The sequence below is a fragment of the Molossus molossus genome, unplaced genomic scaffold (genome assembly GCF_014108415.1).
Source record: "Molossus molossus isolate mMolMol1 unplaced genomic scaffold, mMolMol1.p scaffold_m16_p_1, whole genome shotgun sequence".
Classification (NCBI taxonomy): Eukaryota; Metazoa; Chordata; class Mammalia; order Chiroptera; family Molossidae; genus Molossus; species Molossus molossus.
In genome coordinates, this window is record NW_023425344.1 from 134,199,521 (window position 1) to 134,343,699 (window position 144,179).

The 144,179-nt window shown below is 40.2% G+C and overlaps 1 protein-coding gene and 2 pseudogenes across 1 annotated transcript; all 3 read right to left on the reverse strand.

Annotated features, from left to right (window-relative positions):
- Positions 1-24,564: 24,564 nt before the first annotated feature.
- MKX (mohawk homeobox) lies at positions 24,565-83,406 on the reverse strand. The gene is made up of 6 exons (XM_036244724.1): positions 83,219-83,406; positions 81,266-81,425; positions 72,995-73,148; positions 72,259-72,594; positions 24,855-24,882; positions 24,565-24,751 (listed from the first exon to the last, which is right to left on the reverse strand). Exons 1-6 carry the CDS (start codon positions 83,404-83,406, stop codon positions 24,565-24,567), a joined length of 1,053 nt encoding a protein of 350 aa, XP_036100617.1.
- Positions 83,407-106,135: 22,729 nt separating this feature from the next.
- LOC118639984 lies at positions 106,136-114,004 on the reverse strand (annotated as a pseudogene).
- Positions 114,005-117,951: 3,947 nt separating this feature from the next.
- Positions 117,952-120,062, reverse strand: LOC118640050 (annotated as a pseudogene).
- Between the last annotated feature and the right edge of the window lie 24,117 nt (positions 120,063-144,179).

Below are 144,179 nucleotides of genomic sequence, written 5' to 3' on the forward strand. Positions count from 1 at the left end.
CAACTGTTATTGTACAACTATTTCTCCCTTCACTATATTTTGCTTCATATATTTTGAGGATCTATGATTAGGTGCATAACCTTTATAATTATTATGTCTTCTTGTTTTATTAAAAATATTATTAATATATAATTTCCTTCTCTATCTCTTATAACCTTTCTTAATATAAATTCTATTTTATCTGATATTGGTATGGCCACCCCAGCTCTCTTTTAGTTACTGTTTGCATGGACTAGCTTTTTCCATCTCTCACATTGGGAATGTCAGGTGATATTTTTGTTTATTCCGCTTAAGAAGAAAATAAAGCAACATAGACGTGTACCAGAACTTCACTTGTTTAGTAATAATGTGAGAGATTTCTTTGTTGAATTGGATATTAGTTTTTGAATTCTGGAGAATAGTTTCTCAATTGTTTTTGCTATTTATAATGTAACACTAAAAGACATAACATTCTTAATTTTAATATTTAAGAATATGCATTTTTTAAACAAATATGTTTTAATTGATTTTAGAGAGAGAAGAAGGGAAAGGGAAAGAGAGAAACAAGGGTGTGAGAGATTGATCAGCTGCCTTTTGCACAATGCCCAATGGAGATCGAGGCCGCAGCCCAGCCGTGCGCCCTGATCAGGAATTGAACCAGTGACTTTTTGGTGTATGGGCTGTCGCTCAAACAACTGAGCTACACCAGCCAGGGCAAGAATATGCATTCTTAATATTTCCTTCTCATCTTCTTAAATCTAGACCGGATCATAAAACTACTTCTTTACTGGCAATACTGTCTCTCTTGCAATGACTCAGCTTTGTTCTTATAGCACAAAGTAGCAATAGACAATACACGCACATGGCTATTTTCTAATAAAACTTTATTTATGGATGCTAACATTCAATTTTTATGTAATTTTTCACATCATGAAATATTATTCTCCTTAGGAAAGGTTAGAACGAAACATTCTTGACTACTTTTCTAATTACACACCCTGCACAACTCCTCACATTCTGCCATGCCCCTCCCCCAATGTGTAGTACTTCTTACCACTCAACACAGATAAAATTTTTTTGTTTGTTTAGGTTTTGTTTTTTTTATCCTCACCTGAGGACATTTTTGCATCTATCTTCAGATATAGCGGGAGAGAGAGAGGGAGGAAGAGAGAGAGTGAGAAACATCGATGAGAGAGAGACACATCGAGTGGCTGCCACCCATGAGACCCCAACCAGGGCCGGGGACAAACTGCAACTGAGGTACGTGCCCTTAGCGGGAACCGAACCTGGGACTGTCTGGTTCACGGACTGATGTGCTAACCGCTGAGCCAAACCGGCCAGGGCTCATTTATGTTTTCTACTCTCTTTCTTTTCACATTAGAATGTAAGCCAGAGAGCTCTTACAATTTTACTTCTTATCTTCAACACCTATAACAGTACCTAGAATCTGCTAAGTGCACCTAATTATTTTACTTTAAGTAATAATGGAATTTCAATAGTAAATCCACATTCACCTTACAATTATTTTCATTCTAGTACGTGTTTTTATGAAACAGAGCCAAAGACTATTTCACATTACAAATGATGTGGAGAATTCTCAGTCCGCCTTGCTCACAGGAACGCTGCAGAGAGCCATGCCAGGGCATGCTCTGCTGCAGGAGGTCCTCGGGCTCCTCGCAGAACGAGAGCAGTGTTCCAGCCGGGGTGGCTGGATAAGGCACCCTTCTGTTGGAAGTTGGTTAAAAAATATTTGTGAGAAATGTTTTCCTTAGTGTTCACAGCTTAATGGAAAGTTGTTATTTTAAAGGTGCTATACAAGGCCAGTCATGTTCCTCAAATGGGTTCTCTATGAAACAGCTCTAAATGAGTTGCAGGCTCTCTGGGGACTTTTTGATAGAGACCAAATTTCACAGTTCCTGACTTGGCGGTGTTTGCTCGGGGAGACAGTCCTGTCCGTCTGCTCGGTGACAGCGAGGCAGAGCTTCCTGAGGAGCCGGCCATTCCACGAGGACACCTGCGTGTGGAGGCCGACGCTTCCGCTGCCCCCTCAATGTGTTTTAAATCCTTCTGACTCTAGCTGGATCTGCTGACCTGTAAAACTTTGCACAGATGTCTCTACAAGACATACTAATAAAAAATGTCATCTTTGAAACTAACCTGTATCCTTGTCACAATCTTGGGAACATCTGGAATCATTTCCAGATAGAGCATTTTCAGTATTCTTTGCCACTTGTATAGTACAGTATAGAGTAATGTAATATGGCTAGTTGGAACATCTCTATCGTCTAGATCCACAAGCATTCTTACAATTTGTGGGTAGCAATTGCACTCCTAACCTATATAGTTTAAGCAGATTTCCCACAAGAGTTTCAAACTCATCAAATTAAAAAAGAGAAATCAAATCCCACCAACCTGGTTTTCACTCAGTGTTCACTGCCTCAGCCCTTCTTTCCTTCTTCAAGTCACCCAGGCCAGAAGGGCCTCAGTGTCGCCCTAGTGACTTCTCTCCCTACACCCCACACCCAGTCGGGCACCAGCTGCCATAGTTTCTCCTGAACCATCCATGTCTCTCCACCCCCTCTGCCACCCCCAGTTCAGGATGCCTTTGTCTCTAACCTTGACCTCCTAACTGGTTTCTCAGTTTCCGGACTGGGTTTCCTCTACAGGTCTACGTACTGTAGGGAGAAGGCTTTCTTGCTAAAACACACATGTGTTATCGGTACACATATTCATGGGGGCCCATTTCCCTCAGCATAAAGTCTGAACATGTCGGCATGTAAGGCCCTCTGCTATCTGGTGCCACACTTCTGAGATCTCTCAAAACGGGCCCTATGCCTAGTCTTCAGTTCTTCCTCCTACCCTCCCTTGCAGGCCCATGGTCACACTGGCCTTCTGCCTTCAGACCTCTGGCCGAGCTCTTCTCTCCACCTTCAAAGCTCTCCTTCCCCTGTGCCTCCCTTGCCCAGCAGCGCCTTGTGCTGTCTCCCTCTGGTCTCCCCTCAGAGGTGCCCACCCAGGGAGCCTTCCGCACCCCCACCCCCACCCCCAAGCTGGCAGGAGGCCTCTCTTACCTGTATCCTCTACAAGCTCTGGCCCTCCCTGTCTGACCGTCCTCCTCCTCATTATGTGCCTGTCTTCCTAGTGGAGCACGGACTGTGTCCTGCCCAGTGTGGGTCTTTAGAGCCTCACAGGCTCTGGCTGTCGTGGCCTTACAGGAAGCATATAGAGGGGACCTCAAACTCCGTGAGTATCCTCTGAGTCCAAAGGCAAGGAGAGATGGCCAGACTTGGAGTCCTGTGGCCAGTATGCGGGAGGCTCGGCCCACAGGCAGCCGTAGCCGGGCGTGGGGGCCGGACAGCAGCGAGCGGGAGGTCTCTGCAGGAGGGCTGTCTTTAGGAGCTGGGTCAAGGGAGAGCAGTGACTCCGAAAACCGTGCCAGTGGCGGGCATTACAAAGTTTCTCCGGCACCAGCATCAAGCCGAAAGCCAAGCAAGAAGAGTCTGGCTGGGCCGAGTGGCCCGCGGTGGCCTCGCTGCGCGGGCGCCGGTGCCGCTGGGCCCTGTGAAGTGGCTGCGGACGCGGGAGGAGGCTGACACCGCAGCTGGAGCCTGGCTGGGCGTCGCCAAGGCAGACGGCAGTTCCACCGCCAGGAGAGCCCCCCGATCCTTTTCTGGATTGTTCCAGAATGTAAGATGTAAGAGGCCTTCCACGAGGAATCCTTTTGGCATAAATACGATTCCTGTATAAAATCCTCATTGTTCAAAGAAATATAAAAAAGAAACAAAAGCAGCCAACAGCGTGAGGTCTTTTCCCCCCTGCTTGCTCAGGTCCTCACATTATAATACTGCTCTCATCAAAGGCGTTTTTGCTCTCTGGAGGCTCAGAGAGACTGGCGGGGGGCAGGAAGGGGGAAGTCAGGATGTGTTCTCTGCTTCAGAAGGCCCCGGGCATGGCATGGCCCATGGCGAAGTCCCCCTGAGTCTCCAGCTCACACCAGACAGGAGAGTCTTACCCTCTTGAGGTCCCAGCCCCTGCTCTCCCACCCCCAGGCAGGCCACTGAGGTTCAGCTTCCTCTAGGTGCCTGGCTCTCGGGTTCCACCACACCACTGCTGTCATCACTCCAGTCTTGGGTGCTGCCTTAGCATCCCTGTTTGACCTCCCGTCTCCTCCATCACCTCTGTAGCCAATTCTCTGTGTATGATTTCCCCCTTTAAAATATCCAAAGTGGCCCGGCCAGTGTGGCTCAGTGGCTGAGCAACCCATGCACCAAGAGGTCGCCAGCTCGGTTCCAGGTGAGGGCACATGCCCAGGTTGTGGGCTGGATCCCCATGGGGGTATGCAGGTGGTGGCCAATCCATGTTCTCTCTCATCAATATTTCCATCTCTCTCCCTCTCTTCCTCTCTCTCTAAAAGAAATGAAGAAGAAAAAAAACTGTATAAAAAAATAATAATAAATTAAAATATCCAAAGTGTTTTCCTGATTGAACTGTGGCACATACAGGCTAGGAATAAATTCTTTAATATAAGAAGAAAAACATAGTATTCAAAAGGCAGAAGGAACATAATTTTATAAAAGATTTATTGGTGAAAAGGAAGTACATTTTAGTAACATCTGCTATGCACTTAATAAAATTTAAGAAAACATGGGCTCTATGAAATAGATTGAAATTAGTCATCAAGCTAACATTTTCTTAAAAAGCTAAGTGGGTAAAATAAGGAATGCTGTGAAATATAAGATGAAATAAAAGATTTGAATTGCCACTTTGATTAAACCCAGATTAGTAATATGAAAGACAAGCTTAAGACATTTCCCAAAATGAGCAGAAAAAGAAGAAAATATTCTGAGAAAAGAAGATAGGTTTGGAGTCCAACTTTGTAAACTTAGTAGTTCTATATTTTGGTAAATACAAGATGAAAAAACATATTTTATTCCTTTTTTTTTTCTTTTTATCCTCACTCGAGAACATTTTTCCATTTTTTGTTCAGATAGAGTGAGGGAGAGAGAGAGAAACGACGACGTGAAAGGGACACATCGAGCGGTTGCCACCTGCACGACACAACCAGGGCTGGGGACAAACTGCAACCGAGGTGCGTGCCCTTAGCGGGGACGGAACCCAGGTCTCTCTGGACCGCAGGCCAACACTCTAACCACTGAGCCAAACCGGCCAGGGCTCCTCTGCCCATTTTTTAATTGGGTTCTTTGTCTTCCTTTTGTTCAGTTGTATGAGTACTCTATATATTTTGGAAATTAACCCCTTATCTGATGTATCATTGGCAATGATGTTCTCCCATACAGTGAATTGCCTTTCCATTTTGATGGTTGTTTCTTTTGCTGTGCGGAAGCTTATTAGTTTGTAGTACCATGTGTTCATTATTTCCTTTGTTTCTGTTGCCTTAGGTGAAGTATCAGTAAAAATTCTGCTGCGTATGATGTCCGAAATTTTCTTGCCTACATTTTCTACTAGGGTTTTTATGGATTCACAAGTCACATTTAAGTCTTGTACCCATTTTGAGTTTATTCTTGTGTAGGGTGTAAGTTGATGGTCTAGTTTCATTTTTTGGCATGTAGCTGTCCAATTTTCCCAACACCACTTATTAAAGAGGCTGTCTTTACTCCATTGTATGCTCTTGCCTCCTTAGTCATATATTAATTGAGCATAAGGTCTTGGGTCAATTTCTGGGTTCTCTGTTCTGTTCCACTGGTCTATATGCCTGTTCTTGTGCCAGTACCAGGCTGTTTTAATTAGAGTCGCTTTGTAGTATAACCTGATATCTGATATTGTGATCCCACCTACTTTGTCCTTCTTTTTCAAGATTGCTGTGGCTATTTGGGTTGTTTTTTAGGTTCCATATGAACTTTTGAAGTATTTGTTCTAGTTCTGTGACATATGTCGTTGGTATTTTGATGGGGATTGCATTGAATCTATAGATTGCTTCGGGTAGTATGGACATTTTAATGATGTTAATTCTTTCTTTCTTTCTTTATTTTTATTAATTAATTAATTTATTTTTGTTACAGATGTTTCTCCATTTTCCCCCACTGATTCCCCCCTTCCCCTCCCTCCCTGCCCTGTCCCCATCTTTGTTGTCCCTGTCCATTATTCATGCATATAAGTTCTGTAGTTTATCTCCCCCCACCCCCTCTTCTGGGAATAGTCAGTTTGTACCCCACTTTCACATCTCTGGGAATACCCCACACCTCAGACTTTTATGTTCATTATATTCCACAAATAAGTGAGATCATATGATACTTGTCTTTCTCTGTTTGGCTTGTTTTGCTTAGGATAATACTTTCCAGATCCCTCCATGTAGTCTCAAAGGATAAAAGATCTTTCTTTCTTACAGCTATGTAGTACTCCATTGTGTATATGTACCACTGCTTTTTTATCCAATCATCTACTGGTGGACACTCGGGCTGTTTCCAGATCTTAGCTATTGAAAATAGTGCTGCAATGAACATGGTGGTACATATATTCTTTCTGATTGGTGTTTCAGGCTTCTTAGGGTATATACCTAGAAGTGGGATCACTGGGTCAAATGGAAGTTCAATTTTTAATTTTTTGAGGTAACACCATATTGTTTTCCATAGTGGCTGCAACAGTCTGCATTCCCACCAGCAGTGCACTAGAGTCCCCTTTTCTCCACACCCTCACCAACACTTGTTGTTTGATGATTTGTTGATGGCGGCCATTCTGACAGGTGTGAGGTGATACCTCATTGTTGTTTTAATTTGCATCTCTCTGATGATTATTGATGTTGAGCATTTCTTCAGATGTCTCTTAGCCATTTGTATGTCCTGTTTGGAGAGGTGTCTTTTTAGTTCCTCTGCCCATTTTTTAATTGGGTTCTTTGTCTTCCTTTTGTGGAGTTGTATGAGCACTCTATATGTATTGGAAATTAACCCCTTATCTGATATATCATTGGCAATTATGCTCTCCCATACAGTGGGTAGCCTTTCCGTTAAAAAAAGAACTTTTAACATTTCTTGTAATACTGGTTTGGTGGTGATGAACTCCTTTAGCTTTTTCTTGTCAGGGAAGATTTTTATATGTCTTTCTATTCTAAATGATAGCTTTACTAGGCAGAGTAATCTTGATTGTAGGTCATTGCTTTTCATCACTTTGTATATATCTTGGCAGTTCTTTTGCTCCTGCAAAGTTTCTATTGAGAAATCGGCTGACAGTTTTATGGGAGCTCCCCTGTAGGTAACGAACTGCTTTTTTCTTGCTGCTTTTAAGATTCTCTCTTTGTCTTGAAGTTTTGCCATTTTAATTATGATGTATTTTGGTATGTGCCTGTTTGGGTTCATCTTGTTTGGGACTCTCCGTGTTTCCTGAATTTGTATGTCTATTTCCTTCACCAGGTTAGGGAAGTTTTCCATCACTATTTTTTCACGTAGGTTTTCAATTCCTTGCTCTCTTTCTTCTTCTTCTGGCACCCCCATGATGCGCATGTCAGTACATTCAAAGTTATTCCAGAGGCTCCTTATACTATCCTCATATTTTGGATTCTTTTTTCTTTTTCCTGTTCTGCATGAGTGTTTTCTGCTTCTTTATCTTACAAACATCTGATTTGATCCTCCGCTTCATCTACTACACTGTTGATTCCCTGTAGTGTATTATTCATTTCAGTTAGTGTATTCTTTATTTCTGACTGTTTTTTTTTTAAGTTTTTGTCTTTGTTTTTATCTTTTTGTTGAACTTCTCCCTAAATTAATCTACTTAGGCAAGCCCTAAGTTCATTGAGCATCCTTATGACCAGTGTTTTGAACTCTGCATTTAGTAGATTGCTTATTTCTATTTTGTTTAGTTCGTCTTCTGGAATTTTGTTCTGTTCTTACATTTTGAACATGTTTCTTTGTCTCCTCATTTTGGCAACCTCCCTGTGTCTGTTTCTATGTATTAGGTAGAGGTATGTATTATTATTCCTGAGCTTGGTAGAGTGGCCTGATGTGGTAGGTGTCTTGTAGGTTCCAGTGGCACAACCTCCCCAATCACCTGAGCTGGGCACTCCAGGTGTGCCCCATCCCTCCAATGTGCAATGTGGACTGTGTACAACCTTTTTTTTTTTTTTTTTTTTTAGTTGAGCCTTGATTACTGTTGTCAGGGAAGAATAGGAAGAATTTACTTCTAAGCCAATTTGTTCAAGGACAGGCTGTGACTAACCACCATGGAGGATCAGTTGTGCAGAGGTCAACCCCTTAGAGCAGGACTTATTTCAGTGGGCTCTGGTGCCTGCTGAGTCTGCCCATTGAGTGTGCCCCTTGTGGAGGAGGTTGGGTGGTACTTCAACATGGTCTGAAGCTGTCCACCAGGTTTGCTGGCTCTGGGGCCTCCAGGGAGGTGTAGTTCTCAAGGTCAGCCACCATTTGTGCTTTGCTCAGGCCCACCAGCCTGAGCTACAAAGTGATCTTCAGATGGCTGCTACTTGTGCTGGGCTTGGAGATACCCAGGAGAGGCCAGGCTGTGAACCAAGGCCAGTGCCAGGCCTGGGACCACTTAGTGAAAAGTATGCAGCACACTGAGGCCAGCTGCTTGTTGTTTGAGAGATTTTAGGAAAGTCTGAAGCATGTGCCAAGACAGGCCATTTGTATGGAAATGGTCTGGTTTGGGCCTGCAAATTGGGTGCGCCAGGGGTCTCAGGCAATCACCAAGGCAGGGTGAACAGTGTTAGCTAGGTTGATAGAGATTCAGATATAGCACCTGCTTGGCTGCTCTGTGGAAAGAGGGCCCAGAAAAGAAACAATGCCCTCTGCCAGTACTTCTGTCTGAGAGAAAGGTGTCCCTCCGGCTCCTACCCCCATGCATGCCAGACTACTCAGTTCATCCTGAACTGTGCTGCTTTGAACAAAAATCTATTGGAAGAGAGTGAGAGTTCAGGGTTGTGGTGACCTCTCAATGGCTGAGATATGGCAGTTTTGCATTGGCAAGCTTGTTGCTGAGCAAAAAAAAATCTTCCTTCCTCTTGCAGGGATATGTAAATAAGCTTCTTTTTGCCAGGGTCTACAACAGATATGTGGAAGAGAGCTCCCCCTTCAGGGTGTCCAACTCTATTTAAATGAGGTTTTTCCTTTTTTATTTTCCAGTATTGCACCACCTATTGGCAGCATACCCTAATTGCAGATTCTGGGCAGGAGGGACAGGAGGAGAGTGGTTGTTGGCTAGAATAGAACATGATTTCTTTGAACTGAGTTAATTCTATTCAGAAAAAATTAGTAACTAACTGCAAATGTTTTGGGAAGGAAGAAGGAGATCATTAAGTGAATTGACTGGGAAAAGGCAAAAGAAATACCAACATCCATATGAATTAAGGCCAAAATACTGTCAAAGTAGTGTAGAAGGGGACTCTTTCCTTTTTTTAGAGAAACCTCAAATTTTTCTCTGCATTAGATTTTCCTCTGTAGGATCATGATGGCCTCAGGAACTCATTGCATCCTTAAAACAGACCTAAAAATTGGCAAAAAGTGCTTTCCTTGACTCTGAGTAAAATTCTTGATTCATAAATGGGACTAACCAAAAGGAAATAAGTGTAGTAAACACTGAAAATAGAGGCAGTCTGCCTTGCAAGGTAGAGCTCGCAGCCCAAAGGTCACAGCCATGTGGGATGCCTGTGGATCAGTCCAGCCTTGTTCCGAGACTTCCTTTTCTAGGTGTCAGTTTGAAAATGCCATATTTCACAGCCACGTTCAGGAGCAGACCCCTAGACGTTGGACCTTGTGCTGTCCAGACCAAGAAAAGCTGAACCCTCTTTCATGCCCAGCCTGGTCCATGCTCTTGGTTCCAATTTCCTTTTTGAGGCGCAAACTTCTTTCTCAAAGAAGTTGGCCCATGAATCACTCCATGTTTCCAGTGAGACTCCACCTACCAGTGGAGGCTTAATCCAATCCTTATAGATTCCATAGTAAAACCATATTGAAACATAATGCCATTCTTTCTTTTTTATTCTGTAAGATATGCAAATATGGGAAAGAGTTTCCAGAAAGAAGTTTTCACACCTGAACAGCTGGATTTGTGTGCGCGTGTGTTTTGTGTTTGTTTTTACCACCAGAGTGCTGACTTCAACTCAGAGACAAATTGCCAAGTAGCTAAAGAAAGAGGAAAAAGGAGAGAGAAAAGGGGGAAAAGGAGGAGTTGGGCAAAGAACTGAAGAGAAGAAAGTAAAACAAAAATGTTGGGCCCCGTTAGAGAAATCACATGCTTATGTAAGATATTTCTGGGGACAACAGTGGCAAAAAGAGAGTGAATGTAATTCCAGATACTTTAGTGCTGCTACACTTCGAACTGAGAGTACAGTGCAGGAAGCAGTCAGCACCATTCTGGTTTAACATGATCGGGAGCCTTCCCTCTGGGATGACATGCTAAGTCCACTGGCTCCTTTCTGAAAGGCCTTAATGAGCCAGCCCAAAGCTGAGGCTGTTTCTCCATTGGTCAATGGCAAAAGTATGGAAAATTCCAGACAGTGGATAAACAAAAACTTTCCACTGTATTTGGCTTTGGGGTGAATGATATACGATGGTAGAATTTTCAGTAGCAGATTTCCTTCCTAATGATGTTTTTCTTAGGCTAATAAGGCAGTCCCCTTCATGCGGCTGCACATTTGTGGCTCCACCGGCTCGCCTGCCCGAGAAGCTGACACACCGCTTCTTGCCACCTTCACCTGCTTATGCGAAAGTTCCTCTGACGGTTCATAACACATTTAAGCAGATAAGTACAATTCATCTCTACTTCCTGTATTCCCTGGAATTATTTGTCATGAGTAGGTAAAATAACTAACACTTCATACACATAAGGGCATGTTAGCTACCTCTCACTCTGTCTATGTGACAAATACTATTTTCTGAGAAATCTGAACCAAAGTTGTAACTGTGAGTCACAGGGCTTCACACTTTAATTATCTGAAAGCAAATTCAGTATCATCAATTCTGTAAATGACCAATTTCCTAGAATAATGAGGATTTCTCCCAAATTTTGGTTTTACCTCAGCTTCTGCACAGGTCTCCAACCCTGCCTGCTTCTGTCCTGTCTCTGCTGTGTTCTGTACAGTATTCCCTGCGCGTCCCTGGGGACTGGTTCCAGGACCCCCTCAGATACCCCAATCCCAGGATGCTCAAGTCCCTTAGTCGGCCCTTCATATCCCTGGATTCTGCACCGGGGATTCATCCAACCCAGAATCAAACCAGTGCTGTCTGAATCTTGGACACAAACCTGCAGGTACAGAGGACTGGCTGCACCAGCGGGAGGCTTTCTTGCACCTACACAAGACAGCTTCCTGTCTTTTCTACTCTGTCAGAGTTAGCCCCTGGCCTGGTATTTGCTTTTTCAGCAGTATCTGCCCTTACCTCTTGGTTTTTTAGAAAGAGAAGCAACCCTTCTTTAAACCCTGTTTAGGGCCTTCTCCATTTTGGCTGATTTGTGCCATGCAGCTGCTCTGGTGGCCCCTCCTCTTGCCACGTGCCTGTACCTGCCCCCAATTTCCAGCAGTGAAATCCCAGCCAACTGACCACGTGGTTGGAGGATTTGGGGCAGGGGCAGAGGTCAAACTGCTCACTAGCTCCTACGTGGTGATTTGAAACATTGGTTGCAAGGATCTGACCTGCTTCCCGAGCCGACAGCAGGAATGAGGCTGTGGATCTTCATGGTCATGGTCACTTAGTAAGCAAACTACTCTCTCTGAGGCCCTTTCATTTCTCATGAGGGGCTGCAGAGGGAGAAGAGCCGTGGTTTTCTCTGCCCAGAAGGTCTTGCACCAGCACGGAACTGGGTGAATATGTTTTGCTAAATCTCACAGCCGGTAATACTGCTGAAGGGAATGTTACTCAGTCTCAAAAATGAGGCAGAGGGACTTAGGGTCAGTCTGTTCAGAGAGGGGGAGGGTGGAAGAGAGGAGTCAAGTGTGGCCCCTCCAGGAGAGAGGACCAGGGGTGGAGAAACTGTAGAAGGTGATGAAGAGAGACCCACTGAGATATAGGCAAAAGGCCCCAGCATCCTAAGTGAGGAGAAAGAACCCAGGGCAGGACCCTAAGGATTGCATTTACTCATGGCACCCTCAGAGGAGGGAAGTGGGGGGGACTAAAAGTCCTGAAATTACTTTCAGACATAATTTTTTTAAAAATGTGAAGTAATATATATCTTTTTTTGAAACCATGTAAACCATTTTAAGTGTACAATTAAGTGGCATTAATTATATTCACAGTGTTGTTCAAGTATCACCACTGTTTATTTCCAAAAGAAACTCTCTACCCATTAAGTAATAATTCCCCATTGCTACTCTCCTAACCTCTGGTGAGCTTTAATTTCTGTCTCTATGAATTCACCTATTCTAGGTCCTTCACCTAAGTGGAATCATATAATATTTGTCCTTTCGTGTTTGGCTTATGTTACTTGGCTCAGTGTCTTCAAGGTTTATCCATAGTGTAGCATGTGTCAGAATTTCATTCCTTCTTATGGGTGAAAAATATTCAATATCTCTTTTTTAACCACTGGACTTCTCCCACTTTGGATACCTTTACAAAAACACAGAATACTTGATGAGATGCATGAAGTCATTTTCCACGGAGGTCTCACCCCCATTAAGATCTGACCAATTTAATCTTACAAGTTGGGTGAACTTGGAAGAATGAACTGACAAGGAAGAATGAACTGGAGGCCCTGGCCGGTGTGGTTCAGTTGACTGGGCTTCATCCTGTGCACCAGAGGGTGGCTGGTTCACTTCCCAGTCAGGGCACATACCTGGGTTGTGGGCTCAATTCCTGGTAGGGGGCATGCATGAGGCAGCTGTTGGATGTTCCATGCTCACATCGATGTTTCTCTCTCCCTCTCCCTAAAAATAAATTTTAAAAAATCTTTAAAAAATATATGGAGAAAGACAATTCAGTACCCATTTTAATATTTGCCTATACCTTAAAGGGAACAAAATTTTCCTAATTTGTGGTTATTTACAGCAAGCATTGTAAATCAAGCAAATACCATGAAGTACCAATAAAAATTTTTAAAAATCAGCCTTAAATAGCTAAACTTTCAATAGCAGCTCATAAAGTGAGGCTTGGCAGTTGTTAGGTAGTTATGGTTAAATTGACAGTCCTTTGGGGAATTAAGATATCCAAAAAGCAGAGGTAGTTAAGTCTATAGTGATAAATGGTTGGGCTTGTTGGTTGGAACGATTTTATAGCACACATTTAAGCTTAACCGCCTATGAGAAAACGAACAGGAAATAGAGGTTATCACTTCTTCATAGCCACTCCATTCATTATTGACTTCAGGGGGTCTTGTGACACACTAGGAAAGGCAAGACTGAGGCTATTTAAAGGAGGAAATAATTTCTAGGTAACATGATATTGTTAGGTAAAAGTGGGGTTAGAAAGTTGTGCAAATCCAGCAAAGGTACAAAAAAGAAAGTTAAAAAAGTGAAATATCAGAACAGAAAATTTTAAGACCACAATAAAGAAAAATGATGTAAATTATTTTAAAAAGTAATTATAAAAATAATGTAATTTCCCAAGACTCCTGGTAGAAGATGGTAGCGCAAAGTTATACTCACTCCACCCTCTTTGTTCGTGCCCCCACCAGTACCGACAAGAAGAAAAACAGAGAGAAAGGGCCATCTTTAATGAAACCTGGCTTGGACCAACCACAGAATATGAAGAATATCTGTTGTATGCCGTGACATTTTGACCAGATTGAGGGATAATGTAAAAGTTGATGCATACATCTCAAGGAGGATACAGATTGCTATCAAAGTGAGTGAAACAATATTCTAAACAGCCAACTAATGGACACTTACTTAAAAAAACAAGCACTTGGGTCATGAGCAGACCACAGAAAATGAGGCAGGATTCAATCTCAATGGGAGTTCATTTTTATAATAGATAACTAGAAGGGAACTGGGCCTTCGAGACTGATTTTCTGTTATCAATAAATAGACTAGAAGTGAGCCAAACCTGGAAAAGAAGAGAAAGCAATGATCTAGTTTATAAGTGCTGGCCTGAGTCAGTTGAACAAAGAAGCAATCTCTGAGAATCACCATATTTTATGACAAGCCTCTTCAGTTCCAGCCCGAGAGAAATGCCCGCGCTGGGGATGGGCGTTCTGCTGTCACACAGACACACAGCCCATTTGGGAAGAAATACGAACACGATGTTGTTCTAAAGCACACACCTGGACTAGAGCTACCAGGGATACTGTGCCCTTTCTGCCCCCATGCCCATTCTTGAGCAAAGAGTAATAGTAAGTATAAAAGACAAAAAAAATGGGACTTGAATGTAATTCTCGAAAGGGAGAAAAGCAAACTTAAGCAAAAAGCAAATAAGAACCTGCATAAAAAGAAATTCTCCAGGAAAAGAATAACATTTCTGACAAATATTACTCCATACTCAAAGAAGTTAAAGAGGAAATACAGCTTGAAAGGCAAGCTCAAAGAGCCCTGGCCGGTTTGGCTCAGTGCTTGGAGCGTCGGCCTGAGGACCAGAGAGTCCCGGGTTCGGTTACTGCTAGCGGCATGTACTGAAAAAAAGAAGAAAAAGAAAGGCAAGCTCAAAAAGAATATAAGTTATATCACTATCACAGAGGAGAAAATGATAAGGAAGTGAAAAGTGAGCTTCTTGAGGGCAGGAAAGAAATAGAAGATGAATTAAAAAAAAAAAACCCATAGATGTAAAACAACAAATGAAAAACTTTATACTACTAGAAGTATCTATGAAAGACTGACACAGGAGATACAACTAGAATTCTCCTGTACTCTGTTAGCATGTATCACACCTAGCAAAATGCCTAGCATAGTTTAAGTACATAAAAAGTAATAATTGAATAAATGAATATGGCAAATTGTCAATATTGAGGAAGAGAACAGAAAAAGGGAACTTAAATAATTTAGATAGAAGAAATATTTTCCTGAAATGAATTAGATTTCAATCTGTAGATGCAGAAGACACAGAATGCTCCAGAATAATCCTTAGACACATCTGGTTAAGTTACTGAACTTTAGGTAAAGAATTGTATGGAATTCAGGCAAAAAAAATAAAAATAAATAATGTACTGGTGGGAATACAAGGCTGGCATCAGAGTTTCTCACAACTAATGTCCAACTAGTGAATTAGTAGGACAGCAATAACAAGAATTTTGAGGGTGAAAGTAAGACCCCAGACCTATCTGGATTATCATGAATGTATAAAGGAACAGAAAACTTCAACATGAGGGATTACTGCCTGTATGAGCTCATCTTTTAAAAAAAAAAAAAAAAAAAAAAGACAAAAGCCATCGAACCAGAAGATAAATCAAAGTATAGAACCCAGGAAGGGAAAGTAGTATATGCAAAGGTTCCAAGTAAGCATTAAACCTATTTCAGTAACGGGGGGGGGGGGGGGGTTATGTTTTTAGAATTTTAAATACTGTATCATAAATATTGACAATGTAAAATTAACAAGAAAATTGAGAGGAAAGAAGAGGGCAAGGAGGAGGGTGGCGTGAAAAGAGGAGGAGGAGGAGAAGGGAGAAGGTCAGAGTGAAGGAGACAATGTATTTGTTTCCCTCTGTGGAGACTAGAACCTGTGGAGTGGTAAAGGAGAAACCCAAGGTGCATATCAAGCTTTAAATTCTTAGAGAAAGTCCAGTTTGTGAAAATACAGAGACCTCCGAGAAGAAGGCAGCAGAGATAGGGGGAGATCCTGACTCTCAAAGCACTGTGGGATTGCTAAGAAGTTGGCCTTGTGGAGGGGATGCCTCCAGGCACCTTAAGGGGGGGGGGATGTTACAGCATCCAGCTGGTGCGTTTCCTCGTCACAAGGGCTGAAAGTGTCTGCCACACTCCCTACTCACAGGCTTTCTACTGCTGAAGATGAACTGGGCTTCAAATGAAGAAAACTTGAGCACACAATGGAAATGGTGTTGAGCATCCAGAGAGAGGAATGACAAACACAGTATCCTGAACAGCAGTTTCTACTGAAACAACTGTCTGAGGAGAACTATTATAACTAGATAATAAACAGGCAGACAAATGCATTACAGGAGAGTCAAGAAATTTACAAGATAGTTTTCAGGAAGATATTTGCTACATACCCACATATGTGTGCACATGTATGTACACCTGATAAAGGACTCATACCCACAATGTATTAAGGAACACAAAATCAATAAGAAAAGAACAGACAACTCAATTTAAAAAATGGGCAAAAAAAACTTAAACAGGCACTCCACAATATTTAAATAGTCAATGCATATTAAAACCAAAAATCGAATATTAATTCTATATTAATATTAAATATCAATATATGTAATATTATTTTATTTTAATATTAAAAATATAAATTTAAAACACAATGAGATACTTCTACAAATCTACCATAATGGCAAAATGTTAAAAACTGGCAAGTTTGGGAAGCAGCTAGCTCTCTTATACCCTCCTTGTGGTGATGTAAACTGGTGTTCCCACTACAGACAACTATTCTATAATATCCACTTAAACTGAACATAACTCAACAAGTTCACTCCTATGTAGCAGATATATGTACATACATTTACAAAAAAAATGTACAAGAATGCTTATGGTAGCATTATTTGTCATAGCACCCCAAATGAAAAACAATCCAAATGTCCATCAACAGTAGAATGTATTAATAATCTGTGATATATTTATATAATGATGCAATAATAATATATAGCAATAAAAAGAATGACTTGCTGTTATATTCAACAAGATGGTTGAATCTCACAAACACAATACTAAACAACAACAACAAAAAATTAAGTGTGTAACTATGATTCTATTTATTTAAATTTCAAAAATAGGCAGAAATCAGAGGACTGTCCTTTAAGGGGGCTCCTTTAATATGTATAATGTTTTATCTTAATCTGAGTGTTGGTTACATAATTATATTCCCTTTGTAAAAGTTTGTTGAATTATACTCCTATGATTTATGGAATTTTCAGTTACAATTTAATGATAATGTTTAGAAAATGTCAATATCCATTTATAATAAAATCTTTTAGTACAAGAATAATAGAATATTGTATTAAAATATCAAAAAGAATATCTCAAACAACATCCATTGTTACATATAATATTTAAACAACAGAAGAGAGCCCATTAACATATAGAAAATATAAGAGGGCTCACTATCACCTGTCTCATTAAAAACTGTTCTGGAAATGTCAGTCTGTGTCATACCATAAGAAAAATAAATAGAATACAAATATCAGAAAGTGATCAGTGAATATTCATTATTTGGAAATAATGGATTGTAAATGTGAAAATCCAAGTGATACATCTGGAAAATTAATTTAAAAAATAGAATCTTAACTGAGCAGAGAGAAATTGATCTGTAATGCCCTCAAAACAAAGGCTTCTGCTGACCCCTTGAAGCTATTTTGCATCCCCACCAGCAATGATGAGAGTTTCTGTTGTTCCACATCCTTGTCAGCATTTAGTGTTGTCAGTATTCTGAATTTTGCCCATTCTAATTAGTGTGCAGTGGTATCTCATTGTTGTTTTAATTTGAATTCCCCTGATGACAAATAATGTGGAGTATCTTTTCATGTGCTTATTTACCACTAGTATATCTTCTTTGGTGAGCTGTCTCTTAAGGTCTTTGGCCCACTTTTTAAATCAGGTTGTTTTCTTATTGTTGATTTTTGAAAGTTCTTTATATACTTCGGATAACAGTTCTTTATCAGATATGTATTTTGTAAATAGTTTCTCTTAGTCTGTGTTTTCTTATTCTCATAGCATCATCTTTCAGAAGGTTTTTTATTTTATTTTAATGAAGTACAGTTTATCAATTGTTTCATGCCTTTGGTGATGCATCTAAAAAGTTACTGCCATACCCATTTAAGTTTTCTCCTATGTAATCTTCTAAGAGTTTTATGTTTCACATTTAGGTATGTGATTCATTTTGAATTAATTTTTGTGAAGGATGTAAGGTCTGTGTCTAGCTCCATTTTTTTTTTTGCAAGTCAATGTCCAGTTATTCCAGTACCATATTTTGAAAAAAAAAAAAAATCTTTTCTTCATTGTATTGTCTTTGATACTTTGTCAAATATTAGTTAAATATATTTGTGTGGATCTATTTCTGGTCTCTCAGTTCTGTTCTATTGTTGAATTTTCATATTCTTTTGCCAACACTACTCCACCTTGATTACTGTAGCTTTAAAGTAAGTCTTGAAGTTGAGAGTGTCAGAACTCCAACTTTGTTCTTCAACACTATATTGGCTATTCAGGATCTCTTTTCTCTCCAAATAACTTAAGAATCAGTTTGTTGATATCCATAAGATAACTGGCTTGGATTTTGATTGGGCCTGTGTTGAATCTGTAGATAAAGTTGAGCGTAACTGAGGTCTTAATAATATTGAGTCTTTTCATCCATGAGCATGGAATATCTCTCCATGTAGTTAGTTCTTTGGTTTCTTTCATCAGAGTTTTGTAGTTCTCATATGTGGATCTTATACATATTTCGTTAGATTTACACATAAATATTTCCTCTGGAGGGGGTGACTAGCTAATTTTTTTATGCCAAAATAAAGTGCCAATGGATACAAAAGCTAAGCATACAAAAATGGTATACCATAATACTGATAGCAGAAGAGATGGATGAATCTCTTTACAATTTTGCACTATCTATGTACCAGGTATTATGATTGCAAGTGCTTTATATATAATAACTAATTTAATCTTCCCAACACTAAAAAATTGGTTATTATTATGATCAGTATTTGACAAATGATGAAACTGAAGTTATGTAGGTTAAGTGTCTTGCTTAAGATTTTAGAACTAGTAAGCAGAAGAGATAAGACTGAAACCTCAGCAGTTTGGCTCCAGAGAGTGTGCTCTGAACCACACTCCTCTGCTGACCACACACATACATGCTGTGTATATGTGCAGTGGTATGCAAGCTTTGAGTTTAAAAATATTGTAAAAGAAGTAAAAAGTATATAAAATACAAACCAGGATGATATTTGTAACATATTATAGACAAGTTACTGAATTTTTAAATATACAAATAGATCATAAAAATTACTAAGAAATGAATGAAAGGAAGAAAAGAAAGCAGAAAAGAGGGGAGGCAGGCAGGAGGGAAGGAAGGAACGACAGACATGAACAAATAGTTCACGAAAGAGAAATACCAATGGCCAATAAGCTTATGCACAGTGTCACTCATTATAAAAAGTACAACTTAAACCAATGATGAGACCTTATTTTTTACCTAGCACATTGTCAAGTATTGAAAAATTTAGTAATAGTCAATGTTTTGACCAAATTATGGGAAAAAAAAAAAAAAAAAAAAAACAGACATTCATGCCCTACTACTGTTGGTAGTGTAAATTGGTAGAACTTTTAAACAGTAATTTGGCAGCATCCGTCAAACACTTGAATGTACCTATTATTTGAGCCATTCATTCCACTGCTAGGTATTTATTCCACAGGGGTGTAAGAGGCCTAATACACATATGCCTAAGACTGTTCACCGCATCAGTATTTATAGCAGTGCTATTCAAATATGTCCTGCACAGCGATGACAATTCACCAATTGCTTGTTATTAGGCTGTGAGGAGTTAAAGGGCCAGGATGTAAATCAACTATACTTCTAAGAGCACTGTGAGTTCAAATAACATTTTTTTTTTCGTAGAAAGACTTTCTTGATTAAGAAAGCAGTATGTCGATATATATTCTGGTGCAAGCTCCTTATTTCAATGTGAAATAGCACTTTGAATAGCATAGTTTATAATAACTAATAATTGGAAATAACCCAAATTCTATCAAGGGGGTATTTACTAAATAAATTTTAATAGATCAAGAATAAAATCCTATGCATTCATTTAGTAATGAAATCTACATATCTACATATAGGTACCATGTCTACATATATGTGACAGAATGGAAAAAATATTGCAGAGAATTATAAATACAGTTCAAAGTGCAAGATGAAAAAGTACACGTTTAGATATGCATAGAGTTCCTGGAAGCATACACAAGACCTTGCTAGCCATGGATATCTGTGGACTGTGGGGCCGGGATCATGCAGGGATGGGGCATAGGCTTTTTATCTGGTGCTCTGCTATACTGCTTGCACTTTTCTACAACTAGCATAAGCTATATTTATACTTTTTAAAAACACAAACTAAAATTTAAAAAAAAAATTTTTTTAAAGTAATGAATACAAGTCAAATTGGACTCACTGCAGATCAAATTTCCAGAAACTGGCTTTGGGGTGAAATTCATTTCAGAAGACTTATTGAGACAATCTTTACATGAATTTCCATGGAGTCATTTGTGTAAAGATGTAAAAACATATGAGCTTGTTTTTCCAAACTTACAAATCTGGTTTTCTCATCTTAAAAAAAATTATTATGGGCAACGCACACACCTCCCAAAACAAATGTTTAGTCCATCTCTAAGATATGTCTCAAAGCTACAAGGTAGTGAAGTTAGGATTGTCTTCCTGTAGTGTGACAATCAATCACCTAATTCTGAATATAACTGTTTCAAAAAGTACAGGACCAAAGATGCTTTGTGCTCAAAAAGCCCTAAATGGTAGATCATAGCATGTTTTTGACAAAATCTAGGGGTCCTATATGCTTCATGGAAACCACAATTTATATTGCCAAAAATTATGGGATATTAGACCTTTCAGAGCATCTGGAATACATTAATAATTGTTAACATTTGTACAGTACCATGCAGTGTGCAAAGCACTTTTATATCTACTGTCTTACTTTTAATCCGCACAACAGATCTTTGGAGTATGTAGATTTCATAGATCAAATTTTATAGATGTAAATTCTGGGTATAGGAGACTTCTGTTTATTCCCCAAAGTCACTAAGAAGTGAAGAGGCAGTGCCAGGCTGTGCCAGCCAAGTTCTGACCACCACTCCACACTGCCTTCCAAGCCTGGCCCACCTAAGCCACCCCAGATGAAAGAGTCTGGGTGATTTGCTTTTATTCTCGTGTTTCTTTGCATGATGTTATGGCACTGAGCTGGATGAATTTCACAGCAGACCATGTCTGTTGCCCCTGTTTATTAAACATTGCTACTTGGAGTGAGTGGGCAGAGAATACAGACGGTGGCTTGAGTTCTCAGTATCTTGAACAGGAGGATCAAGCAAGATGAATAGAGGGAAAAGCAATTCTTGTTGATCTGAACGAAGGAAGCCCTTGTACATGCTGAGTTTTCTAGGGACATGTCTGTTTTTCTCTTTGTCCTACTCTATGCTTTTTCCAGAAAGTTCAGACTAATGATAAAATGATCTTTGAAGATCTCTCTAATTCTGATACCAACTTTCACCATTTCATCGCAGTCTCTCACGTCGAATACCTTTCCTCTCCGACGGCTCTTTTTAAACTACCCATATCTCATATGCCATTTATATTTCTACTTTCTTGCATCTAAACCCTATATAGAGGAATTATAACTATGTGATAATACCTTCCATTTATTGAGAACCTATTAAAAAATTCCAGGCACTGTGGTAGGTATTTTATATATTATATATTATCTCTAAAGTTTGTAGCAAATTCTACCAGGTTTACCTCATTCCTTGCACTTGGCAGATAAAGAAACTGAAGCAAAGAGGAAGTGTCTGGATCTCACAGGAGTGAGTGGCAGTGCTGGGATTCAAAGGCACATCTGTCCAGCCTCAAGGCCCAGGTTCTCTCCAGGACACGGCACACAGAAATAATGCTTATTGTATTAGCTACTGAAAGAAGGTATTTAGTGAAAACGTTCATTTTAAAGTTATGCATTTTAACAGTTAGACGCATATTCTCTTTTCCTCAGCTCTGAAAGGTGGGTTGGTGGTCTAAGGTGATGAAATCAAACCTAACACCAGTGTGCTGCTCCCATATCATATCCCTTACCAACCTAGGGAGAACTACGGCATATAATGGGCCCTTCTGTTCTGCTTCTTTCTCCACCTGGTCAACTCTCAAAGGAAAACAAAATTCAGATGATCTTTGAGGTCTAGAAATTAACTTTTATTTTAAATCTGTCAAGAACTCCTGGCAGTTATTAATTTTATTAAAATGATTACATATGGTAAAATAAAGCGTAGAAGTAATTCTATTTCTCTACAACATAAATTATGAGTTAGATTTTCAGCTGCTGGCTCAGCATTGTTCAAGATTCTTTTATAGAATTTGGGGGACTTTAGTTTCCAGAAAATGTTAAAGCAGCAAGAAAAAAAAAATTAAAAGTAGTTGCAGTTGGAGATATTTTCAAGGATGTGCTAATTATAAAATCTTCTTGATGTGTTTATAGGCCAGACTCCAAGCTTTGGTATGTAAAAAAAAAAAAAAAAAAATTATTTGACTAGCCATCCTATATTGGCTTGTAGTTTATAACATAGAACAAATTTGTTGATTCCTTTTTTTTTAATGGCAACAATGAATTATGACTAATTCAAAAAAAAAAAAAACAACACAAACAAACAACCAGCATCCATTCATCTAACTGGAATATGTCAAAACAAAACAATTTTATTAAAATATTTAATACCAGAATAACTTATAATAGTATGAAAAAGAGTGAAGTACTTGTCTTTAGTTTTCATTGATATGATCCCATTTTGGCAAAATTGATTTACAAAGATTAAAAAGATTTTATAATGGTTTTGTAACTACTTAAGGGTGTAAACCAAAAGAACTCATACTTCATCTGATCATACAGTCATAACTTACATATCTTGCTTTGCACTTACTGTTACTGCAAACAGCAATTTAGAAAACAAAGTAAAAATATATATACAAAATACTTTTATATCAAATTATCTTCATTACACTAAATAAACTTAATCCCCAAATGTTATGTTACATGAAAAAAGGTCCTACAATTTATGTCAAGATTGATATTGTCCACATATGGACTAGAGCAGCCTTTGGTTTTAAAAGCACTTTGCAAAATTAAAAAAAAAAAAATGTCACCACATGGCTGCACTGCTGGCTCTCATTCACACTCACAAAAATGCTTTCCAGTTTTAAAAATATTACAAAATATATTATATACGCAAAAAAAAAAAAAAAAAAAGTCCCCCATAAGAGAGTGAAATCCTATTTACTTCTCTGTGGCACATGTACGCTGTCATATTTGGTGTCTCTGCTGTTTATTAAAGTTTCAAGTCTCCCCAGCTGATTAGAATATTATTGTTTGATTGAAAAAGACATTCTTTATTCTTGATATTGATTATTCTCACTCAGTGATGCCTAATTTAGAAACAAAATGTTCTTTTTTTTAATGCTCAATTTCACTTAATTTTTACTTTAATGTCCTACTTGGCAAAATTCAGAGACTGTACAATGTTTTGTTGTCCATATGTTTTAAATTTAAAAATCAATTTTATATGTGTGTATGTATATTCACAGAAATACATTTCTTTCATTATCTTGATCTCGTTGCAAAAAAACTGCCCATCAGCAAGGTTAATTTGAAATGAACCAAATAAAAGGCTTTTAGCCATTCCTTAAGAAAAACAGTTTCCATCACAAAAACACTGAGCAAGGTTATGTTTTAAAACTAAACTGTAAATTTAGCTCTACACAGGAAAATTTCAAGTTATCTATGTAATAAAAATTTTTTAAAACTTCATCAAAACTTGCCCTGGTTGTCTGGCTTAGCGATTAGAACAGGGTCTCAGGTTCAATTCCTGGTCAAGGGCATGTACGTGAGTTGCACGTACAGGTTCGATCCCTGGCCCCAGTCGGGGTTGTACCGGAGGCAACAAATCAATGTGTCTCTCTCACATCGGAGTTTCTCTCTCTCTCTCTCTCTCTCTCTCTCTCTCTCTCTCTCTCTCCCTTCCCTCCCTTCCACGTTATCTAAAATTCAAGGGAAAAATATCCTCAGGTGAGGATGAACAACAACAAAAGAAAAGAAAATAAACGTCAGCAAAACTTGAGAAAGAGAAAATCCAAATTAATTCTAAAGAGCATGTATTTTCCAGCAGTGCTTGGAAAAAGTTTTTCAGATCATAACGTATTCATTGAGATGCTTCTTAAATGTACACTTTATGTGATCACCACACCTTTCATTTTGAAAGTTTGTAATGTGTCAGATATGCAGGCAAGATATATGCATAAACGTCTCACTGTCATTCTGAAAAGCACAACAATTTTAAATACTGAAGAAGTTTTTCTTAAAGGAACATTTCCTTTGGGCTGAATGAATTTCCAAGTTTTAACATGGGAATTGTTGAATGCATTTCAAGGGCTTTGGCGATTATGGTCTCAGTCCCGGAATGGTCAGGTCCATCTGGAATGACACTCACAGACTAATACGCGTTATGGCGTCATTTTGAGGCACAGCTGCTCTGCTGTGCCCACGTTGTAGCTTATTTTCAGGAAGCAAGGCACTTACTGTGATGGCAATGCAGACATTGAATGCATAGTTTGAGTAACATAAAATAAGTTAATATTTTTGATTAAAGTAAGGTTTTTTTTATAACTTATATGTCTTTTATAGGAGCAATTAAATGAAATGTTTAGGATATTAAAAATAAGAAGAGGTTTCAAAGGGGGTCATTACCACCCCTGCTTCAGCTCTTGAGATGAGGATTTAGAGGAAACACTGGCGTGATGGACGGCCATTAGCCTGCAAAGCGGCAGACTGTCAGAACTGCTGGACAAGGGGCACTTTGACCGTCTTTACTTCTGCTATATGTGACGACTTCTGGATGATGCAGCTGGTGGTTCCCTGCAGCCTGTCTTTCCCTTGTGCGAGATTTGTTAGGGCCATAGCGGCGTTGATCTCCTTCCAGTACGTGTCATCCTTGCTGGGCCCCTTTCTGTTAGCTGCACTGGATTGAAGCAAAACAGAAGAAAACAATCAAACTCACTGCAGCTACATAGAAAATGGCAACACTAAAAAGCACAAACGGCACATCTAAACCTGTTGCTCACCTGTTATTGGATCCATTTTCCAGGGTGTCTGAAAGAGAAGCAGAAATTCAATTACTTTTCTTTCTTTCTTAATCTCCGGAGTTTCATCATGAATAACCAGGAATGAAAATTCATCAGAAAATATAGCTGATCTCTCTCACATCTCTCTCTTTCTTTCTCTCTCTCCCTCTCCCCTTCCCCTCTTCCTCCCTCCCTCCCTTGCACTCTCTCTAAAAATCAATGGAAAAAATATCCTCAGCCTAGCCAGTGTGGCTCAGTGGTTGAGCGTTGACCCATGTACCAAGAGGTCACCGGTTCGATTTCCAGTCAGGGCACATGCCCAGGTTGTGGGCCCCATCCCCAGTCAGGGGGCATGCAGGAGGTGGCCAACTGATGTTCTCTCCCATCGATGTTTCTCTCTCTCTCGCCCTCTCCCTTCCTCTTTGTCTAAAAAAATAAAGAAAAAAATAATTAAAAAAATATCCTCAGGTAAGGATTAACAAAAAAGGGGGGGGGGATGTGGCTGAAAATTAGTTTTGTTTTGTTTTCACACAGATAAAGTAGTTTAAATTAAGATGCAAAAGAAATCTCTTTACAAAGAAGCAGGCATATGATGAGGTAATAAAGAATAAAAAGTAGCTTCATAGAGATAGAAAAATTGGGGTTAATGTATTCTGAGAAAGTGGGCCTTTTCACAAAGAGGAGAACGAGACAACCAGATGGCTCTGGTTCCACCCCACCGCTAAGCTGCTGTGCACCTGTAGCCAGATTATGGTGCCCCACAACATCTGGGGTGCAATTTCCTCAACTATAAAATGGGTGTGTTCCTAGATCTCTGGGGAACCTCTGGCTCAATTCTATGATTTCATAGGAACTAAACCTCCATCTTTGAGAAAGGACTGGCAACTAGTCTCTTTGGCTAGTTAGCAAATGAGTAACAGACCCATGCTGCCAACAACAGAGGAGTCCCTGGTATATTCAAATCAGCAGAGATCACTCTTCAAGCTTCAAGCTCCAAAACTCCTCTTCCTGCTGCTCCCTCACTCAGAACAACAGTGTCGGCCAGTATCACATCAACAGAGAGAGACAAAGCAGGTTCTTGACCTTGATCTTCACCTCTGAGTAGATCCTCTGCCTAAACTAATCGGGAACACAAAAGTGGACAGATAGAGGGAAAGAGGGGCTACCAGCATGGCAGGGAAGTAGGGACAAATGAGTGGGGTGGGAACTCCCCATTAGCCTACAAGACTCCAACACTAGATAGTGGTTAAGTCACTGCCATCATCATCGACAGCCACATGCCCGAGCAGCTGCAGACTGAGGCACCTTGCCCGGCACAGGAAACACGAAAATCACAAGGCTTGCTCAGGCCCTCGTCTAGCTCGATGGCCTTGGGACAGCTGTCTCTTCTACCTCTCAGGGCCTTCCCTTTCTTTTACCACCCCCAACCCAATATTTCTGAAGGCAATTTCCCCCCCTGCAATGCTTAAGGCTGGTTAGGCCATGTGGAATAATTTCTAGTTCTGGGCTCTAAGAGAGTCCAAAACTAGAAGAAAAACATCAACATGATCATAAGATAGTCCAACCGAGGCAAAAATTCCCAGGGAAGATGTGGTCGAGCGAATATAATGGCACAGCCATGTAGACACATCTGTGCAGGAAAGGAATGGGGAAAGCCCACTAACACATCCCAAGTCAAGCCTTCGGTTGTAGATGGGGAGACAATACTGGTCACTGTGAGCATTTGTAGTCTTTCACGCAGGGACCCAGGGAGCTTCAAACAAACAAATCAAACAAAGCAAAAGCATTTAGTGAATAAATTAAAAGATTGTTAGGAAGCGTAAATGAGATAATGAATGTCTGGCCCAAAATGGAATAACAAGTGTCATTAGTTCCTTTGGTCTCCTTCTGTTTTAGGGATCCTTTCGGGAAATAATTGGATCGGTAAGCCGTTGGATGGTTAGCCTCTGGATATTTTGCCTGGATGGTTAACTATACTTTTGCTGCTTTTGTTAATTTCAGATTTACAAAATTACTCATGTAAATGGAAGAAAAGAGTGACAAGTTTTAACTCACAGAACTCTCATAATCTTAGTTCACAGATCACGTCCTATGTGCCAGGCACTGTTCTAAGCACTTTGTATCTTAACTGATTTAGTATTAGTGACTCTGTGTGTGGACAGCATGTCTCTGTTTTGTCCAGTAAATCATTCTTTGCTTAGTACTGTTATCTGTAAATCTTCACTGAGTGGTGACAGAGACAAGGCACTACCAGAACGCAGAACAAGTCAAGGCCTTTGTTTAGGAGGCAGAAAGCCAGCACATTGGACATTTTACAGAGGGGGAAAAAGAGTTAGGCCTTTGCTCAATTTTGCCCACAAATTGCAACAATTCTGTTGCCAGAGTGAAGCAATAGGTTATGGAGATATTTATTCAATGGAAAGCCTTGGCAAAAGCAGAATAAGTTCCATGAAGCTTAAATAACATTAGGGAAATAACAAAACATAATTTAGAAAAGACCATGTAATTGATGCTTTGGCTCACAAACCAAGCAGCCTCACATACACGAGGGGCCAGAATCAGACTCCCCACCTGAATGGTCAACCCGAGAGTGCCTACTGCACAGACAGCAAGAAGGGAGCCTGTGGCTATCAAATATGTCCCGGGTTCCGGAGCCCAGAAATGAATGAAGCCCGCCTGTGGAAGGAGGACGTCGAGGTCCACGGAGAGCCTGTATTAGAGACGAAGAGTGAACCTGTAGGTCCCACAGTCCCCTGAATGTCTGTACTCCCTGTGGCTGCCTCCTTGAACTTGTGCCACAGAGAAACAAGTTTACTACAGCCAACTGTGAGATTATAAAATTCTGCTTACTCTTTGGGTATATGTGTTTTACAGTTTGGTGCCTATGAAAATACCTTTGAAGTGTAAAAACGCAGACTCCAATCCCCACGTGGGTATTCCTAATTAGTTTCACAAATTTCAACAATGTACTCGGCAGGATTCCAAAGAACGAATCCTGCATTTCAATTCTGAGGCAGACGGGCACACGCAGTGTCATTAGGTTTGGAATCAGGTTCCTTTCCCAGAAACAGAAGAAAAGTCTTCATAAAAAGTAACGTATAGAAGACACATTTTGATTCTCCGTCAACAGTCGACGCTAAACAGCGTGGGACAAAGCTCCACGTCAAACCTTTCATACCAACAGGCATAAGCTGACTACTACAGCTTTGGGGGGTCTGTGTCCAGGGTGGTTTTGGTCCAAACCCTGACTCGGTGTGAGAAGGGCACGCTTTCCTGTTGCTGTCGTTGGGGCACTGCCCGCTGGATGTTACGCGTCTGAGAGCCACCTCCTGCCGTGTCATGCTCCTAGTTTCCAGAACTTCCAGAAGAAAGATAGCAAACAGGGGCCCTTTCACTCAGAAACATTTGTGCTTTTGTAGGTAGGCAAAGAAATATAAAGATCTGGGAGTTTGGGGAGTTTTTTTCTCTTTGTCATGCTGAGATAAAATCTGGGAAATGCCCTAGGTATTTTAGACAACCGGTATCCTTTTGGGGGAACTCAGAAAATATACAATTCACTCGTTACATTAAATAATTGTATTAAATATAAAGATGTTTGGTTTTTTATCTTATGCTCTTTTCCTTTGAAGTTTAAACTTGCTGGCTCTTATCTGGTCAAGTATTTTGTGCCTTTTCAGTCAATTGTCAGGATCTAGGGAGTGGTGGGTGTCGACCCATCACCAGAGCTCAGGGGCTCGGGCCATTTCTGACCACTGCAGACAGGTGGTCTCACCGCCCCTCGCAGAAGTGGCACCCAGTAGCTCAATCTGACAGGAGAAGGAAGGATTCTGAACGCTGCTGAAAAGAGGGAAACCATAAGTCTGAGCTAGAACAGACATTTCGCTGCTGTTAATTAACACGCACAGACTTCGGGCCTGACCGCCCCCTGCACGAGGCTCGGCTGCAGCTCTCACTCTGCAAGTAGCTTGGCTCGGCCTCTCCGAAGTCTGGGCTAAAATGCCTTTTCAGATTCTAAGGTTCCAAAAATCAGCTACGCTGTCAATTACCATAAAAGCAACTGGTTGGCAGTAACAACGTATTAAACCAGCCAAAAGAGCGTGTTTTAAGACCAAAAAAGAAAAGGAAAGAAAAAAAGAGGTGCGTAGTTAGGAAAATCTTGAACACTGTAAAACCCAAACCATGTTGAAACTTAAAAGTGGGGCTATCCTCGGTTTGGACATGTATTTCCTTATAAAGTTAAGTAGAGAAAGAATTGTACAGAATTCAGGTCTATTGCAACTCAAGATGGGTTAACACAGAGCTCTGTGGGCAAAGTGTCCATTCAACTTTGATAAATGCCAATTTAGAAACACATTAATTCTGATATATTTTTCTAAAATGAGTTATAGTCATAAAAAGAGACAAGAATATGGCCAAATCTTTTGCTCTGATTTTTTTTTTTTTTCAAATTTAATCAATAAGTTCTAAAGTTAGGAATGTTTTCCAATGTTCCACAAAATATTACACCACACATTATTAAAATATAAATAAAATTAAGTATGATTAAGAATATGAATATTTTAAAATTAAATAGTCTAAAAAACTATGTTTTCCTAAGTTAAAATAGAGAGAGTCAGAGCTCCAGATGTTTGACAACTGGGTTTCCTCACACTCGGGACAGTTTGGGGGCCGTGACTGGTGACAGCAGGTGTAGACAGCCAGGGTTTAGTATGTTTCTGATCTCAGCGGTCCCAAGAGCCGCCAAGACACCAGATCAGTTTCTGGAGTAATTACATACACGGAACAAGTGAGATAAAAAAACAGACTGGTGAGTAGAGCAGATAGAAAACCTCGCTGAAGATCCTGAAATACTGATTGCTCCAAATTTGCAGGCCCTTCCACCGAACAATCGGAGGGCTCCCCGGGCTCCCTGCTGCCACCACGCGGCCTCTCTCCTTCCGCGCACAGCAGACCAGCCCAGGCTCACACACACCTACGGACTGGATCCACTGTGACTGTACATTCCGTTTCTTTAAAAAATATTATATGCTGTTTTTCTCAAATAAGAAAAGACAGGTTCACTGTGGAAAATCTGGGGAAAAGTATAAAAGAGAAAATAAAGGACACTTAGAGATAACTGATACTGATATTTAGATATTTGGCCTTTCAAGCAAGTTTGTATACATTTTTTTTAAAAATATGTTTTTATTGATTTTCAGAGAAAGATAGAAACATCGATGAGAGAGACACATCAGTCAGCTGCCTCCTGCGTGCCCCCCACTGGGGACAAAGCCTGAAACCCGGGCATGTGCCCTGACCAGGAATCGAACCAGAGACCTGTTAGTTCATGGGTTGGTGCTCAACCATTGGTCCACACCGGCTGGGCTATATACATTTTTTTTTTAATGGAGTCATTCTGTGTATGTTTATAACTTGCTTTTTTCACTGAACTTCTACTTTAGCCTTACCCTTTGTTAATAAATAATTAATAATTTACCATTTGGCCTTCCCTCGCGTGACAGTGGTTTTTGCCTGTGAAATAGAAACAGCTTGAAAGAATTCCAAACCCAGCTTCATCGAATGTAAACGTGAGTGCTGTGGGACTCCAATGTCACAAGAAGGGGTTGCTTTTAAAACTACAATTACCAGTATCGATTGAATGCTTATTCTTATGTAGGGCATTCTACAGATGTTATCTCTGGTAAAAAGCTTGCAGTAACCCTGAAAGTCAGAGCTTGTTTACAAACAACACTGTCGTTTAGAGGAGTCCAGACACTTGCACAGGACTCTGTTGTAGGGAATAGGGGTTGTGAGACTTAGCTCCTGGTCGCTGGACTCCGAAGGTCATGTTTTATCGGCTGCATCCAAGTAATTTCGGTTGCTAAAGTCACTTCCAAGGACCCTGGCAAGGCTGAATGCCTTCTTTACACAGAAAGTCTGTGGAATGATAACCTAGTAAAAACCTATGAAACATCTTTTCTGTTCCTTTTGCTAGTATTTTAGACCCTGGAGATACATGAAGACATGTTTTTCTCCTTATAATTTAATTTGTAATATCAAAATATCTGTCCAAATCACAGAATAGGACATCTAAATAAGCTCTCTTGAGCTCACACTTTAATTAGAGTGACATAATCACTCTCTCTTAGCAGTGAATTACAACTAAATAACTTCTAGACAGCTGTTGCTGCAACACTTTTAGAGGAAATTTTTGTGGTTATCATCTTTCTTTAGAGTAAGGTTTTTGAATGAGTAAAGATAAATCATTCTAAGTGATTTTCCCAAAAGGGAAGGGAAAAACCACACCCAATAACCCGTTAACACATACCTATTGATGACTAAACTGCTTCTTCCAGTTCCACTGACAAAAAAAAAAAAAAAAAGGAGTTCTGCTTTAAAACTCTGCCTGACAAGAAAAGATTTCAACTAAAGCTTGGTGAATATCAAGGTCACTGCTCTCGGAAGAGTTACCGGAGCCTGAGTTTTGTGAGCCTTAAGATGGGGAGCTTTGCAAGTTTCTGAATAGTGAGAATTATACAGTGAAATCCACCTCATCTTCATGGATGGAGCTAGTATTTTTTTCCTTTTGTAACAGACTAGCTAAACTATTTATCCCTGGGCCTTAAAGCATGAGTGGCTTCCAAGATCATTTCAGAGTTTGAAGAAAGATCTTTTCCAAAAATTAAGCCAGTGTTTCCTCCAGCCATGACTTTCACACTCTGGCCAAAGATTCTTTTCCTTCCTACTACTCTCCTGTGGGCTGGCCCCTCCATGTCTAATGACGCCCAGATGTCCTGGACCCACAGGATCCCCACCTTTAGCTGCCGTTCTGTCAGTGCATCATCCCCTCTATCTCCTGCCAGAAAAGAAAAATTAGAAACCACATCTTTCTATTTTGGACCAATAGTGAAGACTTCCCTGGTCAGGATGGGGATAAACTGACATCTCAAAGCTTTCAGGATAGGTTATATTTCTATTAACACACCACCAGCAGAAAACATCTTTATTGTTCCAGGAGTACCCATGTCTGAGGGCAAACCTGTGAGAGGGCTGGGCTCCTCATCAGTTAGGAAGCTATGGCTTTGATGGCTTTCCTTCCTATGCAGAGCACGAGAGCTTGAGGCTGGTGGCTTCTTATGAAGTCCCAGCTGTACCTTTGTTCTGGTAAAATGCACAGCTATTCTGACCTCATCAGCCTGGGCTGAAGGACTAAAGGTGTGGGCAGTAGAATTTACAGCTTAAAGAAAACTTTTCAAATAAACAGAGTACCATACCACCCAATTATAATGTCTCAACTTCACTTTCAATCTTTTTTGCTAAATACATTAAATACTCTTGATGCTGTTACTTCTGCATAGTCTCATCTATAAAGATTGCTCCTCTGTGATCTCAAAGGCTCCACCTTCCCAAAGTCTAACACTTTCAGTCTGAAACTTCACTTTGAAGATTAGAATGAGGTCTAGGGGGAGGAAATTGTTGGTTAGTGACCAGAAGGAGGTCTGGAAATGTTAAATATTCTCATTTCCATTATTAGCTCATCGTTATGAACTATGAGTGCGGGCTGGTGTGAGGCAGCGTAGTGCAGTGGCTGGAGCCCGGCCCTGGAACCAGACAGCCGGAACCAAACTCGTGCTCCACCACGTACTGTCCCTGTGGCAGCTGGCCAGCTGCTCGCCTTCTCTGTGCTTCGACTTTCTCAGCTATAAAATGGGGCTAAGAGGACTAGATGCATAGGCTTGTTATGAGAACCACATGACTTAATACATTGTAAAAGACTTAAAGGATAATTTGAGCACATATATCTAGTACTCTATAAATCCTGTAAAATAGAAGTTAATCTTCTCTCTTTATCTTTTTATATCTAGAATATGGGATTGAATGCAATTACCAGAAAATTCTGTATTGTTCAGAGATTTCATATGAAAACCATTATGTAAAGATAAACTATTTCAACCCTGGCCAAAGCCCATCCACTTAGATTAATAGATTAAGAGCGCAGAATCTATAATCTTCAAAGACAAAATGGCTTTCTGATGCTGTTTGGTGCCCAAGTACCCAACATGCCAAGACAAAGAGCGCTGGAGCCACTTTAAAGAATATTTACTAATTTTAAGTGTCTAGTGGATTTTATTACTTCTACATTTTCTCAAGGGGAATATTGGAGATGTTCTTCAAACTGTTTCATCCGTGAAAGCTGAGTTTTCAGCCAAAGTCTCAGAAAATGACTTCTTAACTATGCATGAATAACTTCTATGTGCCTGTGTGTTGCAAGGAGCATTAATTGTTTATAAAAGCACTCCTTTTTACATGCAAGTTTGGGCTACAAGTTCTGAAAACTGAATGGACTTACCCTGATTCTTAGCTCAAGCTGAATGAGGGCTATTTTTTTCGGGATCAAATTTATAGCTGCCACACTGTAGTTCTAGAAAGTTGACTTACTTAATAAATATATAGTTAAATAGTGTTAAGTTACAAAATACTAATATTACTTTCTTCAGCAAAAAGACCCTTTTTAAATGAAAAAGTATGCATTTGTAACCATCTAGAAATTGGCTGGGAAGTCTGGCTCCATCCATGTATTTGACAAGGTCTTCAGTATCTCTGAAAACGATCCTTTGATATATGAACTGCCGTGTATCTTTGAACTGGCTCACATTACTGCCATGCTTTTTAAATGCCTCAAATTACTATCTCTAGAAATGACACTTCGGACTAGGAGGTCTCAGTGTTTAACCTGCCTGACCGTATTAATTCCAGAAATGACACAGTAAGAGAGCTGATGTTCACAACCTTCTCGGATCTTTCCAAAGAGCAGCAAATGGCAGTCTCCCTACTCACAGTTCATCTGCTGTATTTATTAATAGAAAAATTTTTAGACAGAAGATGAATGGTATTACCAGTCCTTCTTCTACATTTTAAATACATTTCAATGCTCTTAGTACACTTAAAGTGTTAAAACTGTACTTGACATGTCACACATTTCTACATTGAAAGGTTCTGTGATTTTCTGCTTTTAATTTCAGAAACAGTCATTTAGAGTCTAAACTGGGGAGGGGACGAACTTTGAAATGAAAATTGGAAAGATTTTTGTTTATGGCTCTGATGGGCAGGAGGAGTTCGAGAGGGACTAAGCATAAAGATGTAATTGCCTTGACTTCCTGGGCTGTGGGTGGAGGTCCAAGAATATTCCTCATCAAGAGATTTCTAGTGACCTGTTCTGACAAAGAGAATACCAAATAATCCCTCTCTACTTTAAATCTTGCCAGAGGAATCCACTCTAAATTTTGCCAAGGGATCTACATCCCAAACCATTTGTTAAATTCCGATGGCTTACAAATCATATTCCACTATCATCACCTAAATTTAGAATACAAAAGATCTAGACAAAAAGTCAGAGATACCTTCCTTAAATCTAACAAGTTGATATGTTTAGGGAGAAAATGAAAACATGTTATAGTTCAAAACCACCTTCTTGTACAATAATTTGTCTAAGGCACAGGATGTGACTTAGGACCGACTCACTAGGTATGTGACTTTGGGCAAATTATTTATGCACACAGTATGTAAGTGTCTTTACCTATCAAATAGGGTTGATGCTTATACCTACTTCCCCAGGTTGCTGTGAGGATTGAATGTTCTACAGGAAATTCTCACAAACATCCTGGAGAGGTTCTTGGAAACTGTGACTTTAAGTCAAAAAATGTGTGAGGAAACCAGTTTTATCATAGGTTAACGCAGCAGTTTTCAACCTTTTTCATCTCCTGGCACACACAACCTAATTACTAAAATTCTACCGCACACCAAAATAATTTTATACTTCTTGCCGATATGACAAAAAAATAAAAGGTATAATTTTCATTCATTCACACCAGACGGCTATTATTGTGTTGGCTGTTGTCATTTTATTATTTGACGATCTAAGGAAAAAGAGGTCAGTGCCACCGACTAAATGGTCAGGTCTTGCATGTTTTTTTTTTATTATTTTTTTTTATCCTCACCCGAGGACATTTTTCCATTTTTTGTACAGACAGAGTGGGAGGGAGAGAGAGGAAGAGAGAGAGAGGGAAACATCGATGTGAAAGGGACACATCGAGTGGCTGCCACCCACACGACCAACCAGGGCCGGGGACAAACTGCAACCGAGGCACATGCCCTTAGCGGGAACCGAACCCGGGTCTCTCCGGACTGCAGGTGGATGCTCTAACTGCTGAGCCAAACTGGCCAGGGCAGGTCTTGTATGTTTTAAAAACGCTTGCGGCACAGTGGGTGAAAATAGCTGGGCTAATTGATAGAAATGAGTTCAGTTTCTATGGCATGTTCTGGAAACAAACATCACCAAACTTCTAAATAAAGACCCAAAGTCCTTCTAATATGAAGCATTTGATATCAATGAGTTACACATACATTTAAGAAAGATGAATAAAAATAAGAGAAAGCTGTTGAAACCTGCTTATTCCAGTTCAGAATCTTGGATGGCCAGAGCCTGCCCTGGCAGCTCAGGGTTCAAGCGGGGACCCGACCTGGGCCGCACCTTTCCTCAGGGTGACCTCACACACCCACACGCACTCAGACTGGGACAATGGACACAGGCCAACCAACCTCCCATGCACACCTTTGGGACGTGGGAGGGAACGGAGCGCCCAGAGGAAACCCCGCAGACACGGGGAGAACGTGCCAACTCCACGCCCCGTGGGCCAGGCCAGGATCGATTTGTTTTCTAATCAATATTATTAGAAAACAACATTGAATGAAACAATGTTATTCGAGAACCTACTATACTAAGTGTAAAGTTCTTGGAATTGTGCCTGGTACATAGTAAGGGCCGTGGGCTACAGTTCCTGACGTGAAGAAGTGACGTTCAGTCATCCTGCATTAGTTATGAGGGCACCCCAAGGCCCATAGAGGTGCCGAGCCTTCCGCACCCTAGCTTCTAACCCATCCTCTTAGGATGCTGTAGAAAAGAATAAAATCCACAGGGTAACGTCTCAAAAGGGCAGGTTCCTGTCCCATCGCTGAGACCGAGATGCCGTAGGTCACAGGCAGGTGAGGAGCAAGCGCCCAGGGGTGCGCTGCGGAGGGAAGAGGGGCCGCCCCGTGAGCAGAACTGCTTGGAGCGCGAAGGGACCTGCTCGCAGCAGAGTTCCAGGATGCTGGAAGTCCTGGGGGTTCACTCAAGGGTAGCAGCACAGGCAGTATTTCTTTGCTACTTTTCAAAAATCATTATGGATTCCTAGTATTCCAACAAGGGTCAAATAACAGTCTTAGGGCTGTATTTAATGGAAAAAGTTCTTGATTCTCTCTTCATGTGAATACCAGATCTAACATTTTTATAGGGAAATATTGTTCAGAACATTTTATAGGAAAATATTGTTCAGACTGCAGCTTCAAAAATACTCTTTATTGTCTATTTTTGCTTAAACAGGAATACAACACCACTAAAAAAATCTGTTTGATAGAACACTTCACTTGCTGTATTTTCCCAGTTATTACCATGTTTCCTATGCTCTGATATATAACTCGGGGACAGTCATTACAAAGACAAAGTTGAGAATAAAGGAACCCACGGTTTTCATTGTAATATTTTACAGACTACTTCAGAATAATCAAATCGCCTTCCTTCTTCTAATTGGAACAGCTACGATAATAATATGCTGTTATAAGATCTGTTTCTGTTTTGAAAATAAACACGTTGGCCCAGCTCTATATTGCTGTGATCGCGGGGCCTTTTATTTTTTGTAAGTCTTGTATTTTTTTTTTATCTTTCCTTTGGGAAAATGGGGTGACAAATATTAATCCACACGGGGTTATCAAAAACTAATTATTCAATCTAACAGAATTTTTTTTCTGGGGTAGCATAATAAGCTTTTATAAACTAAAGTAAACTTTGTTTCTGCTGCCCTCAGTAGAATATTTTATTCAGGTCTGCCTCCGAAAGAACAGAGCATTGTTTTATTATGCATCGACAGAGTGATTAGGTTTTACAAACAGTTTTTGGTTAGTTTTAATCTGTTATTTTTACAGCAGCCCTGAGAGGTAGATGGAGCTATATGATCTCTAAAGAGGAACGGGGATAAAGGGATATAAACAGAACCGCAAGGCAAACAACTTGGCCACCACCCACACCAAAATTACTAAAACAGAGGGCCCTGGTCATGATGATGAATCTAGTCATGAAGGAGGACAGATGGGGTCCTGTCTAGGCCTGCTGATGGCTTTGCTTTTGAGCAACGGTGGAATGTCATACATCTGGGACCCAAGGGCTGAAGAGAACCAGAATGCTAATGATAGTCATCTCAAAGCCACCCAAAGGTCCAGGGGCAGACTGAGAACTGAAAATGCATCTTGGCTGGGTGTCTGCTGTAGATTAGCTGAGCCGGGTCTTTCCCTGGAGCGCGGAGTCGCCCTGTGCTGGGACCACTGCCGTCAGTGGCCACCCAGATTAGATGTAGCAAGTCTAATACAATAAGGCTCCACAATGACAGCCTTAAGAACTGTAATATTGGGGAGGATTTTTGTGGGCATCACAAGATATTAAAAATATAGTACTTAAACATGAATCAAAGAAATTATAAAAAGGGAGCAAGCACCCTTATGATCTTAGATTAAAAACAAAAAACCAGAGCTCAATGACTACCAAAAAAGAACAACAAGCATGATATATAGAAAAGTTCTTGCAAAGTCATTTCATGGAAATTTAAATACAAAAGAATGGCATGTTCACATGACTTAAATATATTTGAATGCCAAACAGCTGCCATACATATTGTCTTATAAATATCATATGTTTTTATAAGTAAATAAGATACCTTAAAAATAAAAGACAAAAATATTTGCTTTTGTCATTAAAAATGATAGATTTAGAGAAAGGGCAATGAACCTAAAATTTTTTTTGGACTAAATGCAATCCTCTGCTATTTCTTATATTTTCTACCCTTTCCCATACTTTTTGGCGACTTTAGAAAAAAATAAAACACTTTAACAATCAATAATATAAGCTAATTTAAAAATACATAAAAGAGGTAGGGAGGCAGCAGGCTGTGTGAAAAAGAAAAGAAAGCAAAAATTACAGACCCTGAACAAACCAGATCTACTTATTCACATATTTGGTTTTGGTGATGGAATATACTGTACCTATTCGAAAGTGATTTCAAAATCAAATCCTCCAATTCTAAATTCTCTTCAGATACCCAGAAATAGATGGTGAATGAGTAATGAGAAGAAGATAGTAGTTATTATCTTGAGACAAAGTATTATGCAAAAGAGCCCGACTGTCATAGACAAGAGTAAACAAACTACATATGTATGTTCGTCATGGAAGCACAAAGAAAGTTGCCTTCTGTGTGTGTGTGGGGGGGGGGGGGGTGGAAAGTCATGCATCCTTGCAAGATTGCCCAGCTCTTGTAGGCCTTCTCTCGTCCCTGATAGGATGAGGTAGTTCTGGTCACTTTTCCACACTCAGAAGGTGGAAGCAAGTGGGTTGGTATAGCCCAGTCATAGATTCATAAGCAGCATAGTTTTTGACAAGAAACCAAGAGATGTGAGGACCCCTCAGCCTAGAAATGTGCCATAGCACCGTTGGTCATGATGCCCTCTACTGTTTCAGATGTCTGTCCAGTTAGACACACGCCCAGTTCATGCCCAGCATGAGTGAGCCACTCTCGGTCATGCATACCGTTTGCATGTGGGGCCAAGGCCAAGGGAACCAAAGGAGGAGAAACTGTCCTCCTATCATAAGAGAAGAAACCATCCTTCCAAGGCACCCACAATGGTTGCCAAACACAAGACATTACAAAACACATAAGAACTAAGCCATTGTCTCAGAACTCAGGGCAGCATTTAATTACACAGCCCTCAGCATAGGAAAAGAATAGGAGGTGGGAAGGTCAAGCTGGTCAGAAAGGCTTTTTAGAAAAAGTATTTCTTTTTTTCCAAAACTCTAAGCAGCTATATACACTATCCAGCTGATTTTCAACTTACTTTAAGAGGTTTATAAAAGTCATCCTATAAGATAGTCTATTAGAGCCCTGGTTGGTTTGGCTCAGCAGTTAGAGTGTCAGCCCTCACACCAAAGAGCCTCAGGTTCAATTCCGGTCAAGGGCACATACCTCTGTTGCAATTCAATCCTTGGCCCAGGTTAGGGTTGTGCAGGAGGAAACCATTGATGTGTCTCTCTCACATTGATGTTTCTCTCTCTCTTTCTCCCTCCCTTTTCCCTTCATACTTTATCTAAAAAAAAAAAAAAAAATCAACGGAAAAATATCCTGGGGTGAGGATTAAAGAAAAAGTTTATTAGACAACATAATATATAGACTCTTACTTGGACAAGAAGATGTAGAAAAAATATTTTCAGAGTGAAAAAAGCAAGGACTCTAGCCTAGCCGGTGTGGATTGAGGCGTCCCCTGACTGAGAGGTCCCGGTTCAATTCCTGGTCAGGGCACATGCTCAGGTTGCTGGCTCAGTCTCCAGTAGGAGGTGTGCAGGAGGCAGCCAATTGATGTTTCTCTCTCACATCAGTGTTTCTATCTCTCTCTTCCTTCCTCTCTCTCTAAACTCAATAAAGAAAAATTATTTTCAAAAAGGATGAGTGATGATGTAGGTGAAAGTGTGAAAATACATTTATTAATTATAGACATGACTTATCATCATAATAAAAATAATTAGCAGAGCTAGGAAAAGCAGAAAGTAGCCCAGAAATGAAAAAAAAAAAAAATAGATGATCATTATTTTTCTGAAGAAAAAAGAAGTAATGGGAATTCTGTTGGGTTAGGGTTGGAAACATCTATTCAAAGTTTGCTTTAGAAACAGGAGTCAGAACTTATGATTAATTGAAGATTTATTCAAATATAATTCCATGATAATTTAGCAGTCTTTAAGAGAAAAAGAATAATCAATTAATGACTCAAATTCCTACAGCTGCTTTTAATGGAATTCGTGCCCTTTTTTTTTGTTTCTCTTGAATTGAGAAATTGAGTGCACCTGTTCACTACTAATCAGCTCAAACTGTGAAGGGTGGACTTGGCTTAATCACACTGATTCCTCCAACAGTAAGGTACACTGGACAGAGTAGAGATTTGGAACCAGAGAGCTTGAGGTCTGAATCCCAGTTCTGTTGCTTATTAGCTTAGGTTTGGGGCAAGTTACTTAATCTCTCTGAGTCCCTCTGTCTTTTTTTTTTTTTTTCTCATCTGTAAAATACAAAAAATAGTGCACAATAAGGACTGCTGTAGAAATTAGTAATAATCACTGCAAAACACCAGGCACATAGTAATACTCAACAAATAGCAACTACAATTATTCCACAGTTGCAAATACTCTTTTTGTAATGGCAGCAAACCATGATAAATGCTGAACCTTGAAATGGAACCGGTAAGAAATAACACAACAATTTTAAATAGTTTTTGTATTTGAGTTGTCTAAGCTAGGTCAAGGTCAGCCATGTTATGTCTATGGTGCTCTAGTGTGAGAAATTCTCAAAAGAGCAAGACTGAATGTTATGGAGGCATTCGTTTCGCAATGGCTTGGAGAAGGTCACTTAAATTGCTTGGTAGCCATAACATGCAAAACATTAGGATGGAAATCTTCTGTGAGAGTGAGAATGAGCGTAGCAGGGCAAATTCCAGGATTATGTCAGCAACTGATCTTCTGCTGTTCATTTTTGGGGTTGGCCCATGTAACCGCTGTTGGACTAGGTTTACACACATTACCCATGCAATCATATAGATATGTTAGAGCATTTTCTCTTAATTACTTGGAGAAAGTTTTCATTGTGAAGGTCATTTTCCAAGATAGAATATATCATTTGAGTCTGAGGGGACAGCTTTGGAAATTCTCAGTTCTTTAAAACTACTCCTCTAATCCTTGTTATTAAGAATTTTCTATGAAGATCTAACTAACTGGTATATCCAGTTTCCACAAGGACTAAACAACTACTTAGAATATATATTACTTAAAAGACCTTACTTGTATCAATGCTTTATTCTAAACAACTTTACTTGATATCCTTAAATTCTTGATTAACTGAAGCAAGAATATACAGATTATTTCAACCCCTGATACTTTACAAAAAGATTGACAATTATTAAAGAATTCTTCCCACTGCATAGCAGAATGAGAGGAATACTCACTTTCCTTTGGAATATGTTTTGCCATCTTTGGATACCTGGTGTTTTGATAGAGAATGAGCAAACACATTGCAGTGAATCTGAGCTTATTCAAGTGAAAAAACAAATTATCTTTTTGTGAGTGTCAAATGAAAAACTACACTTTGTACACAGTATTTTATTCCACCCACCCCTAAATCTGAGAGCACAGTTAAGGACCAGGTCAACTTAATTCATGGTGATGATAATATTTATGAAGCATTTTGCAAGTCATAAATGTGCAATTAATCTCATTTCCTTCTTGTGCACACTTATATATCATTTCTCCATTTTATAATGTGAAAATTGAGACTCAGAAAAGCTGACTGACAGGTCTAAAGCCAAATTGTTAGTAAACAATAGGGCTGATACTAGAAGCCAGATCTCCTAATTTTAAGTGCAATATAATTTGCTCTTCTCCATGTTGTTTCCATTGACTTATTCACGGTTCATGGGTTCATTCAGCAAACATTTATTGAATGCATGCCATATGGCAGGCACTGTGATAGGTGCTAGAAACCAAATGCAAATGGATTTCATCACCAAGCAACTCACAGTTTGGTAAGTAAATGACAAGAGCTCCATGTGTAAGCGCTGGGGGTGCATACAGGAACAGGAGCAATGGGGTGAGGGTCCCGACAAAAGCCACTCCAAAGGAGAGAGGAGATCATATCCCTGGGGCAGCATGGAGAAGAGACCCTGGGCAATTGCTTCCAGCAGCAAGCAGCCTCCACCATTCATCCCCAGTATCTGGTCTAGACCTGGAAGCGGTGGGAGAGCACAGGCCTGAGGGAAAGGTGAGCAGAGGTGAAGACGGGAAAGTGTTCCGCGGAAAGGGGATGCCTGTGTGAAAAGCATACAGGCCACTGCCCCACTCCTCGGGGAAGCTCTTTTGGTGAAGCTGAAATGAATGAGGTGGGTAAAGGGGACATTGGGAAATGAACCAAGAGAGATGAACAGAGGCCAGGCATTGAGGGGTTAATGGTTTTGGGTGCCCAGAGAATGAAGGTGAACTCTATCCTGAAAGGTATGGGGAATGCCTCAAGGATGTTTAACAGCAATATGATCTGATTCGGATTTTAGAAAGATCCCTCCAGCCTTAGTGAAAGAATTGATTGGAGGAGCCATGGCAGGAACCTAAGACAGCAGTGATGAGTCTCGGGCTAAGGAAGTGGCAGGGGGTGGACGGGAAGACAAGCTGAGAGAGACTGAGAGGGCAGACTTGTTGAGTGACTGGACGGGATTTGGGAGAGGGAGGCAGGAGTCCGGACTGTCTCTCCGAGTTCTGCCTTGGATGCCTGGGGAGGGCAGCGGCCTTCTCTGAGGTACTGAAGGAAGCATGAGGAGCGAGTTTTGCTCCGGAGGAGGCAGGTCAGATGGGTTTGGTGTGGGATATGTTGAGAGTAGGCGGGCTTTGAGGACCTTCAGGAGTGGGTGCTGACACCCTCAGAGAGGTGTGCTGCTGCCCCTACCAGAGGAGAAGGCTTCATTGCCAGATTACTTAGCAACCTATTTAAAATGTCTTTCTATTCTCTTCTCAAAGCATTCATTTTAACATGGAATTACATAAGCATACAGGAAAAAGAGGTATACAAATAAATACATAAATAATAAAGTCTTAAATAAATCTAACTACAGAATAATATTTTATCACATAGATCCAAAGAGTTTCGCATAGTCTTAGCTAATATTATTCACCATGTGATTTGAAAAAAATAAAGCAATGTAAAATACCAAAGTCTTGAAAGATGAATTATTTTAAAATCTTATTAGTCACACACCCTTAATACATTCTGCATTTACGCTCAGAAGAAAACGTACACCCAAGGGGTGAAGGGAAAAGAAATCGTTTCCTTAAGTGAAAGAACGCAAGACCGGGGCATCCATCTGGCTGGGGCCGGTCAGCGAGGACTGAGGAGCTGGCTGTCCCACGGCAGAGCTCCACTGATCCGGCTCTCCCCTAAATTCTCACCTAAAGTCCACCTTTTGACATGAAATATTTCACAGAAACTTCATTTGAACCACAAAGTACCCTTCAAGTTTTGGTTTTTTAAAAATATTGGATTCCATACCAGGCTAAAAGAAGACAGTATTAGGTGACTGAAAAGAAACATATATATATTTTTTTTTTTAAGAAGAAGAAGAAAGGACTTGTGAAAAGCAGGAAGCAGTTAATGAGAGTTTCTACTGAAAATGGAAAGTTAATGACAACACCAAGTTTCCGACTGGGACAGATGCTTCCTAAAGATGGCTAGATCAGTGAACTTTATTTTCTAGTGGCATTTGAAATCAAAAGTTTATAATCTGTTGAAATGGCACAGAGACAAAAAATACAAATAAACAAACAGATCAATAAAAAATGGTTTTCTTTGAGAAAGAAACTCCATTTAATTGGCTTCCACACTGGAAGTTTATATTCAGCTCCCTCGCAGGGGAATGTTCAGCTTCCCTCAGGAAGGTGGCTTTTTGTTGGGTGCATGTATGATGTTCATTTGTCTTGCATCTAAAAACTAGAACATAACAAGCTTCTAATCATCACTTGTTAATGTGAAACAAAAAGAATTCTTTTTTCCATTGAAAGCAGATTGTAGTAAAAAAGCAGCATTCTCCAAGGTCATATGCTGTTGGCAAAGCTCAAAAAAACCTTGTAGCCCAACTTGCTTATGTTCAGCTGTGTTTACTTAGACTTAACTTGACAAAGTCTGCCTCTGATTATCCTGAGCAGTCATCTGCCCACAGATAAATAGATATTACACAAACTTTTGGAGAAAATGACATTTGGCCTCCACAATTTTGGAATAATTTACTCTGTACCCTCAACTTAAAACACCACAATGATCCACAATATGTTTTCGGGATTGAAACATAAATATTTCCCTTAACAGAGGGAGCAGCCTCCACGACCTTTATGGATTTCAGGTGATTTACTAACCAAGCATGGTACCACTCAGGAAAGTGTGGAGCAGCTCGGCAACAGGCAGTTTCGGGCAACATTTATTTCAGTCTTTTCAATAACCATCAAGATTTCAAGGAATTTCTGTAAACAAACTGTCACTTAGAGAATATAACTTTCCATCAGTTTTGGCAACAAGTCTCCAGAATAGAACATGCAAATAAAAATAAGAGTTAACTAAATTATCTCCAGAGACTATATCTTGTAGTAATGTTTACACTATTGGTAGAAAGCAAAAGCTCAATATTTTACCACTATATCTTACACCAAAGACAAAATGTTGCTCTTGGAGTAATGTAAACCATTTGCACGGCAGAGTCTGTTCCCAATTACCCAAGAATGGATTCCGGCCCATCGTATTTACTTTGCTTGATGTTATATTTACATAACAAAAGATATACAAACTTTCCTCTCCAAGCTAAGAGTGTTTCAAAGGTGGAAGTATTTTTATATTCCCCAGAGATCAACCAATAAACCGATCAATCAACAGATCTTTACTACACTTTGCTAACAACTGGTAATACAGTAGTGAACAAGAGGAAGATACTGTCCTCTGAAGTTTATCTAGTGAGAAAAATGCTAAATTGAACACATGCTGTCATTTTCTAGCTTGCTCATTTTGATTTCTGCAGTTAATGAAGAGTCCACCCGCCCCCGCTGAAAGTAACATATTTTCTTCCCTGAGTCGTTTTGTTATTGAATGAACAGGGATGAAGCCCTGCGTTTGGAATGGGGGTGTGTTCAGGGGGAGTGTTCTGCTGGGCAAGCTCCCTCTGGCCATTGCGGCTCTGTTTGTGGAGAGGTTAGCTTTTGACTGATTCATTTAATGCCTTCTATTTTGGCTTTTATTCTAACTTTCTAAATCTGCTTTGACAAGCGCTTTGTCAAATGAACGAGAGTAAACGACAGTTCTGCTGTTGTTGGAACAACTGCTGCTTGGGTCTAAGAGGCAAGGGTTTCCAAAGGCTTTTCCTTCGAAAGAACTGAATCCATCCAGGTGCTTATGGCACATTCCCCCATTGTTTCCTCATCATGCTTTTGCTTTCAGATTCACAAAAGATGAGTGAATATGTATAAATAAAAGAAGGAATATGTTTTCTAAGGTGAGAAAATAAATCCATAACACGTGCTGGAGACTAGTGTGGCCTCCTCACACCAATCTCTGCGAGAGGAGACAGTAAGGCCTCACTAGTTTTTAATGCAAAACAGCATCCACAGTCATTCTAGAAAGGGCCGCTTCCGCAGATTCGATGTGTATTTAGAGAAATGTTTCCAGGAAAATGAGTCTCAACCATTTCTCCTGAAGCCCAGCCTCATGACAAAGCCAGAGGCATCTCCGGAGCCACGATGCAACAGCAGGCCAAAGGAAAAAGGCGGCTGCTGCTTCCAAGTGCCTTGCACAGCTCAACACCGAGACCCTGAGACAGGCGTCCAGAAGAAGAAGGTCAGTGGTGTCAGAAAACATCAGGGGCATCTAATGACCACACATTTTCCTTTTCATGCACAGAGGGAGGGGGCAGTTGACATAGCAAACTTCAAGTAACATAAACCCTTTCAGAAGTGGAGCTACTTGTGGGTGGCTTCTCACAAAGGAAAAATCATAACAGATTGTAAATTGTAGCAGATTGGACCAAGACACAATGATGCACAGAAACCAGTACAGGAGCTCGGCAGGGCTGTCAGGCAGCAGCGTTATGTCTAAGAAAGTAAGTACAGCCATCAGTATCTGTAGACACCAGTTCATTCTCTAAAACACAGAAGAAAATGTTAGTTACAGATCACTGATCAGAATACGTCTGGTCTGCAGTTGAACCAAACTTTTATAACCCTCTCAATGTTAACCAAAGCAGGGGGGGAAAAAAAGAAAGAAAAGCTTTCACAACCAAAAATCTTGAAAAATTTCCTATATTTTCTGGTTTCATTTTTCCCAGAACTGAAACACCACAAAATAACACCACCTCAGTGCACTCACTTCCAGCTCAGTCAGGAAGTGCTGAGGTACATAAACATTTTTTATTTCACTTTTTTACAAGAAAGTGACCAACATTTTCTTAGAATTTCAAAAAGCTCCAGGTTTGGAATACATTTTGGTTAAATGTCAGCAAAGGAATTTGCTCATCATTCAAAAAGCATTTTTTTGTTTCCAACCTTGGAATATATGTAGAAACTGTATTGTGAATGGAATTACAAAACGGCTCGCAGCCACAAAGGGAAATCCATTTTCTACTCTTTAAAGAGTTCTGCAGGAAAGCTGTACTGGAGGAAGGAGGAATAACGAGAGACGTTTATATAGCACAGCTTATCAAGTGCTTTCATAATCATTAGCAACAGCTCTGAGGCAGGTGTTTTTCTTTTCCTCACTGTATAGCTACAGAAATAAATTTAGAAAGTTAGACAATTTGCCTAATGTTTCTCAGTTAGTGGTAGAGAAAAAGAAAACCTGAACCTAGATCTTCAAAGTCTAAAACCATTATCAGAAGGCATTGATTGAAATCCAAAGGCCAGCATCATAGTTAATGGGAAAATACTGGAAGTATTGCCACAAAGGTCCAAAACAAGATTAAAATATGCACGTATCATCACTACTATTTAACCCTGTGCTAGAAGTACAATTCAATGCAATGAGCCAGAGAAAGAAAACCATGGCAAATTTTTCAGAAAGGAGGTAAAACCATCACTATTTGCAAACAATATAATTGTATTATTACACAAGAAATCTACTGTAAAACAACTCAAAATGATAAGCAATGTTATGGTCATAGAATATAATATTAATATACAGAAATCAGTGCCTTCTCACATACAAACAAAAACCAAAAAAAAAAAAAAAAACCAGTTAGAAATATGTGATGGAAGAAAGGATGATACTTACAACAAAACAACAAAAATATAAAATGCCTAGGCATAAATTTAACAAGAAATGTGCAAGACCTATTTAGAACATTTAAAAACACTACTACTAATGGCTACAAAAGGAGACAGGAACAGACATATCACGTTTTTGGATAACATGAACCTACATCCTAAAAAATATCAATTTTTTTATAATTCATAAATGTAACAATCCCAATACATAAATGTACATACATAAATGTAACACAATCCCAATACAAATGACAAAAATGGATATGTTTGGTAGATAAATTGATCCTAAAATAAATAAGAAAAAATAAACAAGAAATAATAGCTAGAAAACTATGAAAAAAAGAAGAAGCAAAGCCAGGTAGTAAACATGTTCTAAAGCTCCAAATAATTAAAACTGTAGGACTAGAACATGAGTAAAAAGGAAAAAAGTACTGGAGGATAATAGAAAGATAAGATAAACTCAGTTTCAATGTGGTATTTCCAACCAGGGAGGGAGGAAAAAAACAGATGGCATTAGGATAACTAGCTTGCTATATGGGGAAAAAAATTAAGTTGGATCTTTTTTTCACACCATATCATACCATGTCTCAAACTAAGATACATTCCAAATAGATAAAAGATTTAAGGGGAAAATTAAGAGCCATAGAAATACTAGAAGAAAACTTGGGATATTTATTTTAAAGTTTTGAAGGGAGGAAATTCTATCACTTAAAATTTGGAAACCATAAAAAGATTAATAAATATTATTACATTTTTTAAAGGCTACATTAAGAAAAAAATCAAAAGAGAAATCAAAGCATGTATAACTAATTGAAACAAAATATTTGTTACTCATGAATATCACAGGCCAATCCCTCTATTCCATGAACTGCTCTTCAAATTAAAAAACAAATATTATGAATAAGAGAGTCCATAGCAAAAAGAATATGAATATATACACACAAAACAAATGGGCTTTTGTGACTGGCTTATTTCACTTAGAATAATGTCTTTAAGATTCATCCATTTTGTAGCATGTGTCAGAATCTCCTCTTTTAAGGTTGAATACTATTCCCTCTTATGTATATACCATATACTGTTTATTCATTCATCCGTCAACAGATACTTGGATTGCTTCCACCTTTTAGCTATTATAAATAATTCTGCTATGAATGTGGGTGTACAAATATTTGTTCCAATCCCTATTTTCAGTTAATTTGGATATATACCCATAAGTAGAATTGCTGGGTCATATTCATTTTTTTAAATATGTTTTTATTAATTTTCTTTTTAGAAAGAGAGGAAGGGAGAGAGAAATAGAGACATTGATGTGAGAGAGAAATGCTGATCAGCCACCTCCTGCACCTCCCCCCACCCAACACCCAGGCATGTGCCCTGACCGGGAATAGAACCGGGACCTCTAAGACCACGGGACAACACTCAATACACTGAGCCACACTGACTGGGCTCACATTCTATTTTAATTTTCTGAGGAACCACCATACTGTTTTCCATAGTAGCTACACTATTTTATATTCCACCAGCAGTGCACAAAAGTTCCAATTTTCCCACATTGTTGCCAACACTTGTTAATTTCTGTGTGCGTGCGTGCATGTGTGTGTGTGTGTTTAATATTAGTCATCCTAATGTGTGTAAGAAGTATCTCATTTTGTTTTTGATTTGCATTTCTGTAATGATTAGTTGCGCATCTTTACATGTGCTTACTGGCTATTTATATATCTTTTTTTGAGAAATATCTATTCAAGTCCTTTGCCTATTTTTACAATTGTGTTGTTTATTGTTGTTGAGTTCAATACTCTACCTTTTGTAAAAAATGGGGGAAAATAATAATTTGTATTCATATTTGCTCTAAAATATATAAATAATCTTTGTAATGATACATGAAAAGTTAAATATTTTTAAAATGTGCACTATTGGATAAGTCACCTCTGGTCCTCATCTCTTTAGTTTTTTTTAATAAATAGGTTGGACTAAAATATTTTCATGGCTCTAAAATTGTAATGTGTTGCTTATTATAGCCTTAATTGTATCTAAAGAATAGAGCAATACAGAATTAGAAGTAACATTTTATCAGCGGGTATATCATGTATCTCCACAAATTCCTTCAGAGCACATTCAGGCCTAACTTGTCAATAATTCTTGGCATGAAAAGATTGTCTGGTCCCCCACGTGTACAACCTGACCCAGAAATAAGAGTCATGCCCTGTTATATTCTGATTTCCCCTTCTTCCGCTAGCTCTCTCATTTCTCAAGTCAATCAACTTTTCCAATATCCTTTCCCCACATCACAATTAAGTATTTTTTATCTTCCTCTTCTAGATTTTCTTTTCCATTACCTATTGTTTCTTCTGTCTTTCTGCCTCTGAGATCATTATTTTTTATACCTGGCATGTCATTATATTTGTATTTTTTGTCTTTGCTCTGGATTATTCTGTCTCAAAAGCAGATTTTATAACTCTTTATTAAGATAGATTTATCTGCTATATTATCAAATATTAAGGAATCCCTTTCTTTCCAAGAGAGAAATGTATATATAATTTGTTTCCAGTACCCAAAACAATGAAAAAAAAATGAATCAAGTGTTCTTTGACTTTGGCAGAGATTTTTTTTATGAAGGCAGAAAGGACTTGAAGAGACCAGTCTAATGATAATAAGCTGGTCAGAAAAGACACAAAACGTGTCTGAAGTTTCTCCCCTGGTTTAATACAGCAGTCTCCTAGCCTTCCTCTGATTGGTCAGTCAGAAACTGAGCTAAGTCCTGGCCCATTTGGCTCAGCAGTTAAAGTGTCAGCCTGTTGATCAGAGAGTCTTGGGTTTGATTCCTGGTCAAGGGCACGTACCTGGGTTGCTGGTTCCATCCCCTGCCCTGGGGGTCCTGTGGGAGGCAACCAATCGGTGTGCCTCTCTCACATCAATGTCTCTCTCTCTCTCTCCCTGCCATCCTCTCTCTCTTCCTTCCATTCTATCTAAAAATCAATGGAAAAATATCCTCAGGTGAGGATTAACAAAAAAAAAAGGGGGGGGGAGTGACTTAAGGCCTCAGAAACCACAGAAAGTACTCCAACGCTGGAGGGAAATGCAGACAGAGCCTACCTTCCAATTTGAGGATTTCTATCTCTTCAACACAACTTCAAATTGCAGTGGGTATAATGATATTTCTGATCTATCCTCAACTCCACACCTCTGTCAGTTTCTTAATGTTTGTGTTTACCAGTGATATTTGTAAATCACATCATGGAGCTGAATAGGGAGTTTCCTTCAGAAATGTGATAAATTCTGGCCCAATCATCTCATTGATTTCAAGTTAGATGAAAATCTTTTGTACTGCCCAATCACAAGTATGACAACTACACATGCCAGAACACCCTGGAAACAGAGGTAGAACTCAAGCAGCTGTGTTTTGAAATCACAGACCATCACCAAGGAGGGACATTCCATCACTGGTAGAAAGTAAGCATCTCTTAGAGAAACATAGTTTCAAATTTAAATCAAATAAAATAAATTATCTAAAGGATTCCTTTCCTAAAATCACCATCCACTTTTTTAATACTACTTAATGCCATTTTCTATTCCTATATCATATTCTTCACTTTTCCTAATAGTATGTGTATCATTTTCTCTAAAGAAAACATAAGCATGAATCATTGGACTAAATGATTTGTTTTCTCTTTTCCTAGAAGCTTCAATACTACCCTCACTTTCTAGGCTGGCGAAGTAAATGGAATAAGCTCCTGAGCCCAGATACCGCCTCCACAACAGCTCTCCCAGCCTGGTTTCAGTCCTACAGAGGTGATGAGAGCTCTCTGTATCTAATCTCCAACTCTGCTACAAAGATGAACCCCAAGAAAGTTCTAAACTCAGTCCCTAAAAGACCAGAAATTCCAGAAGCTATCTCCAAATGGGGTTCCAAATCTGTTGGGGATGATGATTAGGTTTTAGGGAATCCCTGAAACCCCTAAAATTATAAATAGGTATAGCCATGAAATAAATTGCCATTGAACATCACAAATGCTTTCTAAAGAAGGTGAAGGTTATGAGTTACAAGGCCCCTTCAGGTTGCTTAGCATCTTGGTGCATGGGTTTGAGCATGAAAGGCAGGCCTGGCACAGAGTCTGGAGCTGAAACTGGAGAGACATAGATTAGATTACACCATGTGAAAAGAACTTGGAGATTCTGAGGCAACTGGGGAACTAGGGGGTGAGTAGAAAAGGTAAAAGGGGGGGGGTGGAGCCAGTGTGATGCTGTGAAGCCGAGGACCACATGGGGCAGAGCAGGGAAGGAAGAGACCATGTACAGTGGCTAAAGGACACTTCAGAACAAGGACACATAGGACTCCGAATGAAGTGAGGTGACATGCATGATGTGTGGCCTTTCTTCATTCCCTTCAAATATTCCATTAAGTCTGCTACACATACAGATCTTCTGAGGTGGGAAAATCTTCTGGCATTCGAGAAGGAGTACATTTCATATCTGAATCAACATGATACAGAACAAGGACCACACGTGTGGAACTGTGATACCACCCAGAAACTGAAAGCACTCTGTAAAGTACACGGTGACATATGCTTTAAAGACAGAACCCTCAGGCATCAGCAATAACCTTCAGAAGGGACTGACCTTCCACACTACGAATAAAGTGCCCAAAAATCCTATTTAGATCTTGTTGACCCCACAAAGGAAGATACCTGCCAAAAAGGACTCCTTGTGGTTAACTGGACCCAAATTCATCATCAGACTCTAGCGGTTGTCGTTTATAGGGCGCCTCACACACTTCAGGGAAAAGTCAGAGACTAAGCTGCCAAGCCTTCTACACTTCATTCCTGCCATCTGAGCTGAACCTTAAAAAGGAGTTCCTGGATTCCCGAATGATCAGCGAGCTGAGACCTGCCCTGTCCAACAGGTGTTGGGCAGCTATAGTCTCATTTGCATCTTTACTGACCAATCAGAGCAGCTCCATAATGACCAATCAGGACTTATGGTTCCAACCAATCAGAACAGTGTTATCTGAGCCAATCAGACTGTGCAAATTTGGATCCTTCATTTGTATAAAAATGGGCCAATTGGCAACCAGGGTGGGCACTTTATGTAAGTGGGCCTCCCCTGTGTCTCTGTGTAATGCATTTTCAGTCTTCATCAGAGACTGTCTCTCTCCCATTTGCAAACTTTTCACCTGAGTAAATTTTCGCCTTTTATGGCACCAGACCGGGGACTCCTGCTGGCACTAGATTGGTGGCAGTGACTTTTTGTTGATAATCTGAAAGACAGAAGCCCTGGCTAAATAGCTCGGTTAGAACGTCCCAATATGTCAAGGTTGCAGGTTTGATCCCCAGTCAGGGCACATACAAGAATCAACCAATGAATGCATAAGTGGAACAATAAATTGATCTCTCTCTTTCTCAAATCAATACATTTAAAATAAATAAATAAATAAATAATCAGAGATATCCCTGCTGTCATCAAGATTCCAAAAGAGTGTGATGATGCCCAGGTCGGTTGCTCAGTGGTTAGAGCCTTGGCTTGTGGTCCAGAGAGTCCTGAGTTCGGTTCCTGCTAAGGGCACATCCTCGGTTGTAGTTTGTCCCCAGCCCCGGTTGGGTCGTACGGGAGGCAGCCACTCAATGTGTCCCTTTCACGTCTCTCACTCTCTCTCTCTTCCAATCTCTCTCTCTCCCATTTTATCTGAACAAAAAATAGAAAGATGTCTTCAGGTGAGGATTAAAAAAAAAAAAAAGTGTGGTGGTGTCCTGGCCAGGTGGCTAAGTTGGTTGTAGCGTCATCCCATAAACCAAAAGGCTGTGGGTTCGATTCCCACAGGGCACACACCTAGGATGCAGGTTTAATCTATTTTGGGGGCGCGTATGAGAGGCAACTGATCAATGTTTTCTTTCTCTCTCTCTCCCCCTTCTACTCTCTCTAAAATCAATAAAAACATGTTTTCGGGTGAGGATTTAAAAAAGTGTAGTGGTGAAAAGAATGAGTACATGTTTCCCTGGAGAAAGATTGAAAGCTTTTCATCCAATTTTGAAAGCAGTACGTGTGCAAAGGGAAGTTTTGGAGAGTTCTACTCTGTAAATGATTTTTTATTTTGAGTACAATTAACCAGGCTGGAAAACATAGTAAAATAGAGTGGAAAGAGCCTGAATGAGGAGCTGGAGACTCAACTTCTCTTTCTGGCTGATCATCAGTGGGTAATTCCCTCCCAATAGCGAGAAAGTGAGAATAATTGGAAGTAGGAATAATTATCTTTATTTTTTCCTCACAAAGTTGTAATGAGGATCAAATGAAATAACAGATGTTCATGCACTTTCTAGAGTATATAGAGCAACACAATATATTATTAGGTCTAATCTGGCATGAGATGTGTTAACCCAATACCAGAATAGTAAGTACAAAAATGACCTTAGTAAAAATATTTTTACAATTCAATCATGGATATTACCTCCTTTTCTTACCATAATAAACAATGGCGTTCTACTTTAAAGGATATTTTTATCGTTCATCTAATCTCTGTAGTTTCACTGTGTTCTGGCCTCATTTGACAATGTCTGTTCTGTGTCTGTCCTGCCGACTGCCTCCCTCCCCACAGGCGAGCGCATCAAATCTGCGGAGGCAAAGGAGGCTTCACGGGTTTTCTATGCATGGCAACTGGCACGACATCTGATCTTACATCGGGATTAAGTCATTCATGAGAAGAGCCCAAAGAGAGGAACAGCTCCAAAAAAACAACCAGCCTTGTTGTTACTACAACATCCAGAAACTCAGTCACTTCAGCTAGTTATAATTTGCAGTTTGTCTGGCACTGAGAAATCTAACTGCAGTCTCTGTGGTTTAAATAAAATGTATCTACAGCAGCCCGGAGCCATGTTTTAAAATGTTCCATGTTATTTTAGTTCAAGGACAAGCTTTTAAAATTAAAAGAAAACTTTGGTTTTAATTATAGATTAAAAGTGAAAGTTTATTTATTTATTTTTTTAGGGAATGCTGTTGAGTCCCACTTTTGGAGTAAGCATTTAAAATTTAAAAAATTAATTATTCTCCTAAAGTAGCAATTTTCATTGGTATCGGAAAATCAAAAACTGAGTGCATACACTCACACATAAAGACAACATTTTTGTGGTTTTAAAACTATGATAGTCACAGTTCATACACCCGGTATTATATTTTCCAGTTATTTCAGTTGCATTTTATGACCAGGATACAATATTTAATAGGCATTACTGCTGACATAAGGACAGATGTAAAAAAAAAAAGGTAGTTGATATTGTTGTTTAACCTTAAATTTAAGAAAACCCCACTATCTTAGAATGTAAACTAATGAAGCACAGAAACTGAGTTGTATTGTTCATACAACAAAGGATAAACGGCAGGATTATTTTAAAATACCATGTCTGCACTGTCCTTAAAACATGATTTGATTTAAATCTAAAGTTTGGGAAATTCAAGGCACAACTTTATTGTGTGTGGGTTTAGAGTGGGCTGAAGTAGAAGCTGAAATCAAAGGCACCACGAGGGCAGCACGTGAAGGCCTGGAGCCGGACCAGGCAGGTGCTGCCTCCTCTCCTGCCCTCGGCATCCTGGGGCCACACAGGAAGCTGCAGGAAGGAATCTGACCACAGTCCTGCTTGTTTTCTCCACAGATTTGCTCTCCTTTCCAAAGGAACAGCTTCTCACTGAGAAAAGGGCTAGCGCTCTTATTCTGTGTGATTGCTTTATGTTCCTTCACCACATTTTTAGGCTCCATAACTCTCAGGAGGATTGCTTCAAGCAGCTTGCCTCCCTCTGGCCACGATTATGTCTCTTCCTCTCTACAGAGCTGCTCCGCGCTCCTTCCTGGGAATCCCAGGCCAGAATGCCGTGGCCCGTCCTACAAAGAAGGCTCCATCCTAATGGCATCACCTCCAGTCTCAAAACCCTCATCAGGACTCTGAGAGACAGGATCTGCAGTAAGATAATGGAGGTGATGAAATACACTCTGGACTGAAGGCTGTATCAAAGAGGAAGGAGCCACGTGGTTTATCCTAATATTCTGGAATGGGGAAAGAATTAGGATGGCCCAGAGGAGCTGGGGGAGTTCTTTTAAAACTCTTTCCCACATTTAATCTCTTAAAAGTCTCCCAGTTCTGCTTTCAAAATAACCTGTGAGGAATAGGAATAATAGTGGTAGTGACTTTATCGGGTTGTCATGAGGACTGAGTAAGAAAATGCAAGTCAAGCGCTTAGCACGGGGTCTGGTACTTGATAAGCACTCAATGACTCCCAGCTGTTATTATTGTCATTACTGTGCCCTTGTGTAAAGCATTTTGAAGTTGCTGGTTTTATCATCTCACAGGTATCAGCCGTCCTGCAGTGTTTGACTGAGACATGAATAACCATTGACTCTGGAGGATGGAAGGGGCAGGCAGAGCACCTGCTGGGCTGGGCCAGGGACTGAACACAACACCAGCACACAGGTGCCTTTGGCGACAGGCAAAAAGGAGCCAGCGGCAGAAGCCTTAGAAAAGGAGGTGGAAGGATCTCTCAAAGATAAACTACTACCTTTGTAACTTTCCCCAGGTTTGAAAATAAAAGGTAGATTTCAAGAGCAAGGTTTTAGAGTCAAACAGATCTGAGTGTGAATCCTGGCTCTGCGGCAGCACGGTGGAGGTGGGCAGATTCTGCCACTGGAGTCTGTTCCCTCATCCTCAAAATACGGATAGTAATGCACACATCGTAATGTTGCTATGGAGACGAAATAATATAACACACATAGGCGAAGCACAATGCCAGGCACATAATAAACGCTCAGTAAATGACAGCTGTTGTTACTATGTGTGGTAAACATTCATCACACCACTGGGAACCTTCTAGCCATCAACCTTAGTAACACATTGTCTGATGCTGGCCTGCGTGGTAAGATGTCTGCCTCATGTTAGGAGATAAAATATATGTATTTAAGGAAAGCAAGATTAACCAGATGTATAAAAAGAATAATGGGTTTCGGGGGCTCATATGTAAATAATTGTGTAAATTTCAGCTAACATATTTAGACAAGTTTTGACTAATTAGTTTATAGATTATCCATTCAAAGAGCATTTAAAACAGTATATTTTTTACACTTTAAAACTAAAAGATCACACTAATGATGATGCTTATTGTCCAATCATTTGAGGTTGAAAGGGCAAAACCTTATCCAAAAATGCTCCTGCTAAGTGATGTCTGGCAGCATAAGGAGAATTTTCCCCATGGCTTTTCCCCTAATGTCACAGCTGTGAAGGTGTTATGTTACATGTTAAAAGTTACTTTGAAGATGTAATTAAGATTACCAATCAGTTTACTTTAAAATGAGGGGACTAGTCTAGCCAGTGTGGCTCAGTGGTTGAGCATCAACCCATGCACCAAGAGGTCACCAGTTCGATTCCTAGTCAGGACACATGCCTGGGTTGTGGGCCAGATCCCCAGTAGGAAGCATGCAGGAGGCAGCCAATTGATGTTCTCTCTCATCGATGTTTCTCTCTCTCCCTCCCTCTCCTCTCTCTCTAAATCAATAAAGGGAAAAAAAATTTAATGGGGGCATTATCCTAGATTTTCTGGGTGGACTCAAGGTAAGCACATGAGCCTCTAACTGCAGAAATTTCTCCTCATTGGGGGCAGAGAAATTCAAGTGTGAGAAAGACTCAACATGCTGTCACTGGTTTGACAATGCAGGGACCAGAGAGAAGGAATGGGGCAGCCTCCAGAAGCTGAGAGGCAAGGAAATGGGGACCCTGAGTCCTACAGTCACAGGAAAATGCCACCAGTGCTACCAGGTAAGAACCCAGTGTGATGGACACTTTGATGTCAGCGTAGTGAGACTCTGAGCTGAGAATTCAGTCATGCTGTGCCAGCCTTCTGACCTGAGATAATAAATGATGTTGTTTTCAGTTGCTAAGTGTGTGGTAATTTTTTATGCACCAATGGAAACCAATCCATAGGCATAAAAACCGTTCTGTGATGTATAACCACAGCCATCAGTTTTGAGCCTGTCACGGTTAATTGATTATAAAACAACATACTCCATTCCCGACTATGGCATACAAGCTGTTCATTCCTGGCAATGTATGTGGCATGATCTTAAGCTGGCCTTTGGCATTTCTCTTGTCCTTCTGAGTTTCAGGGCTCCACTTAATATTTTCTTAAAATAAGTGCTTGGATATTCTGCTGCTCATTAGCATCTCCAACAGAGGGTACACAGCATCATCAAAAAAGAAAATCCTTCAAATCCATACATTCTAGAAAAAGCCCTGGGAAGCAATATCCAGCAACGACTGGCTAAGAATTAGGTCTGGCTAGCTCTGTTGCGCTGTCTGCCCATCGGGGAGATCAACTAGTGATAGTATGGAAAGCTCTTGACCTCATCAGAACGATTCTAGTAATTCAAAGAATGTACCAAAGCATTAGCTACCTAATACAGGGAAAGATCCAACCAGTATAACAGGTACTGCCGAATACAATGACAATAAAGTCACTGTAAGTAAGGGCTCTGGAGATGTTTGGTGCTCCAGTAAAAGTGGGTGCTGCTCTAGGAAAGCTAATGGGAACAGTGGCCCATTTTAAATTCGTTGCTGTATAAACAGCACAGTTTCCACATGTTGACAGCTGGACAATCAACCATATCCCTGAGGGAAGAAAGAAAAACTCATAGAAAAGTACTCTGTGGTAAGTCCACCAGTTCCAGAGACATAGAAATACAGCAAAATATTCAGTCAGCTCAGCTGCAGTCGAACAAACCAAGGAAGAATCTGGACAGCAGAGCCTTGAACAAAGACAATGCACTTTATTGTTTAAAAAGAAAAAGAAAAGAAAGAGGGAGGGATGAAGAGAGAGGGAGAGAGAAAGAGAGAGAAATGAAAAGAAAACCAAGATATTTTGACATTTTTAAAATAAATTGAATATGCAAATTTACACATGTACTTTGTTGATATAATGTTTTGAAGCATGATATCCCTTTTCTTCCCATTGTATCACTTTATTTTGATGTATAACTTTAATTAAGTACATTTGTAGCGATAGCTAAAAATTATTAAAGTAATCCAAGTATGAAAGGGTAAAAAACATATAAAGCATATTATTATTTAATGCTCCACTGACTGATAATTTCCTTGAAGGAAAAACTGGCAAAAAGAAATGGAATTCTTAGCTCTTTGTTTTTACTTAAAAATTCCCAACACTTTCTCAAACAAAGAAGGTTTTCCACTGGAAGGAAGAAAAGAAATATTCCTTCTACGTGCCCTGACACTGCTCCACTACAGAGCAAAACTGTTCACTGGGGTTCTAATCACATTCCAAAGCTGTAGTATTTATTAGGTGCATGGCTACCAAGTACCACTATATTATATTATTATAATTACAAGCATTCTTATTTAAATTATATTTAGCTTTTTATTTCAAGCACTGTACTTTGGAAAATCTTACCCATCATAATGTGTCATGTTTACGTACATGAAACCTATCAGGAATTTTTAGGAGTTCCCATGCTACATTCTGTATATAATTACTATCTATTAATTATTCTGATATTCAGAATCTGTGCATAGTTCTGAATGTGTGCGAGTTCCCCCTAAAAACTCTCAGAAATAAAGGAAACATCTTTTATGACAAAACCATTTACTTTTTAAAAGCCTATATTACAGAGTTCCCTTTAAGATGGTACACTGAATAAGTTTTATTTACTTCTCTCTCAAAATCCCATTCAAATTATAGAATAAAGGATTTAAAACAAATAAATACATAGCAATGCTTGGAAACAATAAAGGGTACCATTGTCAAATCAGAAAAGATGAGAAATTCATGAGAGATGAAATTCATATGGCATCAAGTTGGTGAAGAAATCCAAGCAGAGAACTCAAAACAGATGGACAGCAACACCATGGTAGAGTGCGAGCTGCTTCTCCCAACAGGGCACAGAAGATATTCTAAGTCAGCAGTTCATAGACAGTAAGTGGGCCATGAGGACAATCATGAAGGTTACCATTAAGGGACAGGCATCAAAAGACCTGTCATGTCTATAGAGTGCCACTGAGTCATCTGACCCCAGGACACAGCTGCTACAGATGTTCTTTCAACAAGTTAAGGGACCTGTCTAAAGATGGCTCCTTGCAAAGGCAGTGAGACCATTAAGAAGTGCAGAGATGAGATTCAGGTAAATTCTGATCTCTACAGGGGTCATGGATGCTATGAAAAAGGAGCAATAAGAAAACAAGATGTCTTGAAAAATAAAACAAGATAACAAAACTAGAATGAAAGGGGCAAAATAGTAATCTGGAAAGATAAAATGAGGAAAGTGTTCATAACATAGAGAAAAAGGAAAATGCGAGAGGAAAAGTAGAGAAACTAGACCAAGATTATCCTAGACCAAGATTATCTCATAGGTAAATTCTTCCCAACCTTCGAGATATCAGTAAGAGCTAATCCATACTTTATTTAAACTTTACCAGAGTAGAAAAAGATGAAATATTTTCCAGCTCATTCCACAAGACAGAATAACTCTAAAATCAAAATTGTTCAAGGAGAGCATTAGAAAAAAAGAAAAGAAAAAAAAATTATAGACAAATCTCAATTGAGAATTTTGACATAAAATTATTAAAATAAAATGTTAATAAACTAAATCTAAAACTATAATAAAAGAATAATATATTAGGATGTAATAGAATTTCCCCCCAAAATTAATGACAAACACTAGGAAATGTACACTATATGAATAGATTAAAAGAGGACAACTAGATGATAATCTTTAAAAATGTGGGAAAAGCATTTGACAAATGCAATAGCCTATTTAGTTATGTATATGTTTGGGGGATGGAGGTAATCTTTTATTAAATAATCTAGGAATTGGAGAAGAATCCCTTCATCTGATAAACTGATTATACCAGAAACATTTTGCAAACATACTTAATGGTAAAATACAAGAAAAATTTCCTTTAATGTCTGCCATCACTTCTATCACTCAGCACTGTTTTGGAAAACCTGGTCAATGCAATGTAATAACTGGAGGGAGAGAGGAAGGGAAAAGGGGAGGAGGAGCTAAGTCCACAAAACCATCACTATTTGAAGGTTAAATATTTGTGTGTACTTTGACAATCCAACTGGATATATGAAAACTATACAAAACCCAATAGATTTCCCATATATCAGTGATAACTATTATAAATGTAATAAACAAGAAGTCATCTACAATAGAAACAATAAAAACAACAAAATAAAATACCTAGTGATTAATTTAATGAGAAGTATGAAAACCCTATGTAAAGAAAACTATAAAAAGTTATTGTGTCATGAATGATGATCAGAATACATGGAGAAATATACCATGTTCCTGAGCGGGAACACTTGATACAATAAGGATAAAAATTAATATATGCATTTAATGCAATCCCAAATTAATTTCCAATGGAATTTTAAGAAACTTGTCAAACTTATTCCAAAGTTCAACTGGAAAAGTGAATTCAAGAGCCTAGATGAGAATATTCTTAAAAAGTGAAGGTAAACATACCTTACCATATCCCAAAATGCACAATAATGTGATAGTCATGGGAACAGTGAACTATTGATATAGAAATATTTTTAAAGTTTGATGGACTAGAGTATAGGAAAAAAACACACATGAAAAGTTAGTATATAATAAAGGTAGCATTTCAAATCAGTAAGAAAAGGTGGACATACTCAGTAAATTGTCTTAGGACAGCGGACTATCAATCTTGGGGGGAAACACATTGACAGGTGTGTTTAGCCCCCTAACCCAGGACCCTTTATCTGCCACCACTGTTGCCGTGTTCCCTAATACTCCTTTGAAATGTTCCTGCCCTGTTGCTCACAGCCAAGTTCTGTTTCTAACAGAAATAATAAGGTACATTTAACTATAACTTTCTGTAAACTGTGGGCTTCCTACTCTTCCTGTGCATTTCACAGAATCTCAGATGATCAGAGATAACAAGGTGCTTATGGATTATTTTGTCACAGGCCCTCATCCTACAGTTAAGGAAACCAAAATCCTGGTTAAGGGACTTGCCTTAGAATGCATACCCGATTGCTAGCAGTTGTGCCTGGAACCCGAGTTCCTGATTTCTAAGGCAATCCTCTCTGCTCTCTCCAAATTGTACCTTCCCGTGGCCTAATCTACACAAGGGTATTTTCAGGTCAGACAAGGAGACTGACTGGGGAGAAAATTTGGACCCAGTAAATCACATGAAATTTAATTAAATTAAAGTAAAAATATAGATCAAACTTCATTGCTTCCATTGAACTGCTACCCAGACCTTTATACCATTATTTTAACCAAAGCACCTTAGAGAGAGGCTGAGGTCAAACAGAACATAGATCATTTGTCTTTATGTTTTTTTTCTGAGCTTCCTAATGGCATTTCACTGAGTGTGTGTGTGTTAGGGGGTGGAGATTAGAAATGGTATTTGGGGGTTGGTAATATGTCATGAAATCATAAAGTTGAGCTTTTTAATATTTTCCTAATGAAAGGAAAGTTATTGTAACTATAAACTAAATTTTACTGCTTCAATCATAGTAACTGTGAAATAGTCCTCAAACACCTTTCAAGATAGTTGAAAATTACTGTTCCAGATAATTTATGTTTGTGCTTTTAAAAGCACATTCTAAGAAAAAAATAAATTAAAAATTATCTTCTGAAAGACAAAAGTACACAGTCTAGATAAACTGGAGGCCCCATGGGTTATGAATACATCTGAAGTGGTGCTATATTTCTGGAAAGGTCTGAAGTAAAGGAACCCAGGAGACACAATAAAAGCTAAAACAAGACCAACTGCATTACTGACAGGTTGTGAAAAAAATCCTTGATCCAGCTGGGTAGACTTAGCAATTCAGAAGAGCATTAAAGGAGGGGGAAATACAGCGAGAATAAATGCAACCAAGACGAACGGTAAAGAAAATGCACAACAGCCCTCGAGTTCAGCTGCAAACAACGCTGTGTGGATTCTCCAGCAGTCACAGTACTGCAACCTTCTAGCTTCATGCTGGGCAAAGACATCACAGCAAAGGCACATGGCACCAAGCACCTTTTGGCTAGGGATTTTACGCTTAGAAATGTAAGACCCAGTAACATCTAAGGAATTCTCTCTCTTGCCAGGTAGCCATCCACTTGCCCTGAAGCCATGTGACAAATGGTGCTGAATACCACTTGCCTTTTCCGCATCTGTTGTCTAAATCAGTGTAGAAACTGGAAGGAGAAACTCTGAATTTTGGCCCTTAGCAAAAGGGTACATTTTAGTGTCATAATGACAGGCTTGGCAGGACAGAACATTCTTGACTCGAAATGTCTCTGCCATACTGAGAGCTTTGTCCACCATAACCTGAGTCTGGCTCAGCCAGAGGGACTAGCGGTTCTAGGTTTCAAATATACAGGCAACAATGTGAAAACACAAAGAGCAAACTGTTTCTTGGAAATTACACTTTCTAAATGGTTATCTCTGAGCACCTTTCAGCGCTCTAAAAGGTTTCATTTTCATTATTATTTTTTTAAATTTTTATTTTATTTTACCAAAATATTCCTCTTACAATTTTTATTTCAAGGAATTTTACTTTTTATTTAAATGAAACTTTATCAAAGGCAAAACTGCCTTTGTAAACAGTATATATATACACACACACACACACACACACACACACACACATTCTTTCTGTCAGAAATGTGCATCTTGGTCACTGTGCCAAAAGATGCTCCAAAGTACGAGAGTCAGTGGGCAAAAGGCTGTTTTGAGCCCACCCAGCCCAGTGGTTGTAGAAGACGGTGGGCACCCGGCCACAGTGTCATCACTATGGTGTTGCCCAAATCTGTGGGAAAGTGAAGTATTTCCTTGGTACATTTAGTGAAGTGCCTCAGGTTAAAGGTGACTTTGACACTGAAACACATCAGTCCTGCGCCAGAATGTCCTCCTGGGCATGAAAAATGGTTTATGACTGGCTTTTCTGACTGCGCAGATTCAAAATTGTTAGACGTGGATGGGTAACGTTGTTGCTAAACGCTGAGACGAATCTATCTTTCCAGCCCTACTTTCCAATTGAGTTGTTATTATCACTCACATTTTTTCTGACCACTTTCAGGTAATGACTCCATGTCTCCAGTATGTACACAAGGCAAAGGGAAGACACTACTGATCATTTTCAACAGCTGCTCTGTTCTCCCAGCTATGTTCAATTTCTATGACTTTACTACTACTACACGGCTCAACCCATGCACACACCACAAGAGTAAGTGTTTGGAATCTTCTGCGAATCCTTCCTGTTTCCCTTAATATGATCCCCAGGTACAGTATGTCTGTTACAACCTACAACCTATCAACACATGTGAAGACTTTTCTACTGCAGCCATTAAAGAGAGACATTTTTAAAAATGCACATACACCTAGCCTAAATTCTCAAAAGTTCAACACTGGTGATTTAAGTATTTTTTAAGTAAAAGTCAGTTAAATACCTGAAATTGCCAAAAGCAATTAGACTTACTGCATGAGAGACCAGGATCACATCTCCACTCAAACCAAGCAGCTCACATCCAAAAACCAACAATTCTGATGCCCAGTGAAGAGCCTAAAGCAATTTCCTAACCTACAAATTAAAGGACTAAAGTAGAGGATCCTTTAAAAGTCACTATTGGTATAAAATTCTTGGGTATTTCTTTCTTTTCTTTTTTTTTTAGTACAACAAAAATGAGAGAAATTGGACAACAAAGAAGAAAGGGAGGAAAGGGTCATTATGCAGTGGCTATTTAAACACACCATGCTTCATCTAACTTGAAAACTAAAATTATAAAATTTTGTGAAAGGAATTAGGCAAAATAAACACAATTATTATTATTGTTATATTGCTTTCTCAAAACACAATTATAAATTATAAATTATATAATTTCTAATGGAAAACAAGAACACAAATTTCCCAAATTGAAAAGTACCAAAGTTCTGAACTGGAAGAAAACAATATTTATCTGAGTAAAAATTCTGTTATATCAACAAGACAAATTTTGACCTAGAAAAGTACCTGTTTAATTTTAGAAACAAAGTAGGGAGGCAGAAGGGAAAAACTAACTGTGACAAACCCAAAAAGAAAGAAAGAAACCACTTCCATATTCATTAAATAGAAGGCCTTGTTATTTTCACAGACAGTAAAACCTTTTGACATCCTGGACTGGAGAGGTGTCAACTGATCTTATTTGGTCTTGTCAGTGTGTAAAGAGTTTACAAACCTGACTAAATTTAGAATTAGTGGGAGTTATGCACCTATATTCCTTATACATAGGAGAAGGGGGGAAAAAGGCCCTTTTATGCCAACTTTGAGTTTGGCTTGAATTTTTATGACTTATTTAGAAGCCCTAGGGAATGAAAAAAGTCTCTGAATGGAAATACTGACACAGTCTTAAATATAGTGACATGAACAAACACTTCTATGAAATTGTACCAGGATGTGACTGACTGCTCTAGCAAGTTTGAAATGCATCGAGTATCAGAAAATCAATTATAATTGACTGAATACCAGTAGCCAGCAATTCCAAAATATAGAGACTACCCTGCAGAATAAAAATTTCATGTTGATAAACTTGTTTTTTACAGGAAAATATGTCCAAGGTATGGGATCTTTACTCTCATGCAAGGAAGAGAGAGAAAATGTAAAATTTCTACATAGACTTTCTCCAGTTCTATCAAAAGATTAAAAATACTCGCCCCACCAGTGTGGCTCTGTTGGTTGGGTGTCCTGCATGCACCAAAAGGTCACCATTGGATTCCAGGTCAGGCCATGTGCTGGGTTGTGAGCTCGATCCCCTGTGTGGGGAGCATGCAGGAGGCAATGGATGTTGCTCTCTCATTGATGTTTCTCTCTCTCTCCCTTCCTCTCTCAAAAAAAAAAAAAAAAAATCTTTAAAAAAAAAACAAACTTATTCTGAAAAAGTCAAAGCTGTCATGCCAACTCTGAGAGTGAATGTGGCAGAATGTTTAAATCAGTGGGTCTAAATCCGTGCTTAGTTTCCTAAGTCTCACCTGCAAGGCTGTGTACTAGTAAGAACAGTAAGTATCCTTGCTTAGTGAAGTTGAAATCACTAAGGTTCCATTTATTTTTGTCTACTTGCTATATTTTTTATTCTTTGGTGGATTTTATTACCTTTGCATTTTCTTGAGAGTCACTCTTTTACTTAAAAATCTGTTTAATTTTATTTTATATTTTCTAAGTTTTAAATTTTTTAATCTCTTAAACATCTCATGATTTTAAGCTTCATTCTGTTTAATTATTTTTCCTTCAGTTTTAACTTTTTGCATTTGCCTTTTCCTTTCGACCCATTTAAAGTTATTTAGGACAATTTTCTTTCTCTTATCATGTTCACAGAGATCATATGTACATTACAGTGTTTTCTATGACTTAAGAGACAGACAGACTAAATCATTAAAACACTAACTCATTCATTTAAGAGATAGGTATGGAGAAAATATGCAAAATATACTGTAGCAAGGGCTAAGGGGCCTATAAAAATGAATAAAACACCATCTCAAGGCCTCAATAAGCTTTTGCTTTGTCAAAGCAGTGAGAATTAGCACAAAAGAAGAAAGAAGATGCAGCTGTATTTCAGAAAACAGTTTGTCTACATTCGTGCAAATATGAAATCAGTGTTATATCATTCTTAGGTGCTACATGGAGGAAATACAACATAAAAGGACCAAAAAAGTCAGGATCAAGCACAGTCCTAAAAAATGTGTACATTTTGTCAACATTGTGCCATATACTTGCAATGTGTTTGTAAGTCATGTTGCTGAATGGGCTGTAAGTCTCAGCATCTACAGTTAGGCTTTGTCAGGCTGTCACATGATGCCACACAACAAAGAAAAGGGGGTGAGACGTTAACCCCTGAAGGAGCCAGCAAACTGCTCACGCCAATGTTGTTTCCCTTTTTCTGTTTTTGTCTTCCATTAATCGAGTTTTTAACAGTATGTGGAAACCATAAACGTTTCGTTTAAATTGTGCAAGTAAATCCATAAGAAAGTCTTAATTTTCAAAAATCAAGCTAATTTTAACTTCAGAAATATTCCATGAGAATATGTTTTCCCATCTGTATCAATGATACAGATTTAAGAATCTCCAGTATTTAGAAAAATGCTTAAGTTTTTATAATTCTATTGAAACCCCATATCTATCCGAAGGTCAGAATTTCTTGAAATCTCATTTAAAAGATTACTGCTTTGAAATAAATAATCAGAAAAGATCCCTCTTTAAAAGGCTATCAGAAAGTCATCACTAAAAAAAAAATTTTTTGCCTTTATTGATTTTAGAGAGAGAAAGAGAGAGAGAGGAAGGGATAGGGAGAGAGAGATAGAAACATCGATGAGAGAGAACATTGATTGGCTGCCTCCTGCACGCCCCGCTCTGGGAATCTGGCCCACAACCTGGGCATGTGCTCTGACTGGGAATCAAACAGATGACCTCTTGGTGCATGGGTCAACACTCAACCACTGAGCCACATCAGCCTGGTGGAAAGTCATCATTTTTTATTCAAAGGAGTTAGGGGCAAGTTTAGGATTGCGTTTAATCCTAAAATTACTGAGTTGAAAGGATGGAAGCGCACATTAAAAGCAATAGGAGGAAGAAGATTAGAGAAGGGAGGCAATGATGTACACCCCACATGCTGTGTTTAATGCTATAAGAGTAAGAGAGCAGAAATCCTACATTTAAAACATTGGTACTTAAATTTGTATCTAGAAATTTTACTTATGTGAAATGCCTCATTCCCTGATGATGTTTGAAAGGAGGTGTTTTTGTGGTAAAGATACAAAACAAGAGATTGGATAACCTTTCAAGTACCCTAGCTGCCACTGATAAAGGGTTTTACAGTTCTCTGCTGGAGAACATCATCCGCATTCCAGGGAATGTGTGGAATAATCCAAAATGGCAAAGCATAATTCTTTTACTAAAAACAAGGAAGTGACAAGCATAAAAAGGGAAATAAAAGAAAACAAAAGTGTAGAAAATAGCCTTACTGATCAACACAACCCCAAAGAAAAACCTAGCATATACAGTTGACCCTTGAACAACATGGTGGTTAGGGGTGTCATCAACCCCCCCCCATGCAGTAAAAAATCCACATATAACCTCTGACTCCCCCAAACTTCACTACCAATAGCCTACTGTTGACTAGAAGCTTCACAGATAACATAAGCAGTCGATTAACACACAATTTTTATATTATATATATTCTATACTGTATTCTTACATATTGTCAGGTAGAGGAAAGAAAACATTATCAAGAAAATTATAAGAAAGAGAAAATATATTTACAGTGTTTATTGAAAAACAATCCACACATAAGTGGACCTATGCAGTTCAAACCCATGTTGTTCAAAGGTTAACAGCACACAGAAACACACCATCCTTAACAGCTGGCTCTCAAGGAAGTCTTCTCTCAAATGCCACATGGCTCTCTTTAAGCTAAAGAAAACCTAAAATTGGTGAAATATAAACTAGGAGTAATTATTCACTGTTCAAAAAGATCTGCCAAAGCATCTCTTTAAATCTTTCTTTTGCTTCATTCAGCTATAGCTTCTGTGATGAGCAGGCTAGCACAAAACCCAGGGCTCCAGGGAGCCTAGAACTGGGCTTGTGGGGAGTGACTCTAAATAAACATTTTTGTGTTGAATGAATGTACAGAAGAGCACCTCATGTATGGATGGACTGTGTTCCTGAAAACCACCTGTTAAATTCAGTTGTTTATAACTGAGAATGCATTTCTCTAAACAAACTCTGCTATAATTTAAGGTTAAACCCCAGGTTAATTCAATGGTTAATGAACTCATGAGCATACCTGGGTTTTACTAATTCAGTGATACCAGCTTAAATTCTGAAGTACACAAACGTACAGGAAGAGAGGGAAAAACGAACATCTCTTCTCTTTTCGGTCATCATTAGCCAAGAAAAACTGTTTGGAAATGGTATTTAGCCTTTGTCATCCTCCCAAATTTTGTTCTACTTCCTAGTTCCTCTTTACTCAGTCAGCAAAATGCCTCATTCTCTCACTTTGCTCCAGCTGTGGCAGGCCAGCCAAATGGACTCTACAACCAAAGTTTTTCATGTACCAAATAAATGACATTTTTTTTCTCTCAATCAAAATCTCTATTTCTTCGATATTCACTTCACATAGAGGGGAAGCTAATCTGATTAATTCGCACTAACAGAGAAAAGAGTCCCATCTGCCTATGTATTTCTGCAATACCAGACGTGTATTATTAAGAGGGATTTTAGACAGTTTAACAAGATGAAGTCTGCACATTCAGTCTTGTGGGAGCAGGTTACATTTTTGAATGATACGCCGGCAGAGCAGTGGGGCTCAGAAAGTCCTAGCCATTTAAAGGTTGATCATTTGTGAGCTGCAAAAAAAAGTACAAAATAAGGTCTTGTCCTCAAGCCAAGCAAAAGAAGAGGGGAAGTCACACATTTTATTTCAAGACTTCACTGATGTTCCCTATCAGTACACTTCTTAGAATTCTCTCCTCTTTCCTTCAGCAAGGAAGTACATTTAATAGGCTTGGTTTTGAGGGCAAATCAAGCCCTAATCCAAATTAAGAAAGGCTCCAGTGAGGACTTGATCTGTAAGGTGGCACAGAAGGCAGGTGGCTTCATGGATGGTCCAGCTGGAGACTATGGGCACTGACTGAACGGGAATGGAAGTGGATATGGTGGTGACAGCCCTTATTCTGATACTTAGAGCAAACCCATCTAGGGGCTAGAGGCCTGGAGGTCAGTTTGCAATGAGAATTCACTCATTACAAGGGTCATTGAACAACCAAAAAAAAAAAAAAAAACCTGAAAACGTCATCTGTTAACCTAACATGATGAAAATGGATTGTGATTTTAATTTAGATGATTTAATTCAATGGACAGCACTGTGACTAAATTTTCTTGAGTATTACTTAATTGTATTTATTTTTTTATTAAAAAGTTTTTTTTTCTTTATTGATCTTTAGAGAGAGAGAAAGGGAGAGGGAGAAAGAGCTAGAAATATCGATGAGAGAGAACATCGATTGGCCACCTCCTGCATGCCCCACACTGGGGATCAGGCCCACAACCTGGGCATGTGCTCTGACTGGGAATCCAACTGGCGACCTTTTTCTTGGTGCAGGGGTCGATGTTCAACCACTGAGCCACACTGGCCAGGCATTACTTAATTGTATTTAAAGGCAATGACTTTAATACTTCTGATTAATTCTAGTGTTATAATTGCTGCTGTCAGAAACATTTTAACCAATATTTATCAAGTTATATAAATAACCGATATTTACTACACCCCTCAAAAAAAGAACTTTTTTCTGCATGATGTGGGAGACTGTGGATTACACAGAAATATTTAATGCCTGCATAAAATCAATGAAACATGTTTGTATCTACTTTGATGGTATCTAGTAATATCTTCAGTTAGGATTACAACTGTATAGTCTTCCAGGCTAGAACTTAACAAGAACCAGTGACATGAAATTCAGTGATACATTATCCTACCAATTCCTTTAAAATGCATCATGAGATAGCAACTCTTCTACAAAAATGGATGACAAATAGATAAATTTCTTACTACATTGTATTTAAAGATGATTAATTGTCGTAAAAGAATTTAAAATTCAAAATATTTGTACTAGTACAGAACTGAGAAGGGGAGTGGTGTTAATAGCAGACCTAGAAGATTTCTATTTAGGTGAGGAAAAAAGATATAACCAGAAGGAATGGAAGGAATTCAGAGTAAGTCTGTATGCCAGAGAAAACCATCGCAGTTGCTCAGAAAGTGTTTATTGAAATCCCGTGTTCTGCTCCCCGTGCCCTGCTCCCCGTGCCGAGTGCTAACCCGACTACAGCTGCGCCCGCTGCCACTCTGTCCCCACAGAAAACAGCCATTTATTGTTTGGGTCAGAAATTTAGCAGATCAGTGTTACACCACCAGTCTTTCTTAATTCTCCATCCACAAAACCAAAAAAGTATTCTGTCTTTTTAAAGTTTATAAACATGTATGAAAAACCAGAAGTTTACATGTCTAGGCTGCTTTCTCATCATCTCTTGCGCAACTAAAAAATACGTTTTGATTTAAAACTAGAACTTGGCAAATGAATAGTCCATTGGAATGCTTTAATAGAAATAAATAGCCAAGATATTTAACTTTGAAAAGCATCAACTGAACAGGCATATATTCTTGCTTTGATATTTTATTTTGTTACCTCTGAAAAAAGCTTGCATTTTTCAGAAGACTCATACACTGGGTAAATTTCACAGACATATGACCTTGCTTTTACTGAGCAACAGAAACAAATTTATAAGAAAAAATTTTAAAATGGGAGACCTTCAATTACCTCATCAAAATTAATTTTCATTATTTCCAAAAATCTTTTTTTGTTTTTGTCTATACACATTTGTATTGTCATAATTGTATTCAGTGTTTCTTCAATTTTAAATTTTCACTTACCATCACATTATCAATATTTCCTATGTTGTTTCATAGTCAGTGTCAGTATGATAAATAAAAAAAATTGACTTTTATTCCATTTTAATGTAGTTTGAGATTTAGACAACATTCACATTTTTTAAAACTGAGATACTTCTTACATTTTTATATGTTTACATTTATAAAGCATGGGAATTATTTCTTCAGGGTTTAAAAGAAACCCAGTGAGTCTATCAAGACATGTGTTTTGGGAACTGGATTTACTAAAAACCTTAATTATTCCCTAATTAGTGGTGATTTAAAACTTTTCTCATTATAAGTTTATAATTTAATCTATGTAGATAATACCAATTCATTTTATCTATACATTCATATATAGTAACTTGTCAACAATTGTTCACAGTATTTCATCATAATTTTAATATTTTTTGTTTAATACCTATGTATTTATTGATTGCTATATCTCCTTTCTCATTTTCAACTTTAGTGTCAATTTTTGCTTATTTCTTTTACTATTGCTTTCAAAGTGTTACCTCTTGATTCATTTATCTATTTTTCAGCTTTCCATTTTACCTTTTTTAAAAAAAAGAAAATTCTCAGTTATCTGTACTTGAATGACTTAATTATTTTCCTTTCTCTGTAAATTAACATTGATAAAGCTCTAAATTACCTCCAAGTTCTTCTCTAGTCATATAGTTAAATGTTAGTATGTAGTTTAAATTTTTTGTTATTAGTTAAATAGTCTTCTATTGCTTTTTTTTTTTTTTTTTTTTACTTCTTCCTAGACCCAATCATTATTTACAAGACTATTTTTGTATTTCAAACTATTTGGAGTTGTTTTTATTGTTGGAATTGGAGATGCAAACAAAAATGAGATTAAGTCTTTGTAAATATATTCAAATTTTTCTTTGAATACTCAGAGATAACATATCTTGTACACATTTGTAGACACGTGAAAATCAGATTTCTGGCTAGATATCTGAAGGATATGTTAAACAAGCCAAATTTAAATTCTTGTATAAAGTTCTATAGGTCACATATATTAGGCTCCTTGATATGCTAAGAACTAAATGTAGTAACATTTATGTAGCATTTAGCATAGAGCCTAGCATATTATAACTACCCAATAAGTGATGGTGGCAGTAAGTGTAATCATAACAGTGAAGTTTTCACTGTGAGTGGCAGTTTTCATAGTATGTGTTACAATAACAGTAATAGCCTAGTAGTAGCTACATCCCTCCTTCCTGTTGTGCCAGCTTCGCTGCACTATTGATCTGGACAAGAATAAACTAGCTCTGTGTTCTTGGTCTGGGTCTTCTTATTTATGACATCATGTGGCTGGACTAGATGCTTTCAGAAGTTATCTTCAGGACACAAACTCTATTACCAACAGGTATAGGTTACACATATCCTTTGTTCTAAAGCTACTTCCTCAAACACTCTTTATGATCAAAGCTCTCTGGGAATTGAAGTCAAGATAGAAAATATTACCAAAGACACTATTCCATTTGAATGTTCTGAACAGCTAGGTATTGGTTCATTATTTTTGAAATAAAAATAAAATTTCCAAAGCAATTTAAGCCAGACCTATACTGTTTCATCACAAAAGTCTTGGCACCCATGCTAATTTGTGTTGATTTTCCACCATTATTAGCAAACAAAGAAGTTAAGAGAAAACTTGGAATACGAAGTATTAGCATGTCTGATTATGGAATCCAGGACAGTCTCCCACTAAAATGTATTCAGAGACCAATATATATATTTCATCTAAGAATGTTCATCATTAAGATTAAAAATTATTATTAAGAATAAAAATTATTATCATTGTTATTAAGAATGAAAATTTCCCATACTCTACTATGAGCATCTCAGGTAATTAAAAATAAAACGAAAGCTTTAAAACCTAATTATGGGCAAAATGTGAATAATCTGAAGCAAAAGTAGTAAAAAGTATGCCTTTATACCTGTTTAAACAAATGCCTCTGCTGCAGTTTTAATGGTCTAAACAAGGATCACAAAAAGGACAGACTTACCTGTGCGATAGACAAAGTTGCCTTCAGTTTCTGATGATGAAGGAGACACTAATTCTTCCTCAAATTCATTGGAACTAAAAGATCCTGAATGGTTTCTTTGCCTTGTCTTTCCCATCATTGCAGCATTTGTGGCCATGACATGTCTCAAAGAGTCGTTAAGGTAACGGTTCAATAAGCTGCTCTTGTATTTTGGGGGTGACACGTAGTCCTCATTGGCCCGTGACTCTGGCCTCACTCCAGCCTTTATTACCGAGCTCTCGCTTTTAATCACCGGATGGTGAACGGGATTTTTATAGCCCGCTTCGTTCATGTGGCTTCTTGGAGGGTTTTCTCCATCTAAAAGGGAAAAATATCACTAGGTAGGACTTGCACATACTTTTCCCCAGCCACCCAACTGCTATGTTTAGTCATTAAAGATATATGGAAAGAAAGAATATTTAAAGTATAAAATTATTTTTGATATTCAAGATTAATTTTTAGGCAAAGAAAAGGAGGAATCTATATGATCTCTCCATATGGTATTTTAATTTAAATAAATGTTACAGAAAATGTTATTCTGACACACAATAAATTATAAACAACAGGAAATAGCCACTGTTATTTATAGTATTGCTAAACTGAAAAAGGAACCACTATGGCACCATCATATTTTCTGGGATTGATCTTAAAAATAGCAACTGAGGCAAACTTATTACAGAGGCAAAGCCAAGAAAGCAAAATAAAAATATGAACATACCTTCGGAACACGAATCATCACTGCTTACACTGAGCCGCTCAGCATTTCCTTGAACATACTTGTTGTATAACTTTATTCTTAAAGCCCAGCTTAAATCTGGCTGTCGAACAGTATTCTTAAGTCGACGTCTTGCATTAGCAAACCAATTTGACACCTAAGAAAGTATTATTTCTCAATTAACAAAACGTAAAAAATTACCCATCATACAATTACTTTTCCATAAAGGACTTAAGCCTCTCTCAGTATCTCTGATCACTAAATATTCTCAGAGTGTAACAGTACTGAACACTCATTCCAATCGTTCATTCATTCATTCATTCAACAAATATGCTGAGTGCTAACTACAGAGACTGAACACTTATTGTATTCTGGGAATTTAAGGCCTGCTGGTGTGGCTCAGTGGTTGAACGTCGACCCATGCACCGAGAGGTCACTGGTTCGATTCCTGGTCAGCGCACATGCCCAGGTTGTGGGCCAAATCCCCAGTGGGGGGCATGCAGGAGCCAGCCAATCCATGTTCTCTCTCATCGATGTTTCTATCTCTCTCTCCCTCTCCCTTCCTCTCTCTCTCTAAAATCACTAAAGAAAAAAAAAATTTAATGAAGATGCTTACTATCAAATTTTTAGTCTAGTAAGAGAGGTAGGAGAGTATGCCAACAAGTCTAATACAGGAAAGAACGACTTAAGATGCATGAAAATAAAAGATAGAGGATTCCAAAGGAAAGAAGGGATACTTTTACATGTGACTCAGGACTTCATGAGAAATTTAAGGTAGGCTTTGAAGGAAAATGTCAGGTATAACGGGTAGGGAAGTGTATTCCCAATAAGGAGGACACTGGAACAAAAATAAATCAAATTCCAGAGATACTGTTGGGTAAGTAAGAGGAGTGAGTTAAAGATGGCCTTGAATCACCAAATCTGTGGAACCAAGAGAGGGATAGTGCCATTTTGAGAAAGAAAGTAGAACTGTTTAAAGATGAAATGATGTATTTGTTTTGGGGCATGTTTAGTTGAAGGCACTAGAAAAGCATACAGGTGAGATGTGCAGCAAGAGAAGAAAAATGGTACCTGACACTTAAAGGAGAGGAAGAGCAGATCTGGTCAAGTGCACAGGCAGAGGTGAGAGCTGAAACGGTGAGAGTAGGCAGGATGAAAAGATGGTCAGAGACCAGTGGAAACCTCCAGTGATTAAGGACATAGGACTATAAAAGAGGAGCTGACAAAACTACCAGAGACAGAATAATCAGACAAGTAGAGGAAGAAAAGGCCAAATAACACCTAGCTTTAAGCTAAGTCAAGTGCTTCCAAAGAAAGAACACTGCAAAACAAAGGATAACTCCCATTCCTTTTGTTTGTTTGTTTGTTTTTTGTAAGATGCTACTGAATTTCTAGAGGCTAAAATGGTACCTAAAATTTCTTTGAAAATATCAGGCTGTCAGTAGAATACATATACAAAAAACCTGAGGGGCTGATACTTCCTTTTAAAAGAATGAAATGTGGACAGAGAATTATACCTTTCTGCCGGTTTGTTCCAGAACACGACCCTACATTACCATAGTGGTTTGTGTGGCAAAGACTGAACCAGAAGTTCCTTTTTTCCCTTTTTTTAGATTTATAATATAAACACACAGTTTTTGCATATTGCTCAAGCCCTAATTGGTGAATGGACCTGTGGTGATCCCTACTTTTTTAAAAAAACAAGATTATAATTTTTTTTCCTTTGTCCCCCATGGGTAAAAACATGGCCATTTTTCCCAGTTTATTTTTATATATGCACAAACTATATTACCTGTTTTATGTATATTCAATATTACTGCCTTTGTGTCTTAAGCAAAGATAATTGTTCACTTAAATTTACGAGCAATGAGGTAACATCTCACCATGGCATTTCAGAAGTCTTAGTCTTCATCAATCCTTCTTCCTCTCAAGCTATGCTATTATTACTACGATTAAGTCTGACTTCAAATTCTCAGTCTTTTTCAACCTCTTATAGACAGACAACTTCTGGGACTACTCATTCAACAAACATAGCAAGATGTTCCTGTGGTTTAGCCATGGTGTTAAGTGCTAGGGGTGGATACAGTGTGTCCCATGCACACACGGAGGGACTAGCAGTGAAAAACTATACATGATTAACTGTGGTACGCAGGTTATTGCGACGAAATCACAAAATGTCTGGTCCGTTTCTTAACTACATTTCTCAAACTTCTTTCTATTGTTCAAGTCATGGCCAAAGTGTTTGTCCAAGTCCTCCTTACCACTGACTAAGAATTTTAGAACGTTCTTTTCCTGAACTTCCATTCTGAATGGATCCAATTGAAAGAATCTTAACAACCACCTTCAAATTCAAGTGTTGATGCATTATTATTATTAAATTACTTAATTTCTTCAAATGCTCATGAATGTCCCATTATCCTGTTACTATAGTATAAGAGAAAGAGACCTGGTATCTTGTCCTGAATTTGCCAAAAACATGCAGTGTGTATTGCGATAAGTCACTCACTTTTCTAAACTTCAAACCCTTCATCTATAAAATGCATTAGATGATTCCTAACATCTTCGTCTACTCTCAGAACTAAGATCTGTGAATACAGCTCATGCTGCCCTACAACTGTGCTAATTCCCTTCATAGTTGGTACTAATCTTCCTCTGCTCTCAAGCACTACTCTCTCTAGCAATCAGATATGTGTGTCTATGTCCTTCTCTGCCCCTCACACACAGAGGACACACTGCAACTTCCCCTAGGCCTAAGTCACATATTTTTAAAATCCAAGTTCAAAACTTTGTGGTACTTTCTTTTCTTTTTCTTATCCTCACCTGAGGACATTTTTTTGATATTTTTTTCAGATAGAGTGGGAGAGAGGGAAAGAGAGAAAAACATCGATGTGACAGGGACACATCGAGTGGTTGCCACCCACACGACCCAACCAGGGCCGGGGACAAACTGCAACCGAGGTACGTACCCTTAGCGGGAACCGAACCCGGGTCTCTCCCGACCACAGGCCGATGCTCTAACCGCTGAGCCAAACTGGCCAGGGCTGTGTTACTTTCTTTACTAAACATCATATAATTCAGACAAATCTTAAATCTTAATCAACCTCAATTCTTAATTAACCTTAAATCATAACACAACCACCACAGAGTACATTGTAAAATCCAGTTCTTGTATAACTTTTGATATTTTTATTAAAATGCAATGGCCTTCTAATTTCAAAAAATTAATATACCATAATTTCAAAATAGAAAACGGGGACTTTTTGATGCCATGGTGGAACTAACTAGCTTTTCACATATAGGGGTCATATCCTTTTTATGTTTTATATACCCATAGTATATTAATTATATATTAGGAGATTTTCCAGAAAGATTTACTGGTATCTAATATAGACTGTTTCTAAATCGATTTTACAAGTTTGATGAGCACCTAGTCTGCTAATATATTTACTTTGTCAGTATTTTATTACCAGAAATTCACAGTACAGCCAAAGGGCTGCATACAGTCTGAGGCTTTAATATCTACTTGCATTAAGTTGTGCAAATAGCAGACAAAGAGATGGTTAACATATCTGCATAAATATTATTTTGCAATTTTTTTCTGATGAATTAATGCAAACTCCAACTGTTTCACTGAAGGTAAAAAAATAATCAGTTCAAGTTTTCTACTTTTCACTTACTATGGATTCATTCAGGTTATTATTCAAAGTCTCCTTAAATTCTCTTTTACATGAAACAGGCCTCCTTACCCAGGGTAGGTTTTGAAGGAACAGTATTTTAATGTCAAATTCAAAGCTTTAAAAACACTATTTTACAGTGAATGCTTGGAGGACCAAACCTCTAGATGCTGGAAGAGAAAATGAAGTTATTTTCATCCTTCTCTAACCGAAGTGTTTACATTCATCATATTGACTGAGCAATCATTACAGTCAACTCAAAGGGCTATGCTGGCATCTGTCCACCTGTGGACATACAGAATTAACAAACTTATTCTGGGTTACTCAGCTGAAATATTGAGCACCTCATTTCCACACCATGTCATATAACACTTGGAATGATGTAGAGGAACCTTTCTGAGACTTTGTTGAATATTTAACAGTTGCTATAATCCTTGCAGTTAATAACTGCATACATCTCAGCAGAAGCACTCAATACCAAGCAAAAATAGAGCTATGTCAATGTAGGAGGCAACATCTTGCAACACAGCAGTTTTCACCTCATGGTGCATGGACATATCCTCGAAATTTGAAAGTTCTATAAGAGGAGGAAGCATTAACATCCAATTGTTAAACTGTAATCTCAAACTCCCCTTGCACTGCACTCTGTATTGTGATCATGAAAGAAATAATCTCACGGAGACATTTCACTCTTATAATCCAGAAAAAAAAATATTTTTAAAACATACACACAATCAGTGGAAAATATTAAAACCAAAAATAGCCTCCATCTGCCCTTTTTAAAACTCTCTAAAAGCAGTTATTCTTTGGTAAGATCCATTTCTTACAATAATAAAAAACCTGAATTGTATAACAGTTTATATTATTCCACAATTAAGCTGCTTATATTTTGAGAGTACAAAGTGTATTTTTATAATGTTTCAACAATGGTCAGCCATAGGAACAAAGCACAATGGAAAATTTTATTTGATTTTAGTCAAAACGCACACACACACACACACACACACACACACACACAAATGATCTCCTTGTTAATTTTATTAAAATGATTGTATCTCATTAGGAAGTAAGATGCTAGATTAATAATGCAAATGAGAGTCAAACATCGTTAGAGCACATTAAGACAAGTTGCCAAGTCTAGTAGTGCAAGTTTCATAAATAATTCGTGCTTCATTTTTCAGGAGTAAGTAAAAGAGGTGCCTATTAATGTCCTTAGAGATTCTACTTATCAGAAAAAGTACCTCTTGTGGTCCTAAAGATATTCTCTTCACTCAAGTTTCAGCTTTCTGTTTCTGGGCTTTAATGGAGATTGCTGACAGGTTTTATGCCTCTCTTCATTAATTAAAGAGTAACAAAACAAGTCAAAACTATTTCTTATGAGAAGTTTGACACACAACCAAAAGGAAAGTGTTAAATGTGATAAAAATGATCAAAATATAAGGTAGTCTTGTAGTTAAGGAATAAAAGTCATGCCAACACTTTATTAATATGATCATGAGAAACAGAGAGAGGTGGTGCAATACACAAGAAATAAGAGTTTGAAACCAGAAATAAGGGGAATATTTATATCTATAAACATAGAAACAGGACATATTTCCAGATATATTGAAAATAACAAAATTGGTTATACTCTTACTTGTTCTGTAGAACTATCATATAACATTAAAGATAGCTGCCCTACAATTGGATGGATTTTAAAACTATCTTAGTCAGATTTCAAGATATCCTTTAGCTTTCAAAAAGATGTTTTGGAAATCTACATGGTGATTATAGTGGTATTGCCTCATTAGAATCTATTCCCTCTATAAAAATGTAGGCCTCGTTTACTATATGGGAAGTACTGTGCTGAGGTGGTACCAGGCTATGAAAATGAATAAGACATGATCACTCTTCTCAAGAAGGTTGACTCCACAGGACAAATTTATTCAGTGGGAGAACCTGACTCATTAAATAGGGGTCTAATTTGCCGGGATCAAAAGCTTTATTCAGATCACAGCTTTGTATTTTTTCACCCAGAAGTGTAAAGTATACATAGAATTAGAATTTTGTTTGGCTGTTAACGTATGTCTGACTATTACAAACCCCTCATATATATATATATATATATATAAACATATAGGTAGGTAGTAGATGTGTGTGTGTATTCATATATTTTTTTCTTACATAGATATCTCTTATGCCTAATTGAAAATAAATGAACCCAAATTGTATTATATATAAGGTCCTTTTATTGTAGTATACATTTTGATAGTTTTCATTTATTTTAAAGTTCCCCCCAGAAACCAACTTCATATACTATAAAATTTAAAAATTGTTCAGCATGCCCTGGCTGGTCTGGCTCAGCGGTTAGAGCGAGCGTCGGCCTGAGGACCAAAGAGTTGATGGTTCGATTCTGGTCAAGGACATATACCTGGGTTGTGGTTCCTCTCCCGCCCTGGTTGGGGTCATGTGGGAGGCAACTAGACACAGCGATTTTTCTGTCTGTCTCTCTCTCTCTCTCTCTCTCTCTCTCTCTCTCTCCCCACCTCCTCCCTCCTACTCTATCTGAAGATAAATAGAAAAATATCCTCAGGTAAAGATGAAAATAAATACAAAAATAAATAAAAGTTGTTCAACAAATATCCTTATTATAAATAATTATATTTGCTCTATTTAAAATTACATAATTTTGTGCATTTTTACTTTCTGAGGACTAGTGTAAGAGGAAGAATCTGCAGTGAGAAAAGTTTTCATTACATGAATGAAAACTTTATGTAAATTAGAAAATGCAATAGGCTTACCAAGATCTCACAGCAAAAATAATTATTATTTGTATTTGCACTGTCATTACAGGTAGAAAATTGATTAATAGTAAATTGAAAGCCACTGGTATTGCATCTTACAAAACTATTGTACATAAAATTTTAAATGTCTTGGCTAATGACAAATGTTACTTTTTTAAATTAAAAATGTTCTAAATGTCATAAGTGTTTTTTGCTCTTATATAAAAGAATGGGAAGCATTAAATATGGAACTATATAATCAATCAAAAATAATATAATATTTTATTGCTAATATCATTGTGAAATATTCAAATAGCTCTATAAATTAGAGTATTTTCAAAATAAAATCACACCTGTTTTTAAACCTGAAGTTTGAACATATGCATTTATTTTCAAAAGTCAAGTTTTTCTGAATGGGATAAGAAACTACTTCTGTAAATCACTGAAAGTTACATAGTTTTATGTTAAACAGATATTAAACCAAGAACACCAAATTAATTTTCCACTCCAGTACTGCAGCAAATCACTATTACTACTATTGCTTGTCAATATGAAGCAAAACAGATGTTTTTCTTTACAATTGTATTCTGAAAATAACGAGACAAATGCATATTATAGTTTTAATACACCTGAATACAAGTCAACTTTTGCTTTGTCTAACTTTCCAGTAATTACTAAATGACAGTCTTAATTACTCTGAAAAGCAATTTTTATTTTCTAACAGTTAAATGTTGTTTGTTTGTTTGTTTGTTTGTTTGTTTTTTATTTGGGGGTTCTCCCTTACCATGTAGTTAATTAGTTGACCACAATTTCACCACAGTGATGTAGTGTTACTACAATGTATGAAAATTCTCAGCTCATTTAGCACCTCCTCCTCATTTGAACACATGTGTTCTGTTTGCATTTATAAAAGTTCCTATCACCATATTTATTAAAGAAAAGTGTGGTGTGATGGAAAGAGCATTTGATCTGGAATTACATTATTTCCAGGCCTACCTCTATCCTTACTAATACATAACCTCCATATGCCTTGGTTATGCCACCTATAAAATGTTGACAATAACTTCCATACCTTACCACGTTTTTGTGAATATCAAATAAGATTTGTAGGAAAATAAGCAAGTCAAATGTAGTGTTGTTCACTAGAGAGGAACCAAACTTGCACCATTTCTACACTTGACAAGTAACCCAGCTATAAAATCTGCCTCTTCTTAACCCCAGTAGAAAGATACCATCAGGGAAATTTGTGGATTCTAGCTAATGTCCAAGATGCTTCTACTTAAAAAAAAAATCCAAATTCACTTCTTGCCCTTCCAACCCACCTCCTAGATCTATAAGTAATGCTAATTTTGAAAGCTACCCTTTACTTGGTTCTTAAAGTGTGGCCCGGGGCCAGCACCTTTAGAGTCACCTCAAGAACTTGTTAGAAATGTATATCATGGGCCCTACACCAGACCTACTACTGAATCAGAAACTCTGGTTTGTGTTTTCACAAGTCCTCCAGGCGGCTCTGATGCACACTCTAGTCTGAAACTCACTGTGAATAGTCCCCATCTGTATCCATCTACAAAAGGTCCATGAGTCCACATTCCCTAACACCCTCTCATAACTCTGCAGTTAACTTTTCACTGCCCTCCCTAAAAGAACACCATGCTTTCCATCCTGGAAGGAGCATTAGCACTGAACTGATAGATAGGATTGAGAGGAGACCCAGAAACTCTTCCCAGAACACAACTCTGCCCATGTGCCAACCAGGTGGAGACCCGCACAAACACTAAGCTACCGGCTCCTCGCTCGTTGCCAAGAGAAGGATCAGGGACTTGGTGGATCCGGGTTACCTGCACTAGCGTCATCTGCGAGCCGAGCGCCAAGAGTATCTTCTCGGTCTTGGTGGGGTACGGATTGTCACGGTGCTTGTACAGCCACTGTTTGAGGGGGCGTGCCATGTCTTGCAGGGCCTGTCGCTTGTGCCTCACCTTTCCGCCGTTCTGCCGGGCCCTGGGACACGGGGAGAGGAGAAGGCCCTAGTGAGTGGAGCAGTCTGGGTGCTGCCCGCCGGGATCCCTCACTCGGGGAAGCATTTCAGCTGTCGCTGAGCCCCCGCAGCGCACGCCGGGGGGAGGGGGGGCACCGGGCAGCCGCTTGCACCCGCCCACACCCGCCCCACGAGTCCCGAGGTTGAGGCGAGGGAGCTACACAATTTCTGGGCGCGAATATCCTTTCCTCCGCATCTCTGTTTGAAATGGCCTGGTTGTTGCACATGGGGACACATGGTAGTGAAGGACCCTAGGTTTATCTTGAAAGTGGGGCTATCTTGAAGCCAGTAACCCCAGGTTAGAGGTTTAGGTGAGGATGGTTAAGAGATTTAAAGAAAGATGTTATTCAAGCTACGGATTTGTGCAGCAGGGCTGTCACCCTTCCCTCGCCCGCCTGCACTGTGCCCTCCTCTTGTGGCTCTGGCCTGGCTGGCTGTGCAGAGAGTGCTGCAGGCTCTTGAACGTTCTTTCAAAGAACTCGGGCCTGCCGCTCAAGGCTTCCCGTTGCCTGTGGGCAAAGGAAAGATCGCCCACTGGACTTCGGGAATAAAGCAAGGGATGGCCGCCGCCCTGCTGCCCTGGTTCTCTTCGAGCTCTCTCCAGTTTCCTTTGATCCTCTGGGGAAAAGGAGAAACTTTCCAAAGGAAGGGTACGAGGGAAAATACTGTAGGGGTCTTTTCCCGATATAAGGAGAGTTAAAAAGTTTGGAAAGCTCTGTTTCATGAAGAAAAAAAAAAATGGACCTCTTGAAAAGCATATTCCTAGGAGGAACTGATAAGCAGTTTGGAGCCAGCCTTGGGCGTTGCGTTCCCAAGAGGCTCCGGGAGGTGTCGCCGCGCCGACGCCCGCGCGCGGGGTGACTCCGCGAGACTCGCGCGCCTGTGCCTCAGCCTCTGGGGCTTTTGCCTCTTTAAACACTTTGAAATGCAATTCCACCCGAAAGGCTGGTAGTAACGTTTTGACGAAACCTAATCTCTACTTAACTAACCAGCAGCGCCGCAGAACAAGCACTGATGCAATATTCCAGGTGGAGAAGGCCTGGACGGCCTACCCCCCGCCCCAACCCCTAGCTCCGGTAGCCTCCCGGAGGTGGCGGGGCCAGCCATGGCCATCCACACATCTGCTGCCAGAGCAACTGGGGCCACCCCCTCACCCTGCTAAACCGAAACCCGGCACAGCAAGCTCGCAGCCTTCCCTTCCCGGTTGGCAGCGGGCCCCGCCCAGCCGCGTGCGATTAGGGCGCCCAGGGCAAAACCGACCTTCCCATCACCCTGGCCAAGGCAAGGCGAGCCGCGAGGCGGTGGCGAAGCCTTGTGGTGACAGAAGAGGGGAAGCCCACCAGGCTGGCCAGACCTGGGAAGCCCCAAGTATTTGGCCGTGCCCTATTCCTATGCTTCCTGCTCAGTCCTTTATATTTGGCTCTCAGTCGCGCGTCTGCAGCCGCGGTCCGGAGAGGGATAGGTAATCCACGATCATGAGGTCCAAGTATGGGAGGATTGCGGGGACAGTTCCACGTGTCCTCAGTTTCCAACATGCCTCTTTTGAATTGTCCTGACGAATCGATCCCCCCATATTTTGAGAAACTATACCTTAAAACGTGAATGCGCAAAACCGGGAGCCGGAGACCTGCCCTCCAGGGAAACTCCGCGCAGCTAACCCTTGATCGCCGGGTTTGCTACCTGCACGCCCGCGCCGCTCACTGCCCCCACCCCTCTGGGCTGCGGGTGGGCCGGGGCTCAGGGAGGATGCGCATACCCGGTCCTCCGGTGTCTCAGGCCGAGGTTGTCTTTGAGGGGCGGGCCGTCCGGAATGCCCACCTCCGGGCGGGCGTGGGGACTGTCCAGAACTCCGCTGTAGGGCCGGCCGCCCCGCTCCCGCTCCGAAGCGCTGTGGTCCTCAAAAAGCACGGCGCCGTTGAGCTTGTCGAAGACGATGGTGTTCATGGTGCGGGTTGGCAGGGGCGCCCGGCGCGGCCACAGTGCCTCGGAGCCGGGCCACCGGGAGCTCCGCAGGGCTCGGGTTCTAGGAGATGAAGGTGCATCGGGTTACTAGCTGAGAGTGCTCACACCCTGAGCGATCCGAGCCCCAACCATAACCAAGACGAGGGGCTGCGGAGTTCCGGGCAGGAGCGGCACCGCGGAACCTGAACCAGGGAACCCGCGCCACTCTGTATCCGGCTAACGCATTCACCTCGCCCTCGCACACTCTGTGACAGGTCCCTGCCCTAACCCTTGTCGGGGTGATTGAGCCGCTAACGCACTTCAACCGGGAATAGTGTACCCCGGCGGCAAAGTAAAGTTAATTCCTAAACGAGACTTTCTGCCTCGGTTTTAATCCGGAAGAAGCACACTCCAGATAGCGGAGCGGGATCTGGGCCGGGCCTCGCATGGTCTTCAGTCACAACGGAAGACTAAAGCGTTTCGGAGGTTCCACTCAGGTCGTAAAGCGCAGTTGGAAGAAAGGGAAATTGGGGGTAACATGAAAGGCTGCAAGCGCAAGCCCCAGTTAATGAGTCCCGGGCTGTACTGGGATTTCGGGGATTTTCAGGTTCCCTAGATCTTGGATCGTTTGGCTGAACCTCCGCGTCCGTCCCAGGGGTGGGGGTTAGGGCTGGGAAAGTTAGCAGACTCCAGAGCTAGAAAGTTAAGTAGCGTCAGGGACAAATGCACCACACACTACTTCTCCCCCAAAATCTTTCTACCATCCCAGTCCACTCCGGTATGCGTAGGGTCGGTGCAGTTCAAAGGCGTGGGAGTCCTGGGCGACAGAGGGGCCCGCTGTCATTGTGGTCCTCTTACGCAGTGCGGATGAGAGCCTGGAGCTCAGAAACCTTTCACACCCGCCCCTTTCTGGGGTTTCGAGGAACTATTTCAGAGGCTGCAAAGGTGTTAAGAGAAGAAGGAGGAATCGCGGACCGTGCACCGCCAGGCCTGCGGCTTCCACAGTCAGAGGAAACCTGCAGTTCACCTCCCGCGTCCCGGTTACCGGGAGCGTCTGCCTGTCGCGCGCGGGCGTCAGGGGCAAGTCCGCGCTGCGGCGGGTCAGCCGAGTGACCGCCCTGAGGCGCTTGGCCGCCCCAGCCCGCCCCATCTCCCCGCCTCGCACCACCGAACAGCTCTCCTTCCTTTCGCCGCCAGCGCCCCTCACCCCGCCCCGCCGCGGCCTGGGCTACCACTCCCCACCCACCCATTTACAGATCCTCTGCCTCTAGGAGCGCCCACACTCGCCAACGCCCCTCGCCCCGCCCTCCGGCCACCACAGCAGCCGCCACGGGTGACACGTAGGGCCGTGACCACGGCAATTAAATGACGGTTCCCGTCAGTATTCGTGGGGAGGTGAGGTCAGACCTCTGCTGGCAGCCCGCGTCCCATAAGACTGAGTCCTCCAGCGCAGACAGGTACGTGTCTGACGTTTGGACACAAGGCAATAAGTGTGAAAGCAAATGTTGGTGCTCACAGCCCCAGTTCTAAGGTCAGGACTCCGTTTTTTATGTTTAAATCCGTGCGCTTAGTGCTTTGCATTCACGCTGCTCCGTTTGCAAAATACACCCTTTCCCAGCCCTCGGTCTTCCCCCACCCCAGCTCGGTCATCCTATATGTAGGCGTGTTTTCCCCAGCGCATCCGCCCGAGTTTTGGCAGAGCGGGCCCTTCTCCGGCTGTCCCCAGCCCGCGCAGGGTGGCAGCCACAGACCCCCGGCGCGGTCTGGGTCCACGGGCAGCAGGCGTGGTGGAAGCGGGCGGGAGAAGTCCGAGAGCTGGGTGCTGACGTAAAGGGTCCCAAGGGCGTGGGAACCACGGCTTCTCATCCTCCCGGGGAGCCCACGCGCGGTCCCCCACGCCTCCTCTCGGTTCCCGTGCTCTCCACTTACTCTGATTCACCCAAAATTGTCACTTGTGGAACTCCCTCCCTGAGGAACTGCCCCGCCCAACGCCCGCGAACAATTTTAAAGCAAAGAAGAAGCGGCCAGGTGGGTTCCCAGGCTCCTAGCAGAACCTCCGGCCAGCCTTAGCGGCCACCCGGGCACGTTTCTTATGGACCTAGGAGAGAGGTAGGGGAAGGGCGGGGAGCGCCGAGACATCCGGGACCAGAGCGAGCTTCCCATCCCGAGGCCTCGGGCGGGGACTCGGGGACCCGAGGGCTATACCTGGGACGGTGGGGCCGGCGGCCGGCGGCAGGGCTGCTGGCTCTCCCGCGTCGAGGCTAGGCGCACTCCCATCCCCGCCGCATGTTTTCCGCGCGGGCTCCAACGCGCTCACCGCCGCCACCGCCGTCGTCTCGGCTTTATTTACCCAGACAGGCGCGCGCGGCCCGGGAACAGGAATACCGAGGCCTTCTCATGTTTCCTGACTGTCTGGCCCAGTCGGCGAACATCCTGCGGGCGCGGTATCCACGTTCCCGGGCAGGCGAGAGAAAGCCTCCGCGCCCGCCCGGCTGTGGGGATGGCAGTTAACCCTCGCAGAGGAGATGCCACTGCAGGCGCCACCGGTAGCCGCCAGCCCGCGGAGTCCTCCGCAACCAGGCCGGCCTCGCAGGCGCGGAGCATAAGGGGCTTCCTTTGCACTTAAGGGAGAAATTCTCCAAGAGGCCGCAAGTAGCGCCCAGCTGCGGCTCTGGAAGCTGAGAGACTGCGGTGCAAATCCCGTGTCTTAGCTGGCTCGATTATCGGAAATTTCTCTACAAGTGTCTGGGCGGGAGAGATCACTACAGCGCTCTCTTTATTTTCCTCGCGATCAGCTGAAGTTAGAAGAGTTTGCGCCTATAACGCGTGAGCGTATTTCAGGAGGCGCTTGGACCCCGGGAGCCTCTTTTCTGACTTCTGAGGTCCTGGCAGTTTCAAAGCCAGGCACACATTCACCTTCCGGGGCCCGCGCTTGACTGTCTGCGCTCGCCTCGGGGCACAGGGGTGGAGGGAGGCAAGGCTAGGACTAGGCGAGCCCACGGTGCCCAGGTGTGGAATAGGTGCCCAAGGCCAGGGATCTGCACGAAGCAAAGTGAGCGGAACTTAGAAGAATCCGAGCTGGGACACAGTGCAAGGAGAAAGAATGGTTATCAGATTCTCTTAATGATGATACTTGGCTTCACACCATTATCGCAAATAATGGTAGCGATGCTGTGGTTTGGGTGCAAATAAAAACTCAGACTTTGTATCAGCCTAGAAGATCCCCGAGGCTCGGAGCACCTAGACACCCGCGCTCTCGCAGCCGGCCTCGCAGCTGCAGCGACACCTTTCATCTATTTTTAAGAGCGAAAGTAAATTTACCGATACCTGAAAGTCATAGCATCGTTTATCCTTTTCTCCTCTAAAGGTGGCTGACTAGTGCTGGGGCAATAGCTAACCTAAGCATCTTCCTTTCAGATGGCCTGGAAATGGTTAAAGTATATACTACAGCTATTTTTCCCCCAAGACTAAACAGACTCCCGAATTTTCCATATGTTATCTCCAGAAATACCTGGCAGCAAACTGGGCAGTGGCACAATCTAAAGCAGAAAGAGACGTAGGTTTACATTTTTGAGCATCTGGCAGATAAATATTATCATTTGATCATGTTTCCCGATGTCCTTAGTTTTCTTTCATGATATAACTTACGGTTGTAGCGCACGCATCTTGTCGTTGGAGCTGCACTTGGACTAGCTGTGGTGTGGGTTCAGTGCAGACAGGTCTACAGACCTGGCTGTTGGATTTAAAGTCAAGGATACATCATAAAGTTTCAGCTACAGACTTGCTGCGAATATGTTGCACAACAAAAGTAGTTCTAATTGTTAATTTATAGGAGGAAAGAACCCTGTTTCCCCTTCTATGGTCTCGTGACTGTATGGTGGTAACCAAACATGACCATGAAATCAGCTGTAATACTGCCCTCTGACATGTATTTGGTCAGCTGTGCTAGGAGAAGCAACAGGAATGTATGTAGTGGCTTGCATTTTCACACCTACTCTGACTTATAAAGCTGTATGCTTTAATATAGGCTACAATAGGATAAATTAATTTTGTTATTTTAGTCTTACCTTATTTACATAATTTTAAATGCATTTAGAGAACTTTGAAGACATAATTACATGTAAGATTTGTTTTCTTAAAATCTGATGTAAAATATATAGCAAAATATCTTTCGGCAAAATGTTTTGTTTTTGTTTTTAACTTAGTAGAAGAGTAATATACATCTTAGTCTCAGGTTAAGGCACTGAAAATTAATGATAACTTAGACTATAGTTTAGTCGTTAGAATTCATTTAAAAATGAAAGAATAATGGAGGGTTTATTTTAAAGTGAAATTGTGTGGAGAATCCCTCTCTAATATGCAAATGAGCATGTATTTTGTGACAGACCAAAATTTTATTTTTGCATTTCATCTTTTATGCATGTTAATCCACTGTTCAGATATATTTGTCATTCTTTTAAATGTCACCGTTTCCTAAAATGCTTTACTCAGCTTCTTATGCTACATTCAAATCTCAGTTTATGAAATGATGTATTATAACCCTCAGCAGTAAAGCTTCCCATTTTAGAAAGATTTAAGAAAGTGTATGTAGTTTGTGGGAGATTACCATATGTAGAGGGGAAAAAAACTTAGGCCAGAGTCAGAAAACTTGATCCCTAATCTTAATTCTAGTTAATTTGATGTTGGTTGACCTAAATTTATTAAAGTGTAAAAATGAAGATGATTAAGTTTTCCATAAACTTGCCTTACATTCTCATCAATATATTTTTTTTAATGTGAAAGCTACGTCTTGTTAAAGCTAGAAAAATGTTAAATAAGAACATTTAGTAGAAATCTAAATTCATTCTATTGAACCAATTTGAGTGGTTATAAATATAATTTTACTTTCTAATGAAGGGAGGAAAAGAAGCCTTCATTTTTAGCATGTTGATATTTTACCAAGGAACTTGACATTTCAGAACAAATATTGGTCATAATTTTTGAAAATAATGATTGCTTTTAAACTCTCTTTTCCAGTTATTACTTATAGGCAATGAAATAAATTACAAAGCAGGGAATGACTGTCTCTTCCTGTCCAAATGGTATAAAATAGTAAATTTATGAACAAATATCAGGGTCACCTCACACTTGGCCAGTCAGACCTGCAGAGATACATATTGGAACAACATAACAAATGGTGAAAGACACAGCTGCAGAAACATTGTGAGCACACTAGTAGAATGTGTGGTCCACAAATAACCTCATAGGGCATTTTTGCCTAATTTATACTTTAATTACATAAATAATACAGAATAAATTCTCTCAGAGAGGGTCTTCTCCATCAATTCCCTCTCAAGCAATCAAAGAACAGAGTACAAGTGGAGTTCCTCTTCAGCCAGCTCCACCCCATCACATTTCTCAGAAGCAACCACCAAGAGGCGGCCATTGCTGGTTTGATGTGCCTCAGTTCGACCTTTCTCTGCATTCACATGCGTGAATACAGAAAAAAACAGTATAATTTTTAAAATTTCTTTATTGTTGAAAGTATTACAGATGCCTCTCCTTTTAAAACATTATAAGTTTGTTTTTTTTAGTTTTTTAAATAAACAAGACCATACTTTACATAAGTATATACATACACAGGGGAGTATTAAACTAAAACTTGCTATTTTACTCAATAATTTCATAGAGAATGTTCATAATAGTATATATAAATGCAACTCATTTTTAACTGTTATATAATGCTCCATCATCCATTTAGCCATTCACCTAGGAACGTTTCTGTCTTCTCAATTTTCACTGTTACGAACATCAAACGTTTTTGTATATGATTCTTTCTGCACATGTGTAAATATTTCTATAGGAATAGCTACACAGATGTGGAATTGCTGGGTTGAAGGAAACATGATTTAAAAAATTTTTGATAGATATTTCCAAATATCCCTCCAAACTACACCCCCACTAACACATGAACATCCCAATTGCCTCACATGCTTACACACTATTGTACATGTTCAGTCGTCATAATGTTTGCGTATATGATGAGTAAAATAGTGCTTCATTGTTTGAGAACCTTTTCACTTACTTATAAGCCATTTTTATTTAATTGAAGAAATTTGCTTATAGCCATTGCTTACATTGTTTTTTTGTTGTTAATCCCCACTCAAGGATATTTTTTCCCATTGATTTTTAGAGAGAGAGGAAGGAGAGGGAGAGAGCGTGGAAGAGGAACATTATTGCCTCCTGAACACACCCTGACTGGGATGGGGATCAAACCTGCAACCCAGGTACGTGCCCTTGATCAGGAATTGAACCCATTGCCTGGCTGGTGTGGCTGAATGGTTGAGCGTGGACCCATGCACCAAGAAGTCGCCAGTTCGATTCCGGTCAGGGCACATTCCCAGGTTGTGGGCCCGATCCCCAGTGGGGGGCATGCAGGAGGCGGCTGATTGATGTTCTCTCTCATCCATGTTTCTTTCTCTTTTCCTTTCTCTCTAAAATCAATAAAGATAAAAAAAGAAAGAAATTGAACCATGACCATTCAATGTACAGGCTGATACTCCAACCACTGAGCCACACCAGAGAGAGTTTTTGCTTATATTCTTATTAGATGACTTATAATTTGTTAAATTTTTTTGTAAACCACTTTTTCTATGATTTATATGCTTTATTTATTGCAAATATGTTACCTGGTCTAAAGTTTGCTTTACTAAGGGTTTAAATGTGAATATAAGTCAATAATTCTGTCTTTTCCTTTGTGGATTCTGGGTTTTGTGTCTTCCTTACAAAGATTTTTTTCCCCTATATTTTCTTCCTGTTATTTACTTAAAATAATTGTTTTCACTTGGCTTTTGAATCCTTCTGAAATTAATTTGTATGCGTTGTGAGATAGAAATCTAATTTGATTTTTTTCTTCTCCAGTTGTGTGGGCAATTATTCCTATGACATTTATTAGAGTTTTTTTCCCATTGATTAGAAACAACTTTTTTCATATATCTGGTGGCTTCTTTTTCATATGTAGTTTGGTCTAAAATGGCTTTGAGAGGTATTGCAAAACACCAATAGAATGCAACAAGTTTACAACAGGCCTCACAATTTTAAAACCATCCTGCACTCTAAAGATTTTCAATATTATTCTCTCCTGATTTCAGAACATGTTAAGTATCAAAATAGCAATGTGCACTGCCTGGTAATTGTTCTGATTTGGAAGGGGAATTCAATCCTTTTCCAGGATGAGGCTGCCATTAATTCAGTTTTTGTCCTGCCCGGAAGCAGGGGCGCACTTTCAGGCAGCCGTATTCCCCTGAGTAGAGTTCGGGGCTGCACAGGGATGTTTCTTTCTTTCTTTCTTTCTTTCTTTCTTTCTTTCTTTCTTTCTTTCTTTCTTTCTTTCTTTCTTCCTTCCTTCCTTCCTTCCTTCCTTCCTTCCTTCCTTCCTTCCTTCCCTCCCTCCCTCCCTCCCTCCCTCCTTCCTTCCTTCCTTCCTTCCCTTGCTCCGTCCTTCCTTTCTTCCTTCCTTTTTTATTTTTTTGTTTATCCTCTCCTGAGGATATTTCCCTTTGAATTTTAGATAGAGTGGGAGGGAGGAAAAGCCAAAGAGATAAACATCGATGTGTCAAGAGATACATCGGTTGGTTGCCTCCCACACGACCCCAACCGGGACTGGGAATTGAACCTGCAACCCAGGTTCGTGCCCTTGACCAGAAATCAAACCTGAGACCCTTCGGTCTGAGGGTGGACACTCTAACTGCTGAGCCAAACTAGCTAGGGCTGCACAGAGATTTTCAAACACTTCATATGACGAGGTGATAACCAACCCGGAACAATATAAGATTAATTCATTAAAATGAAGAGTACCTGCATCCAGGATTTGAAAAAGTAAACTGCATCTGTCTTCTTGTTCAATTTTTCTATGGAATGGAATTAATCCTTTTCACAAAGCAGCCAGTCAAGATGAGAACCTTCAATATGATTGTACATTAGTCAAATTCATTCTGGACAAAAGCACAAGTACTTTATCACTTCCAGGCAGGACTTGGAAAAACACAACACATATAACTTTTAAAAAAACACAACACATATAAGTGCAGAAGACACAAACAACAAACAGTTAGTAGAGCTGAGACACAGGTGGGTTAACATCTTGTGCTACTTCACAGAACTTGAGACAGGATCTGAAGCAAACCTACAGCTCCAGCACCCCAACTTTTCCCTTGGTACCAGGGTATCTTCAGTAGCCTGCAATGATTACTGAGTCTCTACTACATTACACACACGAAAGTACATTATATACTGGGATCCTGAGGGAACCCCGAGGAACATTTCATCTTCAAAATGTGCATTGAAATACTAGAATTCCTTCCAGGAGATTATTCCAGCTTGAATGTCAGCTTGACATACATAAAAAAGTGGCCATTTTAATAAATGTAGTGAAAGCTCTGACCATAGGCTAGAATGAGTCTCTGTATTTTGAACCTAATGGACTTCAGGTACTCAATAGATTTTAAAGATTTCATTAGTCTCTGTACTTCATGCAGTGTCAAGCTTTTGGCTGACCGCTCCCCCCCCCCCATCCCAAATCCATCCTCCTTGTTTTCATTATGTGTATGATATTTCAATAAGTTCACTAAAAGGATCCATGTGAGCAAAAGTAATGTGTGCGGTTTTTGCCTCACATGTTTAAAAAGAAATCTCTCGCCCTCCTTTTGAACTCTTCTATGTAACCAACGGATGTGTTAAAGAACAGCAGAACTGCACGACCAAAGGGACCTCAGGCCTTGATGGACCACAGGAGGGAGAGCTCCTTAGCCTGGGCTTGGCAAATTTTTTCTGTAAAGGGCTAGATAAGAGTCAACGTTTTAGACTTTGTGGGGCGTACTGTGTCTGTTGCAGTTACTCAACTCTGCCACTGTAGTGTGAAAGCAACCCTTGATAATGACTATGGATGAGTACTTGACTATGGATGAATCAATGAACAAATATTGCTGTGTTCCAACTAAATGTTAATGGACTGAAGATTGAATTTGATATAATTTTCATATGCCACAAAACATGATCCTTTTTTTTATTCTTTTTAAAAATTTAAAAATGTGAAAACTATTCATACCTCAGAAACAGAAACAAGAACAGGCTAGATTGTCCTGAAACTGTGTTTGCTGGTCCCAGATCTAGACTTTTCAGATCTGGACTGTGATGGGGGACAAATAAACTTGCCCTTACTTATGTCACTGTATTTGGGGGTTTCCTGGCTAAAGGAACTCCACCTGTACCCTACATAATGCACACCTGTACAAAATGGTCTTGGTTACCACAGATGGGCTTAAGAAAAGTGCTTTTTAGATGACTAGGGGCTGCCACAACCAGGGAGGACTGGAAAACAGATGGAATGAAAAAATGTTTTCTCCCTTCTCCTCCTGAAAACATGTTGCATGTGTTTAGAGAATCAGCCTAAATTATTTTTTACAATATTTTTATAGTATGTTCATTTCTTTTTTATTTTAATCACTTTTTAAAAATGTACTAATATACCTTTAGACATGGCATTACTATTTGGGTTTTGAAGCTTATGTTTTTCATAGTCACAGAAAATAGTGAATAATTTTAAAAAACTGCTATTTTCTGGCTCACTCCCTCCCTTCCAAAAAACCCTCACACAATTGGAACTACTTTTTCATTGTTTTCTTTTTTAATAATCAACAGTAAATATTTATGGGGCACCTGCATGCAAAATCCTGTGCCAAGAATGACATTGAATTTAATTTTAAAAACACAATCTTTGCGTAATTTATAAGCCTGTTAGGAAAGCACAGGGAAACAAATATACCTCATCTAAAATGTTTCAGGGTGTCTGATATAAAGATTGCTTGAATCCAGTAAATCTGTAAATCATCTGTAGAAATGCATGAGGGAGCCTGAAGATGATAGAAGGGCCATTTTATGTGTCTGCTAAAAACTTTGGAACCATATTACCAACATCTTTCCCGAAAACATGAAAAAAGAGATCCTTATTTCAGAAACCTGAGCCTGATTGGAAAACAGCATTTTCACCTCTTACATCAGACTCTTTCGAGTTCTATGCCAAAAACTCTGGGTTTCAAGAGAGATTTTTAGGACTTCCGTTGAAAAAAAATACAGTAAGGGTAAACACGCCGAGGTTAGCTCAAGGTCTTCCTTTCCTTTCTCCCTTGTCCAGGCCTTCGGTGAACCTACCCTGGATCTCCTGCTTTCATGCTCTTCCTGTGGAAAAGAAGGGGGGGGGGGGGCGGGAGGAGAGGAGTAGGAATAAACATGTCATGTGGGGCAGTGTATTGATTCTTGAGGCTTCTATAGAGAAGCCTTCCGTGCTCCCCAGCGCAAGGAGACTAGTTCTTGCTGGAGTGTCTGGGCCACAGAACCGCCAGCAGCAGCGGGCTGGTGGGGAGGGAGACATCAGGTCTGCACCTGAGACTGCGCGGTGACCGTCAGTAATTAGTCATCTCTTTGTTTTGATTTTCAAAGATCTTTCTTAAGTGTGCTCTGATGTCATAAGGTGCCACAAATCTTAATTTAGAGGGGAGTTTGGGCTAAGAGGAAGAGAAGGGGGAAAAGGTGTTATGTCAATTAACTGTGCGGTTTAAATAGCCCAAAGTCTAGGATAAAGGGAGCCTCGCAATATCCAACTGCCACGTTTGTTTTCCTTGGACCTGCAGTAGCGGTGAGTGCACACATGTCCTGATACTGCTCTTCCAGACTCTTATAAGTGGGAACATAATTAAGGACATATAAAAGTTTTGAATAATATGCACACAGCACTTACTGTGTGCCCATGCACCAACCTAGGCACTTACTAACCAGATAATCCTCACAGCCACCCTTCAGGGAAAGTCCTCATTAGTACCCACATGGTAGAGGAGGGTACCTAGGCATAGAATTGCCATGAACACAAGTTGGTAACTGATGGAGCCAGGATTTGAATGGAATCAGGCTGCTGCCAGAGCTTATGTGCTGAATCAAATTACATCGCCCCTTTGTAGGTACATAGGAGGACAGAGAGGAAGAGTTTTAAACCCTTGACTGCATAATTGTAGGCACAGCTAACTATGGAGTCACACAGCTTTTGGCTCCTTATTTAACAGCAGGAAAGTCACTGCCAACGTGTTCATTTTCCCTTTTGTATGTGACCTTTTCCTAGGAGGGGAGCAAGTGCAACCTTAATGTCACCTGGAGCATGATGCCTTCACACAGCTAAAAGGCAGTATGTCACGTTAATCTTCATGTGAGGACTCACACTAAAAAGCCAATAACTAGCCCGGCTAGTGTGGCTCAGTGGTTGAGTGTCGACCCATGCACCGAGAAGTCGCCAGTTTGATTTCCGATCAGGGCACCTGCCCAGGTTGTGGGCCCAATCCCCAGTGGGGGGCATGCAGGAAGGGGCTGATCGATGTTCTCTCTCATCGATGTTTCCATCTCTCTCTCCCTCTTCCTTCCTCTCTCTCTAAAGTCAATAAAGAAAAAAATTAAAAAAAAAAAAAAAAAACAGTAAATGCAGAGGCTTCTGTGAGTTTTCTAAATCTAGGGACCTTCCTTCCCACTGCGCAATGAAAAACAACACGCTTTGGAGTAGCCCCAGCAATCCTGAGTGTTGCTTATTGCAGGAGTGGGCAAAGCATGACTGTAAGTGGCATATCTCTGGGTGGTGTGAAACCCAGTAGCTTTGATTAGGAAGCCTAAGCAGATGGTAGTGACCTCTACATATTCACAATCTTCTTTTTGCTGTTTTGTCTGGTTTTGTCTTGTTTCCATTTGTTATAGTTGTCAGGCCTGCCTCTAACATTTTTGTAGCCCAAGGCAAGAGTAAAAATGAATACCCGCATACCACATGTCTAAATATTTAAAAGTTACAAATCAAGTTGTTAATGGTTTACAATTGTCTATAATTATTTATAAATCAAAACACTGTTAAATAAAATATGTCCCATCCTTCTATCTTGACATATGTACCATCGTAATGGAAAATAAAAAACTGTGTGAAGTTATTATTTTTGTTGGGAAAATATCAAAGACAAGGAAGTTTAATTGTTATTGAACATGTCTGGCTGTTTTGTTGTGAACTGGCAATGTTTAGATGATTAATAAAGTGAAAGACATAATTCATAATTTATCATGTATTTTGTTCTATTAAATTTATTTGTCTTGTCTTCATTTCAGCAGAAATCACTAATTGTGTTATAATCAGTATTCTATCATAATTTGTGTTCTGAAGGATTACACATAAAAGGTAATTCTACTAAAAATGTCCACAATTTGAATACATTTTCACCAAGGATATACATTAAAACAAAGAAAAATGTAAAGTTAAACTTATTTTACTCTATGTTGTTTATGAAATACTATTTTGTTCTAAAATACTCAAGTTATACATAAAGTTAAAATAGAAAATTTACAACTAATGAATATAAGATTTTTAAAATCTGAAATCTTTTTAATTTTTTGTAAATTAATTTAAAATATTTTATACAAAGACAATTATTTGCAATGCTAGTGTTCAATTGTCAATATAAAGTATTGTTATCAGAGTTCATGAATGGTTTGTCTAGATCTACAGACTTACAAGTTTGGTAGCGATATGAATTAGTTAATATTGCAAAATGTTTTTGTTTTTGTTTTTTGCCAGCTGCAACTATTGCAAAGATTCACTGAATATTGACTACCTCAGAACCGTGTTCTAGAGAAGCAAAAACATGATGCCAGGCACCACTGGGAAGTAGCACTGCATGAGGTAAGGATGTATTGACTCAGAGGATCTGCAGAGTTGATTAGTTTGTGTTTTCTCCCTTGGAAGCAGTATTCACCTCCAGTGCTCTCGGTGGCAGACTGCAAACCTTTATGACACTGGGATGTGATCTTCTTTTACCTTGAGGACACGTGGCAAACAACATGTAGGAGCATTTCCGGGAGCCCTGAATGGTGTTAGTCACAGAGCAGATGTTTGGGTTTAAAGTTGCACTGCCTCCCATCAAGCATGCTAAATCCCCAAAACAGAGGCACCATGTGCTCTTTAGTACGTGTGTGTGTGTGTGTGTGTGTGTGTGTGTGTGTGTGTGTGTGTGTGATGCTGGTCTTTTAAGAAGGGAGGGTTCAGGGCAGTGGCCCTTTGCCTGGATCTAAGGGTGGTAGTGGTTGTTGGGAGTATTTTTAAAATGGTATGTATGCATGTATGTACTAACTTTTTTACTTATTTATTTTTAAAAGTTTATTAAACTTGTGGTGTCTGATGAATCAAAATGAAATCATACTTACCAAAGACTTTCTATGAGTTTATTTGCTGATGCTCCTACAATGGTTAATACAAGACCTGAAGTTGCAGGAAGCAGGGCCACTTTTAAAGCCCAGCCTGGCAACATCCATTTCGAACAGGGGTAATGATTACAGAATAATTCTTTAGGAAATGATGTCTTCCCTGAAGGTCAGAGGTTCTTACATTGGGCAAGGCCAGTTTGGCACATTCTTTCCTTCAAGAAGACTAATGAGGAGACAGCTGGCTATGGGCACTGCACGTGGCATATGGCAACCACTTAAATGCCTTATTCACAGGTGCTTGGGGTCCCCACAGAATGCTTTTTATTTCCTTCAGTGCCACGTTTTTCAACATGGCACCTCTGAGCCACCGTAAGCAGAGGTCCTTGTTGATAATGCAGGTCTGGATCCGCACTACCTGTTCAGGCCCTGCGGTGGTGCTGACACATGTTTCTCAAACCAGAATTTGAGAAAAGTTCCTTCAGAGGAACTTTTAATGACACTTCAGTTTTTTTGATTGTTTACCCTTATCCATAAAAGTATTTGGGGCACGTGGCTCTGATACAGGGTGGGGCAAAGTAGGTTTACCGTTGTTTATATGGGGGGAAAAAACCCTAATAATACAAAAATAGACCATTTTACATACTCATAACTGTAAACCTACTTTTGCCCACCCTGTATGTCTCTGCCTTGGAGCACTTCTTTTCATTAGAAAGCATCTGGGATTAGGCTCATCTCTGGACCTGAAGATAAAGAATGAGGCTTTAATGATAAATCCTAACAGTAAGATGCCATAGCTATAGAACTATTTGGGGGATCCTACAAAGTCTACTAAACTCTGGCAAAACTAATACTTTTAATCCTTGAGACATCAATTTATTAAGGGTCTGCAACACTAGTATATTATACGTACATTTTAATTTTAGCTCTTTTTCTGGTTTCCAGATCTTTAACCTGAGTTATTGCATTTTGTGGATAGGTTAGGATTAGAAGTATTTTATTTAGGTAGGTAGTGTTTTAGACCTTACTTTCAGCATAAAGTAGTATATTTGCTACTTGATGTCAGCACAAAATTGAAAAGCAGCATTCACAAACTTCAGCATGCATGCAAAGTTACCTAGTGGAGACTATTCAAAGCAGATTCTGAGGCCCTATGGCCCAAGTTCTTCATTCCTAATGAGCTCCTAGGTGGTGCTGGTGGTCCAAGGACCACACTTTCAACAGCAAGGTTGTAAAGGGCTTGGCTATAGCTTAGATCAGTCTTTCTGTTCTAGAATTTGTTTTTCTTATCTTAGAAAAACAAATGACATCCCATGAGATCCGTTAATCATAGAGAAGGATAGGGACATGGGGAGGGATACGAATAATGACTTTTATGGTATTATTGATAGAGAGAAAAAATTGTAAAACTAATTAAGACATCTATTTCTGTAGCATAGTGGTTAGACTGTGGATATAAATCTGAATACTATATACAGTGGCAGCTTCACCTGTAATTGTTGAATTGGATTGGATCCTTTAAATTTTATTTATTGATTGGTTTTAGAGAGAGAGAAGAAGGGGAGAGAGACAGAGAGAGAAAGAGAGAGAGAAACAGAGATTTGTTTTCACTTATTTATGCATCTGTTGGTTGATTCTTGTATATGCCCTGACCAGGGATCAAACCTTCAACCTTGGTGTATTGGGACAATGTTCTAAGCAGCTGAACTACCCAGCCAGGGCTGCAGTTATCAATTTTTAATCCACACTTTATAACTAGACTTAGAGTTATTTTACTCTTCTTTAATGGAATTTGTGGTGTGTGTATTTTTTTCTATTTCATATCATGAATATACCAAATGACTTGTACACAGAAGCTCCATATACAGAAATTTGGTGTTTCAAATACCACAAACCAAATAAAATTTTATATTTTGCACCAAAAGTTGACATTTAGAACTTTTGAGCCAAGCCCAATGGCCTTACTTGATGTAGTGCATATTTTAATTTATGGTCATTTATTAATTCAGCAAAAAATATTTATTGAACAACTTATTCATTTACTCTACTTTCTGAGTATTTTTCTTGTCATTTTATTTTATTTTCAACTTTATTTTGTATTAGTTTCAGGTGTACAGCTTAATGATTAGACAATCACATACTTTACATAGTGTTCCCCTCAGTATTTTCTCAACTGGCACCATTCATAGTTACTGCAATATTATTGACCATATTCTCTATGCTTCACGTATATCACCATGACTATTTTGTAACTACTAATTTGTACTTCTTAATCCCTTCACCTCCTTCACCCGGTCCCCCAAGCACCCTCTGGCAACCACCAGTCCACTCTCTATGACTCAGGGCTTTCCTTATTTTCTTGATGTCACTTATCACTAACTGAAATTATGCTTTTTATTATCCTATTTCTGTACTAGCATATAAGGTCAAGGAAGGGAGAGCTTTTATTTAATATCACTGTATCCTCAACAAATATCATATTGCTTGGTACATAGTAGGCAATATTTTTTAGGTTTGCCTAGAGACTTATTCTTTTTTAAAAAATATGTTTTTATTGATTTTTTTTAGATAGAGAGGAAGGGAAAGAGAGATAGAAACATTGATGTGAGACAGAAACATCGATCAGCTGCCTCCTGCATGTGCCCTCCTGGGGATCTAGCCCACAACTTCAACCGGGGCAAGTCCCCTGACCAGGAATCGAAACAGGACCTGTCAGTTCACGTGATGATGCTCAATCCACTGAGCCACACCGGCCATGCTAGATATTTATTCTTAAGTATCGCCTGAGACACAGAGCTCTTTCAGTTGTATCCCTCTGTTACTACGCAGCCCTTATTGATGTGGTGATGAGGTGTTGGGGGAGGGAAGCATCCTATAGTCCTATAATTAGGTCTCAGTTATTTAGTGCTCCTGGGCTGTGACCTTCACATGTACTTCTCAGTGTCCTCTCCCTGTCTGCTACCCCCTCCCCATCTTAGGTAGGACAGAATGGCTAGAATGAGGTAGAGGTGGGTATTTCCCCTTCCTCTAGGTCAGTTAGGCTCTGGTATAACTTCAGTAGGTTAGACTTTTGAAAAATCGTTTATCTTGAAGGCAGGCCTTGTAAGAACAACAGAATGCTCCCGAGTATTTAGAATGGCTATTTTCCTCTCCCCCTCCCAGAAAAGGAGGGGACTTTTCTCTCCTCTTTACTGTTAGACCCTGGTAGGGCTCCTTGAGGTAAAACTCATAAAACTACTCCCCACACACATAAGGCCAGACCTTTCCTAGAGTTTTTAATTTTCAAACTTGTTTACATGGAATCTCTAGCAATTTTTCAACTCTAGTTTAGGATTTAAAAAAATTTTTTTTAACTCTGGCATTGGTTCTTGAGGAGGTTTCTCCTGGTGGGATCTACCTTTCTGTCCCTACAGTTCTGGGGGTAGAGGTTTGCCCTGTGACCTCTGTTCTCCCTAATGGATCTAAAAGTTGTTGGCCTTCAGTTGGTCCAGCTTTGGTCTTTTGTAAGGACAGGAGAGATGACGTGCTGGACTGAAAACTGGAAATCTTTTAATGTTTTTATTAATAAGTGAAGAGATACTATAAGAATGCAGCTATCAGCTGGCTCACTACAATTGTTTGCTTTAGTTTTGCAAATCTGCACTCTATCTTAATCAATCACAACATAATTGTACAGAAAGAGATGAATTTTTATACCAGTGCATGGTACTTCTCAAACCTGATGGTGACCCCCAATGACTGTAGTTTTTACTACAACAGATTGTTTGCATAATATAGAGAGTAAAAGATATAAGTTTTATTACCCATTAGTCAATAACTCCCTAACTGAAAGCAACATATTCTAAATGTATTGATTATAGAATAGGCTAAGCTGTACTAGTGACAGTACCATAAGCCACTAGTTAAAACATAATAGAAGTGTACCTCTCTCATGCTAACAGTCTGCATGGGAGTGGTTGCCCTGTTGGGTGGACAAAGATCATGGAGAGACCTGGGTTCTTTCTGTGTTGTTCTGTGGTCTTGTTATATCTAAGTTGTTGAAACTAACTCAGCTCCTTGTCCACAATTTAGCCTGCAGAAGGGGATAAAGAGAGACTCTAGGAAGCAAAGAATTTTCATTTATTTACTTATTTATTTTAAAATTCTCACCCGAGGTTATTTTTCCATTTATTTTCAGAGAGAGTAGGAGAGAGAGACACACACATCAATTGGTTGCCTCCTGCACAACCCTGACCAGGATCAGGGACCAAACTGCAACCAATGTACATGCCCTTGACCAGAATCGAACCCGTGACTCTTTGGTCTACGGGCCGATGCTCTAACTGCTGAGCCAAACCGACCAGGGCTCACAGTTCTTTTTAAAGTGTCTGATATGGAACTTGCATATTCACCTCTGCTCACTTTCCACTGGCCCAGCAAGTCCAATGGCCAATTAGCTGCAAGGGAAGCTGGGAAATCCAATCTCGAGCTGTGTGGCTACATAAAGGAGGGTGGACTGAAGATTAACTGGCTCTCTTCAACACTGTGTGACTCAGTGTGTGTGCATAAAATCACCTTACCTGTAAATTTTAAAATGGATTTTGAAGTCTGACAAAAGTACCTGTATTTACAGGTAATGTCAATATTAGTAACTTTCTCTTCTTTAGAGAATGTTCAAATGAAAATCTTACATGAAATATACACAGAAGACGCCACAGAAAATTAACCTCAGTGATTTTGCTGAGCTTTAAAGAGAATATGGAATCCTGATGCTGGCTGTTTAGTTAGGAAGGACTGCATATGATCCAAATGTATGAGTGTGTATGGGGTTCAGATGAGTGAATTTTAACAGAACATTCCATTTGAAGAAATATATACTCCAGCAGCCCAAAGTCATTTACAAAGAATTTTAATATTCTGTGTGCATTTCTCAAGAAATGTTAAGGAAATTATGTTATACCCCACAACAATACTTTAAAAAATATCACCTCTCTTCCACACTTCTTTCATATTTTGTATTTTTTCCAGTGGCTTCCTGAACTCCCCCAATTCTCCCCACATCCATCTTTTAAGGCTCTTCTCTCTTCTTCCTCCTGCCTCCACCTCAAGCTCTTTCTTCTTTAGACCAATTTAGAAGTGAGCTGATTTTTACAGTTTTATTTCTGCTTTGCTCATTACCTGGATTCTCCACAAGAAAGAACCCAGGGCTGACCCAGAAATCCAAAATCCTTTCCCCTTTCTTCATGCATCGCTGGCCTGATAACTCTCCCTGTCTCCTAATTTTGCATCACAAAATACCAAGAACTAGACTGGCAAAGAAAGAATGCCTCAGATGGTGGGAGAGGGTAGAATCTGCACAGACAGGAATGGGGGGGCTATGAATACTTACACATTAAAACGTCTTGTTTCCATCAGACATATATCATTAAGAGCTCAAGTGAGGATAATGTGGATGGCTATAACTCCAAAACAGATGGAAAAGTTCTCAGTTTAAAAATATTCACAAAGCTGGATTTATACAGATGTTCCACCTGAAGGCAGAGCTGGACAAATTAATGCTCACAGTGGACTATGAAACTCTAATCTATAAAGTGAAAAGGGAAGGGAAGGAAACTGAAAATTATTGAGCACTTACTCAAGTATTGTGTTAAGCTCTTTAAACAATGTCATGTCATTTAAAACCCCAATAATTCTTCAGATCAATGTTCTCAGCTTGGGGATCTAGAGACCATATTCTCACTAGTACACGGGTGGTGATATTTTAAAATGCTGTGTTTTCACATCAAAAATGATATTAAAATGTTCAACATGATGTAGTATAAGTGTCTGACATTAAGCTTCTGATTGCAGAGGCATCCATTTCAAAGACATCAGCTGTATGACACAGTTACCAGCTAAACAATTACATAAGGAACCAGGTGGCCCCACCCATCAAGTTCCCATTTTAAAAATTCTTGGTAAACTGAGATAACTGACTAGTTGAGTGACCTGTTTTTCCCTTCCCAAGCCCTAATTCCTGCTCTTATGTTTTAAATTCACCAATAAAAAATGGACCCACAAAGCCCTAGGCACCCAACCCTTGGACCCAATGAAGTTAGAACCCCAAGTTCATACTTCCTCCCCCTCTCTACCCTCCACCTCAGTGTGGGCCCTCTGGTGTGTTGTTTACCCTCCAGGACCTGTGAATTATAAGCCTTATTTTCTAAAAGTTCCCTAGCAGTTTTGCTGAGGGGCATTGTGTCTTGCAATCATAATAAGGACCACAAGGGTTGGTCCAGCCACGCTGGCTCCACATGGGGGATGTTTGTGGGGCTCCTGCAAGTGCTACGCTCCAGGTGAGTGCCATCAGCCATTCCTAGTCAGTAGCATCACTATCAACAGGCTGAGAAGACAGGAAACGCATGAGCATATTCTGTGTTATCTGGAGGATTATCTTATAATCAAATACTACTTATAACCCAAGAGTCACACTCTATCTCACTGTGCTTCTTTAACTGAGGTGACTAATGAGAAAGGCCGTCTTGATGTGTAAATGCCACGTGTGTGCCAAGTTGAGGCCGTATCCAGCGAGACCAATGATGGCTTTGCAGGAGCTCCAGTTCAGAGATGTGCCATCCCCTGGTCCATGGTGTCAAGTCGTATTCTAAAGGGTGCATCACAGCTGTATCATGTTAGTATATTGAGCTATGATTTGGTATAAGCAAGATAATATCACATTGTGAATGCTGTTTCTTTAAGTTTTGTTGTTTTGATGAGTATTTTAACAAGTTTGTGTTGATTGAGATCAGTGGATAGATGGGATGACCTTTCCCAGTTTTGTCACTCCCTCTTTTTGTTGACGTGTATCCTGTGACTTCACAGTACCTCTCACTAAAGAAGGCAGAATGTTACAGGAGGCTGGGAAAAAGGCAACATGTGTGGCAGTGAAACATTTGCAAAACTGTCACTTTCAATAACATGAAGGCTCTGGACAAGGAGGTTCTGAATCAGAATGTTGACAACGTGATCAGGTTGCAGTTCACTGCATTTGAAAAGGTGTAAGAACGTGGTGAGCTCAGAAAAGAATTGGCCAGTTTGTCATTAAAATGGAGAGATAGTGTAGACAGACAAGAAATTCCAGAAGCTGTGTGGGTGAAAAAAATTGTTTCTCATTTCTAATCAGTAAAAGATAAAATTGAAACATACCTTGCATTTTTTTTTTTTTTTTTTTTTGCATTTATTTTCAGATAGAGTGGGAGGGAGAGAGGAGGGAAGAGAGAGAGAGAGAAACATCAATGTGAGAGAGACACATTGACTGGTTGCCACCCACACGGCCCCAACTGGGGCTGGGCACAAACTACAACCGAGGTACGTGCCCTTAGCGGGAACCGAACCCGGGACTCTCTGGTCCGCAGGCCGATGCTCTAACTGCAGAGCTAAACTGGCCAGGGCAACATACCTTGCATTTGAAAGACCTATTAAAAGATCCTCAGGGAAATGACAAAACCCAGGCACAAACAGTAAGAAAAACCTCAAGGCAATGTCCAACAGTGGGCACGTTTACCTGGACAAAATGACTTTTGGAAAAGTGGCTGAATAGGTGGTCCCACTGATACCTGAATGTAGTCAAAGTGCTTGTAATTAAGTTTGCAAAGACATACCTCCTTAACCTCACAAGTGTGGCATTTGGCGTATGGAATTGCCAGTAATTAATTGCATCAAAAACCAACAGATTTTTAGAGAGCTGTATTTGCAAAAGTTCTACCGTGCTAGATTGAGAGACTGAGATGGATAAAAGGGGTCTCGGCTCCCAATTAGGAGTCCAAATAGGTGAGAGAGCTGCTCATACTCTCTAATACTCTCTTACAGTGTGGCCAGGAAGGATGAGGTTGGGAAGGCCACACCTGAGGCAGAGCGGGACCCAGAGGGCAATGGGCCAGGGCATTACTCCCAGGGAGCAGAGCCAGGGTCCAGTAAAGGAATGCTGCAAACCCAGGGGGAAATTGGTCAATATGTTCACAACAGGGTTTCAGACCTCCTGTCGATCCGTAACCACTATATAATTCACTGTTATTCCTTGCCCCATTTCCGTTGACCTGTAGGGTGACAGATTCTTTGTCTTTTTGTTTATAAATATCTAGATCAAGAAGAGCCATATCTGGCCCCCATGTAGAACACCAATCTTAAACTGTGAGTCTGATGCACGGTTGGGTGAGGTTTGGTGTGCTTCGAGGGGCAGTGGGGAGTGCTTCACCTGGGGAGCAAAGTGAATAATTTCCGTGAGGGAGACTGTGCGGAACTATTGTTCCCAGTTCTTCACTTCTTCCTTCTTATAGCTCCATACCTCCATGCACGCTACTCTAGGACTTTGCAGAACCTCCACTAGAGGAAGCAGAGTATATTTCACTGCCCCATGGAGGATGCTCTTAGCTGGGATGTTAATGAACACCACACAAGGTGAGGCTTTAAATAAATGTGTGGGTGATTTAGTTTGGCCTTTGGAATCCTGTGACATATTATTAAAAATAACCCCTCAAAATCCTCCAAAACAAATAACAACCAAACTAAAAACCTATTTCCCATGTAGCTTCCAATCCAGGAATGATGACCTAGGGAACAGACTGAATCTACTTGTAACCTGGTGCTAATCTTCACTTAACCCATCTGAGATCAGCTAAACCCCACCAGGAATAAGAAAAACAAATTATTTCATTTGTAAGTTACTGAGATTTGGGGATTTATCAGCTATGCAGCATTATTTTAGTAGTAGCTGACTAATACAATTGGTATAAAAAGCATAAGCTTAAAGAATTCATACCTAGTTTTATGTTTGTACATGGTTCAGTAGAATTAAATTAGAAAACCTTTGTGTTAACACTAGGGTTGTTTTAGTTTTTTGTTTGTTTGTTTAAGTCTCCATATAATCAAGTCTTTGAACCCTGTCTCAGAGAGTTCTGATTAATTCCATTTTATGGATGAGGAAACTGAGACAACTCAGAGGGATTGGTAGCTTCTTCAAGTCATAGAGTCTGACTATAGGGTCTGCCTGACTTCAACATGAAGATTTTCTACTCTGTGACTTGCTGCCTCTTTTTATTAATTTTAAATAGCTTCCTTTTTTTTTTTTTGTGACTATTAAAGTCGAGCCTGACTGGTGTGGCTCAGTGGTTGAGCATCGACCCATGCACCAAGAAGTCGCCGGTTCGATTCCGGGTCAGGGCGCATGTCCAGGTTGTGGGCTCGATCCCCAGTGGGGGGCATGCAGGAGGCGGCCAATCCATGTTCTCTCTCATGGATGTTTCTATCTCTCCCTCTCCCTTCCTCTCTCTCTAAAAATCAATTAAAAAAAGAAAAAAAAATTAAAGTCGATGTAAGAGCATACAGAGATGAAAGAAAAGGAAAAAAATGTTTCTAAAAAGAAAGATAGAAAAGAAAAAGATAAATTGCCGAATTCAGATGAAGTCTGCAGAATAACGGTAGGCAAACCTCCGCACGTCCACATCTTCAGAGATTCTCACCATCAAAGGGTGGGCCTGCAAAGCTCAGGTGTCTCCACGATTAGCAGGCAAGAACTGCTTTCAAAATACTTCAAAACTCGTGAGCATCCACCAACAAGGCGGATACTAACATCAAAGTACGCAGCCTGAAAAAGCCACACCGGAGGATCCTGCGGAGTCCTTTCTGGAATGAAAGGACTTTTGGAAATAAAAGGGCAGATTACAAAACAAGTAAATTCTTTTAATGTTCAAGAGAGCCTTTTTTAAGTTTTCCTCATTGGAACATAATTTGAGTCGTTTCAGATGTTAATCACATCACGGAGGGGAGAAAATCCCTCTAGAGTGTAATTTTTTCATGTGGTTCAGGGTTAACAGGCCCCTTTAAACGTGGAAGAAACTCATAAGCTGCTCAGGACGGTTGTCACAGACTGTCCGCAAGACGCGCCTTCAGCCAGGCCGCGGGGAGGGCCTCCTGCCTGGGCATCGCCTCCTCGGTGCGGAGACTCGAAACCCACAGGGCCGAGCAGCTCCAGCTCCTCCCGGTCCGGTCCGTCTAGGGGGAGCTCTGGCTGCTTTCACAGAGGCGAGTTGATAACAAGAATACGTTGTTTATGAGCATTACCTCCTCAAATGGGGGCATTAAAGTGGTAAAAAGAAGAAAAGGGGAAAACTACTAAGCAAAGGAGGTTAAATCTTCTTCCCCCCGCCAGCCACCTCTTCCCCATTTTCTCACTTTAGGAAACTCCTTATTTCCAAAATACCTCAAAAGACGCCCACTCTTTTTCCTTTTGTTAATCCCTCCCCCAGGATATTTTTCCATTGATTTTTAGAGAGAGTGGAAAGAAGAGAGGGAGGGAGGGAGAGAGAGAGACATCGATGTGAGAGAGGCAGGATTGCTGGCCTCCAGCACGCGCCCTGACCAGAGATAGATCCTGCAACCCAGGTACTTGCCCTTGACCAGGAATCGAACCCAAGACCCTCTGGTGCATGGACGATGCTCTAACCACTGAGAACACCAGCCATCTCGAGGGTAAAGTACTCACCTCCTGCATATGACACCCTGGAAGCAGTTTTCAGTAGGAGAAGCACAGTTACTCCATGGCCTAGGGAGTCTTTCAGGAAGAGAAGCAAAGCGTCCAGGCCCTTGTAGACGCAGTGTCCTGGGAAGGCCGCCCTGCACTTCCGAGGTTCGAGGTTCGGCAAGTCCAGGCTTCTTAGTCGTATTGGCAGCCTCGGGGCAAAGCGCAGCTGCTCCCAGGGGCTTCGTTCTGGAATGCTGCGAGGGAAACTCCACTTCAGACCAATCAAGTTGGCGTTGATGAAAATCGCAGATTTTTGGAAAACATTGAGACTCCCACAGTTATTTTTATTATTGATGAGTGGATTGATTGTTTTCTCCACAATCATAGGGGAGACCGCTTCATTTTCCGCGCTTCCTCTTCGACACCCGGTTCCTTCGGTGGTGCCAGCCGCCAGTTCTTTGTGTCATGCGGGTAGAGACATGGAGGAGGAGGGAGAGCATCGAGTGTTTGAAGGAGAGAGGGTATCAGTCTTATTCTCAGTACATCAGCGAGTAAGCTTTCTCTACAAACCATGCTGAGCTTCTAAGATAGTTGAAACAAACTGATATGAACAAAATGGATACAAATACCTATTTTGTCAATTTAAAAATATTTATTAATTAGCCCGGCCGATATAGTTCAGTGGATTGAGCGTCATCCCATGGACTGAGAGGTCCCGGTTCAATTCCTGGTCAGGACATATGCCCAGGTTGTGGGCTCGATCCTCAGTAGGGTGTGTGCAGGAGGCAGTCGATCAATGCTTCTCTCACATCAATGTTTCTACTTCTCTCTCCTTCCTTCTCTCTCTCTAAAACATTAATTAAAACATTTTAAAAAATATTTATTAAGTGAAATATCAAAATACTCTCAAAAGCTTCAAAGGGCATGTGTAATTTTTATTAAAGTAGACTGTTTTTCTCTAAAGATGTGAACTGATTACAATAACTGTTAGGTATCTGACAAAATGTAACATATTATTGATACATAAATCTGAAATTACATTGAAATTTGATCCAGTTATGTTTTATGTAGGGCACTGTACATATTCTTATCTTTAGTAATTAATTTTGGATAGGTATATTAGATTCTTTTTATTTTAAGTTTCTTTTAAAATTAGGAAAATTGTTCTTTTCTTTTTCTACCTTTATTGATTTTACAGAGAGAGGAAATGAGAGGGAGAGAGAGATAGAAACATCGATGAGAAAGAACATTGATTGGCCACCTCCTGTATGCTCCCTGCTGGGGATCTGGCCCACAACCTGGGCATGTGTCCTGGCTGGGAATGGAACCAGCAACCTCTTGGTGCATGGGTTGACGCTCAACCACTGAGCCACACCGGCCGGACAGGAAAATTATTCTTTACCAAGTATTTTAAATTTATTTTTATAGAAAACTAAAATTTTCTTATTGAAAAATTCTAAATTATACAGAGGTACATACAAAATATTCAAATCTTCCTGATAACAGTTGAACCCTGGTATACAGGCTTGGATGAAAACAGGCTACAGTTGTTTGTGTGGAAAATAATGCAATAATTAATAAATACTAATACAAGAATAAACTGTCTTGAAACAATTGTAAACTCACTTTTGCCCTATCCTGTATATTCTTCTAGACGTTATACATACACACATGCATAAATGTATTTTTAACAAGCTTCCCTCCCTACTTTTCATTGCTATTTTTTCTATGTTAGTATATAAAAATATGCTTCATTTTTCTAAATAATTAGATAGTATATGCACTATAATTCATTTAACATTTGTGTATAATTAGGCATTTAGATTAATTCCAATTAAATTTATATTACAAGTAATTCTATATTAAACAACTTCATATTTACACATTTTTAGTCACTTTGAAATTTTCTGTAGGAAAGATTACAGGATGTGGTATAGTTGATTAAACTGTGCCCATTTAAATTTTTAGTAGATGCTATCTAATTATCCTCCAAAAACCTTTACCAGTTTACAATTACATCAAAAATAGATAAGAATTTTTTCAAAATTTCTTTAGATTTTGGTATTGATAATCATAGCATTAACCAAAAGAAGGACATTGTTAACATGTTTCCTTTCCAGTTCTTAGACAAGTTTTTTCTTTTCTCATTTCATTTACTAGGATTCCAATTTAATGTTGAATAGACATGGTAATATCAAGCATCCTGGTCTGATTATATCTTCAATGAGATTTTCTATAGTTTTATCAGTAAATATACTTACTTACTGTGGGTTTTTTATAGATATCCTTTATCAGATTAAAAGAGTTGATAGGGACTGAATATTTGTGCCACCCCTTCCTCCAGTTTACATGTTGAGGCTCTGTCCCCCAGTGTGATGATATTTGGAGGTGGGCCTTTGAGAGGTAATTAAGTTTAGATGAAGTCATAAGGGGGTGCTCCCTTGAGGGGATCGTGACCTCATAAGAGGAGGAAGAGAGTGCTCTGTTCTCTCGTGTGCCTCAGGCGACACTGTGAGAAGGTGGCTGCCTGTGAGCCGTTGGGGGGGAGGGGGTCCTCATCAGAACCAGAGCATGCTGGTACCTGATCTCAGACTTTCATCCTCGAGACCTGTGAAAACACATTTCTGATGTTTAAGTCACCAGTCTGTGGTATTTGTTATGGTAGTCTGAGCTAATACAAGAGTTTTCTTTTGAATCAATCAGGGTGCACTCAGTAAATAGAAGATCTAATTAAAAGGGGCTTAAACATTAAAGTCATATGTTATCTCCCTTAAGAACTTCTGAGTTTCAGGAATTTCAGGGCCGGGTAACCTTACAAATCCATCAAGGTTTCCTTCATCTTTCCCTTCTTCAATTCTCAGCACAGTATTCACACTGAAGTATCCCTGCCTTTTTGCATGATCTTGAAATTGCTGCCACAGGTCCAAGTGTCTCATTCAGACAAACTTTTGAGGCAGAAACGGAAATATCTGTGACTTTTCCAAAGTGAGAAAGCCTTCCCCACCTTCTGAAGCATACTTACATTAACGTCTCACTGTCCAAAATTTAATTATAAACAAAAGATTGCCAAGATTAACTTGCTTCAGGGAACACTTACCCTTGGTGCTGGAGAGAAGTCCAGCCTTCCTATAAGATTGGTTGTGTTAGTTATTGCTACCTAACAAATTACTCCCCAAATTTGGCAGCTTATATTTATTTATTAGACATTTATTATCTCACACAGTTTGTGACAGTTAAAATCTGAGAATGGCTTAGCCGGGTGGTTGTAGTTGAGGGTCTCTAATGAGGTTATGGTAAAGTTGTCAGATGGAGTTGTCTGAGGGCTGACTGGGGCTGGGGAATTACTTCCAGAAAGGCTCGCCCACATGGCTGTTGGCTGGGGGCTTCGGTTCCTTGCAGTATGAACCTCTTCATATGGCTGCCTGTGGCTTGGCAGCCAACTTCCCCTAGAGCAAGCACTACAAGAGAAAGCAAGGATGAAGTCACACAGCCTTTTATGACCTAACCTCGCAAGTCACACTGCCACTCCCACTTCATTCCATTTGTCAGAAGTGAGTCACTAATTAGGCGCCACCTCTTGAAGCGTGGAGTGTCAAAGATTTTGTGCACATATCGGAAAACCACCACAATTTCCATGAGAGGAGAGTGAATCAAAGTGGCAGTTCTTCTAGGAGGGAAGAAAGTGAAGGTGGCTAATGAGGAGACAACGAATTATTTTTGTTTTTCTACCTCACAGACCTAGTTTGAAGGGGAAGTCAAACTAATCAGAGGATCACTGCAGGAAAAACCTTTAGGTCTGACACCTGGGAGACCTCTGGAGAAGAGGCAGTGGGAGAAACATGTTCTGAAGGGGAGGAGCCCCCACTCTCCTTCTTCCCCTTGTCTACGTAATCTCGCCAGAAGCCAGCAACACCTGGAATAACAGGTTTCAAGGCTGATAGTCACAATCTCTCCAAGTACAAAAAACAGTTACAATTTAGTTCAACACAGAAGCTTCTGTGCAGTTACAGGAAACTGAGGCAGCATATAAGAAGTTAGGTTAAAGATGATTCTGTGGTTTTGGTTCTTGTGCGCCTTATTTTGAGGTTGTGGCTCTTTCTTGGTTGCCCGAATTCAGCAAAGAAGTTATCCTGACGAGATACCAACAGTCGATCCACAGTAAAAACAGACAAATTCTAAAAAATTAGAAAAAAATTTAATTATAGAAGAAAAGTCACTGCTTTTTCCCTTCATATTTTGCTTTTTAAACTGAAAAAAAACTTTTTCTTTTTTAATTTAATCCTGAAAAGTAGACAGTGAAACAGCTCCTGGAAGAATTTCCAACCAACTCCCTGAGGGTGTGGAAGGTGAGAGGCTGGAGCAGGGCTGGGCCAGAGGACAGGAAGGGGCCGTACTGTGTGGCCAAGGGGGCGGGTCTTTTGTCAAAAATGAGGAAGGGAGGAAGAGGTGAAAGAGGGACTAGTTGCGGGGAGAAACAGAAAATAAAAGGTCATTGATGCCTGTTTGAGCCCAGCCCTGTGTGGGGTAAGGCGCCCTTCAGAGGGGAAGCAGTGGACTGGAGGGAGGCAGCCCTGGAATGACCTGTCCCCCAGCAGGACAGGACCCAGAGGGGGTAGAAGGGCCGAGGTGGGCGCGGTGATTGAAAGTGTCAGGGGCCTTGGAGGTACACAGGCTACTGAGTGCTCCTGTCCACCCCCACCCCACCCCACCCCCCGTGCCCTTGAGGTAGCTCCCATAGTCGGTCCCCATAGTGTGGCGGCCACTGGCCCTGGTTCCAACAGTACTGGTTCCACTGCTGGGCACGCTGTTGATACTGTCGTAGCTGAGCTGAGGGGAAGTCTGTGTGGTGGGGGTGGCAGTGGAGAGGGGGTAGGGACCAGGTGCCATGGCCCCTACACCCTATAGTTATAGGCAGGTGGGGGTGCTGTATGGCCTGCGGTAACCTCCCTGGTGGGGGTGGCTGTAACTCAGCTGTGGAGGACTCCAGCTGCTGACAGTGGGGGTGCTGGTACCTGCTTGAGCTGGGCATGTTGCTGTTCTCCTTGTAGCTGCCAGCCCCTGGTGGGCTCCCAGCAGCACTGTGGCTGGGCGGTGGCCATGGCTGCTGCTGGGAAGCCTCGGTGTTGGAGTTGCTATCCCGGCTGTTGTACCCCAGCAGTCTGGTTGTAGCCACAACCTCCACTGCTGTGAAACCTCCTCAGTAGTTGCTCCCCGACCCTTGCCTCCCCCTCAGTTCTGGAAACCTCTTTGGTTGCCCCAGAGGGGGCAGGGCAGTTGTCTTCATGCTGGAAGCCACCACCACCTTGGCTGTTAAGGTGCCTCCCAGGCGTGGCCGGGCCCCGCCGCCTCCCTCGTTCCGTTGCCGCCAGCTCGTCCGCTGCCTCCCGCTGCAGCTCAGTGAACAGCACCTCCTCTAGGAAGTCCCCGAGGCCCGGCAACATGAAGTTGTCTTTTATTTCCAAGACTGAGTTATCTGGGACATCCTTCCATTCCTTGTCGTTTCACTGTATGTTGCGTCTTCTAGGTCCTTGTCAGTGGGACGAATGAGAATAGCTTTGTGCCGGAGACCTTCACGTGGTCTCATTTTCTGTCTCTGGGCTGACCCATAAACATTTGTCTGGTCTAGGATATGGTGGCATTTCTGGCAGGTGGCAATCTGGAGAAGACAGCTGAGGCACTTGATGGCCTGCTGGATTAGTAGGCGCAGACCCATCACACACATCTTGTCCATGACGGCGTTGGTCCCCAGGACGCTGTACTGCTTAGAGGGCTTCGGGGGGCACGTGTTTGATGGCACACATGATCTGAGCAGTGCAGGCAGGTAAGAATCTCATAGTCTGCCGTGGTCTTTAGTCTGACAGTGCCCAGGATCCTCTCACTCAGGAGAAGGCAAAGCCAGGAAGGACAGAACAGTAGTTGACTCCATCAGACGATCTTCACCAGGACGTGAGGGTAGAGAGCCTGCCCCCGCCCCCCCAGGCCTCCTTCTGAATTTGGAAAGCAGTGCCATCTACTCCGTCCTTGGTGAAGGACAGTTTCATTGTCACTTCCCACAACAGAAGTCTTCAAAGCAGCCAATCACATCATTCTTTGTAAAATTTTCTCCATAATGTTCAAACCAGCTATTGGACTTCTTCCCAGTGCCTCCATGACCATAGGAGAAAGGCTTTCACCGAGCTGAGTGCTGCAGAGGTCAAGGGAGCAGCCGATACACACGGCATGCAGGTCAGGCTCTGTGGACGGAAAGTGTTTGACAGACATTTCCTCACTGACCTCCATCTCAAGGCACATGTGACCCCTTCTGACCCCATAGCTGCCACGGTCTCCTGACCACGGGTATGCAAAGCACCTGACTGTAAGTAGGTAGCCACTGCCCTGGTCTCGGGCCATCTTAAAGTGAAGGTCGCAGTTATATGTGTCATTGGCAACAAGGACATCATCAAAGTCTTTGTCCTCTTCAGCGGGAGGGTGAGGAAAGCAGCCCCTCCTATCTTCTCGGTGTTTGAAATGCCCAGTGCCCCACCCCATCCTGGATTTCCTTCATAAGTCCTCTTGTGACTCTGCAGTGGCTGTCTGTCTGGCTTGAGTTGAGACGGTTCAGGTGGGAGGACGCTGGTGGGTGCTTCATCTCTGTCTTCACTTCCACTGGGTGATCGGTCTGCTGCTGCTCCATTTCGGGTGGTCTCCTCTCATAACCTGGCTGGTTCTCCTGTTTGATCACCTGGCTCTTATAGAATTGATCCTGCCTAGTAATATTGTCCATGACATCTCTTCGTTGTTGTGCCCGGAATGACAAGGTTCATCGTTGGCCTGGAGCTCCCTCTCTTTGTCGGGCTCCTTGGCCTCCAGGGCCACCTGTGGCAGCCTTGAGGCCACGAGGGCCCAGATCACAGCTCTGCAGCTCTCGAGGAGTTCACTCACCTTCAAATGGCACACGTCCATGGCCCCAGCTCCCAGGGCGGCCCAGAGCCCAGACGGGCCTCCCAGGGCTCTGTCCCCCTGAAACCTTTCCTGTCAGGAGGCCAAGGGGAAAGAGGAAGGGGTATTCCAATGGCAGGGCAACTCAAATGTTTATCAAACATTTTCATTTGTAGAAATAATGTAAGTTTTGTTCTACTTTGATCTTTTATTATGTTTTTTAACTTGTTTTCTGTTATTGATTTTACGGAGAGAGCAAGTGAGAGGGAAAGAGAGAAATAACGATGAGCAAGAACATGGATTGGCTGCCTCCTGCATGCACCCCACTGGGGATCGGGCCCACAACCTGGGCATGTGCTCTGACCGGGAAACAAACTGGCAACCTCTGGGTGCATGGGTCGATGCTCAACCACTGAGCCACACCGGCCAGATTCTAGTTTGATCTTTTAATGTGTTTGGTTACATTATTATATTTTTCTAATTTTGAAATACCTTGTTATTACTAGGATACAATTTCAAAATATCATTCTATGTTATTGCTTTTTTGTATGTTCCCGACTTGATTTTTCATCTGTATTCAAAGATGAGATTGTGTTTTTCTTTATGCATCTATTATCCTTATTCAGTTCTAATATCAAGGATATACTAGCCTCATAAGATAATTTGGGTAGCCTTTCCTCTCTTTCTAATCTCTGAAAAACAGTCTATATCCTATGTCTGTTTGTCTCTCTTGCTCTGTTTTGTTATCCTCGCTCAGACTTGTTTGGGTTGAGGATATCTTTCTTTTAATCTGAAAATGTCTTTCTTAAGAGCATGGAGTTTCCTTCCACTGCTTTTTTACCCCCTAATAGTCATATTTAGCCTCCACGAGGATTCCACTGTTACAGTCCCTCTGCTTTATTTAGAGAACAGTTTTTCAGGCTTTATTCTGGTGAGAATTCCACAGTTTCTGCGGGCTACTAGCCTAGTCCTCCTGCCAAGTTTTAAGTAGGTAACCTCTACAAGTGCATGGCTCACCTTGGCTCCATGGGTTTCTTGATGGGAAGAAGGTAACTTGCTTCTCTGGCCATCCTTGCCTAAATGCGCTTGGAGTTATAGGCACTCAAGTCTCGTTTCTTCATTAATCAATCTTATTTGATTTGTGTCCTAAAGGGATACTTCACGATATCTGGTTTACTGATGAATACTCATCCTTGATTTCTAGCACTGTTATGAATTTATTCCTTTTACTGTATCTCCTTTGAAATGTCAATGAGATTTTGGGAGGAAGGGTAATAAACTTTTATGTAGTTTTAAATATGATTTTATTGATTCTTTTTTTTTTTTAGAGAGAGAGACAGGGAGTGAGAGAGAGAAAGAGATAGAAACATCGATGACAGAGAAACATCCATCAGCTGCCTCCTGCACACCATTTATTGGGGATCAAGCCTGCAACCCAGGCATCTGCCCTGACCGAGGAATCAAACCGGTGACTTCTTGGTCCATGGGTCAATGCTCAACCACTGAGTCATACCAGCTGGGCCCTTTATATTGTTTTATTTGGTCTGTCAATTAGCCTGAAAGTCTGTTGCTGCCACACCCAATGCACATAGAACTTGACCCATGCACAAGCATGTCCACAACTATGCCACAAAAACCATTAGCTTTTAAGATATACTTTATAAAAATAATATATGTGTATTACAAAAAATTGGAAAATGCAAGAACATAATCACCTAAAATCAATTACTGCTATCAGGCGTGGGAATTTTCCTGTAATCTTATTAAGTAAATATCTGTAGCTCTTCCTCTTCCTGTGAGCTGCCTAACGTGATTTCTGAAAACAGTTTGCAATTCACTTGACCCAGAAAACTCCACAAAATTATGAAATCAAGAGGTTCAAATCTTCGTGTTCACTTTCAGAACACTCGTGAACCTTCCCAGATCATCAAGGATATGCACCTCGCAAAAGCCACCAAAAGTCTGGGGATGTCACTTTATAGAGCAATGTGTCATGTCGTCATTACAATGGTAGGGTTGGCAGGTGTGCTCAGGTCAATCAGTGTGGCTGCATGCAGGGTTGGTGGCCCAAAGAGTCCTGAAGTTTTGCTGCACGTGCTTAAAACTGCAGAGAGTAATGCTGAACTTAAGGGTTTAGATGTAGATGCTCTGTCATTGAGCACATCCCGGTGAACCAAGCTCCCGAGATGCAGTGGGAACTTCGAGGGCTCCTGGGCAGATTAACCCGCATGAGCTCTCCCTGCCCCACTGAAGTGATCTTTCCTGAACAAGAGCAGGTTGTTCCTAAACCAGAAGAGGAGGCTGCACAGAAGAAAAAGATGTCTCAGAAGAAACTGAAGGAACAAACACTCATGGCCTGGGACTAAATTCAGCGTAAAATAAATGCTAGTAAATGTTAAAATATAAATCAATAAATACTTATAATCCTGAAGTGTATATATTTGTATGCCTTTTTTATTTATTTATTTTATTTAAGTCTCTTTTAGTGTTACTTCTTGTTTTGTAATGGTAGTGTCGGTTTTTTTGTTTGTTTGTTTGTTTGTTTTTAACTTAGCGATACTTGATGGCTCACCTTTCACACCAACCACACCTCTGGCCATTGTCTTTCACAGCTGCCAGTGGTTCTTACACAAAACCCCAGCAAGAAGTGTTGTCATGTAGATTTCAGTAAAGAAGAATCTAAAACATCAATTCAGCCAGGCTTTTGTTTTCTGCAGCAGTAGTAACAAGCCTCCTGCACTAAGCAAAAATCTGTCCTCTTTCTCTGTAGTGCATTTCTTCCGTTTACAAAAAGAGTCTCCTGCCCAAAGCAAACTACTCATATTTGCTGAGCCAGTGGCATTAACTCGTGCATAAAACAAATTTCAGTTTGCTGCTGCTTCTAGCAGATTTCAAGTTAAAATAGGGTTGAAGGAGGGACGTGTTTTGAACGAATGCAGGTCAGTTTGAATCACTGTACGTACTTAACTAAATGCCTGAGTGTACTATAGATTCACAACTTGGATTGCTTTTGTAATCTTGCCGGATTTAAGCCGTGTTCAAGGTTTTCAGAGTTCAACTTGTGGAATAATATCCCATCAAGAGGCTAAGGCTACTGAATGTGCTATCTGCAGAGAAGCTCATTTAATAGGAACGGACCTAAAAGTTCTATCATGGAGCAAATGCAACACAACTTCTCCAAATAAAAAGCCAATCAGGGCAGAAACTGTGCTTGGAAAATAGACATTAGAATAGTATAAAGACATCACATATAATGAGTTGTTAATAAAAAAAAATCTAGGAGAATCCTCATTTTCAAACTGTATATTGAAAACTACTTATTCAAGTAATTTCTTCAAAAAAAGTATACATGTTCCAGCTGTGGAATTAGTCTACTGGTCAATTGAACGCAATTTTAATTACCTTAAAAAATTCTTCATACAGCTCTGGCTGGTTTGCTCAGCAGTTAGAGCATTGGCCCGTGGACCAGAGAGTCTCGAGTTCAGTTCCTGCTAAGGGCACGTGCCTCGGTTGCAGTTTGTCCCCAGCCTCAGTTGGGGTCGTGTGGGTGGCAACCAGTCAATGTGTCTCTCATATCAATGTTTCTCTCTCTCTCACCTCCTCTCTCCCTCTCGCTCTATCTGAAGATAAATGCAAAAGTGTCCTTGGGTGAGAATAAAAAAAAAAAATTCTTCATACAAAGGAGAGTTGTTGTTTGTGCTTCTCAAGTAAACAGCATTATCTAAGTCCATTAAAAAAAGAAAAAACTAACAGAATTGAATGAAGACCTATAAATACTTGTGTCAGGCAGGAATCTGCCTGCCAACTATGGTCTCACATTTAAAACCCACACTGGATTGAGGATTCTTAAACTAAGTTTTTATTACTTGAGATCTAGAAAAATATAAGGTTCTGTAGCCTCAACTAGTATAACGTCTTCCCTGTCCAAATCCAGAGTGATTATACTGATAATCTCCAGGCTGGAAGAGCTGTTCAAAGTGTCCCCCATGGTGATAATTCTGGCTCTCCCGTCCTCCCCAACCTCCTCCCTGGCCGCCCTGTCTACCTTGGCCTCCATAACCACCTCTTCCTCTGCGACCACTGCCTTGGTCACCATGGTGCCCACCCTCTTGGTATCTATTGTCCAGTTGGTATCCACCACCCTGGTATATACCACCCTGCTGTCTACTTCCTGTAAAAGATGTTTGGAAGCCACTATAACCACCACCTTGATAACCACCACTGTGGCCACCATGATGGCCACCTGGCTGGAAGCCCGAATCTTGATAACCATCATCTTGGTGGCCATCTCCTCCTCCATCCCCTCCCTCTGTCCAGCCTCCTTGATGCTTATTTTCTCTTCTTCCCCCTCGGCCACCGGGGTCATCCCCCCTACCCCCTCCCCCCCCGTTCATGACCTCCTCGTTCTCCAAATGAGGAATGTTCAGAACCACCTCTCCCTCCTCCTCAACCTCCTGCTTGCCGCTGGGACCGTCTTGCCTTTCCTCCATGGTGGCATCTCTGGAGGTGGAGGCTCAGTTTCATTGGGTCTACCGCCTCTGTCGGGCACCCTGCCCGTCAACACCTTATTGATGGCACAGGCAGTTTTTTCTCTTATAGAGCCGCTACTTGTCCTTAAAATCTTTGACAAGTCTTGTCTTGCAGCCAAAAGATGAGCAACAGAAATAGTACTTTTAGAAGATCAGACTGAACCTTTCGGTTGGTGAACCTTGGCTAATTTCTCTGTTTGACTCTTAGCTCGGTCAGACCAACCAAAAGACTGGACAGTGATCTAAACGTTTTATTAGCAGCTTTCTCCGAACTTCATATTCATTGGCTATGGCTTGGTTAATTGCTTCTTTCTTTTCCCGGTGGGCTAGTCCCATTGACTTCTTCAATAAAGGCTTTCCCATATGATTAGGTGGAACTGTTGCTAATGTTTCCTTTAATTTTTTTTTCAATTTTTCGCTAAAGAGTTGCAACATAGTTATACTGGCTGGAGATTGGGACACTCCTAGAGCACTAAATACGCCTTTCAACTTTTCAAAGACCTCACTACCTCCTCTTCCTTTTTTTTTGGAGGAGTACTCACACAGAGCATTCTGGAAGCTCCTCCTTCTGAGACGGGGTATGTGAGCAAAAGGAGACAGTTCTTCTACCAAAGGAAGGTGCTGGGTCACATCCCCAGAAGTCAGTGAAAGATACGGACAGTTCATGCCCCCTTGTAGCCCACTCACCTCAAGCTGGGATTCTTCAGCTTCATCTGGGCTGTTGGACATTTTCCTCCCCTTTACAGAGCACTCTTAATTCAGACACCTGCCAAGCACAGACTTTGGTAAACTCTGGGGAAGTGGCTCCAGCAGAGATTGCCTGAGCCAGAGCACCATCTTCTAACAGCGGACCCTGTAACCTAGAAGTTCCAGCGACTCCGAGATGTCAGCGTCCACGAGGCTGCACTCCACGCGAGTGGTGGTCGAATTTCTGAGTTGTCAGGCTCCCCTCTCCACCAAACACTAGCGCACACACTGTCTCCCCAGAGCCTCCAAATCGAAATCTGGTAGTGTCACTTTAAAATCACAATTTCCATGGTTCTAAATTCTCATTTAAAAGAATTGATGCCCCTTCATATTCTTTATAGCAGGTCAGTTTCTATTCTTATGTGGAATTTTCTGCTAGTTCTTGAGTTGTGTTTTCTGAGCAAGTATTGCTCACCTTTTATCTTTCTATGATCCTTTTTATTATTTTCTTTGCTGTAATATATTTATATATAGTTAAGATGCTATTTCTTTACTGTAGGCAGCTCTACCAGGTGTTCTCGTTTATCTGAATGATAGTGAGAGATCACACTCCCTTTCCACTTATCTGAAACCCCAGTGGGTGCCGGTACTCTGGCTGTTTGGGGGGATCCCTGAGGTTGTGGATGAAGAGGGACAGCTCAGAGCGTACCCGTCAGTTGCTTCTGGTGAATGAGCCCTGACCTTTCTTCTGTCATTGACTTGAAAGGATTGATTCCAGCTCGGCAGGGGCACATCTTACCGACTGGTCTCCTTGTGCTTCTTCCCTCAGCTCAGGACGCCGCCCATCGACTGAGCCACTTCCTTCGCTTCCCCGCTCTCCCCACTGCTGCTCACACCCTTCTTTGGCTTCTTTTTTAAAAATAATAGTGTTATTAAGGTATACTTCACATATAAAATTTATCATTTTAAAGTGTTCTTCATATACACACAAAGCTGTGCAACCAGTATCACTATCTAATTCTAGAACATTTTTATTACCCCCAAAGAAACCCTCTACCCCTTAGCAACCTCTCCCCGCTGTTTCTTCCTCGCCCCGTTTCCTGGGAATTACGAATCTACTTTCTATGAATTTGCCTCTTCAGGATATTCCATGTCAATAAATCAAACAGTATGTGACCTTCTGTGATTGACTTCTTTCACTTAGCAAGACGTTTTTAAGATTTAGCAATTTTTTAAAAAAATGTGGTATGAACACTTAACATGAGATCTACACTCTTAGCAAATTTTTAAGTGAACAGTACAGTATTTTTGTCTGTAGGCACAATTTGTACAGCAGATCCATAGAATTTATTAATCTTGCACAACTTAAATTTTACACATGTTGATACCCCATTTTCTCCTCCCCCTAGTCCCATGGTACCCACCATTCTATTCTTTGTGACTATGAGTTTGACTACATTAGATACCTCAGAGAAGTGAAATGATGCAGCATTTGTCCTTCTGCGACTGGTTTATTTCAATTAGCATCATATGCTCAAGATTCGTCCATGTTGTCACATATAGGATTTCCTTTCTTTTTTTGAATGCTGAAAAATGTTCCATTTTATGTATATACCACATTTTTATTATCCAAGTTGTAGCATGTATTCGTACTGTTACTAGACTAAAGGGAACTGTTTGCCTGCACACATTAATGCTCAATAAGACATGAACAGGAGTTTGCTGCAAAGAAAGTAAGAGTTTATTTTTAGAAAGTGGCCCAAACCTGCCTGGATGGTGTGGCTCAGTGGTTGAGCTTCGACCTATGCACCAAGAGGTTGTTGGTTGGATTTCTTTTCAGGGCATGTGACAGGTTGCCAGCTCAATCCCCAGTATGGGGCGAGGCAGCCGATCAATGTTGATACTTCTTCTTTTTTTTTTTTTTTTTTTGGTACTGCCCCTAGCGGGAACCAAACCCAGGACTCTCTGGTCTGAAGGCTGACGCTCTAACCATGGAGCCAAACCGGCCAGGGCGATGCTTCTCTCTCTCACCGATGTTTGTATCTCTTTTTCCCTCTCCTTTCCTCTCTCTCTTAAAAAAAATCAATAAAAAACATTAAAAAAATACTCAAGACCTTGTTGCTGATGACTTCCAGGGGATGGGTTATATAAGGGAAAAATCATTAACCATGGTGATAAAAGGAGTTGGGGTCATGGTTTCTACTGATTGGTTGGTGCTAGGGTACAGGGCATCTGATCAGAGAATCAGGTCCTTATATCAGCCATGGTGTTGCTTTGCCTGGTTTTGCTGCTTTTCTGAGCGTGGTGCTGAACCACAACTGATGCCCCGATGTTATCTAGTTTGACCAAAACTCTGTCTCTGTTGTCAACACACTTGAGGCTTTGTTCCTAATATTATCTGATGCTGATCTTAGAACCTCATTGTCCTGAGGGCTTAGTGCTTCAGGAGTGGATATGCAAGGGAGAAGGAGGCAGGTGAGTCAGGGTGCTAGATGGGGCCAGTTTGAATCAAAAGGAAAGAAAAGAGAAAAGGTTATATTGAAGAAATGAAGTTTCTATGTGTTTCAGTACTTCATCTTTTTTTATTTCCAAATAATATTCCATTAAATGAATATACCGCATTTTGTTTATGCATCATTAGTTAGTGGATGTTTGGATTGTTTCTATTTTTTGGTCATTGTGAATAATGCTGCCCTGTCTCAGGGGGTTTAAGAGGGGAAAACGGAAGGGTTTGGCGCAGGGGTGTGGAAGCCAAGGAATGGTAGAAATTCCCATGGCCTCTCCACCCCATCCTTCTACTCCTTCAAATGGACTTTTTTCCTTTCTCCTTTGCTTTCTGTTCTGGTACATTCTTATTTACTGCGGGACTGTTTGTCTGTGTTCTACTATTAATGACTCTGCAACGCCCTCCATGTCTTCTTCTAGTCTACAGAAACCACAGCCAGGACACTGTTCCTTGCCACTGGTAGTCTTACCAGTGAGTGAAAGGTTCTCTCTCCCTTGGACAAGAGTCTGATGCTTTTCTTCCCCCCTCTGTCCCAAACAAGCTTTCCCCAAACTGAGCTGGATTCACAAGAATGTTTAGAACTCTATATTCCCACCTTCAATCTTCCTCACTTCCCCACTGCTCCAGAATGGAGAATTAAGAGCTCATCTAAATGACATAATTTATTGGTTTCTCTCTTTTTAAGTATGACGTAACTTCCACTTTTCAGGTATTATTATAAGAAGTTGGGCCCTGGCCAGTTTGGCTCAGTGGTTAAAGTGTCAGCCTGCGGTCCAGAGAGACCCGGGTTCAGTTCCCGCTAAGGGCACGTACTTCGGTTGCAGTTTGTCCCCGGCCCTGGTTGGTCGTGCGGGTGGCAGCCACTCGATGTGTCCCTTCACGTCGATGTTTCTCTCTCTCTCTCCCTCCCACTCTATCTGTACAAAAAATGGAAAAATATCCTCGGGTGAGGATAAAAAAAAAAAAAAAAAAAAAGAAGTTGGCCTTCTCTCTGAACACTGTTTTTTTCTTTTGTTCTTACCTACTGTTGCTCATTTCATCAGTTTTAAGAGGAGGGATGTTTTGTGATTTGGCTTTACTTTTTCCAGATAAGTTTTCAGGTGATCCTCTAAAAACTATTACAAGTTATTTAATTAATTGTTATAGAATAGCCCATTAAGTGACTGTAGCATGATTTATTTAAGAATTCCCCTACTTCTAGACATCAAATTTGTTAGCTTTTTTTTTTTTTTGGCTAGTATAAATAATGCTTGGAAGAGCAATATTTTGCACAAATCTTTGTTTTGAGATCATTTTCTTAGGTTAAACTGCCAGATGTGTAGTTACCTGACCAAAGAATAGGATGGTTTTTATGGTTCTTAAAACAACTATGCAAAATTACCTCCCCCAAAATATTGTTCTAATTTTCACTCCAACCGGTATAGGCTAAGAATGCCTCTCTCACTGAATTCTTGTTTTTATTAAACGAAGACAAATCAATAACACACAATTTACTTCTTTATTTATTTTATTTTTTTTACTGGTTCTGTTCAAGTTTTAATAATATGCACCATGTTGGAGAAATTCCAAAATTCTGTATTAGAGATACACAAATTCAGTACATTTCAACTGTTAAGTTGAAGTTTAGGAATACTATTTTCTGAACACTAACAGGTTGTCTGCTATTTTCATAACATATTTTTTGTTCTTAACATTTTTTTTTTATTAATTTTTGTTACAAATGTTTCTCCCTTTTCCCCCACTGATTACCCCCTTCCCCTCCCTCCCTGCCCTTTCCCCAGTTTGTTGTCCATGTCCACTGTTCATGCATACATGCATATAAGTTCTATGGCTTATCTCTCCCCCACCACCCCCCTCTTCTGGGGATTGTCAGTCTGTACCCCACTTCCACGTCTCTGGGACTACTCCATTCCTCAGACTGTTATGTTCATTATATTCCACAAATAAGTGAGATCATGTGATATTTGTCTTTCTCTGCTTGGCTTGTTTTGCTTAGGATGATACTTTCCAGGTCCCTCCATGTTGTCTCAAAGGATAAGAGATCTTTCTTTTTTATAGCTGCATAGTACTCCATTGTGTATATGTACCACTGCTTTTTTATTCATTCGTCTACTGATGGACACTTGGGCTGTTTCCAGATCTTAGCTATTGTAAATAGTGCTGCTACAAACATGGGGGTACATATATTCTTTCTGATTAGAGTTTCAGGCTTCTTAGGGTATATTCTTAGATGTGGGATCATTGGGTCAAATGGAAGTTCAATTTTTAATTTTTTGAGGTAACACCATATTGTTTTCCATAGTGGCTGCACCAGTCTGCATTCCCACCAGCAGTGCACTAGAGTCCCCTTTTCTCCACACCCTCACCAACACTTGTTGTTTGATGATTTGTTGATGGCAGCCATTCTGACAGGTGTGAGGTGATATCTCATTGTTGTTTTAATTTGCATCTCTCTGATGATTAGTGATGTTGAGCATTTCTTCATATGTTTCTTAGCCATTTGTATGTCCTGTTTGGAGAGGTGTCTATTTATTTCCTCTGCCCATTTTTTAATTGGATTCTTTGTCTTCCTTTTGTGGAGTTGTATGAGCACTCTATATATATTGGAAATTAACCCCTTATCTGATATATCATTGGCAATTATGCTCTCCCATACAGTGGGTAGCCTTTCTGTTTTGATGATTGTATCTTTCATTGTGCAGAAGCTTTTGAGTTTGATGTAGTCCCATGTGTTCATTTTCTCCTTTGTTTCTATTGCCTTAGGTGATGTGTCAGTAAAAATTCTGCTGCGTATGATGTCTGAAATTTTGTTGCCTACAGTCTCTTCTAGGATTTTTATGGATTCATGAGTCACATTTAAGTCTTTTAACCATTTTGAATTTATTCTTGTGTAGGGTGTAAATTGATGGTCTAGTTTCATTTTTCTGCAAGTAGCTTTCCAATTTTCCTAGCACCATTTATTAAAGAGGCTGTCCTTACTCCACTGTATACTCTTGCCATCTTTGTTAAATATTACCTTGGGTCCATTTCTGGGTTCTCTGTTCTGTTCCACTGGTCTATATGACTGTTCTTGTGCCAATACCAGGCTGTTTTGATTACAGTGGCTTTGTAGTATAACCTGAAATCTGGTATTGTGATCCCTCCAACTTTGTTCTTTCCTTTCAAGATTGCTGTCACAATTTACTTCTTGTTATTAGAATTTATAGCAAAAGGCATGAAGATGTGACTGTGCTATTGTTATTTTGTGTTTCTATATCTGTGTAGTTTTTTATTACGATGGTTTATTTCAGTCAAAAGAGCAGAAAAACACCTCTCAGATCAGTATGATCTAGCATATCTAGGTATAATTACACATATTTTTCGGAATCTTCATTACAGCTGGGCCACTTTTTGTTTTTAACACTTTGTTGAGGTAGACATACATATTGACACATATAGTATACTGTATACTTTAAAGTATACCATTTGATATATTTTGACATACATACCATGAAACCATCACCACAATCAACATAATGAACATTTCCATCACCCCAAGTTTTCTCTTGGCCCTTTCAATTTTTTTCCATGTCCTTCCTGCCCTCCCACTATCCATTCTGCTTTTTCTCTCTGAAGATTACTATAAATTTTATAGAGTTTTAAATAAATGAAATCATAAATTGTGTACCTTTTTGGGGGAGGGGGGATCTGGCTCTGTCAACCAGTATAACTCTTTGGATAGTCATCGATATTATTATGTTTCCAGTTTATGGCTATTACAAAAAGAAAAACTACTATCAATATTTATGTACAAGCCTTTCTCTTCTTTTGGGTAACTACTTAAGATTGGAAAGGCCGAGTCAATATGGTAGGGGTATGTTTAAGTCCTAAAGAAACTGCCAAATTACTATCTAAAGTGGCTATGCCATGTCACATCTTACAAGCAGGTTATGAGAGTTCCATTTCTTCCACATTCTCACCAGCACTTGGTATGGTCAGTCTTTTTGAGTTAAACATTCTAATCCTAATGGATGTGTAGGGACATCTCCTTGTGTTTTTAACTTGAATTTCCAACTGGGCTACTTTGATGCTGTAAGGAGGCCACGTACTATAATGGAATTGTTGTGTCCCGTTATAGTTCTGTGATGTTGGATAAATTATGTAATATCTCTGAGCCTTGGTTTACTCATTAGAAAAATAAAGATGATGAGAACTGCACTACATACTTTAACAAAAGTGTTATTAAAATTAATGGATGTAGTGAGTGTTAAATGCTTTGCAAACCACATAAGTATTAGATATTATGATGATGGTTCAATTGCTGCACGATTTTTGGCAAATCGCTTAAACTTATTTGAGGATTACTTTCTAGCTATATAAATTGAGGGGCCAAATAAGGCAGGCTCTAAGTTTTCTTCAAGTACAAAAATGTTCTTGTCTAAAAAATGTAGTTCCAATACTACACATATATAACACATTTATGGAAAAGTACTCCTTAATGTGGAAAAAATGATAGCTAAACATTTAAAAAAACCATGCATATTTTGTAATCTCTTCTTATCTTTGCTATGCCAGATTTTTAAATTCTGCCAAGATTTTTATTTTTTTGTTTTGAGATGGTTGTTAATATGTCCTTCCTTTTTTTGTAATTAATCTTATCCAAAGAGAACGTAATTTTAGCATTAACACAGAAACTCATCCCTGTATTCCAAATTTTCAAAATACTGTGAGAGTTTTACTAAATACCATACAATCAGTTCAAGGGATTTTTGTTAAGTTAAAAAAACGACGTCTGGTTATTCAGATCAAGAGCCAGGCCAAACTTGGGATGATAAAAGATCTAAGAACCATTTTTATTTGCATGTGTATATAAATGAAATAATTTAAAGGAACACCTAACTGAAAATGAGAAGACCAAGGAACTGCAATGTAGAGCTATTAGGAATATGCCAGGCTCCTTATTTTAATAATGTTCTGCCAAACATCTGTTTCATTGCTTTAAATCAGGTAAACAAATATGAAATTTGATAGAATAGCATCTTGAATTTGATTTTGAAGTTATTAAGAGATTTAAGGATATAGCTTGTTGTACCTAATCAATATATGCCTTAGTGGTTGACTCAAAGACCTATTTATTCCCTAATAATTTCAGTGACTTCATTAATACATTATGATACAGTTTAACTGCTTGGTTTGAAATGTCCTTACAGTGACATGTTTTGTTTTGTGTTTTTTCTTCAAGTTTCCTTGAATACATTATGATATGTCCATATCCCATAGGGTTAAACAGACATATATCAAATAGAAAAGGAATATTAGAAAGTAGAAGCAAATTTCTTTCTTCATATTTTCTGTTATTTAGCATATTGGAAGCTGACAAAGTTACACCATTGGTCTCCCATTCCTGCTTAAAAATTATATTTCCAACCTTTTATTTCACCATATAAGCATCCTTCTTTGGTTTCTGTGCTCCATTTCAGAGCTTGATGTTATTGCATTTATCTTCCCAGCAGCTGTAGAATTGCAATAATAGCTTCAATTCTCCCTTCCTATACTCATATCTTTGGCCCTCTCATTTAAGTGGGTGGGTGACTGCCCAACCCTGAACACTGGGCTCAGTGAGATGACCTGCCTTGGCTAATAGGATGTTATCTGACCCGACACAAGCAAAGTCTTGAAAATGGCATCTGTGGCTTGCTCTCTGACACCGCCACCATCTCCATGAGAATATCTTTGGGTGAGCCTGCTGCAGGATGTGAGAAATGTGGACAGAGCCACATCACCCCAGTCATGTCCAGTCACCTGCACCAGACAATGGCCAGCTGAGCCCCAGTGGTGTGAACAAGTCTGGCCAAGATCAAAACTGCTAAGCCCGTCAGCTTCCCCAGGTGCACAAGCTGTGAATACTTAACATCCTCTGCCCGTGAGGCTTATGGCTGTCGGTTATGTAGTGTTATGTCCCAATAAATAAGCAAACAACTGTGTTTTATCCATTTCTAAGCAACTTCCTTTCATGTACATAATTGTTTTTTTTTAACAAAAACAGAATGCAAAAGTATAATAATCTCGAACAAAGTGGTATAGACATTATTTGGTCAAATTTTGCAATTCTATCAGGAATCTCCTGCACTGTTGATAGCGAGTGAGAAAAAATGTCAAGCCCACATTGTTGGACAAGATGGATTTATTAATACATCAGACCTTTTATTAGGAAGGATAAAAGCAAGAGACAGAGTTTGATGCTCTTCTGAGTCAGAAAAAATTCAGGTAGGTTTCTTATCGAAAAATGGAGTTTCATTGTTAATTTGAAGTCCAGTTAGATCATATACTTCTTAGTGTTTCTCAACTCTGGCTGCATATGAGAAGCACTGGGGGGCAAGTTCCAATAATACCCATGCCTGGGCCCCCTCCCAGACCATCTGAATTACTATTTCTGGGAATGAGGCCCTGGCTAATACATTGTTTCATAGCTTTCTCAGGTTTTCTTTCTTTCTTTCTTTTTTTTCTTTTGTAGAAAAGCAAGAAAGAATTTACTGACGGCAGCAAAAACACGCTCAGGACAGTGAAATCAGAAAGGGCATAGAAGAAGCAGTAGGGAGCCCAGGCTGGGCTGCTTTGGCTCACTGGGAGTCAGAGAAAAGGGGGCCTTGGAGACGAGTTTGGGGGGTTACCTGGGAGGAGCTGCTGCTGCCCTGGTTGCAAGTCTAGTGGGGTCCCTTGGAGTTTAGGAGATGCACACGGGTGGGGGCGGGGAACGGCATGAGTGTGCTCCCTGGAGGGACAGCCACTTTCTCAGGTTTTCTAAGGCACAGCCTAGGCTGGCAGAGGCTGCCCTCACGAGAATGATACGTTATAGAGGAGATAGCCCTAAACATTCCAGTCGGATCTCAAAAAGTAGGCTTCTTACAAAAAAAAAATAGCATTGAGTCATTTCTATGGTTACAAGATGCAGAACAGAGTGAGCAGAAAACATGACAGACATAAACACTGACTGAAGGACCTTTTCATTAACGTAGGGAGGAGTCACATGTCTTCGGAACACTCCCAGCATTTGTTTGGATCCGGTCATTTCTGCTCGTCTTACACAGTACAGCACAGAATTAGACAATCTCTTAACTTTCCAAAGCTTTCCCGTAACTACCGCTCTTTAAGCCTCCAAGTCTCTCTTCTCTCTAGAATGTACGAACCAGGGTGAAACAACGCAAAGTGCAGTCTCCTGGTCAAGAGCTGGAGCAAAGATAGGGGATTTGGAAAACGGCAATTATGATTTCTGTCTGCTTAACAGGTTGAGGTGCTGTTTGAATCCTTCTAAGGCTAGTATTGCTTGCTAGGATAAGAATTCCAAATTCAGATAGGCCTCGGTTGAATGTATGGTTTTATCACTCACTAATTTCAGTTTTATCATTTTATAAATAGAAATAATAATGGTCATTTGGTCATGAGGTTGTTTGGTGTATTAACAAATGCAGAAAAGTATCCCCCACAGTTCTGGCCCATAGTAGTACTCAATCAATGTTACCTATAAAAGTGATTATAGGTGTTTTAATTACTATTATATTACAAGGCAGTTGATTCTATTCTATTCTATTGGGCATTTCTTTATTATTTGTAGGCCACTATATATTTCAGAACTTCCAATGACATTTTTTACATTAATTTTCTTTTATGGAGAAACAAAGAATGAATTTTTATACATTTAAAAAAATGTTGTTATTGTTTTTTGTTTTTTGTTTTTTTGAGAGCGAGGAAGGGAGAGATAGAAACATCAATATGAGAGAGACACATCTGTCAGCCGCCTCCTGCATACTCCCCACCGGGGACCAAGCCCACAACCTGGCATGTGCCCTGACCGGGAATCAAATTGGTACCTCTCAGTCCATGGGACATCACTCAATCTACTGAGCCACACCGACCAGGCTAGAATAAATTTAATCGCTCTACCACATAAATAGCCTTCAATTATTTGGAAATATGTATCATGTTTTCTTTTTTTAACCTCACCTGAGGATATTTTTTCTTTATCTTCAGATAGAGTAGGAGGGAGGGAGGGAGAGAGAAACATCAATGTGAGAGAGACACATCGACTGGTTGCCTCCCACATGACCCCCACCAGAGCCAGGGTCAAACTGCAAGTGAGGTACATGCCCTTGACTGTAATTGAACCCACAACTCATTGGTGCACAGGCTGACGCTCTAACTGCTGAGCCAAATTGGCCGACACTGTATCATGTTTTCATTTTGCACATATATTCCCTTCTTACTCCCCCTTCTTTGGCTAGACTACTTCTGTTTCATTACATGTAGTCTTAAGAAAGAGGTAATCAAAGTGAATTAGTCTGACAGGGCTTCCATAACAAAGCACCACAGACTGGTGGCTTAAACAATAAGAATTGATTTGATGACAGTTCTGGGGGCTACACGTCCAAGATCGGTAGGGTTTCCTCTGAACCCCCTCTTCTTGGCTTGTAGAAGGCCATGTTCATGCTCGCGTGGCATCCTCCCTCTGCAGCAGCGGTTCTCAACCTGTGGGTCGGGACCCCTTTGGGGGTCGAACGACCCTTTCACAGGGGTCACCTAAGACCATCGGAAAACACATATTTCTGATGGTGATTCATAACAGTAGCAAAATTACAGTTATGAAGTAGCAATGAAAATAATTTTATGGTTGGGGGTCACCACAACATGAGGAACTGTAGAAAGGGTCGTGGCATTAGGAAGGTTGAGAACCACTGCTCTAGAGGGTCTATGTCTAAATTTCCCCTTCTTGTAAGGACACCAGTCATATTGGATTAGGCTTCACCTTAATGACCTCATTTTAACTTAATTACTTCTTTAAGACCCTCTTTCCAAATATAGTCACATTCTGAGGTACTTGGAGTTAGGTCTTCAACATATGAGTTTGGGTGGGGGGATGACACATAATTCAGCCCATAACACTAAGCTTCAGGGTCTTTTCCCAGGAGTTTGAGTCCAGGGCACAGTGACGGAGGAGAACGTGACAAGGGCTGATTCACTAGGGCACCTGTGTGCTGAGGGTTCTTTCCATTAGATCCCCAGGGCTGTCCTGCCTTGGTCTCTGTACTTCATAAAACCTAGTCCTTTTGCTTCCTCTTCTTTTCTATGTGCAACCTCCATATCATTGTGATAAAGTCCTTTCTTTATCCCTTTAAGCTAGCCAGAGACAATTTCTATTATTTGCAATAATAACCTTAGCCAATACATTCCCTAAGTCTGTTCCCCAAATGCAGACTCTAGACAACTGGAGCTGGAAGCCAGCACCATCCCTTGGAAGTCCTTACGGTCAGAACCAATACGTCCTTCATTTGAGTTGGGCCTAAAAAAAACTCTCTAATTGTGTGTGCATGCAGATATCCCGTTCCACAATTGGATTGAATTATCTATGTGCTTAATATTAATCTGTTTAAAAATATGTGCTGTGAAAAATTAGGAGAACATGCTCAATGATTTATATTTAAATTCTGTTTATCACCCAAAGTCTTTATTAGAGACAAAAAGATTTTTGTGTAGTTAACAATTATGATCCATGATGAAGACCAGAAAAAAAAGCTGAGTTAGGATCAGTTCCGATGGAGCACAAGTTCAATGTGCAAGACAAGGTCTGTGTGCAAGAATAAAAGGTTACAACTGAAAACCCATAATGCTTGATTCACAGGCAATATCTGGTGATTCTGGCAGAGACTGCTAAATGTACTCAATGACTGTTTTCCCTTTTAAAAATGGTTTAGACTATTTCAGCTGGGCACATGGCCACCCAGAATGAAGGTAACATTTTCCAGCCTCTCTAGCAGCCAGGGGTGGGCACATGCCTGTCCTCTCTTGGATGGGATGTGTGCATAAGTGGTATGTGCAATTCCTCAGGTCTGTACCCTCCCTTCCTTTCTCTCCCTTGCCACACACTAATTGTTGATCTGGTGGGCTCTCTTGGATTATGCAGACAAGGGCAACTCTGCAGAACAACAGTGTGCCAAGGGAGAAGAAGCAAGGACGGCTGATGATTTTATAGGACAGATCCTTGGTACCGGTGTGGATATTTTTATGGCGGAAAAAATAAGCTTTTCTCTTGTTTCAGACTCTGTGTTGTGGTTTGACCTGCAGCAGTACCTATGTCCTAACAGATACAGTGGCCATTAAACTACTTCCTACTCTTGATTATATGTTGGGGTAGTAGTAGAAAACGAGGATATAATCAATTTAAATCCATTGGTCATAATTTGTAATCAGTGTGCTCAGTGAACAAATGAGCAACATGTATGACATTCAGCTTTATTGCACATATAAAGTGAGAGGAGAGGCCTCAAATTAAAAAAGAACTACTATATTACATATTTCAATTTCTTTTCAAAATGCCAGGAAAGACTGTTTCCATTATTCCAAATGGTAAGCTAACGTAGCATGTATTGCAGTCTGCTAGGTTTTGTTAATAGCTTGTTCTGTCACTTCAGAGCTCAAAATACTTTTTTAATGTTGAAAAGAGGAGGATTTCTTGAGAAAATCAAACTGGTGCAAACAGCTCTATCACTGTGTGAATGACTCTTTTCAAACACCAAAGTCTCAATATTCTTCCATTTTTCGAGGAAAAAAATGACATCATATTGAGCATATTATAAAACCACACACACATGCTGTAACAGAAGCGGGAATACTTTCCAGAGTCTAATGCAACCAAAGAATGGAAACCATTTGCCCCCACTCCCAACTCAAAGCATACACCAGTCCGTCTCTGGAGTGTGGTATGTTCCTTGATTTAGTCTTTGACAGAATGCTGAAAGTAGTCCTCAGCTGGAAATTTCTCCATAATTTCAATCCAAATATCCAGAACCATTTAGCAGAGCATGAAACATTTTCTGCCACTTCTGATGACCTATAACAGTGAGTTAGAAGTTTATCTAGTACAACAAAGAGAAAAAAAATAAAACCGTTTGGGCATTGGAACTAATCTAACACTAGTTATTTTTGAGACTGATGCAGATTTTTGGGAGAAAAGATGGCAAATGTTAAATTCCTCCTGACAATTGTGTATGTTTCTTTGCCTGAATCCCTTTTTAAAAATTTACCTAAAATGGAAAGTCTCTATGTATATCTAATGTTCAGTGAATCTTGTACTCTGAAAGTTAAAGGATAACTACTTCTTTTCTCTAGAGTTTACATTCTCAGATTCTTTAGGGCCAAGATTCTTAACTGAGGGAGTGAATTTAGGAATCCACAAGTCCCTGAAATGAGAGTGAAAATTTTGAGGATACAGTTCCATAGCCTTCATCAGATGCACAAAAGCACTTATGACCCCAAAATAGATTCAGAGCCTATAAGGTATTGAATGATAGATACTAAATTAGAGTTGAATAAAATCTGGCTCTACAGCATTAGAACATTAAAGCAGCTTAATTCTTTGGAATGACAAAAGCAGAACATCTGTTGTGAAAGTCCATGGTTTTCAAAACCTTGTTATTTTCCCTCAAGTGTAGAAAGTCTCGCTTGCTCCATGATACTGAAGCCAGCGCCTTGCAGAGGCTGCTTAATGGAGAGTATAACTCAAGACTGGAATAAGAGTTTGATGTTTACTGCATCAATTTCGAACTCCAGCTGTAAATATACTATAGTCGAGAGATGGAGCAATGTAATCTTTTCAAGCTTGAAAAAATAGTGATGCAAAGCCAAATACTTTGAACTGTTTGCTTGCTTAAGAAGAAATCTATTTCAAGATTTGATTACCACTAACTCAGACAACGTTTTCATCACTAAGTCCTTTCAATTCCATATCATGTGTTTCAAATTTGGTCTGCATAACTTATTTTTGTTCTACTTTTCTGTCATAAAACAATATGGAAATCCCAGGTTATATAATTGAGGTCTTGGAGAGGCAATGTACATCTAGCCAACCAAAATAAAATGAAAGCTATTATCATGAAACATACTTAAGGAAGTCTATCCTTTGTTCAGTTAAGAGAGCCAACATTTGTGATCTTAGAATGAAGTCAAAGAAAATTAAAATGGGTTTTCCTTAATGCAACCATGTGCAAAATCACTCTTTACGGTAACAAATGATCTGTAAAAATATTTGTGCATTTTAAGTATCCATGAGAAGAAATTCATTTTCAACAAAATAATAAAGCATTATTTCTTATAATATACCCTGAAAGCTGAAATTTTTCTAGTTATCTTCCTTTTGGGGGTTTGTTGTCATCCCCATTAGACAAGTCCAGTGAAAGGGTTTGCAAACCCTCTCTGTGACAGGGCAGACCCTGAAATGCTCATTTCTTTCGTCCTCCTTCCTTGTATCAGGTTGATAACACAATTCAACCTTCTAGTTACTGCTAGAAGAAAAATATTGCATGGTTTTGAATTAATGTATCTCTTTTCTATAGGTTTTCTAAATTCACATATGAGGATGCTCTAGGAAGAAGAGGCTACCAATGTGCAGAGTTGTGAAATAGAGTCCACTAGGAGGTGGTCAGGTTGGCAATACCTGGGCATTCAGGTTTCTTTGTGGAGTGCCCAAGGGACAGCAGGGCACTCTTCTGATAGCCACCTGATGGAATAACAAAAGCATTCCAATGTGCCTATTTCTATAAAATTGCCACAAAAATGCTTAATAAAGAGAAAATGAACAGCATATGGACTTTAGCTGAGACTTCACAAAAACACCCAGGGAAAGAAAGAACAAAGGCCAGTCTTCCCAATGTACATGGAAAAAGTAAATGTTTTCCTGAATTTTCCTGTCAGTGACAACATTTGGGATAGAAATAGGCAGAGGAAGAAAGATTAGCTCCAGTTTTCTCAGAAAGAACTTTCCTTGCAAATAATCCTGTGTGTATTTATGTCAGGTTTATGTTGTAAATCATTCCTATATGGTAATTTTCAAGATGCTTTCTTTTCAACCCATGAATTATTTAGAACTGGGTTTTTTCATTCCTGAATTTATTGATTTCCTGTCTATCTTTAGCTGTTGATTACATTTGTAACTTTACTGCATTGTTTTTTTCTTGAGTTATGTTTTGTGGTCAAATATATGATATGTTTTTGAAGATGTTCAATGTGTGCTTAAAATGAAAATGTATTTACTATATTTGTAGGACTGTATACACAGTGTATGTATTCACATGTTCTTTTTTTCTTAATTCTTACTAAATCTTGATCTGCTGAATCTACCTTTGAGAAAGGTATGTTAAAATTTTTTTCACTATGATCTATCATTGTAGATTGTTGATTTTTTGCCTTGTATATCTCCTTATTCTTTGCTGTGTGCATTTTTGAGGCTATGTTTTTAGGTTAATATGGAATCAGAATAATTCGTGTTCCCGGTAAATTTATTATTAAATAAAGAAACTCTTAATCCTTAATAATGCTTTTTGCCCTTAAGTCTGCTCAGTATATTTCAGCTTTCCTTTGGTAAATATTTACCTGGTGTTGTAATCATCACTGGTTGCCCAGCCTGAATTTATTTACCCCTCTTACTTCAAATAGAACCTCGGTTTTGTTCAGATGGCCACCTCTCTCTCACGCAGCTGAGTGAAGGGTGAGTTTGTTTTTTTCAGTTGATTAGTTATTGGGCATGAGATCTAATGCCAGCCGAAATGAAACGTGCTGGTAGCTGGGGAGCCTCTGAAAGTTTCCTTCTCCTGTGCAAGAGCCCTGGTCTCCGCTCAGCACTGATGATCGCTGTCTCTGGTAGGCACCAGGAACTGCTACAGCCATCTTGCTATAACCTAAAAATCACCACAGAGGATGTCAGAGCAGAGGATAGAAAGAAGGCAGGTCCTTCATGCAACTGTTGGCCTAGTTTCTTTCTTTCCTTCTTTCTTTTTTCAAATCCTCACCTGAGGGTATTCTTTCATTTATCTTCAGATAGAGAGGGGGAGAGAGAGAAAGGGAAAGAGAGAGAGAGAGGAGAAAGAAAAATATTGACGTGAGAGAGACACATCGATTGGTTGCCTCCTGCAGGACCCCAATCAGGGCCAAGGACGAACTGCAACCGAGGTACATGCCCTAGACCAGAATCCAACCCAAGACTCTTTGGTCCACAGGATGATGCTCTAAGTTGAACCAAGCTGGCCAGGGTTGCCTAGTTTCTTTTTGCATATCTTTTTAATTTTTATGTCAGACTTTTCTTTTGGTGCCTTATATAAACTGAATAAAGTTGAGCTGCTTTGGACCCAAACACAAGGCTTTAACCTCTTAAAAGGTACATTCATCCATAACATTAATTTAATAATATATTTGCTCTTCTTTCATTGTATTTGCTGTTTTCAATTTCTTTGGCTTTTTCATATTTTGTTATATGTACTTGGTTTTATTTGCTTTTTTTCTTATAATTTTTGAAAGTTATAATTGTTTTTTATTCTACGAGCAGTTGCCTTTAAAAATAAGGAAATTTTTTGATGTTCAGTGCCAGTTTTGTAAAAGCAAAATTTGATGCAATCTAAATGTTAGCAAGAATTAAATAAATCATCATACATACACATGATGCAATGTTTATAAGCAATTGAAGTGCTAATATTAATTCACATGACACCTTAAGAAGTAGGTGTAATTATTCTTATTTTGTAGATGAGATTTAGAGGCTGGCTCTAAACATTTTCTTTAAGAAATAAAAATGTTTTTCTAGAAATTGCAAATACCTCAAGACTCATATTTGTAGGGAAAAAACTGAAATTATACAGAGCAAAAATCACTGTTAATTTAAAAGCAAAAAGTGTATCACACACATTTATTCTCAACAATTAAATAACATTGGAATTAAAACAGAATTTATTCAGACAATAATGACATATGGGACAACTGAATTTGCATTGAAATGTTTTTAGCTTTATTATGAAATGAGGTGTAAGCACAAGAATGTTTGAACTTTCCAAAATGTGGGAGATGGGAGTCACACCCCACAAATCTAGTGAGTCAGTAACTGAAGGGGTAGATGGCCGCACGGCAGCTGTGCACACTTTCCATGGCATGGAACTGTTGCTTCTCTTTAAAGCGGGAAGGGAGAGATCTAGGCTAAGTTCACCCCTGAGATTATTCTCTAACCCGCTGTGGTTTGTTACATGATAGCCTTATTTCTGTTCACTTGTCTTTTTATTCACCCAAACCAGAGCAAACAACCCAATGTGAACATTTAAGAGCTGCCTCCCTCCACCGTCCACTCTCCCCACTGAGTACCTTTGTGGTTTGGGTGAGATGGAGCTCCATGTTTCAGTCTCTGCACACCCAAGGACATCAGCATAAATCCATCCCCTTATTAGGTTCTTCAGAGATGGACACACTTAGGTCTAAGCCAATCTGTGTTATCAACTCAATTAGCATGAAGCCCAGACAGTTTGCTAATGGCTGGTGGAAGACAAAGTTCTCTAAACCATGTGGTGTGAAGAGATGAGATCCGGAATTGCTGCAGCCATTTTGCAACCATGAGGGAACTCATCTGACAATAAAGCCAACATTCAGAAGAGGGCACAGCCAAGATAATTTTACAAAGATGAAATTCAATCCCTGATGAAACTTTACCTGAAGATCAGTTTACCTTCAAATTTTACATTTACAGGAACCAATAAATCCCCTTGATTTAAAAATATATATATATTGAGTTAGGGTTTCTGCTATTTGCAACTGAATGTATCTTTGTCCATGCTGAGTGTGATGCCAAGTAACAGGCTTGCAGAGAAATACATAAAGTTCAGGACTGATTACTTAGCCAAATGGTTACATAGTCAATAATAACTTGGGTTTTATAAATGCAGCTAATTAACTGCTTCCTGATGTCTTTTATGTCCACCATACACTATTATCTTTCTCATTTTTGATGTGGTCTCCACACAGTTGTGCCCCTTCGTTTGTTCATCCTTGGTGATCTGGCTGGACAACTTTCCTCGGTTCCCTAATTTGCCTTTCAGAACTTTGCACAGTTCTGCTTTGCCAATTTGGCCATCTGTTCCCTGTCCTGCGCTTCCCATGCAGTTTGTTCACCTGCCAATGTTGTTTGTTTAAAGAGCATCCAGCTCCTCTGGACGCCTTTCTTCCCTTCTGTCCTTTTTTTGCCAGTGTCCTTAACTTGTTGAAATTTGCTTTTCCAGAATTGATTATTTTTTCCTCATCAACTTCTTTCCTTTTCCTTGTTTTATTACTTTCACAGAAGTTTCAATTCTCTATTAGTTCTTTATTAGCTACACCATTATTTAAAATTAAATTATAGAAAAAATCATTGCCTTATGATACCTATTTTTAACAAGTAATTATCTCCAGTGTACTTGAAATCTATTTTGCGGTTTGTGATTGATCCATTTTCTACAGCAAATATTGGGGTAGTTAGAAACCTGTCTGATCACCACAAACATGGTATTAAGATGCCTGTCTTCATGTAATTCTGTTTTGGATAAAATAAAATAAAGCATATGTAAATATATTTTTATAGTGTTTGCTTATCTTAAAGTCACTATAACAACACATTTTGAAAATTAACAAATTATCACCATAATTCAAGAGGCCAAACGATGACTTATTTTTTACAACCCCCAACCCTGCACCCATCTGTGTGCTCTCACACACACATAACACTCACACACACACTTACAAACTCACATACTAGCATTATTTCCATGTGTTCTTGGGAAGGAAAAAAACAGAAGTTTAAGAGATAGCTGCAAAAATCTGGGGAGAGAGATATCTTTGTAATAAAGACAATTTAAAGATTATCTTTATTGGGGAAAGATAGTCTTTAGGATTTGTGCTGGCTGGGTTCAGAGTGAGGCAAAGATTAAATAGCTCTATATAAAGACAAAAAGGAACTGTAGTATGTTGTTTGCCAAAATGGCAGTAATTATTCACCCCCCCCCACTTCTACCCCAGTAGATGCTCATTTATTTGCAATGTGACTTTGTTGTTCATTCCATCAAATGGAGACTGCTGTCTTGCTTTGACCGATAGGTGGCAGCTGAAGACATGGTGTACCAATTGTTCTTAAGAAGCCTGGGGTGCTTCTGCTTGGTGTTGTGGACCCCAGCCCAGCCTCCACGTAAACAAGCTCAGGCTAGCCTGGTGGGGAATGAGTGACTGCATGGAGCCGAGTCAAGTCTGCCCATTTGTGCCAACTGAAGCCTCAGACTCATGAGAGCCCAGCAGTGAAAAGCAGAGACAACCTGTCACTGACAGCAGATGTATGAGGGTCCCCAGCAGAGTCCAGTCCTAATTGCTGACCAGCAGAATCACCAGCTAAATAAATGGTTGTTTGCAATGGTTTGTGAAGAATATAATTACCGTATGACCCAGCAACCCCTCTTCTGGGTATCTACCCCTAAAATTTGAAGACATTTATTCACAAAGATATATGCACTCCTCTGTTCATTGCAGTATTGTTCACAGTGGCCAAGATATGGAAACAACCAAAGTATCCTTCAACAGAGGACCGGATAAAGAAGATGTGGTACATATAGACTATGGAATACTACTCATCCATAAGATGAAATATTACCATTTGCAACAACATGGATGGACATTGAGAATATCATGCTAAGCAAAATAAGTCAGTCAGAAAAAGCTAAGAACCAGCCCAGCCGGTGTGGTTCAGCGGATTGAGAGTCGTTCCATGGACTGAGAGGCTCGATCCTCTTATGGGGGTGTGCAGGAGGCAGCCGATCGATGTATCTGTCTCCACATTGGTGTTTCTATCTCTCTCTCTAAAAAAAATCAATAAAAATATATTTAAAAAAAGAAAAAGTTAAGAACCATATGATTTCACTCATATGTGGGATATAAAACTGAAACTCATAAACACAGACAAGTATGGTGGTTACCAGAGGGACGGGGGTGGGGGCATAGGAAAGGATAAAGGGGGTAAATATATGGTGACAGATATGATTTGGTTTGGGTGGTGGGCACATAGTACAATATACAGATCACGTGTCAGTGAAATGCATACTTGAAACCTGTAAGATCCTATTAACCAATATCACCCCAATAGATTTAATAAAAATAAATTAAATTAAAAAACATATGCTTCACACAAAAAAAGCTAGTTGATACCAAAATACTTAAGTTTGTGAGGATAGCATTATGGGGGATGAGGGAAAGTGCTGGGAATGGGGCGTGTGTGGGGAAGGAGAGTAGGTGGTGAGGGGGAGGAGCCCAGTGAGGCTCTTCATTGTGAGAGTAGCTGGGGACAGAACTGAGGTTGGTATCACAAGGTAATGCTTTCCTCAGTCTTTCCCTAACCCCAGAGTCTTCTGCAAATGTCTCCTACTCATATTTGATCTAGAGAGAGGTATTTTTCAAAAATTAAAGAAAAGAGTTTTTAGATATCTGAGGTCACAAAGGAATGAATGAAATAAAAATGGAAGAGTAGTTGCAAGTGGCAAGACTTGAAAAAATTGAAAATTTAGAGGAAGTAAGCCATGACCAGAATCATGACATAACCTAGAAAAATATGTCCCACTAGACAATTCCTAGAAGTAGTGGAAACTCTTCCACTCTACGTAGGTTCAAGCCACGTTTATCTAAATTATAGTAGATAAGGTCACTCCCACACACCAGAGAGCTCTCAGCCACTAGAAGTGTACCGCGGGTTATTAGACAGAGTTCCTATCCACCATGCGCGTGTTGTGTGTTTTCATTTGTTTTGAAAGTGCAAGGTGGCTGCTGGAGAAAGTAGTGTGTGCTACACCAGTTCAGCTCCAGCATCGGCAAGAAGTGATTTTCATTACTTCACTGCTAATTATTCTTTCAAAACATCTGGAATCGAAGGAGAAATCGGCTCATCGAACAATTTAAAACGCCAGGCACCAGCAAAGCAAGTATGACATTCAAACTGGATTCCTGGATGTGTCTGAGGTGGAGGGAGAACGCAGGCGAGACGTGGACGCAGGACAGTCGAGCGGATCTGGGGAAGAGAAACAGTTTCATTTGGCTAATCACAGTGGGCTACTTTGAAATACCCATATTATGTATTTTTCCTCCTTAGTATTTCCAGAGTTTGGCTTTTTGTTTGTTTGGTTGGTTGGTTAGTTGGTTGTTTTTAAAACCCTGCAGGCTTCCCTCCTTTAAGCCAAGAGGCTGAAGATGATTTTTTTACAGGGAAGGGGAGCTGGAATGCTCCCCAGAACAAAGACGTCCTTGCTCGGCTTTGAGTGTCTAACCAGATTTTTAAAATCTGATCTGTAGATAAATAATAGTCTCAAAAAATTAGATTTTCAACCAGGAGTAGGATGTTTTCTCAGACCTCTTAGAGTTGTTTTTTGTTTTTTTTTTTAATCCTCACCCGAGGATATTTTTCTATTTATCTTCAGACAGAGTGAGAGAGAGAGAAAGGGAGAGAGAGAGACATCCACACGAGAGGGACACATCGACTGGTGGCCTCCCGCACAGTCTGTGCCCTTGACTGGAATCAAACCCGCAACACATTTGTCCGAGGGCACGTTCTGCGACTGAGCCGAACCGGCCAGGGCTAGAGTAGAGTTTTGTGTAAAGAAAAAACTTGGAGGGTTGGCCTCAGAGCACGATAAAGAATAGGATTTGAAAAAGTTTCTGCCACAAGAGGAGAGTGAAACCCTTCTGTTTGGGGAGAGATGTCGGGAGTGTAAGGAAGAGAAGGGGAAGAGGTTGCCCATGAATGCTTGGCCTATTCGGGAATCTGAGGCAAATAAAAAATATGAGAGCGGGCCTGGAGGAGGTCAAGCCTCTAGAGAATTCCAGTGTCAGCAAAGCACCATGTCTAACTGGTTGAAGGACATGTCTAAGCGGTCAACTCAGGCTCCCTCACAGTCCCCACACGCACAGCTCTGCGGTGCTGGGAACGCGGCCCACAGATCCCAGCCCCCAGGAGGCCTGGCCGCCCGAGAAGACTCACCCAGATGCCAAAGAGCTGGCGGTTCCTACGTGAAACTGCCCAGACGGGGCCTTTTGACTAGAAGCCCTGGAAGACAACAGGCATCAGGACTGTGCCAGCAGGACACTCCAACACCAGCCACATGGCAGCAGCCACTCGCAGGGATGCCCAGGGACCAGGAGAAGCCACACTCTCTGCAGTGCCACCGGGAGCGGGTGATGGGAGAACAAATGAGGTGATACACTCGGGTGAAGCTCCCTCGAAGCCTCTCAGAACCGCCGCCCCACTGCTGCCCCCAGAAGCCAGCCGGGCAGGAGGGAAGGAAGGGAGGACACTTGACGGGGGACTCTGAAAGTAGCGGTAAACTCAAGGGAGCTAGCTATTTTAAATCAAGAGAGGCTAGACATTTTTAATTGGCAAAGTCAAGTTTTTCAACCATCAATGGAAAGACATGGAAAAATGAAAGCAAATTACGTAGATTTTTGCACATCTGAGTCAACATGTGATTTTTTTGACCAGAGTACATGTAGAATATATTTGAAGGAGAATAGTGCAAGAGAAGACAGGGGAGGGAGTTTGAAATTAAAACACTAAGGTATTCTTTGAGGGAAGGGAAATCAAAGACATTCACGCTAATCCTCCTGATCTCTAAATAAAAGGGCCAGGACTACATCCAGTAATATAAGAATAAATTGAAGGTTTTCTCCAGGAGGGCACTATGCTGAGTGAAGTAATCCAGTCACAGAAGGACAAATACTGCATGATTTCACGTATATGAGGTTATCTAAAATAGCTAAACTCATAAAAAGCAGAAAAACCAATAGTGGTTGTCAGGGGCTGGGGCAAGGATGGGGAGATGTTCAGTGGGGATAACCTTTCAGTTATGTCACACGAGTAGGTTCTATTGCTTACAGTTAACGATATCACATTGCACTTCACATTATTAAGAAGGCAGGTCTCAGGTTGTGTTCTTGCACACACACACACAAGGAAACTTTGGATAATGTTGGACATTTGTTACCTTGATTGTGGTGATAATACCATGGGTGTTTGCATATGTCCAAATTCATCAAATTGTACACATTAAATATGTGCAGTTATTTGTATAGTAATTAAATCTCAATAAAGCTGTTTTGTTTTGTTTTGTTTTAAGAATAGCCCCGGCCAGTTTGGCTCAGCAGTTGGAGCGTTGGCCTGCAGACCAGAGAGTTCTGGGTTCGGTTCCCATTAGGGTACGTACCAAAAAAAAAAAAAAAAAAGAATAAATTGAGGGTTTTGTAATGCTAATAAGGAATTTCTCATTCCTTCTTTAAAATATTGGTCCTCTGCCTAAAGGGCATACAAGAGAAATATCCTTTTGGGAGACATTAATGACAGTATTATTCAAAAATGAAAATCTCGCACAGCCAGAGTGCAGGGAACGTCTATCAGGGCAGAATCTGCAGAAGAACTGAGAAGACGGACCACAGGACTTGGCTGGAGCACATCTGTCTCGCACATTCACGACACTCAGGCAGGAAGAAAAGACTCTCCTTTCCTTTGCACCTTCAAGTTTGTTGTTTCAGCTCATAATTAGTTCAGTTTAAGAGAATAATCCAAATAAAGTGTCCACAGAGAATACAATGTGTGAGTTTGTCTTCTGTTTTAAATCAGCGTCAGCAGCTGTTTATTGCTTCAAACAGGACAAAATAATTAAGGTGATCCCTTAATGTTTAACACCTTGCAAGTGAAGATTTAGGAACGACCATCAAAGCTTTAAAAAGCAACATATTTTCTTCAAAGCGAAACCCGGGTCTAACCATGAGATCCTCCCGCGTGTGCACAGCATTCAAGCCAGACGAGGGTTGGTTGCGACTGTTCCCTCTGCAGTGGAGGGGGAGGCTGTGCGGGAGCAGAGAGCAGCTTTTGCAAGCCGTCAGGGAACCGGTCTCACCATCTTTATGAGCCTGTTGGTATGGAAGTTTGGATTATGTCCACAATACAAATTGAACAAATTATCATGGCAGCTCCCACCAAAGAAATAGTTCTCACAGCTCCAGCATAAACTTTTCAGAGACCATCAGCCTCTTCTGCTTTCTAAAAGTACTGAATCGTACACAGGAGTTGCAGAAAACTCACATTTGCCCTTTAGCACAACCCAAACATCACACAGTGGAACTTATGCGAGTTATGTGCGTTTTTTTAGGCCATTTTGGTACTATTAGTGGCACGGTTGTAAGACCTTACTATTTTTCCAAAAGTATGACTATCCCCTCTGAAATGCCTAATTTGCACTCACTGAATCACACATTGGGAGAAGTTGGCTCATTCAGAATTAAAAATATACTGAACTGACTGAAGTAACTTGAGGGGATTCTTTGTCTATGAGTCAGTGACTGTGAAACTGTTGAAATGCTTAACAAACAGAGTCCCTTCTAGAGAACCACTGTGTGAGGGTGTCTTCAGTCCACTGATACTACCAGTCAGGATGCTCCAAACCACCTTTTCTTACTATAGATTTGAATAGTTAAGTTTTAAAAAATAACTTCACCCTATCCCGCAATTCTATATCTGCACATATACCCCAAAGAATTGAAAACAGGGACTCAAACAGATATTTGTACA

What these genes read in the sequence shown, in the direction of transcription:
- MKX (XM_036244724.1), bottom strand. Translation starts at nt 83,406, where the DNA reads ATGAACACCATCGTCTTCGACAAGCTCAACGGCGCCGTGCTTTTTGAG. An exon ending in CGCAGATGACGCTAGTGCAG is followed by an intron (nt 73,149 to 81,265) that starts GTAACCCGGATC and finishes ATACTTTCTTAG; the next exon opens with GTGTCAAATTGGTTTGCTAA. An exon ending in TGATGATTCGTGTTCCGAAG is followed by an intron (nt 72,595 to 72,994) that starts GTATGTTCATAT and finishes TTTCCCTTTTAG; the next exon opens with ATGGAGAAAACCCTCCAAGA.